This window comes from Acomys russatus, chromosome X (genome assembly GCF_903995435.1).
Source record: "Acomys russatus chromosome X, mAcoRus1.1, whole genome shotgun sequence".
In the NCBI taxonomy this organism is placed as follows: Eukaryota; Metazoa; Chordata; class Mammalia; order Rodentia; family Muridae; genus Acomys; species Acomys russatus.
Genome location: NC_067169.1, coordinates 107,830,722 through 107,974,900, shown reverse-complemented (window position 1 = coordinate 107,974,900; position 144,179 = coordinate 107,830,722). Strand labels below are relative to the sequence as shown.

Here is a 144,179-nt window from a genome sequence, read left to right as displayed (position 1 = left end):
AATTACAGACTATTGTGAACTGCTATGTGGGTGCTGAGAATTGAACCATGTCCTGTAGAAGAACAACCAGTGCTCTTAACCTGTGATCCATGTCTCCAATCTACATGTCAGTTTTAAAAAATATTTCCTAAAAAAAACCTGTGCTGTGTGATCCAAAGCTGGGGGTCACCACAGTGAGTGCATCCCAGTACCAGGTGCTCTATGCAATATGAAGAGGGTCCACTAAGGATCAGAGCCCAGCTCAATATTACAGAGACAGTGGGGGGTTGAGTGGGCCTGTGTCAAATACAGGTGACATCAACTGAAACATCTGTGCTATCAACTTTAACTCTGAGCAAGGGCCAGGGACTGAGAAACTCAAGGAAGACGCTGCCTCACTCCCTCACCTAACCGCTGCAGTGACCTAACAGCTGGAAGGAGTGGGTGCAGTCCTTCTGTGCACCCACCTTGCCGCTTCCTTGATGGTGAAGTCGACATACTGTATCTTGACTTCTGGAGGTCCTCGAATTTCTTCAAGAATCTTGAAAAGCTTTCCATACTCTGGAGAGAATATAAGAATACTTCAGTATTTCTTAGAAATGAAATAGAACTAGATCTGGGTGAATCTGTAGTATGCTTCATGGTCAAGAATCTTAAATGGTAGGTATGTGTTCTAAGTGCCTATGCACAGATACTACCACAATTCTTGTGAGCAATCATCAAGTGATATTAGAGACGGAAGACAGGGTCTACTGAGATATTTTAGTCAAAGTAAAGAGTGACTGTGCTGAGCTATATAGAAAACTGTGGCTGGAGCAAAGGCTCTCTCTCCTGATGCAGGTTCAGATTATTCTAATCATACAGCTTATGATGCTTCAGAGAAGCCACTTCTTGCAGCAGGTGGGAACTAACACAGAGGCCTACAACTGGACAATATGTAGAGGGCTGGACTGTGGAGCTCTCAGTCTTAGTGGCATGTCTTCACCAAAGCCCTCCCCTTCAAGGCTCGAGGATCCATGCAGAAGAGGGACTAGAAAGATTGCAATGGCCAGAGGAGAGGGATAACTCCAAGGAGACAGAGTCTTCCAGACACAGCAGGAATAATATACATATGAACTCACACAAGAGATCTGCCAGACAACAGATTCAAGCCAGACAACATCCCTGTCTGGAGAGGAGTAAGTAGGCACAAAATTTCACCCTTAGTAGAGAGGCTATTTGTAATTAATTCCTTCTAGCAAACAGAAAATCAGTTTTCTCCAATGGGGTATGTCAGTCTGTCACTCACACTCCAGGACTAAGCCCCCCTGCCTAGTTGGCCAACACAAAATAGACCCTGGAATTTGCTTGTTTGTTTAGTTGGTTGGGTTTGGTAGGGCACGTGTACATGTGCGGGTGCCTGTGCGGGTGCCTATGTGTGTGAGTGTGTGTGTGTGTGTGTGTGTGTGTGTGTGTGTGTGTGTGTCCTGCCTGCCTGCCTGTCTTTCTTTCTGTGTCTGTGTTTCTGTGTATGTGCTCATGCTTGCCTTTTGTTTCAGTATTCCTGTCTTATTGTTCTGTTTTTCATTTTTGGGATTTCAGTTTGTTTGATTTTTGTTTAGAGGGTTTTTGAGAGAGAGAGAGAGAGAGAGAGAGAGAGAGAGAGAGAGAGAGAGAGAGAGAGAGAGAGAATATTTAGTTGAGTGGGTATGAAAGTATGAAAGAACTTGGAGAACAAAGAATATGATCAAAATATATTTTATGAAAAAATTTTAATAGAAAAATTAGAACTATTTTCCTTGTTTGTTAGTAGCCATTGTCCAGTACTTACTTCGTCCGTATCTTCTAACTTCCTTCATTAGCTGACTTTTTATATCAGTATTGAATTTCTCATGGCTTACTCGGTACCCAATGGACACACCTTCACCTGCAACCACTGCTGAAACATTGCAGGCACCTGCAGGAATTTCACTGCTAACAATTCCTCCTGTAAATGTGGCATCACCACCTTCAGGAAGTAGCCCCGCATTGGCAAGATTAGGAGATTTGTCAGATGGAAAATTCAATTTTGGAGCCCATTTTGGAGGGACTTTATTTGTGCTGGGACCACCTTCCATCATCTTATCCTGGTCCTCCAAGTTGACAGTAGCATCTGGAAAACAAAGAGAAAAGTTGAGCTGTGAAGTGGGTGAGCTCTGTCACCTGACATGAGTATTTTTGTGCTCCTCGGTGTCTAAAATTATTTCAGAGGCGGAGAGTACTTAAGAGAGAAATCCTCAACAACAACAAACTCACCTCAGGACCCAATGTACCTTCTGCATCCATGAACGCACACATAACCTAGTCAAACAGGGCAATGAAGAGACAAACATGTACAGATATGTGGTACACAAGTATCACATGATGTGAACATATAAGGTGTTTCTAGGAGCTGCAGAGGTGGCTCCGCAGTTAAGAGTCCATAATGATTCTGCAGAGGCCCCAAGTTCAGTTGCCAGCACCCATATTGAACAGCTAAGTGAGTAAGTTGGTCTGCCTGTAATCTCACTGGGAGGGAGTCAGAGGCAGATCCTGTAGCAAGCCTACAAGCTAGGCTGGCTGAATTAGCCAGTTCTGGGTTCAAGTGAGATACTATGGCAACATAGAAGGTGAAGAGTGATTGAGCAAGATACCAAGCATTCAGACAGTATGAGTCTTCTGGCCTCCAAGATTACCTGCTCACTCCCCAGCCCCACCCCTACATAACTAAAAAGAAAGAAAGAAAGAAAGAAAGAAACTTTTTAAAAAAATCTTTCTACTCTTTCACCCCAAATCCCAATCTGTGAATGAGTTCACTCTTCTTTCCCTTCCATGTGAATTCTTTTCCCTCCTAGTCTGATGCTCCTATGCCACTTACTCATGTGCTGTGCCAGGTACCAGTCAGGACATGGTGAGCAATGAAATAGACAGACAAGCTCTTCCCTTGTCCTAACAGAACTCAGAGTGTCATGGGGACATCAGGGAGGAAGTACACTCAGCTACCAGAGGTTCACAGCTGCTCTCATGTTCATGAAGCGAGCATGGATATGTAAAGGAGAAACAACAGGAGCCCATAGGACCATTGGGGTAGTGGCAGAACCTTTAAGAAGAGGCAGTCTGTGCAGACTCAGAGGAAGGAATTCAGGGCTATGAACCATAGGCCACAGGGACAGGCAGAGTGTGACAAGGAGAGCATTGTGACTTAGGAGAGTAACAAAAGGTAGAATGAGTCATACAGGCTCTTTTTAAAAAGATTTAATTATTTATTTTACATATGAGTGCCCTGCCTGCATGTACACCTGCCTGCCAGAAGAGGGCATCAGATCACATTATAGATGGTTGTGAGCCACCATGCGGTTGCTGGGAATTGAACTCAGGACCTCTGGAAGAACAGACAGTGCCTTTAACCTTTCAGCCATCTCTCTAGCCCCTATATAGGTTCTTGTACACCACACTCATGAGTCAGGTCATGTCCTTGGTGCTAAAGAACACAGACGATGGGCTTCTAGCACAGGCATGGACGGCATATGCTCATTTACCTGTCACTACATTCATCTGAGCTACAGAAACAGATATCATGATTAAGAAGTGGGAAACAAAAAGTAGGCTTACTGGCACATACACCCTTCATCCCAGCACTCAAGAGTCAGGCATATGTGGATCTTTGTGAGTTCGAGACTAGCCTGGTCTACATAGCAAGTTTCAGGCCAGGCATAGTGAGACACAATGAGACCCTGTATCAAAAAAAAAAAAAAAACAAAACCCAACCAAAACTCATCTTTGAGGGTGGAGAGATGGCTCAAAAGTTACACATGCTTGCTGCTCTTCCAGAGGATCTGAGTTCAGTTCCCAGCACCCACGTTGGGAAGTTGACAACTGCTTGTAACTCCAGTTCCAGAGGATCCAACCTTCTCTTCTGGTCTCCGACATGTGCCCTCCACAACCATGGGACACATACATAAATTAAAAAAAGAAGAATAGACAACAATGGGAAGGAGACAGATCAAAGAAGGCATTTTAGGTCCTTTGTGATGATCAATCTGGCCAGAGTAGACTATAATGCAGTACATAAATGGTCTGGTTCAGAAATCATTGCATTGTTAAGCAACTGAACAAAAGGGAGGAAAACAATGGTAAAGTTTCACCAATAAAATGCAGAAATACAAAGTAGATCATGGAAACCATGGTAAATGGCCATAAATGAGGAAGGACTGGGAGGGGAGGAGGAAGGGGCTGCTATAGTGATGTAAACTAAATAAATAAATAAAATGTGCTCATCTAGCTGGGTGGTGGAGGTGCACACCTTTACTCCCAGCACTTGGGTGGAAGAGGCAGGAAACTCCTGAGTTTGAAACCAGCCTGGCCTATAGAGTTCCAGGACAGCCATAGATATTCTGTCTTGACAAATGAAGCAACAACAAACAAAACACATGCTCAACAATGAATAATAATGGCATCTCAGACCACTGATGCTGTCCACAACAGTTTCCGGTACAAAGGACACAAGAGAGCATATGAAGCACAGCATGAAGGAGAGGTAAGGACAGAAAGCAGACACACAACCAGGGCCTGAGCACAAGCCAGGGGATCCAGCACCTCCACCCTGTTAGAACTTATCCCATCCTCGTGCAGGAAGCTGCTTTAGCCCTTCCACTCTTTATGCAGGTGTAGCATCATTCTTGTCTTTTCACATATGTTCCCTTCCACTTGCAAGCCAGTACCTGCCTAGCCACAGGGGACCCAGTTACCTTCTTGCTTTACAATGGCTAAGGCTTCAAGATGGAGTTCTCCCTCTGTTTTTTCCATTGGCACGGTGGTCATAATACACCTCGTTTGTGGTAATGTAGCATCCAAGGCTTATCCAGTAGTGTCTTCTTCCTTTTCAGAACATAAAAAAAAAAGCTCTTTGGCTTCATTAGCCATAATCTTTATGTAGAAAACATTAACATCTTCATGCCTTTAATGACAAAATCTAAACATACAACATTGCAAAATGAAAAAGAGGGGATAAAAACCCAAAGCTTCTGTGTGGAGAGATGGTTAAGTGATTAAAAACACTAGCTGTCCTACCAGAAAACTTGGGGGTGATTCCAAGCATCTATATGGTGTGTCATAACTGTCTGTAACTCTAGTTCTAGAGGCTCTGATGCCCTTATCTGGCATCCACCAGCAACAGGTGTACAAATATATGTGCAATCAAAATACTCACACCCATACAAAATAATATAAAGCAAGATTTCTATGGTAGAACTGCAGTTTACAAGTTTCCTCTGTGTGGTTCCTCAATGAGAAGAGTCAGGAAAGCACAGAAACTGCAAAATGTGAAAAAGAAAGGGTATGTGGTTCCTCCAAAAGTTTACTTATGACCTCTTGATAAAGTGAAATTATTCAAATGTGTTCAGTGCCAAAGAAAATCAGAAGCTCGGTGTGATAAATGATATCCAAGCTCAAAGGAGTCACTAGAAATGGGAGGATAAAGGAAAGAAGTCAATTTATGAAGTGGGTGAAAAATTTGACAACAAGGTAGAGATTCTTCTGGGGATGGAGTGAGGGAGCTAAACATATATCTTGGGTTATGTTTAATAAATCAAACAAAACATTTAACAGAAAGCATCCAGACCAAGTATAACAAAGAATTCCAGGAATTAAACACAAAACAGAGAATATTATACTCAAATAGCAAAAATCAAATAAAAAACCATGGCAATTAAGACAACAGCGTTTAGGGAACACTGGGACATGAGCAAGAGACCAATCTTGTCTGGAGAGATGGTTCAGCTGTCTAGCACACTTGTTGCTCTTTCAGCACTCAAGTGGTGGCCCATAGCTATCCACAACTCCAGTGCCAGGGGATCCAATGCCTTCTTTTGACCTCTGTGCAGGCACATGCCTGATACACATAAGTACATGCAGGTAAAACATTAACATACATAATTAAATATATTAAAAAGGAGATCAATCCTATGAGCTTTTGGCTTAAAACAAAAAACAAAAAACAAACAAACAAAAAAAGGAGCTAAGTTCCACTCTAACCACACAGACTGTAGTCCACAAGAGTCCATCAGAAAATTCCCCAAATCTTGGGAAAGATGTGGCTATGTAAGGAAAGGAGATATTTGCAATCCCAACTAGATATGCTCAAAAAAGCACCACTCCATGTCGTCATTGTATGGCTCTAATGCAGAGGGAACAAAACAAAGAAAAATGTCCTAGAAGCTACATGACAGAAGCATCAAGTTAGGTACAGAAGATGTCTGTAAAGAAACCCTAGAGCCAGGAGACCAGGCACTGATAAATGTATGGCCTTGTGAGAGTTGGCTCTCTCCTTCCACCACATGGGTCTCAGGAACCAAACTCAGCTGTCAGGCTTGGAGGCAGGCATCCCTGCCTACTGACACATCTCTGTGGCCAGTATTTCAAGTTTTGAAAAGTAGTAGCTAACCAGGAACCACAGACCAGTGGAGCATCGGAGCTCTGAGACTAAGGAAATCTCAGGGAGACAGGGAGTAGAGTGGACATCAGACCCCCAAAACTCGACCTGCATCAGTCCCTGGAGAACTCTGGTGCCACAAGGGAACCCAGAAGGCTGTGGACACTTAGGCCTGACCCAGAGCACATTTTAAGACCCAGGACAATTCTGGGACTCACAGAGAGTAGGAGATACTGGCTGTGAGAGACCCAAACTACAGAGCTGGCCTCCTGCCATCCAGATCAATGAAGCATCAGAGCTTCCAGCCTAGGGAAATCATGCGAAATGGATGATTCTATCCCCAGACTACCTCCACCCAACTCCGGAAGCTACCTCCCAAAAACAGAGATGGCAAAATGACTAAAGTACAGTGTAAAATCATACACATAAAAAAACCCAAAACACTATGACGTCTCCAGATCCCAGCTACCCCAAAGAAAGCAACCCAGAGAACTCAAACACAACAGAAATACAAGAAAATGGCCTCAGATCATTAGTAATAAGGATGATAATGGAAGAAACAAAATTCGTAATCAAATGCAGGAAGACACAGCCAAACAGGTAGAAGACATAAAAAAGGCCTTTAGAGAGGCACTGGAAATTTTCAGGAAAATCCAAAAAACCAGAGGAAGGAAATCAATAAAACTGTTCAAGCTCTGAAGGCCTATAAAGAGGCAATAGAAGAAACTCAGGAATACACAAAAAATCAGATGAAAGAAATCAATAAAACAGTTCAAGATCTGAAGATGAAAATGCATTCAATGATAAACACACAGACAGAAAAAAATGGGAACGTGAGAGCTCAGAAAGGAAGGTGAGCAACAGACAGGCAAGCCTCTCTAACAGAAGCCAAGAGGTGGAGGAACAAATCTTAGGTCTAGAAGATACAATCGTAGATCTTGAAGCAACCATTAAAGAAAATGCCAAATCTGGAAAGCTCCTGACACAAAACATCCAAGAAATCAAGGACACCATGAAGAGAAGAAATCTGAGGATAATAGGCATTGAGGAAAGAGAAGATGCCAGACTCCAAGGCCCAAAAAATATTCTCAACAAAATCATAGAAGAAAACTTCCCCAATCTAAAGAAAGAGGTGCCTATAAACATAGAAGAGGCCTACAGAACACCAAATATAATAGACCAGAAAAGAAAAACTTCCCGTCACATAATAATCAAACACAAAACATACAGAACAAAAAAAATATTAAAAGCTACAAAGGAAAAGGGCCAAATAACATTTAATGGCAAACCTATCAGAATTACACCTGACTTCTCAGCAGAGACCATAAAAGCCAGAAGGACCTGGACAGAGGTCTTGCAAACCCTAATAGACCACAGATGCTAGGCCAGACTACTTTACCCAGCAAAACTATCCATAACCATTGATGGAGAAAACAAAATATTCCATGACAAAACCAAATTCAAACAGTACCTATCCACAAATCCAGATTTATAGAAGGTGCTAGAAGGATAACTCCACCCCAAAGGGACAAGCTACAACCAAAACTACACAGGAAATAGATAACTACATCATCGCAAAAACACAACCATACAAAAGCTCTACTGGAACCAACATCAAAATTAAGACTCTTAAGAGTCACTGGTCATTAATAGCTCTCAACACCAATGATCTCAATTCTCCAATAAAAAGACACAGACTAACTGAATGGATGCATAAACAAGATCCAACATTCTTCTGCATTCAAGAAACACAGATCACCCATAAAGATAGATATTACCTCAGAATAAAAGGCTGGAATAAAATATTCCAAGCAAATGGCCACAAGAAGTAAGCTGGTGTAGCCATTTTAATATCTAACAAAACAGACTTTCAACCAAAATTAATCAAAAGGTAAAGTCAAAGGTAAACTCAACCAAGATGACATCACAATTCTGAACATCTATGCTCCCAATACAAGGTCACAAACGTTTGTAAAAGATCTATTAAGGAGCTTAAACCACAGATCAATCACTACACAATAATAGTGGGAGACTTTAACATCCCACTCTCATTGATGGGTAGGTCATTGAACAGAAACTAAGCTGAGAAATAACATCATTAAGCAATGCCATGAACCAAATGGATCTAATAGATATCTACAGAACCTTTTACCCAAACAAAAAGGAATATACCTTCTCTGCACCTAATGGAACCTTTTCCAAAATTGATCACATAATAAGGAACAAAGCAAGCCTCAACAGATACAAGAGGATTGAAATACCTCGTATCCTATCAGATCACCATGGTCTTAGGCTGCACTTCAACAACAACAGAAATAACAAAAAGCCTATACATACATGGAAACTAAATAACTCTCTACTTAATGACACCTGGGTCAGGGAAAAAATAAAGAAAGAAAAAGAAGACTTCCTGAAATGTAATGAAAATGAAGGAAAAACATATCCAAATTTGTGGGATACATTGAAAGCAGTGCTAAGAAGAAAATTCATAGCACTAAGTGCCTTTAAAAAGAAATTGGAAACATTCGACATAAGCAACTTAATGACACAGTTGGAAGCCTAGGGAAAAAAAGAAGCAGAAACACCCAAGAGGAGTAGACATCTGGAAATAATCAAACTCAGGGCTGAAATTAATAAATTAGAAACAAAGAAAACAATCCAAAGAATCAACAAAACCAAGAGCTGTTTTTTTTTTTTTTGAGAAAATCAACAAGATAGATAAACTGTTAGCCAAACTAACTAAAAGGCAGAGAGACAGTATCCAAATCAACAAAATCAGAAATGAAAAGGGAGACATATCAAAAGACACTGAAGAAATACAAAGAATCATAAGATCCTACTTCGAAGGCATATATGCCACAAAATTTGAAAATCTAAGGGAAGTGGATGATTTTCTTGATCAATTCTACTTGCCAAAATTGAGTCAAGAACAGATAAACAAGCTAAATAGTCCCATTTCCCCTATAGAAATAGCAGCAATCACTGATAGTCTCCCAACGAAAATAATCCCAGGGCCAGATGGTTTCAGTGCAGAATTCCACCAGACCTTCAAGGATGAGCTAATACCAATATTCTTCAAGCTACTCCAAAAGATCGAAATGGATTGAACATTACCAAATTCATTCTATGAGGCGACAGTCACATTGATAACTAAACCTCACAAAGACTCAACAAAGAAAGAGAATTTCAGACCAATTTCTCTTATGAACAGTGATGCAAAAATATTCAATAAAATACTTGCAAAACGAATTTAAGAACACATCAAAGCTATCATTCACCATGACCAGGTAGTCTTCATTCTAGGTATGCAGGGATGGTTTAATATGTGAAAATCCATCAATGTAATCCACCATATAAATAAACTGAAAATACAAAACACATGATCATCTCCTTAGATGCAGAGAAAGCATTCGATAAAATCCAACACCCATTCATGTTCAAAGTTTTGGAGAGATCAGGGATACAAGGCACATACCTCAACTTATTAAAGGCTATATACAGCAAGCTAATAGCCAAAATAAAAAACCTCAACTTAAAACCAGAGACAGTAAATTGGTCAGAAGACAAAGTAGGGAAGAGCCTGGAACACACTGGCACAGGAGACAACATCCTGAACAGAACTCCTACAGCCCAGGCCTTAAGGTCAGCAATTAATAAGTGGGACCTCATAAGGCTGAGAAGCTTCTGTAAGGTAGGAAACGCTGTCAACAGAACAAAGTAACAGCCTACAGACTGGGAAAAAATTCTTCACCAACCCTACATCTGACAAAGGTCTAATATCCAAACTATATTAAAAAAACTCAAGAAATTAAATACCACCAAACCAAATAACCCAATTAAGAAATGGGGCTCAGAACTAAGCAGAGAATTCTCAACAGAGGAATATCGAATGGCTGGGAAACACTTAAAGAAATGCTCAACATCCTTAGTCATCAGGGAAATGCAAATCAAAACAACTCTGAGATTCCATCTTACACCTATCAGAATGGCTAAGATAAAAGATTCAAGCAACACTACATGCTGGTGAGGATGTGGAGAAAGAGGAACACTCCTTCATTGCTGGTGGGAATGCAAACTAGTACAGCCACTTTGGAAATCTATCTGGCGCTATCTCAGAAAACTGGGAATAAGGCTTCCTCAAGACCCAGCTATTCCACTCCTTGGAATATAGCCAGAAGATGCTCCACCACACAACAAGGATATATGCTCAACCATGTTCATAGCGGCCTTATTCATAATAGCCAGAACATGGAAACAGCCTAAGTGTCCATCAGTAGAAGAATGGATAAAGAAACTGTGGTACATTTACACTATGGAATACTACTCAGCTATTAAAAACAAGGAATTCCTGAAATTTGTGGACAATGGATTGAACTAGAAATGAGCATAATGAGTGAGTTAATCCAGAAGCAGAAAGACTCACATGGTATATACTCACTTATATCTGGACACTAGCCCAAGGGACATGTCCCATGAAAGTCTTCACATACCAGGAAAGTGGGACAGAGGGGAGGACATCCTATTGGGACTCTAGATTAGAGAAGCATGGGAGAATAGCAAAGTACAAGGATCCAGAGGGTCCTAGAAACCCACAAGAAGAACATTATGATGGGCAGATATGGGCCCAGATCTCCTGCTCAAACTATGGCACCAGCCAAGGACAATACGTGCAGTAAACTTCAAACCCCTACTCAGATCTAGCCAATGGACAGGAAATTCTGCACAGTTGAGTGGACAGTGGGGACTGACTTTCACATGAACTCTGGTACCCATTGAAGTGTTTGTCCAAAAGTCAAACTATCCTGGTTTTTGTCTCATACGACAATCTAGATTTAGCACTATGTATACACAACAGGAAGCAGCAGCAGGCCCATTTGGGTAAAGGAAGTGCAGTAGCAGAGGGAGAAAGAGGGGGAGGGGAGGGGATGTTGAGGAGAGCAGGAGTAAAATGCAATCATGCATGAGGGATGCAATCTTGATACCTATGATTATGCTGCAGGCCTATTCAACAATTAAGAAATACTAAAAGTGTGTCTACAAAACAAACAAAAAAACTAATCTATGACAACATCAACTTCCATTTAAAAATATCAAGCATTTCCTCTCCAAATTTGCAAACAAGAAAGGATACATACTCTCTACCCAGCAAACACTGTGGCAGAGCCAGGGAAATGTGAACAAACAACAGCTGGAAAGGAATAAATTCAAGTATCACTACCCACAAGTGACATTTCTGTTGGGATAGACCATTTAACATGACACACACACACACACACACACACACACACACAAAACAAAAACAAAAACAAAAACAAAAAACTTTACAGAGTCGGGTGCAGTGGCACACACTTGTAATCCCAACACTTGGGAAGGCAGAGGCAGGCAGATCTTTGTGAGTTTGAGGCCAGCCTGGTCTACAAAGCAAGTCCAGGACAGCCGGAGCTACACAGAGAAACCCTGTCTTGACCCCCTCCCCAAACATTACAGTTACTAAGTGACTACAGCTAACGTTACAAGAATCATAAAGCAACTATATTCAGTATAGTAAGCACAAATAATTAGTAAATAAACTTCAAAATATCAATGAAATTGTCCTCTAAATCTTGAATGCCTACGAATATACTGACAGATAGGCTAATGCATTGTATAGAAAGTGTAAGCCATCATTTAAAGAAAGTGGAGACTGCAGTAACTTTTTTAAAAGGCTTTCCCTGGAGAAGAAGCGTTTTTAAAACATTAATTTCTTCTAGACAGTTAGTAACAATTTCACTCAAAATCCCACTATGCTACTTTATTTTGAAAAAATGGCAATCCAATAATGAGTATGGGTGTAAAGTTGCTTAGACCATCAGGTCTTTTGTTTTGTTTTTTTAAGATAGGGTTTCTCTGTGTAGCTCTGGCTATCCTGGAATTCACTCTGTAGACCAGGCTGGCTTTGAACTCCCAGAGATCTACCTGCTTATGCCTCCTGAGAGCTGGGGTTAAAGGTGTGCACCACCACTGCCTGGTGACTATCCAGTCTTTGTGTAAAGCAACCATGTCAGAAGAAACATTCCCAAACAGGAGTTTTAAAATCAAAGAGGTGCTGGGGAGACAGCTGTCAGTCAAGTGCTCACCCCGAACCTACATAAATATGCTGTGTGTGGTGGTGTTCGCCTGTAACCCCAGCAGCAATAAGGAGGCAGAGATATGCAGAGCAGATATTGGGGATTGTTGGCCAGCAAATCTTGCCCAATTAGTATGTTTCAGGCCAATAAAAGACTCTATTGCAAAGAAGGTGGAGAAGAATCCTGAGGATGACACTTGAGGTTATCCTCTGACCTCCATATGCGTGTGTACACACATGAATACACTCCCACATATAACATATACACATTTAAAAACAAATATAACTGAAACCATATGATATTGGAGCCAAGGTGGGGAAATACAGCACTGGGAGAAGACATAGGATCTAGAAACAAGTATACATGTTGAAAGCTTAAAACTTGGAGAAGTTCCTTCTTGCAGCAGATGAGAATTAACCCAGGTACCCCAAACTGGAAAAGGTGCAGAGAATAAGGAACTTTGGAGCACTCAGCCCTAAATGGGATTTCTTTATCAAGTACCTCCCCTCAGGCTCGGGGATCTATGTGGAAGAGGAGGCAGAAAGACTAAGTGCCAGTGGTAGATGCCTCCAAGGCAATAGTGGCTTCCATAAACAACAGGACAGATGAATTAACAGAGCCAGGAGCAGCACCCATAAGACCTGGACATGTAATTGACCATATACGTGGTCACAAAGCAAATCTCAACATATATAAGAAAATCAAAATAATCCCTTGCATTTTATCAGACCATCATGGAGTAAAGCTGGAACTCAACAACAGTAGAAACAACAGAAAGCCTAAAAACTCATGGAATCTGAGCAATTCCTTATTCAATGACCTCTGGGTCAGGGATGAAATAAAAGAATAATTTAAAAGCTTCCTAGAATTCAATGAAACAGAAGGCACAACATACCCAAACTTATGGGACACAATGAAAGCAGTGCTAACAGGAAAGTTCATAGCACTAAGTGCCTTTATGAAGAAATTGGATAGATTCCATACTAGTAACTTAATAGCATACCTGAAAGCTCTAGAAGAAAAGAAGCAAACACACCCAAGAGGAGTAGATGGTGCCAAATCATCAAACTCAGGAATAAAAATTGGTAAATCAGAAACAAAGAAAATAATTCAAAGAATCAATAAAACCAAGAGCCGGTTCTTTGAGAAAATCAACAAGATAGACCAACACTTAGCCAAACTAACTAAAGGGCAGAGGAAGAGTACTCAAATCAACAAGATCAAAAATTAAAAGGGAGACATAATGACAGACACCAAGGAAATTCAAAAAATCATTAGGTCTTACTTCAAAGGCCTATATGCCACAAAATTTGAAAATCTAAATGAAGTGGACAATTTTCTTGAGAATTACCAACTACTAAAATTGAATCAAGATCAGGTGAACAAATTAAATAATCCTATATCTCCCAAGGAAATAGAGGCAGTCATCAAAAGCCTCCCAAACAAACAAATAAATAGTCCAGGGCCAGATAGATTCAGTGTAGAATTCTACCAGACCCTCAGAGAAAAGCTAATACCAATCCTCTTCAAACTATTCCACAAAATAGAATCAGAAGGAATATTGCCAAACTCATTCTATGAGGCCACAGTCACCTTGATACCTAAACCATAGAAAGACTCAACAAAGAAAGAGAATTTCAGACCAATTTCTCTTCTGAATATTGATGCAAAAATACTCACTAAAATACTTGCAAACCAAATCCAAGAACACATCAAAGATATCATTCACCATGACCAAGTAGGCTTCATCCTAGGCATGCAGGGGTGGTTTGATATACAGAAATCCATCAATGTAATTCATCATATAAACAAACTGAAAGAAAAAACCGCATGATCATCTCCTTATATGTCAAAAAAGCATTTGTCACAATCCAACACCCATTCAGTTAAAAGTCTTAGAGACAGCAGGATACAAGGCACATACCTAAACATAGAAAAGCAATATACAGCAAGTCTATAGCCAACATCAAACTAAATAGAGAGAAACTTTAAATCAATTCTACTAAAATCAGGGACAAGACAAGGTTGTCGAACTCTCTCTGTAGCTCTTCAATATAGTACTTGAAGTTCTAGTTAGAGCAATAAGACAACTAAAGGAGATCAAGGGTATACAAACTGGAAAAGAAGAAGTCAAACTATCACTATTCTAGGATGATATGATAGTATACTTAAGTGACCCCAAAAATTCTACCAAGGAACTCCTACAGCTGATAAACACCTTGAACAAAGTGGCTCAAAATCAACTCAAAAAAATCAATAGCCCTGCTGTATACTAATGACAAATGGGCTGAGAAAGAAATTAGGGAAACTACACCATTCACAATAGTCACAAATAATATAAAATATCTTGGTGTGACTCTAACAAAGCAAGTGAAAGACCTATATGAAAAAGAAAAACTTCAAGTCTCTGAAGAAAGAAATTGAGGAAGATATCAGAAGTTGGAAAGATCTTCCATGCTCATGGATCAGGAGGATCAACATAGTAAAAATGGACATCTTACCAAAATAAATCTGCAGATTCAATTCAATTCCCATCAAAATTCCTACACAATTCTTTATAGACATTGAAAGATCAATTCTCAACTTCATATGGAAAAATTAAAAATCCAGAATAGCTAAAAAAATTCCTGTACAATAAAATATCTTCCAGAGGAATCTCCATCCTGAATCTCAAGCTGTACTATAGAGCAACAGTAATGAAAACAGCATGGTACTGGCAAGGAAATAGGTTAATTGATCAGTAGAATTGAATTGAAGACCCAGAAATAAACCCACACAGCTGTGGGCATTTGATTTTTGACAAAGAAGTGAAATGCATACACTGGAGAAAAAGCTAGCATCTTCAACAAATGGTGCTGGTCTAACTAGATGTCTACTTGTAGAAAATGCAAATATATCCATTTTTTATCACCTTGCATAAAACCAAAGTCCAGGTGGATTAAAGACCTCAAAATAAAACTATACACCCTAAATCTGTTAGAAGAAAAAGTGGGGAAGAACCTTGAGCTCATTGGCATAGGAGACAACTTCTTGAACAGAACACCAATAACTCAGGCTCTAAGGTCAAAACTTAATAAATGGGACCTCATGAAACTGCAAATCTTCTGTAAGGCAAAGGAAACTGTCAACAGAACAAAATGACAGCCTGCAGATTGAGAGAAGATCTTCACCAACCTTACATCTGACAAAAGGCTAATATCCAAAGTATATAAAGAACTCAAGAAATTAAACACCACCAAACCAAATAACACAATTAAAAATGAGGTAGAGAGCTAAACAAAATTCTCAACAGAAGAATATCAAATGGCTGAAGAACACTTAAAGACGTGCTCAACAACCCTAGTCATCAAGGAAATGCTAATCAAAAGTGACAGCACATGCTGGTGAGGAAGTAGAAAAGTAGAAAAAGGTGAACACTCCTCCATTGCTGGTGAGAGTGTAAACTTGTACAACCACCTTGGAAATCAATGTGGTGCTTTCTCAGAAAATTGGGAATAGTGCTATCACAAGACCTAGCCATACCACTCCTGGGCATATACCTTAAAGATATGCCACCATACAACAAGGACATTTGCTCAACTATGTTCACTACAGCTTTATTCATAACAGCCAGAATCTTGAAAAAAAAACCTAGATGTCCATCAACCAAAGAATGAATAAAAAACCTGTGGTACATCTACACAATGGGATACTACTCAACTATCAAAAACAAGGAAATCTTGAAATTTGCAGGAAAATGGATGGAACTAGAAATGATCATGCTGAGTGAGGTAACCCAGACCTAGAAAGACACTCATAGTATATACTCACTTATAAGTGGATATTAGCCCAATATAGAAGTCCTCTGGAAGATTCTACCCAGTGGGGGAACAAAACAGATACTGGGGCATGCAGCGGGACTATAGGTGAAAAGTTGCAAATGGTATGATAGAGTAGGGGGATGGAAAGGTGTGTGTGTGTGTGAGAGAGAGAGAGAGAATTGTCAGGAGCTCCCCAAGGAGACTATCAAGGCTGGTGTATCTGGACCCATGGATGCCTGCACAAACTGATGTACCAACTAAGGACATTGCAAGCAGAGGACCCAGACCCACTGATCAGATGTAGCCAATGGACATGGGGAGGCGGGAGCAGGGGACTACCTCTGATAAGAACACTGGTACCCTCAATTTGATCACTGTCCCTTAGGAGAGAGGCTCTATGGGAACACAGAGGAAGGGGATGCAGGCTATCCAGATGAGACCTGATAGGCTGTGGTCAGACAGGGGATGTGGTCCTCACATGTCAGAGGTCAAGAGGAGAGGAATAGAACAGAAAAGGGACGGAGGGTGGGAACAGGAAGATAAGAGCCAGGGGATTACAATTGGGATGTAATGTGAATTAATACTAATACTACTAATAATAATAATAACAACAACAACAATGATAATAAATTTAAAATAAAAATGACTTGCACATGTTTAAGCCAGATCAGGCCCCAGCACGGAGAAGGTGAAGTGGACATAATGTCCCACCCATAATCAAGAAGCTATTTGCAACTGATACTCTCTAGCAAAGAAAAAAATCAGCTTTCTTCAATGGCGTATCACTGGCTATATCAATCAACTTCAGGTCAGGCCACATGTACCCTGGAATAGTTGGCTGGCTAACAAAAATTGAATTCCATAATTTGAGGGAGCTTTTTGGTTGCCTTTATTGTCTTGGTTCTTTCTTTCCTTCTTTGTTTGCCTTACTTATTTTTTTTTTCTTTTCTTGAGGGGGAAGAAAGAATAAAATTGGGCAGGTAGAGAGGGAAGGATCTGAGTGAAGTTGAAGGATAGCAAAAAGTAAAAAAATTGTATGAAATTTGAAATGAAAATACATTTACATCATAGAGACTTAGAAAATTTATCCTTTGGCTCTTAGTTCATGGAAGACATGTAAATTTACTTAGGATATTAAAATTTTCGATATTTGGGCAGGCAAAGATTACTTTTGTTTGCCTTTGTAGTTCCTAGGGATTGAAACCAAGACCTCAAAGCTGTTAGGTAAGCTCTGTACCTTGAGCTACATCTTTAGTCTGGTATCTATCTATCTATCCATTTATTAATTTACTGAGACAAGTCTTACTAAGTTGTCCAGGGTGGCATGAAATTGCTAGGTAGACAGGATAGACCATCAGCTTGCAATACTCCTGCTTCAACTCTCTAGGTAGCTAGGATTATAGTCTTATACCACCAGGTAATATTAACTAAAGATTCCTTCGAAGAATAAAACCATCAGCCACAAAGATTAATTGAATTTTAATTTTTGTTCAACTAAAAGACATTTCCCTATGTTATTACTGGACATTCTTTCAAATCTAGCATTGAAGAGGCTATGGCAGAAGGATACAGCTTGAGGTTAGTTTGTCCTACACATCAAGACCCAACTGAAGAAAAAAAGTTTATAAACAGAAAGGAGATGAAAATTTTAATTCACTTCTTTCATGAGTGCATATATCATATTATATTTGAAGATATTCAGAGAAGCAGATTGCTTTTGTAGTTACTAGGTATATTGACCTCTACAAGTCAATGTATGTGTGTGTGAAAATGAGTAGAACTGTTCAGGCATGGTAGTGACATTGTAACTACAGCATTTGGGGAGGCTGATGTAGGAGTGGAGTTCATAGCTAGCTTCAGCTCTAAAGCAAATTTGAGGCCAGCCTGGAGCATTTGAGACCCTGTATCAAAATCACAGCCGCTGCATCAACATCAACAAATGAGCAAAATTCAGGATATATGCTGAAGAAGAAATAAACACGTTTTTTTGTTTAGATCACAAGTGGGGGATGAGAAAAGACTTGTGAGAGAGCAGGTGATGTTTATCCCCTTAGAAGTCGAACCACCGTGTGGGAGAGATCGGTTATTAACCAGCTGAAAAATATCCTTGAACAAACTCTGAGAGGAGGTATAAGTGTGAGCCAAAAACAGGAGGCGTGCCTTTGGAGACTTGGGATAGTTTTGGCTGTTCATCGCTCTGCTTTGAGATGCTCCTAGAGAGAACCCCTCAAGTGAAGGCTTTGGGGCTCCAGGTTCTGGCTGAGGTTCTGGGTTCTGGTTGCTCCAGGTTCCAGCAGAATAATCCTGCTGATTACACCACGAGAATCATTCCTCAGAACTGATATCCTTACGGTTTTGTTATTGTATTCTTTAATCTCCTTTTCCTTTGGTTAGTTGGGTTATAAGTGAGGTACTCTTGGTTAATAAGTTCGTAATAAAATATGTTTGTTAAGAAAATTGAGTCTACATATACGCAGAATCACAAACTAAGTTTTCAAATACCAATGTCCCAACAAAATTTGTGCAGGAAGTCAGAAACACTGGTTCTTAATCTCCCTTGTCATCAGAGAAATACAAGTCCAGACATGATGAGTGATTTATGCCCTGCCACCCAAGTGGCAAAAATGGAAACCCAAGTGGCAAAAATTCAGCACATTAGGGAAAGTGGTTGGTAAAATTGGAAGTTTCCAAAATCAGTGTTGCCCAAGACAACTGCTGAAGGGCTATATCGAGCTAGTAAGGAAACATTCCTTTGTCTGAACCAAGACAAAAGGATGCAGGTATAATCTCCCACCCTATAGCTCAAGCCGGCCATCCTGGTGTTTCTCTACACACCATCATTATTCAGGAAAACGGTCACCTAATCCCTCCCCCTAGGGCATAGACACAGTTCTGAAGTGAGTCTCCTGTATCACTGAGGTCAAGAATCAGACAAAACCACCACCTATGGGTAGTTGAGTCATCTCCCAACATCACAAATTAAATAACCCAAGAAAAATCCCCATCCCTGCGTAGTTGAAGTCAGGCTCCCAGCTGGCTGAGTTCAAAGATCCAAGGAAAACTGTCACCCCTGAGTACAGCTGAGGTTCAACATAACTTCATTTCAAGGGCCCAAGAAAAACTGCCTAAAAGCCCAAACACAGCTCAGTTTCAAGACACAAGGAAAACTGTCACCCCTCTGTAGCTGAGACCAGGTCCTAGCCTGCCTGAGTTTGAGGACATAAGAAAAACTCGTACCACTGAGTTGGTGAGACCCAGCCCAACATGGCTGACTCAGGGAAAACAAAAAACAAAAAACATTCTCTCAGTAGTCGAGGCCAGTCCTTACAGTAGTCGAGGCCAGTCCTTAAAGACGTGTTCTCACCTAACTCCAGAGACTTACGCTTAATGGAGCCCCTTTCAGCTTGTAAAATAGCAGAGGAGTCACGGAGAAAATGGCTGAACTTCACTGGCCCTCCTTCCCCTCCGCAGAATTCTTCCTGCTTCAGGATTCTGTGTGCATGCGCAGAGAAGCATGCCACAAACAGAACCGTTACTGGCTGGGCAGAATTCTTGTAGAGAACTGAGGTAGAATCCCACTAGAGGGAAGCCCGCTGTAGCCTAGAGAACAGTCGGGAACTTGTAGGAAAGCCATTCTCCACCTCTGAATAAATAGCCATCAGAGGTGTCCTCAAAGAGCCATCATAAATATCCTATGGAGTAGGACCCCACCACAGACTGAGAATGCCCAACTTTAAGTCGCTCTCCACACTAAATGAGAGCACTCACTCAGAGAACCGCGTATGCATCTCAGCGCTGCAATCCTGATGTTGTGGAAGTGGCCTACTGATTGTGCAGTTACTGGGAGCTTTGTAGAAAGCCGTCCTCTGAACACTGGCCACTGGGAAATGCCATCCCCCGCGCAGTGTGTCTGGAACTGAATGAAGTGAATGTGGTACTAATTTTGCCAGGAGAACTCTGATTTATTAGTGGCTGAGAAGACTGGAAAAGACATAAACGGACAACTATCGCTGCTGGGCTCCAGGCTCTTTCCAAGTTGGGTCATGGAGAAGCTGTGGCGGACCGAGCAGAACCTACTATACACAAGCCTGGTGAGCAGGAAAACTGGTTGCCACTAGCCCAGAGAACCAGAACACTTTATACTGTCCAGGAGGCCTCTGTAGACTGACATCAGTGGCAGTTGCCACAAGAACGGTCTTTAAAGGAGATGGGATCTTTTTCACTGAGCAGGGCAAAAGGGTGAATTTGAAGCTGGTGAGCAAAATCAGATATCACCCTGATGGATGCACAAAATATGACAAACTTAATGGGTGACGTTCTATAGACATGTTGGATATAATTGTTTTGTTGTTGTTTAGCATTGGCCAAGTCCTCTATTTCCTTACTCATCTTCTGTGGAGTTCTATATTTCTCCATTCTCTCAAAATTTTTTTGCTTCAATTACTTTTTCTCATTTAGTGCATGTGTTTATATTTTTATTTTTATTTTTTTATCAAAAATATTTTTATTTGGCAATAAGTATAAAAATAAAAATGCAAAAGGGCTACTTATATAGCTTCTAATGGTAAAATGGTTCTGAATTATATCATTACTGGTATTTACAACCTTGATTAAGAAGTCACTTCAAGGTAACATTGACAAATCTAGCATATTTTTCAGTCAGATTGACACTACTTATGGCACAAGTGCACTTGATGGCCCTTCAGGAAAACAAGAGTAGAATTTGATGGAACATCTGATTCCTATGGTAAAATGAAGGTCAAGGACTTTGCAAAATATGTTACAAACTATAGCAGATATTCCCAGATTAAATCATATTTCTATTAAAAAACTACAGAGAGCCTCGGTTGATAGAACTGATAATCACAGAACTGTAGAACCAAGAGGGGTTTTTAGGGACAAGTCATTCCTGACATTTTAGGGACGAGGAGCCTGGCAGGCTGATAAGGTAAAGTGCTAGGATAGGATCCAGACTGGGTTATCAGTGTCTGAGCCAGATCTGATTTCTTCCAATTAGCCCAGAATGTCTCTCTCTCTCTCTCTCTCTCTCTCGCGCGCGCACACACACACACACACACACACACACACACATTAAAAAGGACATTTCAGTGGTTTTATAAAAGTATATTTACAGTTCTTTCTGGTAGTAGTTCTGGCTACAGATTTTATAAGATGGGCCACTTATTTAGTTTCATTTCCTGGATATTATCCACTGTTTCATATTTGAGTCCTAATTCCAGGAACTACATACAACTATTAATGTGGCATTAAACAAAGGTTAAAGTAATATTAAAACTGGAACACACTTTTCAAAATGGGTAATATCACTAAAGATTAGCAAACACCAGCACCATGTGGAGAGTGCTTTTTCACACTTGATTCAGGGGCAAACAGTTCTCAGTTGTTCTTTTTTTATGGCTATTTTTCTTTTCTTTTTTTTTAATTAAACATTTTTTACATATACATTTATATTATTACACATATATACAACAGACTACCTACAGCAAGAAGAACCATGAAACAATCAGGAATTATATAAATGTTACATTCATAGTGATTTGGCTATTTGTATTTGGCAGCCTTGAAGAAAACATCTTTCCTATCTTGGTGAGTCTAAAATTCTGAATGTAAATCAATCTCCATCACATCTTGTCATTATCAACTTAAAATATCTATCTAGGCCTAAAAACATTTTAAACCCTAAACAACTAAGCTTAATTTTAAAACTAAACTATCTGCTCTTCAACCTCCTCAGAGACCTGAGAAGGAGTAAACTTGATTACCTGAGTATACAGGAAGTGCAGATTAGTAGCTTCCCAAATGAAAAGAAGACAGAGACAGTTTGCTACCTGAGCAGTTACCCAAAATTCTCTATAATGTTAGACCATCATCTTCAGCCTTCTGGCCCAATATATACAAACAGACATATTTGTGAGGCAGGAACTATTGAGGACTTGCTTACCCTGTCTTGGCAGAGTTTGGCCATCGACTCTGCCTGCTTCCAAGGCTGCTCATTTTTAGGCAGAATGTGTTTATAATTTTTACATCTTGGTGAAATGACCCATTTATCAACATAGGAGGTCTTTATTTTTTCATGTTACAATTTCTGGCTTCATATATATTTTGTTTTATGTTGTCATCAACCTCATTATTGGTGGTCGTCTGCATAAAGTAACTGTTTTTACCTTTTTGTTTTCATCCTGTCTGTGGCTGCACACACTAAGCAGTTACATCATTTTCAAAAATCCATCTTCCTGATGTTCAACAAACATTGACATATATTCAATAGTACTATTTATCCATTTTAAAATTCAGTGGCTTTGGGTAGTTCTCGTTTTCTTTCTATTAGTCACTGTCTTGTGTACGTATGATCCTTTCAGCCAGCAGGACACTGGTATTTCTTTTAAAAATAATTTATTTATTCTTATTTCATGTGCACTGGTGTTTTGGTTGCATGTATGTCTTTGTGAAGATGTCAGATGCCCTAGAACAGGATTTACAGAAAGTTGTGAGCTGCCGTGTGGGTGCTGGCATTGAACTCAGGACCTCTGGAAGAGCATCCATTGCTCTTACCCACTGAGCCATATCTGCAGCCCCAGGACACTAGTTTTTTTTTTCATTTTATTATTTTATTCATATTACATCTCTATTGTTAGCCCTTCTCCTGTTTCCTCCATTCTTCCCTCCCTCCCACTTCCCCCCTTCTTCCCTCCCCTATGACTGTGACTGAGGGAGACCTCCTCCCCCTATATATGCTCTTAGAATATCGAGTCTCTTCTTGGTAACTTGCTATCCTTCCTCTGAGTGCCGCCAGGCCTCCCCATCCAGGGGACGTGGTCAGAACACTGGTATTTCAAGCAATAGAACCCAAATATTGATGAACTCCCTTATGATTTTGTTTATCTGAGAATCTCATTCGTTAGTGATGGTTTGTTTTGCTGGAGATACCATTCATGATTGACAACACTTGTCTTCTGTTGTTTGAGTCTATCCCTCTCCTTTTTTGTGCAGTGCTGGGAATAGCACCCAGGGTATTGTGCAGACTAGAAAGACCCGAGCTACATCCACAACTCTCTTTTAGCATCTTCAATATTATGGTGTAGATTTTTATCTTTTCATGCTTCTGATAAGAAACCAAATGTTAAACTTGGCTGGGTCTCTTGTATGTAACAAATACTCTGGCTGCCTTCAGAATCATCTTTGTCTTGAAAAATATGTCAGTGGCTCTCTGTTTATCTGCTTCATACATTTTTTGAGTTGGACGGCTATTCAGATACACATCTATTACTAAATATGAGAGTTTGGGACTATTGGGTCTTTACATATTTTTCTTTATGTAATTGTCACAGTGCTTTCTCACCCCTTCTTCCAAGGATCCTATTATGTACACTGGGGCGGTTTGAATGAGAATGTCCTCATAGCCTTATATAGTTGAATAATCGGTCTCCAGTTGGTGGAACTGTTTGAGAAGGATTAAGAGGTGTGGCCATCTTGGAGGAGATGTGTCCCTGTGGGTGGGCCTTCAGATTTCAAAAGCCCACACCATTCCCAGTTAGCTCTCTCCTCTGCCTCCTATTGTCACAGCAATAGAAAAGTAACCAAAACATATACTTTATCATGCTTGATGGTGGCCCCTAGGATAAAGTGAGCCTCTCAAAATCTACTAATTTTTTTTTTGCTTGTTTTTAGTTCTAAGACTTGGAATCCAGGTCTCTTGACAGTTATATCCTCTGCTCTTTTTCATTTTTCTTAATTCCAGTTTCTTTTGTCTCTTCAGATTGGATAATTTCAATCAACCTATCTTCAAGTTCTCAAGTATTTCTGTCTTCTAAAATCTGCTGTTGAAGTCTTCTAGGGATTTTTCCATGTAAGATTTTATACTTTTCAGGTCCCTACTTTCTATTCATTTCCTCTCATTATGTTTACCTAGTCATATTATCTTTGTTTATACATAATCTTCTTGAATTTATTTAGCCATTTATCCATGTTATCTTTTAGCTCTTTGATACTTAAAACAACCAATGTATTAAATCCAGTTAAAATGCCAGCTTCAAAACCATTGCTATACCTTGAAAGGGGTTAGACAAGTGTGGGTTGAAACACCACAAAGCTCTCCTATTATGATTTCATGGCTTTTCACATTATTTTACTTTCATTTTGGTTACTATAAACCGGGGGCAATACTCCAACTAAACACCCTACATTAGCAAATAAAAACTCCAATATCAGAAATAGGTTGCTGTTGTTTGACAAGACTTTTCCTGGGGAGATGCTGTGCACAGATTTATTTACCTCAGATAGGAAGTCCATGAAGACCCAAGTACAGATACCATCAAAGTCCAACTTGGTGATCTAATGAGTTTTATTGGTATTGCTTTTAGGACTACGGGTGAGTAGTTACTTAAAGAAGCAGAAATGACTCAAAGGCAGCTGCATCATCAAAGTCCACCCCAGCATGGGTTGACAGCTCAGAAATGCTAGGAACCTCGAGCACACTGCACAGCCTGTGGTTGGAGAGTGTCATTGCCAGGTGAGTGCCTCAGCTGGTCTAAACCTCTTCCAGGCAGTTTCACTGATTTCTGTTTGTTCTAGACACTGCTGGTCTGGTCTCAGGGTCTTCTTTGCAGGCTGTCTTCTCTAGAGGAACTCTCAAAAGTCTTCTTTACTCTCACAAGGCAAGGCCTAGTGAATCTGGTACATTTCAGGGACTTCCTGAAACTATTTTGAGTTGTTAACTTAAGAGCTTCCCTGCATGATGGAATTTTTCAATGTGGAAGGAAACTGCTAAACAACAGCTACCTCTTTTTGAGTTGTTTTTCAACGGGATGACATAGACTTGCAAGCATTATAGACTATTGTCAACAGTCTTGGCTACCTCCAGAACTTGATGGTAAGATCTTATTGCTAAAGTTACAGAACATGAAGAAATCAAGCTGGTACTCCCCTGGAACCTTCATCCCTATTGGCTAGCACTCATGGTGATGCTTTGCATGTTGCTGGGGGAGAAAAGTAATCCTCAGTCTCACTTAGATGTGAACCCTGCCAACTACAACAACTGGTCTCACCCAGTGGTGCAATAACAGCATGTTATGAAAGTAGTTGATCAATTTCTGATTGGCTCTAAGGCCATTCCAGGAGAAGGAACCCACACCTGGAATTGTTAAAGTAGCCAAGAACCTGTAGCTAGATATGTCAGAGGCTCTAGGGAAGAAACTCAATCCTATGGTTCTGGCAAATGGACACAGTATAAAAATGACCCCTAATGACATTGCTAACATAGATCAGTACATCTCTCACCTCTCATCAGAGAAACTCATTGCAGTAGAAGATAGCACTTTACACAAAGATACGTGATGGGTCAACATGCAAAAAGGAAGAGATGGCAGTGCTCAGTCCTGAACAGGACATTCATATAGTATCCCTCCCCACAGTGCTCAGGGATCTTTGAAGAAAGTGGGGCAGAAAGACTGTGAGCTCAAGGTAACACCGAAGAAACTCTTTTCATTCATAACAAGGCCAATACATATATGAGTTAACAGCAATTATGACAGCATGCACAAGACAAAAATCCCAGCACAGTTGGGGAAAGGTAGATATAAAATTCCATGGCTACAAGACAAAATCCCAGCATAGTCGGGGAAAGGTAGATATGAAATTCCATGGCTAGCTGAGGAGCTACTGGCATTTAATAGTTGCTGCCAGAGGAAGTCAGTTTTGTGTAATGATGTGACCCCTGGAAGGTTGACCACATACCAGGGCAGGCCACACCCCCATGACCAGTTGGGGAAAGAAGAAAAAAATGAAAACTCAGTATTTCATAGGAAGAGATGTTGGGTGTAGAGGGTAGTAATGGGAGGACTTGGCAGGGCTGATTATGTTCAAAATACATTGTATGAAATTTTCAAAAAGGGGCAAAAAAAAAAAAAAAAAAGAGAAATATCCTTTGGTTACATTTCAGAGTTCCAAAAAACTTGATTTTGATAGTTTTCTCTCCCCACTTACTTGTATCTGGGAGTGTCCTGTGAGCTATGTTTCTAAGTTCAACTCCCTTGTTAACGTCAAACAAACAATCATTTCTTCATTTATGTATATACACACATGTGCTTGTACCACAGTGTGCATGGGGAAGGTAGAGGACAAGGTTTGGGAGTTGGTTCTCGCCTTTTACTGTGTGGACCCAAGGGATCAAAATTAAGTCATCAAGCTTGGTGGTAAGGGTCTTTAACTTGCTAAGCCATATTGTGGGCTATCTTGTTAACATGTTAATTTGTTTGCTAGTGTGTAATTCTTTTTCTGAAAGAAATGCACCACAAGAGACAGACACATGAAAATGTACTTTTGAAAATCAATAAAAGGATTTTATTCCATATATGCAAAGTGAAAATCTCTTTGATCACTTACAATTTTACAAATAAAAACAACAATACTGCTCCATATAAACTTTTATATAAACATCAAAGAAAATATACATATTATTTTTTCTCTTAGTGCTTCCAAAGCACAAAACGGACAAGTCCACCTGAAGACTTTCTGTTGTCACATGCAAGAAGAAATTTCAGAGGTTGGTGCAGCCTCAGGTGCACTTTGCAATGTTTCTAGACAAAATGGAAGAGCACTGGAGGTAGACTGTTGGGTGACTCTCCCTGCCCCTTCCCAGAGAGAAATAAGTTACCTAAATAGCAGCTTTTTACTCTTTGATTCCAACAATCCTGAATATTGCATGGTTTCAAAGGCACAGCTAGGGATTGTGGAGAAATGTGTTGAGCACATGATTAGCACTTGCATTCTCTATAGGACACAGTGAGGACAGTAGGTAGTGCGCTCCTCGCAGGTGGCCCCTACTCACTCTGACAGTGTTGTGACCAGCAACACTCAACTGTGTGGTCTCAGTCAGATAGAGTAGGAGCAACAGTGCTCTGTGACTTACCATCACTTTTACTAATTGGAAAAATAAACAACAAATGAAAGAAAACATTTTCAATCATAATTCTTAAGGCAAAAGCCAAGAGTTTACTTCCAGATAAGTGCTAAAAGCTTGAGTCAAGTGCTTTCTTGTAGCCTGGGTTAGGTTATTCCCTTCACTCAAACATTCTAGAGGGCTCCAACAAAGTCCCATTGCATCCGACAGCACAGAAAAGGTGCTCTCTATCCTCACTTGGCTCGGGATTAACATAATGATCTGCTGTTGATGTGATTCACACTGTTAAGAAGGTGATGGGAATCTATTCTTTCTAGTACCTTCTCAAGGTACTGAATTAAGACTCTTCTTTTAAACCTGAAAATAAACACAAGGATTAGTAGGCATACAAACCAGAGACGACTCTATGGAGTGCAGGGTGTCGTGCAGCCTGCAAGCTAAAGGTGGTGTAAGTCACCTTTATGGAAAGGCTTAGCAAGTTGGAGGGCTAATCCAAGGCATACAAAGACATTAGCTAGGACCCTGGAATAGCCATCACAACACTGCAGGAAACAGCTTTAACTAGAAATGAGAACAAGTGCATTCACAGAGCAAAACAGAGCCCACCCCCTTCATCTTTCATTGGATCCTATTATTAAATAAAAACAAAACAGAACAATAGAACCAAAGGCAATTAGAAAACCTTTAGAAATTTCATTTTTTTAAAATACCCACCTTGCAGCTTCCTTGATGGTAAACTCAACAAACTGTTTCTTCATCTCCAGAGGTCCTTGCACTTCTTCAAGCAAAATGAAAATCCTTTCATACTCTGATGATGTTACAAAAAATCAGTGTTATAAAAATATGAATGAGAAATAAAGTTAATCATTACACATCCTGAGAAATCATTCGTCATGGCTAGGTAGAAAGCCATAAGCATAGCTGGTATGTTAAACACTAAAATCAAAATGTCTACATAAATATATGAAAGGAATTTTATAAACAGTACTCAAATGAGATCAGCTGAATACTGGTTTCCCTAAACTGCTCAAATCCATGAGGCCTGAGAATGTATTACCATATATGCATTAAGTGATGATAGAATTAAGCTCTGGATACTGAGTTTTTCAGGGCTATGCACAGGGTTCAGTGTAACCACAAGCACCCTTTTAATATGGAGTATGGAACAGTTGATGGCTTCTGGAAGAGAGAATGTTGCATGATATTTGATCACACTGTGACCCCCAAGATTGTGCTATTTACTGGAAAAACCTGTTTCTAGTTGTGCTATGGTTTAGCCTTAGCACACACCTTTTAATCCAAGAGCTTTCTGCTTGAATATTGTAAACAGGATTAAATAAAGTCAATCATAGGTCAAGAGGCAGTGCAAGCAACCAATTGACAGGAAGTCAACATAGGATTATTAAGAAAAAATGATAGGAAGAGGGAGTGAGGAGGACAGAGAGAGAGAGAGAGAGAGAGAGAGAGAGAGAGAGAGAGAGAGAGACTCAGAAAGCAGAAGAGAGGGAGATTAAGTTTGAAGGATTTTTTGAGATGCCAGCTAAGTAGGAAGGTCAACTGGATGCTTTCTCTGCTTCTCTCAGTTAGCAGGCTTTCACCCCAACATCTGGCTCCTGAGTCAGTGAAACAAATGTTTGAGATTTTGTTAAAAACAACAAAGGAGTATGAGTTTTCTTTGAGGGTGTGGCTCCTGGTAGATTGACTGTGCTTCAGTGGATGGCCTCACATCCAGGAGTCAATGAGGGATTCAATTGGTGGGGTGGGTCAAGGAGGGAGTTTGGGAAGGAGCTGGGGGTGAATAGGATCAAAATATATTGTAGACAGTTCTCAAAGAACTAGTGAAAAAACAGAATCCTAAAAGTCAGAAAGAAAAGATGTTAGTAAGAGAAGCGGATGTGAAAGGGCAGCAACAAGTGCTGCGCTGCTGATTTGGTGCAGGAAGGGACCACGGGCACAGGAAAGTGCAGCCTTCAGAAGCAGGGAAGGCTAGGAAAAGGATCCTGCCTTTATCCCCGAGAAGCAACACCAGCTTACTTGCTTGATTTCATTTTAGTCCAGTGAAAATACATGCCAAATTCTGAATTACAGAGCTATAAAGTTATCAGTTTGTGCTGTCTGAAGCGATGGATTGTCTGATCGCTTGTTACAACAGCAAAATGAAACTCCTGTAAGTCAAGGCCAGAAGAATCGCCTTTAAGTTATGTGAAAGATTCAGATTAACCAAAATATACATGTCAAGGCTCTAGTCTGGGGCTAAGGATGTAGCTCAGTTGGTAGAGTGCCTGCCTAAAAAGCAGGAGACCCTGGTCCCAATCCTTAGCATCCACCACCTTAATTGGCTGTGGTAGCACATACCTGTAATCCCAGCACTATGAAGGTGGAGACAGGAAGACCAGGTATTATTATCACCAGCCTGGACCACGTAGTAGTGAATTCGAGGCCAACTCAAGCTGTCTGAGAGACAGTCTCAAAAGCAACAACAAAAATCTCTTCTGAATGCGTACAACAAGCAGGATCTCCCAGTGCATTATTTATAGACATTACATCCCTACTTACTTCGTCCAAACTTTCGAACTTCCTTCATTAATTGATGCTTTATGTCAGCATTGATGCCTTGTGCCATTGCAGGAGTGATTTGCATTGAATTTGGCACCATTTCCAAAGCAGATTCCACTGCAATTTTTCGGTCATCTACAGAAAGACTGCAGGCTTTGGCTCCTCCTGTAAGTATATTATTACCAGGTTTATGAAGGAGTCCATCTTTCCTGAGACCAGTAAAGTCATCAGACAGAGAATCCAACTGGTTGGATAAAAGGCCGTCTCCTGCCACATTCATAAACTCTGCCGGAGCAGATTTTAATAAGAAGCCATCAGCTGGGCTTTGCCCATTTTCCATCTTCTCTTCATGGGAATCATGAATGACAGTGGCATCTGGAAAGCAAATAGGAAGTTGAGCTGTGAAGCAGGTATATCACGTCAGTCCTACAAGTACATGTCTATGTTCTTCACTTTCAGGGAAATGGCTGCTTTCATCAATGAGGAGGATAGAACAGATGGAGTTCTGAGACTGTTCAAATTGAGCTTAGGAATGTCACACTAGGCCTTCTTCCCTCTTCCTACTATGAATGCAAACAGAAACCAGGATGCTCTTAAGCCCTCATAGGTCCCTGGTGCTCAGGGCTTAATGTTACCCTGTATGCTTCAAAGTCACATATGAATTGAGTTTGAATTCATACAACGTATGCATACAACCTTCTGCCTCCTGCATACAGCAAATATCCTGAGAAAATTTAGATGCCCACTGGGACTGAACAGATGCCTGTCCCCACCTGCTAAACAAATGCCTATCTGCAGCTGATTCTGCTCATTTCCCCTCTTGTGTCAAAGTGATTACTTTTCTGTTCTCAGGCCAACACCTCTATGCCATTTACTTATCTTCTGCTGTGCCAGGCACCAGGGTAGGAGCTGGGAATCAGCAGCGAACAAGAAACAAAGGAACTGACCCTGGCCTTATTACAGAACTTATAGTGGCCTGAGGACACCAGAGAGGAACTGCATAGTGAGCAATAACACACTCCCATCTGCTTTCATGTGAGGAAAGACGTAAGTAGGGGACGAAAGAGGGAGCATCAAGGGAAGCCTCAGGACTTTCTGGGAGGATGCCAAGATGTAGCAAGGGCAGGAGATATGGGGGTGGGGTAAACCAGGGGCATCGGAGTGAAGGATGAGGAGGCTATCACTGGAACTTGAGATAGGAGAGGACTGGCATCAGGCCACAAGGAGCTGTGTGACCCAGGGTTAGGCGTCAAGCTGCATCCTGAGTGCTTAGGAATATGGAGTGTGTTTTCTCTATGGCTGTGGTGTGCTTTATCTGCTGACATCTTCACTCTGGGTTCAAGGGAGAGGCAAGATAGGAATTAAACAAGAGTGGGAAGCATGGGGACCATCTAAGAATAGTAGCTTGGTGAAAATTTATGGAAGCATGGAGTGGAGGAATGGAGACAACAGTAAGATACAGGGGTTGCATTGAATGTCAAATTACCTCATCTTGTTAGTGGAAGGAAGAGAGTTAAAAAAAAAACAACATGGTTTTGAGGTTTGTCACCTGAACCACTAGATAAATAGTCAGGTCCAGGAGCCAGCATGTAACTGGCATTGGGAGCAGATGATACTCAATTCTTCCTGAGCCTGATCCAGTGACCTTAAGTCGATCACTCGGCAACAACACTATAGCATTAGTTATACTACATTATAATCTAAGGTTCTTCAACTCTACCAATCCTTAAAGGTGCTAGAGCGTTCCCAGTGCAGTGAGGGATGATTTCATTAACTGCCATGCAGAAGGGTGTCAGCAGAGCTGCTGTAGAGAGAGGCACAGCTAGGCATTTAGCTGTAACACGTAAAACATTATTATCTATTAGGCTCCAAAATGGAGGTTAAATACAGGACTGGAAGAAGAGGAATGAATTGTAGTCCAGAGATATAAATATTGAAAATTGTTCAAATAGAAACCCATTTTAAAGCCACAAGGCCACCTGGGACCTCCTTAGGAAGAGAGCACAGCGAGATGAGCTCCCAGGATTGAACTGTGGGGGCCTATAGTATCTAGATGTGAGAAAGAAAGGGAGCAAACAGTAAAGGGTGGAAGGGAGTCACTGCTGGTGGCAAAAGAAAACTATGTGTCTGCTAACACAAGAGGTTCCATAGAGGAGGGCATGAACAACTGAGCCCAAAACTTGAGAAGGGCCAGCAATGTACAGGAAACACTGGTGATCTTGAGAATTGTTTCAGTGGGGTTAAGGCTGCAGACCCCAGATTGTACCAGTTCAATCATGAGTAGGAGGTGACAGCACGGAGAACATTGATGTATCACCACCTTAGAAACCTGGTTTACCTTCCTAATTTTTGAAGTCGGTCCAAATGGTCACAGCAGACATGTTCAGAACTCCTTGTTTTTTTTCCTAGTTCTTGTATGATACTTACTGAGCATGTATTAATCACTAATTATGATGTTAATATTAGGTTAACTACTATGTAATTGTGGATTATTTTTCTCCACTCATGGCTAAGGTCAGTGATTCAGGGTCTCTGCTCCCCCTAGGGTCTACAGTGCTACAACCACAGATGCTTTACTAATGGTTTTCTTATCAACCGAAATGAACATAGAAAGGGTCACAAAGGAAAATACAATTGCTGACATGTTAGTTGTCTAGCAGCTGGAAGGAAATCATAAGTACTACTCTATACCTGGATGTGCAAGGGTGGGCTTTATGAGGTTTGGACAAGATGGGAACCACGAGGCTGAGAGTGGTCCCTTTCCGCCCACATGGTTAGTTCCAGTAGGTGGCGTCTGTGCTTTCCTCGACAGCATGGACATACTCCGCCTCCTCTTAGTTGACATAGGACTGTTGGGTTCTCCAGGACGTTTCACTTTGTTTTGTGGCCCTACTACAAACTCATCTGCTTCATCAATCATCATTCCCTTAAAAAAAATAAAAACAAATCAATGAACATATTTCACTTAAAACAGAAGTTTCATTGTCAAAAGGAAAGACAAACAAAATAAGAATCCAAGCACATATCATATATACACCTTCTCAGTCATGCACTGCACCATCTAAAAGCCTTTACTTATAACGCCTATAGCAACTCTGCTATCTGAAAATGCAGCCCAATTTTAATCCTGTCTAAGTGGAACAAGGAGGAAACTAACATGCAGGGTTTTTGCCTAAGGTTAACAGAGAGCCTCAAACTAACCAAAATGAGATTTAAAAAACATAGTCATCTTTTAAAAATAATTTTTAAAAACTTATGGTTTGGCGTAGTGGCACACACCTTTAATCCCAGTACTTCAGAGGCAGAGGCAGGAGGCTCTCTGTGAGTTTGTGACCAGCCTGGTCTACAGAGTCAACGACAGTCAGGGATGTTACACAGAGAAACCCTGTCTCGAAATAAATAAATAAATAAATAAATAAATAACAAACAAACAAACAAATAAATAAATAGATAAATAAATAAATAAATTTGTGTGTGTATATGCATGCTTGTATGCACCACATGTGTGTAGGTGTCCAGGGTGCCCAGGAGAGGGTGTCGGTGTCAGATCCCCCTAAAACTGTTGAGCTACCTACTTTGGTGCTGGGAATCAAATCCAGGTCTTCTCCAAGTGCTCTTAACTGTTGAGCCATCTTTCCAGCAGCCACAGTCAATTTTTTGTTTGTTTGTTTTTCAAGACAAGGTTTCTCTGTGTAGCCTTGGCTGCTCTGGACTCATTCTGTAGAACAGGTTGGCCTCGAACTCACAGAGATCCACCTGCCTCTGCCTCCTGAGTGCTGGGATTACACGTGTGTACCACCACACCCGGCATCATGGCCAACCTTTTTGAAGTGGTATAAAAACCATCTTGCACTAGCCCTTTGTAGGGCTTTCAAGTCACCATTAAGCAATACTGACCATTCCTGTTCAGAGCAGTGCATGTAGGTGGTGAAAGGTATCTGAGGGAAATCAACCTCAAACATGGACTCAAAGTGTCAAGTGTCTACCTTGGCACTCGTCAGAAAGTGAGGGGCCTATTTACTCTTGAGAATAGATAAAAAATGAGAACCAGCAATACCTTCCTTATGTTAGAAAAAAAAAAGCTGTCATCACAAACAGCCCAAGAATATGTCCCTTATTACTGGGAAAAATCATGGCAAAATTATCTTTCTAAAGAATTTTCTCCCTCCATTAACTATGCAAAAAGAAACACGGCATTTTTACCCAGCATTTACAACATACTCAATAATATTCTACACAGTATAGGTATATAACTCAATATTCCATAGAGCTCTGCTGGTTTGCTGTAATTATTATCCTCAGTGTTGCAGAAGGAAATCAAGGCACAACAAAAAGATTCAAAATCTTCAATTAACTAAGGATTGACAAGAGTTGGAATATTTTTTAGTTCAGTTTTATGACAGCGAGATAGAGAACATATCCAATGATTTGTACGCATGTTCGCCTACAGAAGGGTAGCTATAATCCCATTTCTTTTCATCATTAAATGATCAAGTCAATGGTACACGACAGACACACCCCATCATATTTATAACTTCAGAATAATTCAAATAAAGCAACGTCAAATAGTACACACATAGCTCAATGGACATACATCAGTGGCTCAACAGAGTGTATAGATCTGAATCATAGAAACAGAGGAACTGCTTAGTTATTTTCTGTGTTAAAAGAATTAGTGTGTGGTAGTATGAGGAATATAGAATGTGGATCCAGAAAGATGTAGGTTCAAGCCCTGGCTTTGCCAGTCATATCACAGTGTTTTGACATCTAGCCACTTTAAGCTTAGATTTCTTCTTATAATAGGGTAGATGTATTCTTTCAAAACACACCTGAGTACAAACATAATCATAAAAGACACCGAGTCCTACTACGTACTGCTACTATCTTTCTCACAACTTGCATTATGAGACTCCACTTCCTATCTACACAGAGCTTTTGCTGTCATATCTACCTCCAATTTGTATACATCTGGTTAATATGGAAAGAGTTACAGCAAGAATATCACAGATACAGAAACAGGTACACTACCTTCTTGTCTTGCTTAAATGGATTGCCAAAAGTATGGAGTCTTTTTGGCTGATCTGGATCGATCTCTCGTAGTGGAGAAGCCAGCATCTTTAGATATTCTTGATAGTTACCCATTTGTGCAACTGGGACACTATGAAGTGAATCTGTAAAATCACCAGCAGAGAAACTGATATTTGCAGCTGAAGTGCATGGTCCTTTCGAAAGCATCTTATCATAGCTGGCTCAGCAACGCAAAGCTTGGCATTGAAGTCTGAAATCTCACATCTAGTATTCCAGGATCGAGTGTCCTTTTTGTTTATACTAATCAGCGGTCTCCAGTCACTACGCTGCCTCCAGACTCACTTCCCAAGGATCCGAGCAACTACTTTATTTCCCAGCACCATCTAAGAATGGGCTGGCTTCCCGCACACCACCACTTCAATAAAAAAAAAAACTCTGTCCTTTCTGCATTTGGGAGCACCTCGGCTCCATGGAGTTCTCATGTTCTTTGTTCCGTAAAAAGGATTTACTTTCATGTTATGTGTATGCTTCGCCTGCAGGTATGCATTGCACTGCACATGTGCATTTGCAAAGCCCAGAAGAAGGTGCCAGATCCCCTGGAACTGAAATCAAGGACGGTACAACTGTCCATGGACAGCAGCCACGCAGGCATTGGGAACTGAATCTGGATCTCTTGTAAGAGTAGCCAGCGCTCTTAACCACTGTGCCACCTCTGTAGTCCCTCTCTCTGGAAAAGGATCTCACTCCAGTCAAATCTTTAGACTCCTCCAGCCTCAGACTCTTGAGTGCTGAGTAACCATGCCCGGCTACTTATGGTATAATCTTATAATATGGAGAATCTTGGTTAAAGATTCTGAGGATTTGATTAAATACAAAAATTCTCTTCTTAGGAAATCTCTGTTCTCTCTCTCTCTCTCTCTCTCTCTCTCTCTCTCTCTCTCTCTCTCTCTCTCTCTCTCTCTCTCTCTCTCTCTCACACACACACACAAACACACACACAGTGTGTAATATGCTAGGGGTTGGCTCATCTTTGTGGCTCAGTGACCCCATTTAAAATTAACAAAATTGAATAAAGAAAAATTGTGGGGGATGGAAAGATGGCTCAGCACTGACTATTCTTCCAGAGGTCATGAGTTCAATTCCCAGCAACCACATGGTGGCTCACAACCATCTATAATGTGATCTGATATCCTCCTCTGGCTTGCAGATGTACATGCAGGCAGAGCTCTGTGTACATAATAATAAATAATAAATCTTGAAAAAAATTGTCAACAGCCACAATATTCCTGGACATTAGCTTCATCAGTTCATTACTTTCCTGGAGAGCAGATAGTCTCTACCGACTTTTTCTACAGAAGGCTGGATGCAATCAATGCCTGAGTGCTCAGGTTCGGCAATTCCACAGACCTAGGTTCTGGCACTTTCTAATGGGTGAAACCTGCCTGAGCAAGCTATTAAAATGCTTGCTCTACATTTCAGTGCTTGTATAATGAGCATAAATCAGGATCTATCTCCTGAGACTTTTGAGGCTTGCAAGAATGAACACACAAAATAATGGCAACGGTAGTACAGAATGCTGATTAATACACACCTGCCTTTAAGCTTGAGGGGAAGGAAACTATGGAAGCATAGGGCTTGAGTGAATACGAACATTGTACACGTTAACACATTACAAAATAATTCTGCAGTAAAGACTTTCCTCTAAGTCATGCCTGCAATTCTCCTAATGAATAGTGTCCCACCACTCAGTTACCTTCGTCTTGCCCAACAATAAACTTGCGTGTTTTCAGTAGATTGGATCTCATTCTGGTCAACTGGTCTAAAAGTCCTCTGCGTGGAATATCATAAGCATTTCTGTATGTCTGAGGTTTCAAGTCCTATTTCAAATGAAGCAATCTCAGTTACTCCTGAGGCTTTTCAGTACAGACAGGTAATACAAAACCCTCTTAAGATCTTACTGAAGAGAACAATGTTTAATACAACTGACTAAAGCTATTTTTTTCCAGTAGAAAATCTCTATGTACTGCTCTGAATGCTAACATCCCCGTAAGTCATTATTGTCACTGAGGATGTTGCTTTCCAAGTCTACTGTTTAAAACTCCAAATCTCAAGATTTATATAGCCCTGTAGCTGTCTTGCAGCACTACTGCTTGTAACCTAGATTTATCCCCCCAGCAGGCAGGGAGGTGGGCTGCAGCAGTCTCCCTATAGGATGCCAACTGCTGACTGCAGAGGGCATGAAACTGGCTCATGGCCCAGATGCAGTGCCTTGGGAGCCTGCTGCAGCCTTGACCATGAGCCAGGCTGCTCTGGGCCAGGGACTGAGAAGTGTAGAGTGGAGGGCCCCAATGGCCCTCATCATATTCACTTTCTCCATGAGAATGCCTAGGGCCAGAGGTTTCCTGTGGTCTGGCACAGGCTTTCTCCAAGCTCCTGTCAGAGGAGCTAGATCAGCATGGTGGCCTAGAGGATGTGCCCACAGACCACAGCTCCCTTTCCATTTTACTTTTTATAACTGTTTACTGCTCGTTTCTAACAACCAATGGATCATATACATTTAATTTCATGTTAGTATGGGCTGGCAGAATAATCTCAAAATGGCTTTCTTCATAATTACTAACTCCAAGCTATGCATGGTGGTGCATTTCTTTAATCCCAGCACTTGGGAGGCAGAAGCAGGTGGATCTCTATAACTTCAAGGCCAGTCTGGTCTACAGAGTGAGTTCCAGGGCAAACAAAAGACCAAAGTGATGATGATGATGATGATGACGACGACAATGACAACAATGATGATGGCTCCTCCAAAATAGGCCATAATTTCAAGCAAAAGCAACACAAATAACAAACTAACTAGTCAAAGTCAGAGAAATAACATCACAATTTACCTTGTTTAGGAGTCCAACTTGGAAGCCAGCAAATTCTTTGGTATTCAATTCTGTCAGTCTTGGTGCGCTTTCCCCTATGATTTCTTTCAACAGCTTTCTAAAATTTTTATTGTGAGCCAAGGGTAGGCCACTTGCAGAATGATTTTTCACTTTGATACCAATTTCCTTGGGGGGTTTCTTCCCCACTGATGCTAGTATTCGTTCTGACTCTAGTTTGGTCTAAAATGAAAGTACAGAATATGTTATGAAAATATCTACTATATCCTCATTCCATTATTTAAGAAAAATACTTTAAGTACCCCACCAAACACTTTTCATGTACAAATCACAGAAAAACAGTAAGTGAATATTTCCCTATGCTTCTCTGTCCTATCACAGCAAACACAGAAGGGACTGAAAAGACAAATGACTTCATGCAAAATTTCTTTTGTAGTGTCAGAACTATGAACGAACCATGGAGAAAATAGAAACCATGGGTACAAACTTCATTCATAGACATGAAAAAGCACATCTGGTTACTGCGAAATCTAATCTAAATGGACACATTCAGTTTGGATCCAGACACAAAGGTTTAAAACTCTGTACCCATACATTAAATTACTGCTTAAATTGTGATTATATAGACTGGCATTATATCTGAAAACATTAAAATGGTAATTAAAAAACAGATTATCCAGTAAATCTTATAAAAGTAAAGCTTAATTTAAGAAATATTACTAAGCAAATAATTATTAATGTGTACTCAGTGAGTTTATCACTAACAAGCATTAGGAAATCCCCTTACAATTAATTTTGCTTGAATGAATGAAAGCAGGATATTTGCATATTTTGTGTTTCAGATACATCTAAGGTGGTTCAAAAATCACTAGTGATATAGATATTAAATTAGTAATTAGAGAAATAGAAATTAGTAACAATATTTTCTTTTTCTAAAAGATAAAATTCCAACAGTGTTCAATAAGCTTTCAATAATGTTTGATTTTTGATATACTGGCCAGATATATTTATTTTCCCTAAGTAATTACTTGGAATATATACCAAATTCTTAAGTCATAAAACATGAAACGGAAGTAGATAAAGGGCCTGTTTCCTTGAATGTCCATGAAAGTTTATTCAATAAGAGAATACAGTGTCTCAGAAGGTCCCAGCACTTGCATCAGTGGGAACTCTGTTCACTTTTCTTCCTTTGTGGCCATACCCTGACAAAGCCTTAAAGGCCCAACATAAATATCAAATTAAAAAAAGAAATACTTCAATAGATAGATAAATAACCAAGGTATATACAAAAACAACAAAAATCTATTAACAGAGAGGCATGGGGGTTTGGGGAGACTTGTTAGGTCAAAAATCTGGGCTTGCCTTAATTTCCATTTGCACTTATGACACACTAGGCTAGTAAGAACTTGTGAGTTTAGAATGTGGTTTAAGTTTTTGCTCATTCCTAGCAAGGTGTGTCAGCATTTCAGTTATGGAGCCCTATAGGTCCCTTGGTGAAATCTGACACATTGCTTAATGCTCAGTTTCCTAAAGGCCAAATTTGCAAGCATGCCCAGCTTGAAATGCTGTAGTGGCTGCAAATGCTACTCACTACCTGAGAATGTATTTGTGAATAAGAGCGCAAAGCTGCTGCAGTAATTTATCACGCAACACAACGGTATGGCAGTAGCGCTCTAACTCCGTGGTTTCCAAATATCTCCACCCTACAAGAATGGTCCAGGTAAAAGTAAGAAATATGACAAGGAGGGGTGAGTGGAAGATGAGGTACTAATAGAGAGGGGCAGGCAAGGGACAAGGTGAAAATAATGGTGAATGAGGTGGGGTCTAAAGGAATAGATGAAGGGCAAGAAGAGAGGAGGAAAAACTCCACTCTCCAGGTCCCCATGGCGGTCTATCACCCTCCAGGTTGAAGAATACTGGTCTCATGTCCCCCCTTCTCCAGGGAAAAGCAGGCAGCTATTTATCATCCAAGGGCTAGCATGTGAGCATAAGAACATACTGCCTGAAAATCAATGTCAGGCAAAGCACTGAATCACACCAGACCTTGGTGCGCCAACTCACGAAGGGAGGATGCTCTAGCCAAGTGAACTGAGGAGAAACTAGTTGGAAGACAGGCAAAAATGTGACCCACAAGAGAATCCTATTAAGTCTCTGCCCCTCTCAGGCCACAAAATATCAGCCAGCATATGGGCAGGACAAACTGGCAGGCAGAAGGAGAAATGGCACAGCATCAAATGATACTGACAGACCCTTGACTGCATTTAATGATGAAGCTAGAAGCCATAAGAATCACATTATTACTAATCCATAAAGTGTAGAGATATATACACATTTAATTTGAAAAGTTACAATTACACTAAAGAATAAGGAAATGCACTTCTGAGGGCAAAGGATTTTGGTTTGTTTGTTTTTACCAATACTACCTGTTGGCTGAGTTTTTTAAGGTAAGAGATAACACTGTAACTAAGTCCACAATCTAAATTATCTGATATCAGATTTGGAGCTCCCATCATCCTTAGTGCTTTCTTTAATGGCTATAAGGAAACAAAATACACAACAGTAAGAATAGAATAAATCTCAAATACTCAAAAGTTCAGTTATAAGGGGCAAGGGGACATGATTCATTTCTTAGAAGTCAAGGTGCTGCACATAAAACCAAACATGGAACATTAAAAAGTGGCAATGAAAATAGCAGAGAAGTAAGGAGCAGGAAAAAAAATCAGAAGAGAGTGGGTAAGAAGAGCAAGTAGCAGCCAATTCAAACAAGTACATTGCTTTTCCATCTTAATTCCCATCAAGTCACTTCCCCTTGCATCGGATTGCAGAGCCCACACTCGCCATGGTGAATAACAACACGGCCCACGCTCTCCTCCCAGCAACACCAATGGTCCCATGGACGACTCTGCCTTTTCACCTCTAGAAACTTGGCATTAAGTTATGACAATGACCTCTGAAATGGCCTTCATTATCTCCACTACATGACCAGTTCAGAATCACTATGCATAGTTTTCTCAAAGTATAAAACCCAGAATGAGGCCAAGCCATATTTGCGTCTCCTTGGATCCTCTCTCATGGCAAATCCTCCACATTATGTTGTGTCAAGGATGCATTTAACTGGCATTAAAGAACTATCATTTCTCCCAAATTTTGTTGAAGGACTGAAACGCCACACTGAGTTTCTAGAGTTCAAAAGGGAGGTTGGTGTAACATGAATCAAGACATATTTGCTCTCACACTCCAGAATTACAGTTTTATAAGGTTAGTTTTAATAAGAGAAACATAGATGTGTTTATATCAATGACCATGACAGTTACAAATAAAGGAAACAGAGAAGGACAATGCTCTTTTGTGCCTCCATGTCATCTCGAAACCTTTACATATGGCTTGAGAAGACAGTGATGGCACAAATGTTTGTAAAGTAAAAAGAGAGTTATCTTCTTGCAGGGGTAAAGGTTTGGATTCTTTATTCCTTATGACAAAAAAATCATCATTGACAGTCTATATACATATACACATACACATATATACACACAAAAATACATACTATTAAGTAGTATGGAGGCAGAGTTTTTAAGTAGCTGTCAAAAGCCTGTCGCCACTTCAGATTTGGCTTAAGCTTGTGAACTTTAAACAAGTCATCTGTAACACAAAAGCAAGGAATTGTATTAGCCCAGAACCAGCTTGCAAACTCTAAAACCAATCCGCCAACATCTAGAAATTGGACCTAATTGACATTAGATGAACATTTCACTGGATGTTTATCTGACCATCTTTCCTGGTTATTGTATCTATCAAAGCTACAGAGGATGGTCTCCAACTTAGAACAGTTTAGTTTAAGAGTTTTCTAACTTAAAGATGACAGGAAAGTAATATATATTTTGTAGCAACCACATTTCAACTTTTAAGCTGGGATCTTTCCGCAGCCTAGTGATATACAGAACTTTCTCTTTGGACTTAGAATTGGTTTATTAGACTTAACCCCACTGTAAGTCAAGATGCATATCTATTGTACTTTTATAAATAATGAGGTAAATTTTCAATTATACATCCATCTTTCATTTGCAATATATGGTATAATATTAAAATATAATGCTGATTTGGATCGCCTTGAAATATTTTCCTGGTGTGTTATCCATTAGTCATTCTAATAATGCTTGCCTGGCGGGGATCCATAGTCACTGGTTGACAGGCTAATGTTTCTTTGGTTTAGAAACAGAGGGTGGGCCAGGTGTGCTGGCACATGCCTTTAGTCCCAGCATTCGGGAGGCAGAGGCAGGTGAATCTCTGTGAGCTCAAGGCTAGACTTGTCTACAGAGCGAGTCCAGGACAGCCAGGGCTACACAGAGAAACCTTGTCTCGAAAAAACAAATCACACTAACAAAGAAAAACAATAGAGGTTAGGGCCCAAGGAGATGGGGCAGCAGGTAAGGATGCTTACAGCCAAGCCAGTTCCTCACAGCCACATGGCAGAAGAAAGAGAACAGATTTCTTTACTTTAACATACATGACGTAGCATGTGCACACTCCCTCTCCTCTTGTTTTCATTTTGTTTTTGAGCCAGAGTCTCACTGTGTAGCCTAGATAAGGTTTAAATGTACTATGTCGCCAGGCCTGACTCATTCATGAGTCTTCTGCCTCAGCCACCCAATTTCTGGCTTTACAGGCATGCATCATCACATATGGCTTAATATGTCCGGTGAACAGCATGTGCACCAACGTAACTCAAGATATTTACCTTAAATATATAGCCATTCCCTATCTTTTGCTATTTAAATAAAATTATTTTAGTAATCTCAATACACACATTTCACATATTACATGAAAACTTCCAAACACCCTCTTTATTTCCTTCCTCTGTGAGAAAAATATTTCTAACTTAATAATTCAAACTGGTATCTAGCCATCAATATCGCCCTGTCGTGCATACTGTAAAGGCAGCAGATAGTAGCAATCCATCATCTATTGTTCCTTTAAGCCTCATTAGTTAAATATTTTACTTACAGAGGAAAAAACATGCATACATTCTGTACAAATAGGCCTATTCTTTAAGAGGTAATTTGGTTAAGAAAAGCAACTGAATATTTTTCTCTTTATTGCCCTAATAAATTACTTACTTCCGCTGAAACAAATTTCAATAAATTTACAAAGCCAAAAAAGCAGATCTTTTGTTCTTTTCCTATAGGGTTGAAGAGAGCAAAAGGGACCAGAAGCTCTCCCTGACTGATGCCCTCGGGTCCTTTACAGACCATTCACAAATTAACAGGAAGCAATGAAACACTATGGAAATACCCTGTTTTTGTTCTTTTGGGAATCATGCACAAGTTTGAAAAGTCTGCCATAGTGAGATGTAGCTCAGTAGTATAGCACTTGCCTAGTTTGCTTAAAGGCTTGTGTTTGATTCCCAGCACTGAAAAACAAAAACAAAAACAAAAACAAAAACAAAACCTAACAAGAAATCGAAGAAGTCAGCTTCTAGACAAAACATTCGGCATTGTTAGAAACAGTAAGGATCGGGCTGGAGAGGGGGCGTCCTATCCTTATTTGTCCTTTTATGTCCCCTTTGTTTTCTACAGCATAGCTTTATCAAACAGAGTGCCTATAGTTAGCAGTAATGTTTTGGATACAGACATTTTGTTCAGGGAGTAGATCTGATGGTAAATGTTTTCGTTATAAAAGTAATAATAAACGGCATAAATTGTAGTGCCATTTCATTGCTGTATATTCACGAATACTGGAGATTAAATATCTATAGCTTTTTGTATGTCAATCCTAGTGCAGAAAGTGGACCAAAAGTATACTTAAAAATAGAAAAATAACATTGGTAATGGTCTAAATGAAAATTACTCTACTTTCTTTACTATATATGTGAAAACTGAGGTCGTAAAGACATATTTAAGAAAGGGGATAGATTAATACATAAAGTAGAAACATATTTTATTAGTAATTTGTGATTTATTTACTTCTATTTTATGCGTATGACTGTTTTGCCAACATGTGTGTGTCACGTTCATGCAGTACTCTCAGTGGCCAGTAGAGGGTATCATACCCCCTGGAACTGGAGTTTTAGGTGGTTATAAGCTGGTGAGCCTGTGTCTTTTGTAACAGCAGCAAGTACCTTTAAAGGCTGAGCTATCTCCCCAGCCCCTTTATTGGAAATCTCACTATCCCCCAACATATAACCGATACTTTCTACTAGCAGCAACTCTTATAAAGAAGATATTTCACACTGGACTTAGCTAAAATATACAAAGCAACCATGCTGATATATTTATGACAAGCTATTTTAAATTTCTTAAATATCAACAAAGCACTGCCATCTAAATGCACTATACATTAATAGTAGTAGCATGATCAAATTTTGTAAATGTTTCATTTTTAAGGAAAAAATTTAGAAACCGTCACCAAATTTAAAAAAAAAAAAAAACTCTGAACTTTACAACTAGGATATCATGCAGTATATGATATTATTTTAAACATATATAGCTTCTTCAGATGAGGAGAAAACATGCTCACGGACATCTTCAATAGTATCAGGTAACGGCTGCTGAAGTTGTCCCTTTTAGAATTTTGTTGTGGAATCCATAACTATTAACACCTGTTATTGTAGATTGTCTGGTAACTTTATTCTCTACCCTACTTAAAACGTATGCTTTTATAGCATGTAATATTCTGGGAAGAAAGGAGTGTAAGAAGTCAGTACGCTCCTAGAAGCCCTATTTTTTTGAAGAAAGCCATCAAATTCCTCCCCGACGAAAGCCCTCGTTTTGGAGCTGGATCATTTGGTAATGAGCATGAGTCCTCAACACCCATGTCAAAGGCCAGGCATTAGGGTGTGTCTCTATAATCCCACCTTGCTGGCCAGCCAGTCTAGCCAATCAGCAAGCTCTGGCTACACCAAAAGACAAGGTCCCAAAAATTAACATGGGAAGTGATTCAGAAATACATCTGACATCAACCTATGGCCTTCACAATACATAACACACATGGGCATGTAAAACACGCGTGCACACACATACACACACACACACACACCACTACCACAATCTAGTTTTCTAGGGCATTCAAAGTCATCTACAGAAAAGCCAAAATTCTTTCAAAAATGGAGAAGAGATTTGAAGATCAGGTGTCTCTTCCATTTGATAGACAAGAAAAAAAAAAAGAATAAGTTTAATCTTTCTAAATTGGTTTTTACGCATTTACTTATTCTGGCATTGATTATTCTTCAATGAAATTTGAAATGTGTATTCATCTTTTATCTACCTAGCATTTTTGCCATATTTTAAAGATGATTAAATGGCACATATTTTACTCACCTAAAAGAGGAAGTAAAACTGGGTAGTTGTAAGGCATCACAAAGAGGTTTACACAAGTTAAAGTCGTACTAGCTTTTAAATAACCAAACGGATAGCCAAGCTCATTGTATTTTGCACTGCTGGTAACAAACACCTGAGAAAGAACATGAAGCAATGTACAGTTACAGCAATAATTATCTTTATGTAAAGCAACACTCTACAGCAACATCTGTGGCACAGCATGTCGAAAAATAGACTAGGTATTTTTGCTTAGGACAATGTAAAAATAATGTGCTAAATATGAATATTCAAATTATAGATATTCCATAATTACATTACAAATGAAACTAGATGACACGATAACCACTCGGAGAGCACAGGACACATCAGCAGTACCCAGAAACGCGCTCAGTTAGCGTAATGGAAAGTGATGCTGAGATAGTATTACCTATGCCAATTTAGCTTCCCAAAAGCACAAAGCAGGATTACAGTAGACTTAGACAAAAGTGGAACCTGGGTCCATGCCTAAAGCATACATTCCAAAAAGAAAGGCACTTAAATGATTATGTAAACAGTCCTCATACATACTCCTATTATCTTCCTGTTTCCTCCTTTGCTCAGTTTTCACTCAATAAATACAGAGTAACCTATTACAAGAGAAAGTATTGTAAATTCTCCAAGGCAGCAAGGAGCTGCTTTGCTTCGCTCTGGAGTGCATTTTCTTGGCTCCATCAAACATCGACTAGAGCATTAGTTGCATCCACACAACTATCTTCGGATTCTGAGTTAGTATGTATTATATTCTCAGCTTCCATACTCTTGGTACACTGAGCCAGAGTCCTCCAGCCACCATGTTTTATCTGTGTCCCTTGTTTAGACTCTTTGGTCAAAACGAGGACACCAGTATAACCTTCTAGAGACCTGGTCTTAATCCTTCCCAAAGACCTTTGGTAGGATTCCTTAACAACAATTGGCCATATACCATGCTACTTCTTAATAATAGCAATTCACCTGAGTTCAGGAAATTCTTCTTAAACAGTTATGAAAAGACACCGTGCGGTGGCACACGCTTTTAATCACAACATTTGGGAGGCAGATGCAGGTGGATCTCTGTGAGCTTGAGGCCAACCTGGTTCATACACAGAGTGAGTTTCAGAACAGCTAGGGCTATGTAGAGAGACCCTGTCTTGAAAACAACAACAAAACAAACAAGCAAACAACCCCCCAACCAAAAACAAAAACAAAAACAAAAAAAGGGAAAGAAAAAATTTCTCTTAATGTAATTATGACTCCGTAAAAATGATTCTTTTAAGTTTTTGTTGCAATTGGAACTTTAATATAAACAAGTAACTATAATAAAAGGGGTATATATTATTTCCTAAGAACAAGTAGAAGTTATATGTCATGAAAAATGAAAAAAGCGATGTGCGTGCGCATGTGCGTTTGTGTATTCACCTAGAGGTTAATGCTCAGCGCCATCTTTACTTGTTCTCTGCCTTCTTTTTTGAGACAGTCTCTCGCTGAACCTGGAGCTCAACACTTCAGCTAGCCTGGCTGGCCAGTGAACTCCCTCCTGTCTCCATGTCTCCATGCTAGGACTCCAGGGACATATGTCCTTGATGGGCTACTTTGTGGTTTTAACACTAGGCACTGGGGATTGAACTGACGTACTCATGGATATGGGGCAAGCACTTTACTGACTGAGCCCTCTCTAGAGCTCGACAAAAATACCTTCTCTACTACGGTTTTGAGGAAGTTCTGGCTCCTGGTTTATTCTTTTTCAGTCGTGTGATTCAATCAGATCAAACTAGTACAATATCCAGACAAAGACTACAGCATTTGAGAAGCTGTGCAGGAGTGGAGAGAGGGTTTCTTCTGTTTCTTTGGGGGAAGATTTAAAAGAAATAAGATATATAGAAAAAAATCTTATTTAAGAGAAAGGGTGTGCATGGTGGCGCACACCTTTAATACCAGCCCTCGAGAGGCAGAGGCAGGCAGATTGCTGTGAGTTCGAGACCAGCCTGGTCTACAAACTGAGTTCAGGACAGCCAGTGCTACACAGAGAAACCCTGTCTTAGAAAACAAAAACAAAAAAACAAAAAGCAAAAACAAAGAGAAAGGGTATGATTTGTAATTTTATTTAATTTTGCTGCAGAAGTTAAAGCCACTTAACTTTTTAAAAGATTTATTTACTTCATGAATATGCGTGCTGTATCTGCATGTACACCTACAGGCCAGAAGAGGGCATCAGATGCGGTTGCTGGAAATTGAACTCAGGACCTCTTGAAGAACAGGCAGTGCTCTTAACCGCTGAGCCATCTCTCCAGCCCCAAGCCTCCTGTCTCTAACTTTGTCTACTATTGTCCACATTTCTAGAATTTTAGGAGTTAACAAGCATATGGTCTGGTGAATATTCCAGAAAAGGACAGGAGGGAATTACTGCTCCTGTTCCATTTCTTGACCTAGCTGTTGTTTACACTCCAAGAAACCCACTCCTGTCCCTTTCTAGGCACTACCCTGCAGGAGGAAGCATTACTCTGACCTCTGTCAGGGGTCACCCTAGCTATCTGAGTATAGAAAAGTACACATGTACAATATGTAATCTTTCTCATTTGGCTTCTGTTCAACACTGTAGCTTCAAGATTTTGCTTCTTTCCCTCTTTGCAGCTGATTTCATCGTGTTCCTTTCTTTTTTAGCGTCTTGAGAGAATTAAAGTAGCTTCTGGATACTGTGTGTCAGGGATCTGGCATCTTAGAACAAAGCAGATGGGAGTCTGGAGGTGTTCCCTGTGTCAACAGAACCTAAAACTCACTGGCTGGCCTGTGGTCCTAAGAGCTCAGTCACGGAACATCCTTGTAATGTAGGCCTGTTTGTTGCATCCAAATAAAAAGGCCATGACTGTCAAGTCTAGAATTTACAAGTCAAATTCCATAGACAACTGCACTAAGTAGAGAACAAGTCTTTCTGGGCGCAGTCCAGCACTTGGAGGAGTTAGTGAATGGTATCTCTGCACTTGCCTCATCTAAGTAAAATCTCAGGTCACACAGCACAGAGTGAGTCTTGGAATTTCTGTTTCTTGGCCCAAAATAAAAAGCTGAGAGTTTTGCTTATACATCCCATAGGTTAATGATTCTTCACCTGGGAAGCAGGTACAAATGGGTCTACCTGACCCCAAATCCTCAAATACACGATTTCATCAGACTCTATTTCCATAAATAGCAATGCACCTACCTTCCTAAAATTATTTGCTTGGCTGTGTTGTTTATTTGATAGCATTTTTAAAAAGACACATTATTAACAATTTGAAACACTTTAAAATAATTTTTAAAAGATTTAAATGTTTTCTTAAGATTTATTTTTATTTTATGTATATTCCTGTATGTATGTTTGTATGTATGTATGTATGTGTGTGCGTGTATGTATGTATGTATGCATGTATGTATACTACTTGCATCCTTGTTGCCAATGGAGGCCAGAAGAGGGCATCTGATCCCTGGAATGGTGTTATAGATAGCTGGGAGCTGCTTCATGGCACACGGATGCTAAAAGGTGAGCAAGAGCATTCAGTGTTCTTAACTGCTGAGCCATCTCTGCAGATCCTTATTTTTGTTTAATTATGTGTATATGTGTGGAGGAGTATGTGCGTATGTGTGGTGTCCACAGAGGCCAAAACAATGGCATGAGATCATCTGGAGTTAGATTTATAGAAGTCTGTGAGCCACCTGACATGAATAATGGAACTGTACTTAGGGTCTCTGTAAGATTACTATGCAATGCATTTTTTGTTTGTTTTTGAACAAGGTTTGTCTGTGTAGACCTAGATGTCCTATAATTTGTTCTGTAGAGCAGGCTGGCCTCAAACCCAGGTATCCACCAGCCTCTGCCTTCCAAGTGCTAGGATTAAAGGCTTGTGCCACCAAGCCTTGTCAGTATGCATTCTTAACCACTAAGCTATCTCTCTAGACACACCTCCCCCAATTTGGAAACTTTTATAAACAATTCTCAGATCCCAGAATGATTTTAGACATTAGGCTATTAGGAAAGACTAAGTACCTGCCAGCAAGTATGAGGAGATTTCCTTTCCAAGATGTACTGAGTTAAGGGAGAGGGTTCAAGTTCATATTTGTCAAAGGGAAGTTTATCTATAACCATAGGCTCACAATCGACACAGGAAAACCTCACAACAGGATGTGATGTTCGTGGAGGCTAAAAAAGAGAGAGAGAGGAAACATGATTGGATATCAAGCAAGTTCATAATTCTAACCATTCTGAAAGCCCTGCTGGAGTTTTTGTCAACCATCACTAAGATACAGATTAGTATTTTAAGAGTTTTTAGAGCTTTAAGAATCACCAATGGCTTCCATGAGGGTGGTGACTTGAGCTCTTTACCTCCAACCTCTACTTAGCATTGGGAAGAGGGAAGATCGGGTAATTCAGAGCTAGAGTTTCAGTGAAAGAACTGTTTATCGCTTATGGCAAAGTAACCCTTATAACCCACAGGATGAACTCTCACTTTCAAATCCATTTTGTGACCTTTAAGCATTCCCTAAGCTTCAGTCTTTTGTATCACGAGGTTAGATAATTGAGATACCACCGGACAAGGAAAATCTTGGCCCTTTGCTAATGAAGTAAGAGCAGAGCTCAAGCCACTAAGAAGAAAAGGAAAAACAGTAAAGGTACAGAAGGGCAAGATACACAGTGATGACGACCTGCTCGAAACTTGGGGCCCCAAAGGAATTTTTATAGCAGTGCTCATCCCTCCATGTTGGCTTTGACTAGCTGGAGCTGAGGGTGCTTTGGTGAGACTTCAAAGGACTGAGTGTTTGGGGGCACCAAGTACATCGACAGAGAAGTGACTTTTATCAGCAGGTTTGTACAACTAGAAAAAGGAGGTCAGCAAGGGAGAGATGTGGGAGACTAACACAAACATGATGAAAATGGCTTGGCTCCCTTTATAAAAGGGGGAAACACATGCATTCCCCTTTATCATTTATAAATTCATAAGATGTTTGCGAGTGGGCAAAACCAGCTCTCCAGTGAACTTCCACAAATCATGCATCAATTATTGGATGGTCCATTTTTCTACCTTGCCCTTACTTCAGTTTTAATCAGTCTGGTGAAATGTTTCTGATTTCTTACATCAGAATTTTTTTTTAAATCAATACACACCTGAGTGAAGCCCAAAACCAGCAATAATGAAGTAAATCTGCCACTAAGACATTTGCTTGGGTGTTTGAAAGGGCTAAGAATTGACAGATTTGCCTCCTTGGAGCCCTAAGGGAGTTCAGAGGAAACCTCCCATACCCACAGAAGGGGCAAAAACATGTCTGGTTCTTTGAGCCTTCCATGACTACTCCTGCAAATCTAAGAACCCAAACTTGTAGCCTGGGAGAAAATGTAGTTTTCTCTGTCAATTTCTGGAACTTAAACCACACATTACCTGAAATAGGCAACTAGTGTGCTAAAAGAACAATGACGTTTGTAGCCCCAGGCCACACAGCAATTACTCAGCCTCTCTTTCCTTGGAGACAAGGAACAAAGTATGTGCCCTACAACTTCCTGCTTTCCTAAAAGCTCTACACCTGAAAAAAAAAACAATTTCTCTGTTACTAAGAGTAACCATAGCACCCAACTACTTTATCAAATGCAGATACCAAAAAACCAAAACTTTGCTTACAGATAATTTTTTAAACACTGTATGATTATAAATCATTGTAAAGAAAATGGCTCACCAGGGCATACTTAAAGGGACTTGAGAGGCTGAGTAAGGAAGACTAGGAGTGAGTTCAAAGCAAGCCTGCCAACACTGCCAACATCTTAACAAGTAAAAAAAATGTTAATGCATATGAAACAGAAGTCCCTTGATTAAAAAACATGGAATCAGCTTACTGGTGGTGGCGCACGCCTTTGATCCCAGCACTCGGGGAGGCAGAGGCAGGTGGATCTCTGTGAGTTCGAGGCCAGCCTGGTCTAAAATTGAGTCCAGGACACAGAGAAACCCTTTCTTGAAAAACAAAAACAAACAAACAAAAAACCATGGAATCAACCCCAGATGTCCATCAATAGATAAATAAATGATGAAAATAGACATATACATACAAATGAACTTGTCAGATTAGTAGCATAATGGGTGCAACTGGGAAAGACTTTATTAAGCAAGGTTACTCGGGCTCAGAAAGACATATATTGTATATGTGGATCCTAGTTTGTAATAGTTAAATACGTATATGTGGAAGAGAGAGGAGGTAGGTAAAGGCCAGGAAACGAGAAGGGGGCTGATGAGATGGGGAAAAAAAGAGGTCCTAGCGGAATATGGTGGGGAAGGCAACATAGTACAAGAGATAGTAAAATAGAAGGGGGAATGCTGGGAGCAAAAGGCTAACATGAGGAAAGGGCAAAGGCATGTAGAGGAGGAGCAAAGGGAGACTCAACCAAAATGAAGCAGGTATGAAACCTATATGGAAAACTGCAGTTTTGTAAGCTAATTGTTTCTAGGCTAATTCTGAAAAATGAATGATATAAAGTAACTGAAGGGAAAGGTGGAGTAAGCCATGCACGTGTATCGAAATTGGATCGCATGTTTTGATCTGCACTGCTCTTCAGTGACAGAAGGCACTGAGTGTGAATTCTTCCATCTCATCCTTGAGAGAAGCCTTCAACTACCTCACACAAATAGCTACTGTAAAAACCAGTCTTGTATTTTTTCCATTTTATTTTCCACAGTAAAAGTAATGACATATTTAGTGTAGAGCTGTAGCTTCCTAGAATGTGTGAAACCCCAAGTTCAACACCCAATATTGCCAGGAAAACCAAAAACAAAAACAAAAAAGCAAACACACAGATAGATAGATAGATAGATAGATAGATAGATAGATAGATAGATAGCAGATACATACATACATACATACATACATACATACATACATACATACTAAATGTAAGTGCTACTTGGAAATGTATCTTTTAGAAGGGAGAAAACATTAAAATAATGTTCTCCTAATTTGCTTTCAAATGCACCAAAATAGCCATATTCAAAATAACTTCCTATACAAATAATGGGATGTGGTGGCACATGACTTTAATCCCAGCACTTAGGAGTCAAACACAGGCAGATCTCTATGAGTTCAAGGCCAGCCTGGTCAACAAAGAGAGTTCCAAGACAGCCAGGGCTTCACAGAAAAACCCTGTTGTGATAAATCAAAAATAAATAAATAAATAAAAATATGAAAAACTTTGGTTTTACACACACACACACACACAATGCAAAAATAAAACAATTAAAAGTAATGCTTTATTATCCACATGGCAAAGGCAACAGTAAAAAAGACCAAATAAAAGGTCTGATAAAATAAAGGCCATTCTCCTCCCCTGCTTTAAGGCTTCAAACTAACCTTTCAATAAGAGATGGAAACCAAAAGACCAGAAAGGTATGCTTATCTGTGACACAGCTTAAAAGCCTCAAAGTTATCTTAAAACTTTCATTGTCATATAAGTAAAAACCCAGACAAGTGTTTACTCTTTTAATTCATAACACTTACTAGTGAAGGTAAATTCTGTTCTGGCCAAAAAGATTCTGGAATTGGCCAATGTCCAACAGGAACACCAGTTTTAGAATTAGGCCGTACATAGATGAGTTTATGACAACTGTGCCATGGTTGAGCAGCGAATAAGTTGCTTGGCCTATACGAATCTATCAGTCCATCTACAAGAGAAATATATGACAAAAAGCATGATTCTTTGTTACAGTTATTTATCTTCTTGTACACAAGTTTCAGTTCCAGGCAAAGGACAAACTAAAACAAAACTTTGATTTATGAAAAATGAAGAAAAGAAAAAGCAGTGGTACTCCAGGGACTTCTGCTTTCCCTCTAGAGACAATTGTCATCTATTTTGCCCTTAACTTAATGCCTCCCACTATTCTTCTTCTTTTTTACTTTCTTGTTCTTTTTTCTGTAATTTATACTCTTTTTATTAAATCTTTTTTATTTTTATTTTTTACTGTTTTTTTAAATTGAAAAATGAAATCATTCATATTACATCTCAATGGTTATCCCATCCCTTGTATCCTCCCATTCCTCCCTCCCTCCCATTTTCTCCTTACTCCCCTCCCCTATGACTGTGACTGAGGGGGACCTCCTCCCCCTGTATATGCTCATAGGGTATCAAGTCTCTTCTTGGTAACCTGCTATCCTTCCTCTGAGTGCCACCAGGCCTCCCCATCCAGGGGACGTGGTCAGATATGCCTCCCAGCATTCTTAATATACTATGAGAATAAGAAGCTGTGTGGAAAACTAGCACAACACTACTTTGACATTTTATGTGATGTGGACACACAATTTATGCACATCACAACACAATGGTCATTTTTCAAGAATTCAGTTACCAAATTAAGCAAATGAAATAATGTGTTCCCTGGATAGTCTTTACATTTTGTGGATCTGGCAAAATAGATTATAAATTCCATTTACATTTTTTTCTTTACACCCAATGACCCCAAAAGCAAAACACAAGCTTTCTAACTTTGCTTGAAGATCGAGGACATCTAAATGCCATGATCTGTGTATATACAGGGAAGGGAATATAAAGCAAATGCCTTAAGGTTGTTGTGGGAAAGTTCACCCCAGTTTCTCCATACACCATTAAACTCCCTGTAATCTGGCCACTGTATACTGCATAGTAATATACCATTCATACCTTTTAATTATTTAAATTAGCTTACTTCTTTTGCCTCCCTCAAACAAAAACAAAAACCTCTTATGCCATGATTTGTAGTTTTAATTATAAGTAGGAAGGACATGTTAGCTACTTGCGTCTCATTTTTCTTAAATTACAGAAGACTTGATTTACTTATTTTGGCATTATTTTCAATGATTAATTCCTGAAGGCCAGGAGATTTTACAGGGGTTCTTGGCCTTTAGGAAAAAACACATGAATACACTTGAGGATCCTTGTAAGGTTGGGCTCACAGTACTAGGGATGCCCACCTTTCTGAGCAAAGTATTATTTACTTTGATCAGATTCTTCAAGATTAAAAACCTCTGGACAACCAGAAGGAAAAAAACAAAAACAAAAAACAAAACAAAACAAACAAAAACAAACAAACAAAACAACGAGGGCTAGAAAGAAAACCTGAGCTATTTATATGACAGAAAATCCAACTAGTATTTGCATCTAAAAGTTTCCCATTCATGCTAGGGTCGTAAACACAAAACTTGTTGGCTGGGCAGTCAGTTGCTAGCATACTCTTCGTATATGGCTGATTTAAAATGTGCTGTGAGGCCCCAGTCTTCTTTGGCAGATATTCATAACTTAGGAATCCAAGAAAGTCCTGAATTCGGCATAAAGTGTAAGTGTGTGACTTAAGTCCTTTTCTCCAGGGAAAAGGATTCTATATTTTCTGACACATTCTCAAAGGGATACAGAGCTAAAGAGTAAAAGCAGCCAAGAAACACAAGATCTAGTGCCTGAGACAAAAATGTGTCGCTTTCTGCCATGTATAGTGGATCCCTCTGGCCTTACCCAAGGGAATGAAATCAAACAAAACACCATGATGATAATGAACTCAGTCTCTCAGTCTCCTGTGTGTGTGTGTGTGTGTGTGTGTGTGTGTGTGCGCGCGCGCGCGCGTGCGCGCTCGCGCTCTTTCTCTCTCATGTGGGTGTGCATGCTGAGAAAAAGGAGTAGCAGTAACAGAGAAGAGAGCTTTAAGGAAGTCCCGCACTGTATCGCTATGGTGTAATTTAGTTCTCCTGATCCCTTGGAAATGAATTCAGAAACCTCCATTTGAGAAACCATCTGGAGATTCACTATGGTTTAAGTTCCTTATGCAAAATTAGTTATGGATTTGTATTTTTAGATGCCAAATTTTTCTGTAAGATCTCATTTGAAGAGAAAACATTCTGCAATTAAAGAACGGTCAAAAAATATACCAATATATGACCTTACAGGATACCGTAAGTTCCTGAATAAATAGTCACACTCTTATGCTATGGGGTGGTAATCAACAGAGATTTCATAAAGATAGTTTAGCATATTTGGTGATCACAAGCCACAAATCAGATCACTACTCAAGTGCCACATACCATAGTGGATATCCAAATGTTTTGGGAGCAGAGAGATGGAATGAATCAGTGTCACCTGAAACTGGGATCAGAAAAAGTAGAAATGTTCTTAGGAAAATGACTGACATGAAATGAACGTTGCTCGAGCTGGGCCACCTGACACACACATGGGTGACGATTGTACATTAGCCATTTGGATGACTGTTTGCGATGACTGGGATCCATATGCATACTGTACATTCTACTGCCACATGGTTAATGTCCCTTCAATCTCAGATCGTCCTTCCACACAATGTATTATGATTTAAAAAAATGGTGTTGCTGAAAAAATGATTACTGTACCTTCTCCAACAGGAAGTGGATCTGGTCCTGTTTTTTCAAAATTAATAACTACACCACTCTGTACTTTTTGAACTAGTGATTCTAAACATTGATTCAACATTCTTTGTGTTCTCACACAGTAGGAGCGACCTGTGCCACAGGGGGGGGGGAAAAAGAGCACACCGGTTGATCAACCCAAATACTGGTTCACAATACAAGCATCTGGAAGTCTAAAATCCAATTTAGAATCAGCACAAGCGCATAAGCAGGAATGTGGCAAGGATGGAAGCAGTAGAGGTCACAGTTTTGAAGGCAAGTCAGCAAAGGCAAAGTATGGCATTTAAGAACTATGCTGTCCTACCCCAAATTCTCCCTTCCAAAATGTGACACAACAGTTGTACCTCCTGTGACTTCGCACATCTGTGTGATGGCCGATTCATCAGTTGGTACACTCCCTAGGTGCTCTGGTTCAGTAGAAGCCACTCCAGGCAAACGCAACACCAGGGCAAATAGTCTTTGATCCCAACGAAAAGGTTCTTTGGTTAGTTCACTTCCAGGCAGAGGAGAATTCAAAGGAAGATGGAGCTGATGAGGCAAAATTTGAAAAAGTTCATCATAAGAGCCCGTGTAAAAATGAAGAAAGAGCCAGTGGGCTCACGTTCCTTTCATGGAATTCAACAGAATTAAAGTACCCCTGAAGGATTACCAAGATAGATCTGTGCAAACGTTATTCTTAACTGAAAATAAATGCCTCCCACAGAAATAGCGGCATGTTCTCTGCTATTTAAGTAAAATTAAATATATATATGTATATATATATATCTCACCTCTTCTTGAACGCTAGCAGTGCTTGTTAACTTGTTTCCATCTGTGATGGTAATTAAAATAGATGGCTCTAAAAAAAATGGATTTCTCCCCTAAAACATAGTTAAAAGGTATTAGAGCTGTGTAAAATTATGTCATTGTACTTAAACATCTACATGTGCCTTATCAATGATCCCTCGGACAGGATAACATTTCCCCTGGTAAATAAGAAGTAAAAGCCTCCTTGTCCTCATGAACCCATTCACCCCTGTGAACATGCTGGCACAGACTGGGGACCCCTGTGGCACACATTCTGCAGCCTGGACAATGTCTCCCGGGATGCTGAGCAGTGTTTAGGATAGAAGAGGGCAACGATGACAGCAGCAAGTGCTCCTCTGCCCACCCCCGTTTCTAGAGCTTTAAAAACAATTTTGTCAGACTCAGGGAGGGGCAGTGTCTCCAAGTGTCTTCTTCCAACATTTTGCAGCACCTTTTTCATTATATTCTCAGATTTCTGATGAGCATAAAGCTAGGCAATTTTCCTTCCCTGCATAATGGATGGATACATCGATGTATAAGAAGCAACACTGTTGAGTTTTGTTTTATGGTTTTGTACAAAGTGTGTATCTAAAAGGTGTGTGAACCTCTTTTTTTTTTTTTTTTTTTTTTTTGATACTACAGGTAGCACAAATCTTGCCCAATTTTGCACTCTTATGCTATGTCATCAAAATAAATAATCTGTACTCACTTAAAAATTGTTACCTGTCCATAGTTGTCTATTCCAGATATTAATCTATTGAGATTTAACAAATCAAATGAAGATCTTAGTGCCTGACCAAGAGTAGTCAGTCCGGAAGCCTGAAGATTTTTCAGTTCGCTCATGAATGTGGCATGATTTTCCTTCCAACCAGCCTGAAAACCAAACATTGACAAAGAAATCCTTAATGATACAACGAATAATATAGTGCGCAAATAAGCACTAAATAACGCACTATCAGACCTCTGACAAATTAATCCCTCTTCAAACTAATTCCCTTCTATATCTTGACTGTTCAAGTGGAATCAAAGCAATCAGTCACTTTTAAAGAGTTCTGCTAGCTTTGCTGATCAAAGGCAAAGAACTCAAGCACACAATGCATTCATTCATTATAGCGGGCAGGAGAGCTTAACCATACCAACTCATACTCAACAGCTCCCCCAGCCTAATCGTAGCAATGAGCAGATGATCATGAAGTAGAGAGGCATAAAAAGCAGCTATCTTGTAACTGCACTGTCCTTGGTGGTGGGGGGGAAGGCTATTGAATGTCTGAGCCGTGTGAATTTTGAAAACCAAGATTCTTCTTGTGCCATAGTTTCACTTTTAAATGACAATAAAGAATTACACACAGAGAGGGCCTGGAGAGAGATGGCTCAGTGGAAAAGAGCACCTGCTGCTCTTGCAGAGGACTCTGGTCTGGTTCCCAACATATACACTGCGTGGCTCACAATTGTCCATAACTTCAGCTCCTAGAGACCAACACCCTCTTCTGGTCTCTGGGAACACCTGCACACATGTGGTACATATACAGACAAGCAGGCACGCATACATACACATAGCTAAAAGAAAGAAAGAAAGAAAGAAAGAAAGAAAGAAAGAAAGAAAGAAAGAAAGAAAGAAAGAAAGATGAGTGAACGAATGAACTAATGAAGCAGAGCCTTATTTACTTGGAGACAATCCTATTGGCACTATTAAAGATTCAGAAGGCCCCAAATCTAGAAAAAGAAAAGGTTTTGCAATGAAGTAACAGTGTCTATGAAGTAGCTCCCCAGAGGCTATCAATAGCAGTAGAGAACCAAAAACTCAAGCTCAACAGCCTACTGTTGTTGTGATTACTTCTTCTGTAGAGTTGGAGGAAGGAAACGATTGCACTGCCTGGTCAGTGGTGGGTATATAAACAAAGCAGCGTGAGATGCAGGAAGACAAGCCAAAGGAAGATCATGGCAGCTTTCAGTACATCCCAGGAGTGTGTCAGCAAAGGGAAATGCAAAAAGCACAGCTTGGCAACATGGAAGACTGAGCCATCAGTCATTTGAGCCCAGAGGACCCTGAGTGTCAAGGATGATGGGCTGAACACTGAGTGCACAGCAACCAGAGAAGTACATATAGAGGGAGAAAGAACAAGCAATACAAAGATGAACTCAGTAATTTCTATTTCATGTTTAGCTAAAGCCATAATTCCCATTTTCAACACAACTACAGCAAATAGTATTCTAGTATCATGGTCTCTCAAAGAACAATAAGACACAGAGGAGAAAAGGACAAATGACCACAGTGTGAAGAAGGGACATTAGAGCAAGTCTGAAGATGACATGGCTTATTCATGTGAGAAGTAGAAAGGACCATCAAAAGAGAACAGTACCTAAAAGGATGAGTCGTACTGAAGAATCACTAATAATATCATTATTGCTCTGGCTATATGGCAGAAGTCAAGGCTAATGGGATAATTTGGGCTCTGACTATTAAATGCTTTGTACAACACACTCAGGAGTTTGGATTGTATCTGCAGCCCTGGGAAGAACTCAGTGTTCTTTTTAATTAGGGGAGTGGTGTGATCCGATCTTCATTTTAGCAAGATCGCTTTGCTAGGAGTTGGAGACTAAATTGAGGGGTGGAGGGAAGATTGAAGCTTGAGGCAGGAAAACTGGTTTGGAGACTGTTGCAATAGCTAAGAGAAAAATGATGAAAGCCTGAGCTAGGGCAAAAGCCTGAGCTAGGGTGGCAAGGATGACAGGCAACTGCAGACGAATGAAGTACTTCAAGAGGTGGAGTTGTATGGAGTCAGCACCTAACTTACTGGAACGGGTGAGGGAAAAGGGGTTGTGTGTTAGGTCTGGCTTGAAAAGTCTTATGAATGATGGAATCCTTCCTTTATTCATCTATGTCCGTTTACATTTATATTAAGGGTTGAACTCCTAATGGGCCACAGGATAGGTCAGGGTATGACAAAAGAGAAATGAGTATACTCTTTGGAAATCACTTTAAAACTCATCAATATTGTTTAATGTGGTGGCACCTCAGGGCAACGACAGGATATCTGAGAGGAGTCCTGGGTAGATCCAGTATTGATAGTGTAGGAGAAGTCAGACGCCTCATTGCAACAAACATTTGCAAGTAAAGCTGTTCAGGCTAAAGGGCACACTGCGTGACACACCACAGCTTCCATGGCAAGATGTTTTTTTTCTTTTTTCTTTTTTTTACTTTACTTTTATTTATTTATTAACTTTTTCTTTTCTTATGGGAGAAATGTTACAAGGGTGGAGGGTGGATATGAAGGCACAGAAAGATGAGTAAGATTGGGGTACATGATGTGAAGTTCACAAGAAACAATACAAAGTTTTAACAATTTTTTAGAGAATAAATTTGTTAGTTAAAAAAATGAGGTGGCCCAGGGGTCCCGCTCAAACTAAGGCACCAGCCAAGGACAATACAGGCGGTAAACTTCAAACCCCTACCCAGATCTAGCCAATGGTCAGAATATTCTCCACAGTTGAGTGGAGAGTGTGATATGACTTTCTCATGTACTCTGGTGCCTCACATTTGACCATGTCCCCTGGAGGGGGAGACCTGGTGGCACTCAGAGGAAGGACAGCAAGTAGCCAAGAAGAGACTTGATACCCTATGAGAATATATAGGGGGACGTAATCCCCCTCAGGAACAGTCATAGGGGAGGGGAATAATGGGAAAATGGGAGGGAGGGAAGAATGGGAGGATACAAGGGATGAGACAACCATTGAGATGTAACAAGAATAAATTAATAAAAAAATTTTTTTAAAAAATAAGGTGGTAACTGCTTTGTAAATGCAATACTCATATGGTGGAGACAGTCCAACTAGGCTACAGTGAAACTGAAGGCCAACCTGGCCTTTATCTCAAAGGAGGGGGTGAGATGGCTCAGAGAGCAAAAGTGTTGGCCACCAAGCCCGACAACTTGAGTTTAATCCCTAGGACCCACAGTAGCCAAGAGTATTGAATCCCATAAGTTGTCCTCTGACTCAAATACATCTGTCATGGCATACATGACCACATACATACATAGAAGCACACACACAGCTGGATCAATAAATTGACCTGAGTTCAATACTTAAAACCTATGTAGAGGAAGGAGAGAGGTACCTCTGCAAAGTTTTTCTCTGTCCTCCACACATGCTCTGTGGCATGCTTGCATCCACACAGCACAAAATAAACACATAAATGAACCAATAAATATCAATAATCTTTAGTAAGCAACTGGGCCCATTTATTGGTAGTGCACAGCTGTAATCCAACACTCAGGAAACTGAGGCAGAACGGCTGAAAGCGTGAGGCCAGCCTGAGTAACATAGGGACTAGCACAATCTGACATAGTGAGATCTTATCTCAAAAACAGCAAACTCAAAAACCACAACAAAACCAAATAGAAAAACAAAGCAACATATAATATATATATCACTCAGTGGTAGTGTTTTCCTAGCATGCACAAGGAACTGGGTGTGATCACCAACAGGGGCTTAAGCTGGGAGTTGACAGAGGGGACCAACTCATTGGTATCTAAAAGAACCCATGCATCCTGAGTTCCAGGACAACAAGGACAACACAGAGAAACTCTGTCTCAAAGGAGAGAGGAGGGAGGAAGAGAGAAGGGGAGGAGAGAGTAGTTAGAGAGGAGGAGGAGGAGGAGGAGGAGGAGAGAGAGAGAGAGAGAGAGAGAGAGAGAGAGAGAGAGAGAGAGAGAGAGAGAGAAGAGAGGGGGAGAAGAGACGTGAGAGAGGGAGAGAGAGGAGAGAAGATAGAGAGAGGATAGGGGAGGAGATAGGGGAAGAGAGGAGAGAGGGAGAAAGAGAGAAGAAAGGGGGAGAGGAGAGGAGAAAGTGATGAGACAGGAGAGAGAGAGGGGGAGAAAGAGGAGACATGAGAGAGGGTAAGAAAGAGAAGAGAGAGGGGGAGAGAGAAGAGGAAAGGAAAGCAGGAGGAGAGAAAAGTGCAAACAGAAAGGGAGAGAGAGGTGAAAGAGTGAGGGAAGAGAATGAAAGGAAAGAGAGGAAAAGAGGAAGGGAGAAAGAGAAGGGGGAGACAGAAGAGAGGGTGAGGGAGACGAGAGAGGAAGATAGACATAGGAGAGGGGAGAGAAAGAGAGGAGAGAGAAGAATGGAAAGAAGAGGAGGAGAGAAGAGAGAAGAGCAGGAGGAGAATGCAGTGGAAGAGGAGAGAGAGATAGAGAGAGGAGAGAAGAGAGAGAAGATTGAAGAGAGAGGGGAGAGTGAGAGAGAAGAAGAGGAGGAGGAGCAGGAGGAGGAGTGAAGAAAGAGAGGAGAGAAAGAGGAGCGAGTAGTGATAGGGGAAAGAGAAAAGAGATAGGGGGAGAGAGTGGTAAAAGAGGAGAGGGGAGAGAGTAGTGAGAGAGAAGGGAGGGGAGGGAGAGGAGAGGAGAGGAGGGACAGAAAAATTAGAGGAGAAAGGTTTCAGGTTAGAGGAAACCGGAGAGAGAGAGTGAGAAAGAAAGAGAGAAGTGGAGAGGAGAGGATAGGAGAGAGAACAGAGAGAGAAGAGAGGAGACGGGTAGGGATTTCATAAGCTGTTTATAGTTGGGCCAAGTGCAGTGGGAGAGTGTTAAGAAAAAAAGGAAGCTGGGCATGGTGGCGTGTGCCTATATTCTAAGCATTTGGGGAGGCAGAGGCAGGTGGATCTCTGTGAGTTTGAGGCTGGCCTGGTCTACAAAGCAACTCCAGAACAGCCATGGCTAAATGGAGAAACCCTGTCTCTAAAAACCAAACAATAACACTAACAATAATAATACATATAGGAATTTTTTCTTGGTCTTGAGGACAATTATGAGAGCTCTTAACTTGCTATACAAGGACTCTACCACCAAATTACTTTCACAGCTCTACAAATGAGGTTTTGAAGATTTAGACTTCTTCCCCAAATAACATAAAATCGCACTGTTCATTTTATATTGATTCCATTGAAATGATACTCTATGAGCCATGTTCAGCTAAAACAAAGCAATAAGGGGCTGGAGAAATGGCTCAGTGGTTAGGAGCACAGGCTGCTTTTGTAGAGGATACAAGTTGAGTTCCATCACCAACGCAGGGTGGCTCAGACCCACCTGCACCTCCATCTCCAGAGTGTCCTACTCCTCTACCTCTGAGGACATATGCACTGGTATACACATATCCACATAGACACACACACACATAATTAAAGAATAAATCTTTAAAAATATAGTAGCAAAAGATCAAAAACTCAAGTGACAGCACATGCTGGCGAGGGGAACACTCTTCCATTGCTGGTAGGAATGCAAACTTATACAACCACTTTGGAAGTCAATCTGGTGCTTTCTCAGAATATTGGGACTGGTTCTACCTCAAGACCCAGCTATACCACTCCTGTGCATATACCCTAAAGATGCTCCACCACACAACAAGGACGTTTGCTCAACTATGTTCATAGAAGCTTTATTCATTATAGCCAGAACCTGGAAACAACCTAGATGTCCCTCAACCAAAGAATGGATAAAGAAACTGTGGCACATTTACACAATGGAATACTGCTCAGCTATTAAAAACAAGGAAATCTTGAAATTTGCAGACAAATGGATGGAATTACAAAAGATCATCCTGAGTGAGGTAACCCAGACCCAGAAACACATGCATGGTATATGCTCACTTATAAGCATATATTAGCCCAACAGAGATATCCTCTGAGAGACTCCACCCAGCGGGTGATCAGGACAGATGCTGAGACTTGCTACTGGACTCAGGGTTGAGGGATGAGAGTGGTATGGAAGAATGGAGAATGAAAGGACCCAGAGGGTTCAGGAGCCCCAAAAGGAGACCATCAAGGCTGGTAGATCTGGACCCAGGGAGGCCTGCACAAACTGTTGCACCAACCAAGGGCAATGCACACAGTGAACCTAGACCCCCTTTTCAGATCTAGCCAATGGACATCTCACTCTCCACGGTTGTGGGGAGAGCAGGGACTGCCTCTGACATGAACTCTGGTGCACCCAATTTTATCATGTCCCCTTGGTGGGGAGGTCCAGGGGGCACACAGAGGAAGGGGAAACAGGCTATCTGGATGAGACTGATAGGCTACGGTCATATGGTGGGGGAGGAGGTCCCCTTCTGTTAGAGGTCTATGGGAGGGGAATAGGGTAGGTGAGGTAGGGAGGGTGGGAATGGGAAGATACAAGTGAGAGGACAACATTCCGGATGTAATCTGAATAAATTATAATAAATTACATTTTAAAAATTAAAAAAGAATTAAAATATATAGTAGCAAAAATAGTAAGACATAGTGTACTACAGTCTAGGTAAACTCCCATCCCTCCTGTCTCAGCCTCTCAGGAGCTAGTACTAAACACATGTGCCGTCACAGAGGGTATTTTTAAACTGTTGCTACGTAAATATTTTAAATTGTGTATGGCAGACATTGTGTTATTTCTTTTGGTCCCTGATGATCTGCTAAGGATATGGAGGTCAGGCATGAGGGCTGGCCTTTGAGGGAGCAGACAATGGAGTCATTAGAGACTTCAGGGCCAGGGGACACAAGAAAAAACAATGCTTCTTTTAAAGACCAGTCTGCTAGTAACAACCAAAACAGACCAAAGGAAGGAAAACGGTAGTCAGACAAAGAAACTGTATAGCAATCCAGGCGAGGCGCAATTAGGATTGGAATTGGGACAGGAGAGTGACAGAATAAATGGAAAAGCGTTTGCAATGCACAAGCTAGGTCTTGGTGATGGAGGACAGGTCTAAAAGGGTAAAGTAAGATGGTGACAATACTCCTATCCAGGGAGATCTAGGGAAGGGAGGTTTAGGGCAAAGAAGCAAGCTGGGGTGAGTAAAGTTCAAAATGAAGTGTTTGTCGTCCTCACAGGTCAAGCTGTAAGGGCGTGTCACAGATGACACTTAAAATTATAAGACCCTGGTCTAGTCTTGGGTGTCACTGACAAAGCTGGCATGGTACAGAATAAGTATGTGGAGCACTGTTTCCTCATCCAAGAAATGAAAGGGCTATAAAACCAATCCTAAGCCAGGCATGACAGTACATGCCTTTGACCTCAGCACTGTGAGAGGAAGAGGCAGGCAGATCAATGGGAGTTTGAAGCCAGCAAGGGTCTACATAGAGAGTTCCTGACCAGTCAGGGAAACACAGTGAGACCCTGTCTCAAAAAACAAACAAACAAACAAACAAACAAACAAAACCCCTCTAACATTCTAATTTTCATATCCCATCATTCCACACCCATAACAACTCTTTAAAAACCTTTACTTACCCTATAATTCTATGTCTTATAGTAATCATTTAAGTAAAACTGACCTACAGAAGGAAAACACCTACTGCTTTATAAAGTATGTTAATTTATGCTAATTTAAATTAGCATAGCCAACTTAAAATATCTTTTCATATCAACAGAAAAACAGAGGACTTTCTGCATATCAGTGACCTCACTTCTGTTCTCAGCTCTTCCTATCTGGCCACTAGCCACCTTGTCCCCAGCTACACCAATACCCAGTACATAATAGAATCTCCTCAGAAGTGGAAAGCCAAAAAAAAATGTTTTTTACTACCACCATCTCCAACCTAACTGCCAGGTTTAAGACCAGGCAGCCATTCTATCTTTCCCAGACTTTTCCTAAAACCCCTTTGAATTGCCTGCTTTGTTCTCTGGCCTGTAGTGCTCACAAGGTAGTCTCTATCTCTAAACAAGGGAGGTGTGTCAGTATGTAATATTTGAAAACTTTCCGTGAACATACATCTAGTTTGGATTCGGAGTGGGGCTTTCATCAGGAATAAAAGTGTTACTTAAAACTCTGAACTAGCTAGTATGGCTGATGCTATAAGCCATGTCCTTGGAAATGCTGAGGCAGGAGGACAGTGAGTTGGAGGGTAGCCAGCCTTTCTCTCAAAAGCAAACAACAAAAGGGACTTTAAGCTGATTCTTGTGTCTGTTACTCCACTGGCTTCAAATGGAGAAAAAGAGAAGTATTGAGTACCCTCCACCCCCAAATCTCAGCATCCTGAGCATCATCCCATTTCCCAGAGACCACTTCTCTGATATACGGTTTTGTTTTTGTTTTTCTTAAATAGAGGAATTCTGCCCTCTAGTAAGCCTTGCCAGGAAGTATAAACAAGTAAAGGAGATAGAAGATCAACTGTGCTTGAAGGGAAGGGACATGGGAGTGGCGTTAGAGCCCTTTCTGACAGAGTCTGCTCTATCTCTAAAGGTCATTTGTAATCCCTTTCCAAAATATTAGTGACCTTGCTTGACTTAGCATAATTCATAAGTTTCATAAACACAATTTTAACATCCCCAATCAAAGTAATGCATACAGATTTTTAGAACAGCTGCACCTAAATGCCCACATAGGAAGTGTCCTTTATAATCCATATGTAAATTCAGTATTTATGAACAGAAAACAGATTATTGATATTCTGTAGCATGGTTAGCTATTGAAAAGTATCAGCAGTGGATCTTTTCAAAGAGCGAAGAAAAAAAAATATCCTCACATGTTACAGCTTGTCACAGGCCAGCCTCTCTCACACAGCAGTCAGTGACCTTCCCTCTGGAATAGTACAGCTTCCAATGTCCCCAACTTAGTGCTGAGCCACTGCACTGACTCATTTGGGGCACACTTGCTCCTCGGCATATCTTGACATTCTCTGATGGTAGTATAATCCAAGGCATCCCAGTTGACAGGAGCCCTTCACAGCAACTGAATAAAAGGGCTGCTGTTGACACCAAGGGGACAATACATGCTGCAATTCCTCCTCAGCACACATTTAGTTTTGCATGAAAGGAAATGAAATCAGCCTGATAATATTTGCTCTTCATGAGCCCATGCTAACGGGCTATTCTAGACTTTGAGCTTCTTTGTAGATAGTTACAAACTAGATGATTAACGGATTTGAGCATTTTCCCAGATGTCCCAAGTTAAAGCCAAAGAATCTAAATATAGCAGGGCCATCAATTCTCTTGTTGAAAGATAAACAATTTTCCTTTTTCCATCTGCTCTCCGTAAGTTTAGGGAAAGCTTGCTCTGCAGCAGCCCAGACAATTGGAATAAATCCAGTTCAACAGGATTTTTTAACCAAGTTACTTTCTTCTTCAATTTGACATTGTATCATCTGTGTCATCTGTGTCAGTAAGCTGATGAGTGAGATGGAATGATATAAGAAAAAAGATGCCCAGCATTTCCAATCAACTCTGCCTCTCCAGAAGAGAACTGACTTTTCTCCTGGTCCTTGCCCTTAGCCTTATGCCAAATATTTGTGCAACTTCAAACTTTCAGCATCAAGAATTTTCTCCTCATCGTTAAAATGGATTCCAATTCAATTCTCAACCCACCTCACACCCACTTTGGGGGTTTGTTTTGATTTGTTTGCTTGTTTGTGGGTTCCAAAGTTAATTTTCAGTTGGGTTTTTGTTTGGTTGGTTGGTTTTGTTTCTGTTTTTTATTTTTATTTTTCGAGACAGGGTTTCTCTGTGTAGCCCTGACTGTCCTGGACTCGCTTTGTAAACCAGGCTGGCCTCGAACTCACAGTGATCCGCCTGCCTCTGCCTCCCGAGTGCTGGGATTAAAGGCGTGCGCCACCACATCCAGCTCCCAAAGTTATTTTTTTAATTGATTTGTTTTATTTTATGTGTATGTTTACCTGCTTGTATGTCTGTGTACCACATGTACACATGCTGCCCAGGGAGCCCAGAAGAGGGTATTGGATCCCCTAAAGCTATAGTTACAGATAGTTGTGAGCTACCATGATCTTAAATTGCTAAGCCACCTCTCCAGCCCCACCTTAGCATTTATTTGAGGCAGAAGTTCACTGTGTAGCCCAAATCACCCTGAACCCCAATATGTAGACTGGGCTGGTCTTAAACTCATGAACAGTCCTCCTGCCTCAGCTTTCAAAGTGCTGAATTTATAGATATAAGCCACCACACCCAGGTCTGCACTCCAATCTACACACCACAGATGTATCAATAATAGGACACTGTAACAGATAAAATCACTAAAATATCTATTCAGAAGTCAGGTATGGTTGTTCATTCCTTTAATCCCAGCACTCGGGAGGTAGAGGCAGGTGGATTGCTGTGAGTTCAAGGCCAGCCTGGTCTACAAAGTGAGTCCAGGACAGCCAAGGCTACACAGAGAAACCCTGTCTCGAAAAACCAAAGTAAATAAATAAAAATAAAATAAAGTATCCGTTCAAATTGTTTATATCTGATCTACCTATGAAGGGAAGTATTAATATCAGGAAGTACATATTGAGAAGATGCCATATCATTACAGGAATGAAACTTTTACTTTGTGTACCTCCTCCTAAAGCTATTTTTTCACATGATGTTCGGTCACCCTCTGTGACACATTATTTCTCTCACCACTGAGCTTTATAAACTTGGTTTTCTTTATAAAGATTTTCACTCCCCCCTCCTTATTTTATTTTATTGAGACATAGTCTTGGCTGTCCTGGAACCTGCTAAGTAGAAGAGTCCAGCATCAAACTCACAGAGAAGCAGCCTTTGTCTTTTGCATTTGACTGAAAGTACCAATACACTTCTAGGAGGCTCAAAGGATGCGTTTGGGTTGTCTTTGATTAGTATAGCTTTCTTTTTTTCTCCCCCAGCCTCCCCACACATACCCCTTTTTCGAGACAGGGTTTTTCTATATAATAGCCCTGGATGTCCTGAACTCGCTTTGTTGAGCAGGCTGGGCTCAAACTCACAGAGATCTGCCTGCCTCTGCTTCCCAAGTGCTGGGATTACAGGCGAGCGCCACCACAACTGCATAGTATAGCTTTAAGGAATGTGTGGTTCTCTTGGATTCCTTTTTGTTTGAGTTAGTTCTCCAGGGCTCCTGTGTTCCAGATTTGCTGAAATATGCAAAGTCCATTCTAGTTCACTAAAGAACTTCTCTGCCTGAGGACACAGAATGCTATTATTCTGTGGTTCCAACTACTGATATCCATCCACCTGCTTCAGGAAATACTACCAAGCAAGGCAATCTCCTACGTACAAAACCAAAACACACTTTGTAAAACAGTGTTTCCCTGAGCCAGGTTTGGTTGCTCATGCCTTTAATGGCAGCATTTGGGAGGCAGAGGCAGGCTGGCCTACAGGGCCAGTCCAGGAAAGCCAGGGCTTATTCCACAGGGAAACCTTTTCTCAAGACAAATCAAAAAAAAAAAAAAAAAATGTTGCCCCAATAAATTAGCAGAGAAACTAATGGCCTGTGGAATTGTGTTCCAAGGGACTGACAAGGACTCACAGGATTACATGTGTTAAATGAACTTCACAAAAAACAAACAAGCAAGTTAGTGGAAAGCAGGATAAGATCAGAAGAAATTTGATCTTCACCAGTGAGTAGATGGTCACAGGTAGAAACTAAGAGGTTAGAAACTTTCATCCTCTGTCCGAGTCTATTGTATGGCTACATGTAATAGAACAGAACTTCAGTATACATGTTTTTAAAAAATACCTTTCTCTGGGTTTGGGGAAGCAGGTCAGAGGTAACATGTTCAAGACCCTGAACTAGGTTCCCCACAGTACCTGTTATCATACCCAAAAAAAGCTCTTTTGGAGGCTGGAAAAAAAATGGCTTGGTGGCTAAGAGCACTCATTCATTGCTCTTCAAGGGGACTTGAATTTGGTTCCCAGCACGCACATCAGGGGACTCACTTGTAACTGCAACTTCCGAGGATCCAACACCCTCCTTTGGCCTCTGCGGACATATGTACAAACACACACACACACACACACACACACACACACACACACACACACACGCAAATAAACAAATCAATATTTTTAAAAGCTGATGTGCAGATTACACGCACTTTAGTTTTACTACTGGCTTCTTCTAATATGAGACCTGTTTTTTAAAGAAGGAGTCTCACTATATAGCCCAGGCTAGCTTCAAACTCACATGCCTTATGTCTTCCTCAGCCTCCTGATTGCTAGGAACCCAAGAATGTGACCCCTAGTCTAGGTACAGTGAGGCATTCTTATAGACACATATACATGATCAAAACTCACTATAATGGCCGGGCATGGTGGTACACGCCTTTAAGACAGACGCAGGTAAATTCTTATTAGGTTGAGGCCAGCCTGGTCTACAAAGAGAGTTCCAGGCTAGCCAGAGCTGTTTCACAGAGAAATCTTGTCTCAAAAAATTAATAATAATAATCACAACAATGGCCTAGGGAAAAAACACGCTTGGTTAGGAATGAGACTAAGCAATGGGAACATGACAAAACAGCTGCCCATAGCAGCACGGCCATTTGTGACCTTCTAATATTGCACAGCCTCTCTTCCCAGTGGACTGATTCTTTTTTTTAAAAAAAATCATCTCAAAGAGGTTATGAGTTGATTTGCACAAAATAAAAAAAGTAACATCCATCCTCTGTTGAAAATCCACACATAAAAGGAACACTGATCTGCTCCTTCAACCCTCAGCCCCTGGACTCTGAAGTAATCCTTGGCAGGAATCTTGTAAACTGCAAACTTTGTAGCAGAAAACAGAAACAATATAAACTGGGGGTGCCACTTAACAACTCATGCAAGCGGCTGGGGAACACATTAAGGAGCAGCTATTTTCTGAAACTTCAAGTAACTTTTAAATCACCTTGAATTCCAAACCTCAATTATTCCACTTCCTGCCTTTTAGTCCTACAATTTTCTCCCACCCCCTTTTCAGGAAGGAACCATGGAAATAATCCAGTCTGATCCTTTCATTTAACAGATGAGGAAACGGACACCATAAAAGGTTAAGTGACTTGCCCAGGGGTCATGGGTGTAATTAGTAGCAGACTCACGTTAAAAACCTAGGTCTCCTGCCTTACCATTGAAATGGCACAACCTGCAGGAAACCATGGCAGTGGAAAGCGGATTTTGCTGACAGGATGTACTGTGCCCAGTTTTTTAAACCTACTTTTAACACACAGCTTAAAAACATCACTTTGAAATGAAATTTATATAGGGTATCGTGGTGCACGCACGCCTTTAATCCTAGCCCTTGGGAAGCAGAGGCAGGTGGACATGTGGGAGTTCCAGGTCAGCCTGAACTCCATACCAAGTTCCAGCACAGCCAGGGCTATGTAGAGACCTTGTCTCAAGGGGAAAAAATGAAATGAAATTTACAGTGTTTATGTACCTGTGGAAAATTTCATGAAAACGAAAGATCTGCTTTGTGCATCACAGATATTCTTGCTTAAGAACTAAAGCAAAAGGGAGCCCTTACTTTCCAATGCCGTGGCTGAATGAACGGTTTCCTACTGTCCCAAGAATCCTATAGTCTACCGACTAGTTATGCGGGCTCTCTTCCATGGAGACAGAAATATAGAGATGGGGGGTTGGGGGGTTGAGGGGCTTCTCCCCACACAAACGTGCTTCTTGGCAACTTCAGGCCAATTGAAACCAAAGCACCTTGGTCTGGTTCAGGCTAATAAACCACCAAAGGTCATACTCCAGTTCCCTCCCCCCTTCCCTCTGCAGCCTCCCATCATTATAACACCAGTTTAAAAGCACCTTCTGTCACCTCATCCCCCTCAAATCACACCTTTAATGGGACACTTTGAGTTCACTTCCTTCCCGCCCCTCCCCCCACCCCAGGCCTTCAGCTACCCCCCTTCCCCCCACCCCCCACCCCCCACAGTGGATCTCTTAGTTCCTTTGTTAGCTGAGGTTCTAAGGGTTGGATTAGGTTTGGACTGAGTGGAGAGTCACACTTAGCAAATTTAAGAGACCCGTCTGGCTGAAGTGTTAGGTCACCAATGAGGAGTTATAAACTAGATAGAAAGGCACATGGAGCAGGTCCCAGAAAATTCTAAAAACCAGAGAAGTTAGACTTGGCCCCATAGGCATGGGAAGTCACCAAAGGGTCCTGGGGAGGGTGATGTGATAAAATGACATTTTAAAGAAAGTGAACAGTTGGTTTGAGTGGAGAGTCGAAATATGGGAGACCCCTCAAAGACACAAGGTTGTTACAATGCTCACAACATTGCAACACTGAGGGCTTGCACTGAAGTGATGGTGGCAAAACTGAGTTGAAGATAGGGGTAGTAGGAGGCATTTCAAAGGGATGTCGGGTAGGCCTTAGAAAAAAAGGTGGAAAGAAATAGGGCTGTGTTGTGGCTTGCCTTCAATCCTCAGTGAGTAAAAGGTGCGACTATAGAAGGTTTTAGATTCATGGATGTTCTAACAGCGACTTGATAGTACAGCAGCCAGACAATGAGGACATCTTATAGTGTTAGCATATAAGCAGCTTCACGAGGCTGCCCCCAGGTTGCTTAGCAACCCATTACATCATCACTTGCCCACCAGGAGGTGTGCCACTGCCCAGGCTATAAAAAGGGCAAACCTACCTCACCTCTTTTTCTTCCTCTCTTTTGGTCTCTGTCTCTCTCCCTGTCTCTGTCTGTTTATCTCTCTCTCTCTCTCTCTCTCTCTCTCTCTCTCTCTCTCTCTCTCTCTCTCTCTCACTTTCTCCCCTCAAGGCCCAATCAGAACCTAACTTTTCTTCCATTCCCCTCTCCCCAAATTTCTCCATATTCATATAGGCTGCATGGCATCTCATTTTTAATCACTACAGAGCAGCCAGCCAGTGAGAACATCCCATAGTCATCTGAGATACCTGTTGGAAAAACAGAAAGTGAAGAAGCATCCATGCAGAGAGACCATCTGAAACTATGAAAACAGCAGGATGCATTCATTAAAGGAAAACATTAAGAGATAGGACAAGGATGGTGAGAAAGAAAAGCAGAGAAACAGAATAAAGGAAGTAACAAGTTCCTGGAAGGAAGAAGTCGTCACTGTCGAATTTAGCAAGGGGAAGGAGAAGAAACAGTGATAAACGCCTTGCAAAGCAATGTAAAAGCCCAAGGAATTCTTTTTTAAATTTGTATTTAATATTATTGTGTGTGTGTGTATTGGGGGTGTGGGCCCACGTGACACAGTACAGATGTGGAGGTCAGAGGACCTGCCATGGCCTAGAGCAATGATCTCCAGCCTTCCTAATGCTGTGACCCTTTAATACAGTCCTTCATGCTCTGGTGACCCCTAAACATACAATTATTTTCATTGCTACTTCATAACTGTGATTTTGCTGCTGTTATGAATCGTAATGTAAATAGTTTTGGAGACAGAGGTTTTGTCAAAGGGGTTGGACGCTCAGGTTGCAAAACCCTGTAGCAAGTAGTAATGAATTGTAGAATTAGGAGAGTAGGGTTTAAGACACAAAGCTCAACTTTTTCTGTGAGCATGTGACACAGTCTCACAAAAATCTTTGTGTTATGTTTCTCCAGTCAAGATCTCAGTGGTCATTCTGCCAGCATCTCCAGACCTTTGAAATCCATCTCTCTATTCCAGGTCATCTAAGTAGGTAAGAGAGAATGAATTCTCATGGCGGTTTGAGGAGAATAGAAGATCTGGATGAAATGAGGACCACACTAGCAGAAGAAGCTGAGCGATAAAGTCTGCTGCTTCTAAAACTTTAAAAAATCTGCTTTAATGCATGGGCTGGACCTAGACCCCCCCCTACACATATGTAGCAGATGTGCAGCTTGGTCATCAGGTGGGCTCCCTGACAATGGGAGTGGGGCTGTCTCTGTCTCTGTCTCTGTTGTTGCCTCTGGATCCCTTTCTCCTAGTTGGGCTGCCTTGTCAGGCCTCAGTGGGAGAGGATGCTCTTGGTCCAGCCGTGATGTGATGTGCCAGTGAAGAAGAAGGGAAGGGGCAAAGAGGGAGGAAGCGAGAGGGTGCCACTGGGAGGAGAGGAGGGAGGGGGCTTGGATCAGGCTGTAAAATGGTTAAGTAAATTAATTAATTAAAAATAAAACCTGAAAAAAAATAAGTAAAAATAAAACCTACTTCAGTTATAGGTGTGGATTAGAAGACACCAAGTGGCTCCTGTGGAGGACACTAAAAACTTCCCTTCTTCACAGGAGAAACATTTATCATCTGATTGGTAAAGCAAAGAAGCATGGTAATTTCTAGTCACCACTGAATAACCAAGAAGTACTCTGTTGCTTTTGCCAGCCTGGTACTGTTCTCACAGGGCCTGTTCAGCCCCCTCAGTTGACAGGGTACACATAATGTGCACTATCTCAAGTTCCATCCACTCAGCACCCAAATAACTCCACATCTGTGCTAAACAGGGGTCCAACTGTGAGCTATGAGAGGCAGAAGCATATAAATGGTATCCACCTAGGAAGAGCCAGCATCATCATCATCATCATCATAATAATAATAATAATAAAAAGAACACTAGCAGTACTAATTTTCCCTCACTGGGAGGTTGCGAAGTTCCTATGCACTATCAAACTAGAAGACTATGGACTAGAGGCATATTGCTATCGGCTGAGTTTCTTTACCTCTCTGGGCCCCAGATAAACGTCTCCGACTTATCTCCTAAGTGGTGAGAATAATACCTATGACATAGGCTGGCTGGGGAGATAAACTAAATAAACACAGTACATTCACTGGCAAACTGCCCTATATAGAAGCCTTGCTCAACAAGTGTCAGCTGCTATTATTAGAAAGCAAGCATTTGACTGTTCATTTTCACAAAGAAGCCGACAGAAGTCAATTCATATCTGAAACGTATGGCATATGATCAGGTCTAGACAACACATTTGACCATAAGATTGTATTTAGGAGGGCCCGAAACTTGGCTATAAAATGATCTATGTCTTTAAAAAAAATTTTTTTATACTGCTGAGGCCTCACATACTCTAAATAAATACACTGAGTCACACTTGAGCCCCTCCCACACCTTTTGCATGTTATTAGCAGGCTTATCTGGACTTGCATCCTTATAATTACACATTTATTCGTTAAATTGGAGCCTTTATAGTAACAATGCAATCCGATGGCCCTGGAAAGCCCATTAGGAAGTTGAATCCCCCAGAAATAAGAATCCTAGGCACTTTCCTGTCAGGTAGACCACCCCACCACCACACTAAGCATTCCCCCTTAAGGCCTCTGATGACTTCCCATGATAAGACTGGGCTGTGCATGGAGCATTAAAATAAACTTCCGTGAGAGCAATAATTCAAACTCCCTTTTGTTTCTTAGGTTCGCACTATGCTGAGCTGGAAAATGTATTCATTGTCTTACTTTTCCTGCAGAAAACTGTTCCTGGAGAGTCTAGGGCTATGTAGTTGGGGAAGTCTAATACAGAACACAGTAAAGACTTTAGTAACACTGAAAGCCTGAAATGCTTAGTGCCACCAATGAAAGCATGTTGTAAATGAAATCCTGAATTAGCAGTTAGAGCCATTCACATGTATACTCTGTTATACTTCAGCCCAGCAAAAAAAAGAAATCTAACCCAACCAGTTGGGTCGGCAACAGCATCCAAAAACCTAAGCAACCAAATGAGCTTTCAGTACAGCCAGGAATAAGATGCTTTCATATTTTGCCCCAGGGCTGAGGATTATCGAGCCATCGGCTCTGAACTGTAAGATAACCGTTCATGTATAAATGAGGCCTTTATGATGGTGTTCATTTTCAACAGGCCTCTGAAAGGATCCTCCTTCAGAACCACTTCCAGGGCCTGAACCTCAGGAACTACCTCCAGGAAGAGGACAGAGCGACGCTGCTCATGGAGCTGCAGCACAAGCCATGTATGTAAAGTTTATATTTCCAAGCAACCACATTTTTTCTTTAATGTAAAAGTTAGGAATGGTGGCATGTGCCTATAGTCCCAGCCTCTAGAGAGGCACTTAGGAGTAGGAAAATCATTTGATCCCAGGAGTTCTGGGCAACATGATAAGACCACACACACACACACACACACACACACACACACACACACGAAAAAAATGACTGGAATAGTATGCAATTTATTTAACATAGTATATCCAAAATATATTTCGTATTGCTCAGCACACTTATAAACTATCCACTTTTGAAGTGCTCCAGAACCACACGAGGCCGTGGATGCTGTGCAGAACAGTAGGAAAATACTGAATTCAGAGCCACTGACATAGGCTAGTGGGAAAAGATGCTTGCCCCAAGCTAGGTGACCTAAGTTTTATCCCTGGTTCCAATTAATGGAAGCAGAGTCCCAACATCCTCTGACCTCCATACATAATGCAGAGTGGCCCCGTGCAGATGAGCACAGGGCAGGCCCAACACATAAATAAATGTAAAACGTATGCAAAGCTGACATATTTGACTAAGACATGCCAACCCCTTCTACCATCTTAGCCCCTTGCTGTCTCTGCTGCAGCCTCATCCACATCCTCACCCAGCACCTGACCGGGAGTTCTGCGGAAGAAACGGGGAGAGGAGATGACGTGTTTTTAACAAATCAAGCTGCAAACCCAAACCCATTTACGAACAGAAACAAGAATAAACACAATAGTTCTGTGGCCGAGTGACCTCTATGGGTTAAAAAGGCTTTCCTGGGAAGGAAGCTCTGGCAAGTCAATCATCACTTGCAAACCTGTACTCAAGAGATAAGTAGCCCAGGCTTCCAAGACCTATGAGCGAGGTTGGACCTGATCGCACAAGCGCACCCTCTTTCTCTAAGGTAACAGGAGACTCTTGCTTAAAGATCAAAATGAAAGGAGTTAAGTTTTCTTGAGTCAGACCCCACCCCCAGCCATACAGAGGGCCCTTCAATCTGGCCCTTCCCTAGAAAGCAGAACAGCAGCCTTGTTTGGTCACTGTGAAACTAAGAGCCCTGTGTTCTCAGCAGTTCAGAGTCTCTTCCAGAAGCAAAGGCAAACTGAAAAGGAAAATATTTGCCTTCTCCTTACCTGCACCTGGCCCTCCACCTCTCCGATCCCAGTGCCAGGACAAAATACTTGTGAGGAGCTAGCACTAATTACAAAGCGGGCAACTTCAACTAAACCTTCTGCATTTCGCCACCAGCTTTCCCCTCTCCCTCTCTACCCTGGCCCACTTCAACGAATGCTGTGAAATAAAAGCAAACAGGCACAGACAGCAAAGCCTACCCCATTTCTCCTCCTCCCCCTCCTCTTTTCTTCTCCTTCTTCTTCTTCTTCTTCTTCTTCTTCTTCTTCTTCTTCTTCTTCTTCTTCTTCTTCTGAGACAGGGTTTCTCTGTGTAACCTTGACTGTCCTGGACTTGCTTTTGTAGACCTAGCTGGCCTTGAACTCACAGTGACCCGCCTGCCTCTGCCTCCCAAATGCTTGGGATTAAGGGCATGCGCCACCACTGCCAGGCCCCATTTCTCTTCAAATCTACCGCAGTCACCATCTTCTCAAAAGAAATATACCAACTGTAGCCTGTCAGCTTCAACAGTCTCATGTTTCCTGTCTGAACTAGTCACAATTCTCGTGAGATAAGCTGAGTTTTCACTCTTTCCCCTCCAATCCTTTGGTTGAGTTCACTATTCTATCCCTTTTTCTTTTGAGCTGGGTGTTTGTTTCTTGGTATTACCCTAGGTCTCTACAACAAAGCCTAGTGCACAGACGTTGTTCAGTAAATATAAATGGATGCCTAGACTGTAGAAGTAGCGAGGCACTGTCAGACCACCGTGGGGAACCACCATTTTGATCATATCACAGCAAGAAGGAGAAATTGCAGGGAGATGAAGGAAAATTGGAATTGTGATTACTATCTTGAGAAAAATCTTTAAAATGGGGCTGTTGGTGGAGATAGGGGGTAGCTTTGGTGTGTACACATTTACAGAATTTTTTTCCCTGTTGAGTACCTACGAAGATCTAGGCACTCTCTAGTGCTAGAGGTACAAATACTCTTCTGTTCAAATCCTCATATTACAGAGAGCAAGATGAACACTACTATATTTAACACACTATGAGATTTGGCTATAACTCAACAAGAAAATGCTTGCCCAGCATGGCTGAGGCCATGGATTCAGTACCCCAAAACAATAAACACACTACAATAAGAAAGTGCTAAGTGCAGAGGCGGGGCGCTGGAGACTGCACTAAGGGAACAGTGTTAGGAAATCCCAGGCCGACTTGCTACACTGCTTGCAGTGGAAGTGGAGAAAAGGAGCCAGATCACTTTAGAGCATGCGCAATGAAGGGCTGAACTTGAATGGGCTCAGCTGCACAAATGCCTTTAGTTCTAGCACTCAGGAGGCTGAGGTAAGATAGAGAAAAAGAAAAAAACAAAAACAACAACAACAACAAAAAACAAAGGCCAACAGAATGGTACGAGTCTGTAACCTCAGAACTCTGGAGGCTGAGGCTGGAGGACTGCTACAAATTCAAAGTCAGTCTGGGCTACCTAGCGATATCCTGGATCAGAGAAAACAAAATGAGTTGAAATATGTCCAAACTACAGAGAATAACATATGCAAAGACAAAGAAGCTAGAGAAATAGAGTTAGAGGAGTTTGGAGATGAAGGTCTATTTTCTCTTGATGGTTAGAGCCTGGGTTCAGAAAAGAAGAAAGTGGCAAGCTGCTGTTGAAAAAGTAACACAGGCCCAGATAAAGGCCGTGAGTAACTGTTCAGGCCAAGGTGTTTGGGGCTGTATTCTGACCTCTAATGCAGAATCCTGACAGATTTTGACATTTCTTAAATCTTATTTTATTCACTTTTTTGGAGACAATATCTCACTTTTTAGTCCAGGCTATCTTTGAATTCACTCTGTAGCCTAGGATAGCTGAGAACTCATGGCAATCCTCCAGCCTCAACCTTCCAAGTCCTGGAATCACAGGAGTATGCCACCATTCTGAGCTTGGTTTTGTTTTGGAGACAAGGTATCAATTTGCAGGTCAGGCTGGGATTGCCTGCCTGAGCTACCTTGCCCAGTGTTTGATGGATTTTCACGGGGGAAAAAAAATGACTATTTCATTTTCTTTAAAAGACTAGCCTACTGTTAGCAATGAAGAGGAAGAATGGCTAGAGGGCGAGACTAATTAGCTACTGAATGTCAGCTACAACAGGTGAGAAGCGACAAATGTTGACACTTAAAGTGGATGGATATGAGAAGTCTGAGATACAAAGTAAATAGAGTTCTACAATTTCATCAGTGTTTCCTAATTTGAACATTGCGTTTAGACCATTATACCTTTGCCAGAGATACAGCCTTCTAGAGTTAAGTCTCTCTTTTTCGTTGTTAATTTACAATAGCTTTGTGAAATTCTTCAAATGGCTAGTGAGGAGAGAAAGTGAGAAAGCAAGCCAAAATCAAGCTAGACATAGTGGTGTACACCATTCGTCCTGGCACTGAGGCCAGACACAGGATGAACTCTGTGAGTTTGAATCCAGTCTGGTCTACAGAAAGTTTCAGGATACCCAGGGCAATATAGAGACCTTGTTGGGCGGGCGGGGCTGGAGTGGTGAAATCACAGGGGAAACCATTCATCAAGCCAAGGGAATGTGCTTCCTTTGAACATTTGCAGAGTTTGAGTTGTAAAAGAACATTGCATTGCCTAAGACAGCTCTCACAGGTCATGTTGCTACTACTCCACCTCAAAGCATTCCGACAGATTCGCAACCATAATGGAAGCCTCCATTAAAACGTGTTCCTTCAGCCAGGTGGTGGTGGCGCATGCCTTTAATCCCAGTACTCAGGAGGGAGATCCAGGTGGATCTCTGTGAGTTCGAGGCTAGCCTGGTCTACAGAGTGAGATCCAGGACAGCCAAGGCTGTTACACAGAAAAACCCTGTCTGGAAAAATAAAATTTAAAAAGAGGTCGCTCCTTTAATCTCTTAGTTAAAATTCTAATAAATATCTGTTAAATGTATCACGTTTTTGTTTTTGTTTTTTGTTTTTTGTTTTGTTTTGTTTTGTTTTTACTCTTAGGTTTACTTCCTCAGTCTGTAAGCCAGAATCCTTCCTCTTTCTGGCACATATTGACAAAGGCATGCAAGAGTAGCTACACAATGTGGAAGAGCAACATCCAAGAGAACTGCTCACTTTTTCAAATGATAGGTTTTCAAATTACTAGCTTAGTGTGTTTCTTTGAAACATCATCTCTTACTTAGAACATACTTCTAACAACTATTTATACACATGTTTCTACTATTTCTAGAAAGGTGATTCTGTGTCTTGTTAAAAATAATCTTTAAATGAAAATAATTTAAAGAAAGTGGCTTCAAATATAAAGTCTTTTTTAATACTTACACTACGAGAGAGCTCAAGCTAATGGCTTACTTTCTTCTGACAAGCCTGCCTTTCCCCATCACAGAATAAAAGGAAATTATGATTCATAACAAAACAAAACATACAAGACAGCAGAATCTCAGCCAAGATTAATAAGAACTATAATTATTGCCACAAAACCTCTCACACAACATTTTTAAAGCCCTGTACTTATCGTCATCTTCTAAGGACGCTCTGTATATTATATATACTGTATCATAAAATACTAAACAGGCATATCCTAGCTATGTACACTGAAAGTATACTGCATATATAGATATATACATCTATATATATATTTGATAAGTGTAACACAACGTATGAAATATATTTACGAAGCCACACTAACAAAGACTTAACATACAATGTTCGCATTTCAGTGTGGTCCCCAAGTGAAGCTTAATTTCATCCACACATAGCACACAGCAAGGAATAGGTACGACTACTTGTAAAAGGGTAGATAACTATGTGCCCAGAGGTGTACAGTACAAAGTTACTAAGTCTTTGGTGAAATCCTATATTTGCATACATTCGTGAAAAATTCCTGCTGCAGTAACTCCTCACCAGATTTATTGTCAAAGCTTGTAAGTGGAGATCCTGGGAAGAGCTGCATGCCTGTTAAAAAGAAATCTCCTGCGCAAATGCACAACTCATGCTTATTACAGCTGCAACAGAGAAATAAACCTCATTTGGAAGCATTTAGAGCTGGATATACTCCAGATCCGAGAAGTTAAACATCACAACATCTCTGCAGCCTCAGAAAAAGGAAAAGTGACACTTACTTTATTTATTCTGCAGAACAATTTGCTGCCAACAAAACACTACCAAGCCATCACTTGGCTAGACGGACATCAGCCCCTAATGCAGAGTGAAGTTTTAAGTAGGAACTAAGCTTCCTGCTGATAATTAAGAGAGACCTGTTTGGTAGTATGTGTGACAGAAAAAAAAAAAAAAAAGTCCTATAGGGCTCCCAAGTGAAAATCTATCCTGAATTTGAAGAAAAGTATCACCAGAAGCTCTAAAGTTTCTTTCTTTTTTTCTTTTCTTTCTTCCTTCCTTCCTTTTTCTTTTTTATTGGTTTTTTTGAGACAAGGTTTCTCTCTGTAGCCCTGGCTGTCCTGGAACTCACTTTGTAGACCAGGCTGGCCTCGAACTCACAGTGATCCACCTGCCTCTGCCTCCCCAAGTGCTAGGATTAAAGGCCTGCGCCACCACGCCTGGCTATATTTCCAAATTTCTAAGCAAGCTACAACTTAAAATGCAAAAGAACAAAGTTATCACAGGCAGAGCGAGTTGGACAAGGCAAAAGGTAACTGCAAAGTAGAAATCCAGGAAACTTCCCTAAATATGGTCCATCAATAGTAATGTCAGTGAAGGACAAGATTATTATTAGATGCTTAACCTTTCCTAGGTAAAATGAAGAACCTGAAAAGGCTTGGGAAGGCATAAGACTAAGATAAAGGGATTAATAATTAAACATAAAGGAGCTAGAGAGATAGTTCATCAGTTAAGAGCACTGACTGCTCTTCCAGAGGACCTGGGTTCAATTCCCAGCAACCACATGCATGCCAGCTCACACCTGTCTGTAACTCCAGTTCCGGGAAATCTGACACCCTCACACAGACATACATGCAGACAAAACACCAATGTACATAAAATAAACAATAATTATAAGAAGTAATAATTAAGCATAGTATTCAAAGTATCTTCTCACACTTGATCTTCCAGGGGGAAAGAAATCAAAGGAAGAATGCTTCTTGTTTAAGAGAGGAATGCAATGTGGCAGGAGAAAAAGAGCTAAAATAAAAATTCCCACTAAATATAATATTGAACATTTTCTTCTGTTCCCTACAAATACTGAAAGCTTCGTAAGCAGGCAGTTAAGACACACAGTCATTAAAAAGTATGTGGCAACTCTGGAAAATTCAGGAAATAAAAGTGGGGAAAGCACAGTATAAACAAGCACGCTGCCTGGGAATGTGGCTCAGTGGCAAAACAGGTGCCTGGCATGCAGGAGGGCATGGTATCCCTGGCACTGAGAAGAAGTGGTATGAAGCAAGGAATTCCAGCACTAGGCTTAAAGATGTAATAATGGCTGTTAAAGCGTGGCAAGACAGTTTATTTTTTTCCAAGGAAACGATTCTGTAAATACTGTCATGTAATTCTTTTTCTTTTCTTTCTTTCTTTCTTTCTTTCTTTCTTTTTTTTAAGGTAGCTCACTATAGAACCCTGGCTGGCCTAGAACATGCTGTGTAGACCAGGCTGGCCCTCAAACTCATAAAGATCCCCTTACTCTGCCTTCTGAGTACTGGGGATTAAAGGCATGCAATATCACCACAGGGTATCATGTAATTCATAGAACTATTTGAGGATCTATCATCTGTCCTTGCAAAATGCTCAGTAAGCTGCCCCTTTAAAGAAGACGAGAGATAAGACACTGTTTTTGTAGCGTACCCCTCCAATAGCCACACAGCAAAAGGTAGGCTCTTATTGTTGTGACCAGTGGCAGTCAAAGCCTACATGCAGACTCTGCAGCTTCTTTTCTTTTTCTATGGTGAGAGCACAATGTTTGCAAGGTTTCATATTTGTGAAATTCGCTGAAATTTACATCTGTAGCCCTAGGTGCTCAGTATGTGAGCCCAGGCTGGCCTGGAAAACTGGCATCTCTAAAAACATGACATTTTGCAAGATGTCTACTAGATCGATTTTTTTTTTATTGGTAGATAAATAAAAATTGAAGAAAACAAAACAAAACAATGAAACCAGAATGGTGTTAAGAGAAATCTACAAATTAAATTTTTAATCAGAGCTGAGAGTTAACAAATCAGTCTCTGCTTTCTTTATGTCTGGGGGGAAAAAACACTCTTGGCCAACTTAATCACTTTGAGAGGTTGGTACCTTTCATTAAAACAACTCAGTAAAGCAAGGCTTACAACACATCCAGAATGAACCTCCTGTTAATTTACTGAGATGAGTTAGACCGGGGTTTATGGTGAAGGGCTGGGGGGCGGGGCGGGGGCAGGTACAGATGGAGTGAAAGACACTAGTGAAAGACATCAAGAATAATGGTAACAGCCTTCTAATATTTCAACATGCAAGCAAGATCCTTACGCAGGATGGTTTAACAGTTTGAGTTCGTCTTATCTAGCCACTGCAGGCAAACCAGTTCTTTATCTCTTCACCATGGGAACACAAATAACTACCCCACGGAGGGTAAGGGTCAGACCCTGAGAATCAAATCATTGAATTTGACTACAGCATCTGCTCAGAGTCCAATCGTCCCCTTGGCAAATCCCTATGCAGCCAAGAGCAGCCTAATTTTGGATGCAGATAGGCAGGGCCAGCTCCTTAAAAAGCTCTGGCCCTTGTTAAACCAGTTCCCTAAGAAGGTTCTACCCGGGCAACCCCGCTTCCCCGCTTCACACACACACACTCTCTGTGGTTGCTTCGCAGGAATTTCCAATGAAACAGCAACAGTAGCTAAGGTAACTGAGAGCTGAGCTCAACACTGACTGAGCGCATAGGAGAAAGGAGTGTGCTGGGTCTGAGAGCTGGGAGCAGCTTAGGCTAACCATTCTGAGTGGATTGGGGCGCAGGAGGGGCGGGGCGGGGCAGGGCGGGGGCGGAGTGGAGGCGGGGCGGGGGCGGGGTTCAGAGCCTCGAATGCAAAGGAGCTCCTCTTGGAGGCCCGCGCCAGTTTGGCCCCGCGCTTGGCAGGAAGTGGAGGGGAAAATGCTGTGAAGGAGAAGCCGACAGAAGCGGACAGAAGCGGGAGGAGGGAGAGGAAACCCAGGCGGGGCGGGCCGAGGGATGGAAGGAGGGACTAGAGGAGGAGCCCAGGATGCTGGAAAGCCCGCGCTGAGCTGGGAGCTCTTTGGGGCGGAGTCCCAGGCGAAGGGGGCCGCAGCCTCACCAAGGGCCTTGAGCCCTCCTTCCACGGCCTCCTCCCCTCCCTCCTTTCCATCTCAGCAGCGCCCTCACCCTGCCTCCGGCTGCCTCATACAAAAGCAAAATGTCCGCCATCTTCCTAGGCGATTGCAGCCACCGCGCTGCGAGCTCGGCCCTCCTGTGCCTTCTCTGCATAGGCTGCCCATTCCCAGGCCCCTCTCTGCGATTCCCTGCCGCGGCTGACAGTTTGGCTCTTCCTGGCCTTAGGCGCTGGACACACCAGCCAGTCCTGCTGGGCAACGCAGGACCGCCACGGGCGGAGGCAAAAGGGATCAGCAGCCCAGGCTGGTGGACGCGCACGCTCTTCCCGCCCGCCGCTCCCCCGCTGGCCTGTTTACCTTGATGCAGTACGGAGGCTCATCATAGGTGACCAGCATGTACCTGTCTCCGCGGCTGGCCGGGTCCCGGGCGCGCAGCTGCGGGGCGAGGGATGACGGAGGGGTCGCGTAGGGAATGAGGGAAAGCGATACAAACGTTACAGAAGCACCTCAGTCCAACCCCCCCCCATCCCGCAGGGGCTATACCCCCATCTCTCCTCTCCCCTCCTTTTACCTTCAAGAATAACTCCACAGCGCCTTTGGCAATATCCAAATAGGAGGTGCCCAGGTCAGTGCGCTGGTTCATGGAGGCGGACGTATCTATGAGAAACAGCAGGATGGGCATCTTCCACTACACCTCTGGTTCTGGTCCTCACTCTCCCGGCCCCTTTACCCTCAATGCCACGGATGGCTACCCAAATCCTGGACTCTCACAGAGCCAGGGAGCAAGAGGAAAGGGGGTAATCGGGATGGGATAGATGGGACTGCTCCTGGCCTCCTCTTTCTGCAGCCCCAACTCCTCTCCCTCCAAGAGAACTTAAAAGTGTGAGTGTGTATGGGTCTCGGGGCCGTCTCTCTCCCCCTCTTCTGCCACCACTACTGCCCGCCGCTGCCGCCGCTGCCAGGACTACTGCCTAAGCATCCGTCCAAGCTCACTAGAGCGCTCGCCCCAGACTGAGAGACCTCTCTGTTCACTGACACAACTTCGGTCTGCTCACCTACCATCAGCACCATGTGACCAGAACCCACGCCATTGGCTGCCAATTATGTTAATTTGCATATTCATTAGATGACAGGGTAAAGGGAGGGACTTGGGCCAAGCCTTATAGTTGTAGTTTGAACCCAAGCTGGAGGTAAGGGGCGGGGGAGTAAAGGACCCTCTTTACGCTCAGATTCTCCTTTAAAGGATTTAGAAGCCGTTAGGGTAATTTGTTTGGTCGTTTGGATGAATTTTCCTTTGTGCTTCGAAGATGGTAATTCGAAAGGAAGAGAGAATTGAGCAACTGTTGTACAGAAACAGATGTTTAGGCAAGCTACCCAGAAAAGGCTGTGCTAACTACCATCAATCAATCCTGCCAGTGGCTAAGACCAAAACGTTTCAGTAGCAGCAAACTTCTTTCCTGGTCAAACTTGCTCAGATTCCTTTAGATTATTCCTCTCTTCCTGTTCGGTGTTTCTGTGTCGTTTTCTCAGTTGTATTCAGCATGTAGCTACTTTTAAAAGAAACTATTGCCGGAACAGTTACCCTAAGCTATCCTTTTATAAGGACAAGCTTTCTCGGGCTTTGAAATATTAGCCAGCCTGTGACACTTCAACCACTGTTGTGTCTGTGCAGCTTTTATCCATGGGTGGTTTTCTCCTTCATCTCACATTTATTGAACGACCACAAAAGTGCCAGGCACCCATAGTAGACCCATTTAATCTTTGAAATATGTAGGGTTGATGGTACTGAAACTTAATTTTCAGTAAAGGAGGTAAGTTATCAACGTTGACTCCATGTAACTACTGAGTAATTGGTCAACTCCGCTTGGTTTTCCACTAAGTATGACTCAGTTTTTAAACTTGTAGCTCAGGCTGGCCCGGAACTAATCCCCTGTCTCTGAACTCTTCAGCATATCCTATAAGCAAGTGTGTGTTACTCCAATTACTCTGACATTGTTTTTCATAGGTAAGGTTGCAGCACAGTAGTAGAAAGTCTGCCCAGCACATGTGAGGCCCTGAGCTTGAGTCCCCTGCACACCGATGATGATTATGGTGACAATGTACTGTTAGCAATGCACTATACACAAGTTGGAATCTTGTTGTTGTTGGTGGTGGTGGTGGTGGTGGATTTTTTGTTTTGTTTTTGCTTTCTGAGACAGGGTTTCTCTGGGTAACAACCCTGGCCCACCTGGAACTTGCTCTGTAGACCAGGCTGGCCTCAGACTCACAAGGTCTGCCTGATTAAAGCCTTGCACCACCACTGCCTGGCACAAGCTGGAATGTTGAGCTTCAGTGAGTAACCAGTTTTACTCAGAAGAGAAGATCACATACATATCTGCAAATGTTTTCTATATTATTTGTAGAATTCTATGTATATGTTCTATGTGATATATATGTGTGCGTATACACACACATATATAATGTTTTCTGAGAAATAAGATTTCAGAAGTGACTTCATGATAGTTTATGAGCCACAGACAAAAAAGTGATGCAAGAAAAAAAAAAAAACCACCGTGGAAGCAATTGTCCATGGTCTAGAAGTCCAAAAGTTTTCATGGGCAAGGAACAAGGTGGGGGAAAAAAAGGAAATCTGTATTAGGAGGAATGGTGTGAACAAAAGTCAGCCAGAGACTATCCTATTCATGATGCCTTTCGGGGCAGTGATTGGAATATAGAGAATTACTGTGGAAACAGAGGTGGAAAAAACATGAAAAGGCCTCAGTTTCATTCTGTTTTAAATATTATTGGAGAAGGGACTGGAGACATTGCTCATTGGATAGGCGTGCTTAGTGCTCTTGCAGAGAACATAAGTTTGGCTTGGAGCACCCTCATGGAATTAGTTACAGCTACCTCCTACATTCAGGAGATCCTACACCTTCTTCTGGCCTACATGGGCAGCACACACACACACACACACACACACACACACACACACACACACACGTAAGCATGCACGCAAGCATGCATTTAATTAAAAATAAAAGCAAATCATTAAATATTACTGAAGAAAGACCTAGCTACATGGGCAAGAGTGTTAATTAAAGTCTATGGCCAGTGGGTGCCTGTGTTTTGGTATGTGTTCTGCTATGTAGTAAATGATGACAACCTCAGCAGCTTAGCACATACTTAAGTGTTATCTCATGGTCTAACTTAGCTGGATTCCCTGCTCCCTCACATAAAGCTGTGGTCAGGGTATTGGTCAGGCCACATTCGTCATCTGGGAGCTCAGCTGTGAAATAAACAGCTTGGTAAAGGCCAGAAAGGCTGTTGGCAGAATTCTTCTCATTATGACTGTGTGTGTAGAGGCTGAGGGCCACCCACAGATCTGCCTGCTACTAATGTTCCCTGCCACACAGCCCTCTCCATCACCTGTTCACAATGCAGCTGTTTCTTCAGGGCCCACAGGGAAAGCACTCTTTCCAATCTGCTGACATAAAGCCTTATATAATGTAACAGAATCATGACAGTGACATCCATTACATTTGCAACATTCTATTGACTAGAAGCAAGTCACAGGGAGAGAGATTGCACAGCATGAGAACAGATCCTGGGGTCCAAGTAAGAATTCTATACAACTTCAGGGAGAAAAGATTTTGCCTGATTTATATTTTTTATTAAAGTCAAATTATTACTATTATTAGTAGTAGTAGTAATACTGTGATGACACCCTCATCCAGCCAAATAAATGCATCGGGTTGATTTATTATCTTTTGTTTGAATAATTGAGTTTATATACTATTGTGACATTATTTATTTATTTGTATATAGGACTGTTGAGCCATAATGTGCACTAGTTCATAAATGCTGTTTTAAAATGACTTTTAAAAATCTCTCTTAGAGTCTGCAGAGGTGACTCAGTGGTAAGAGCTCCTGACGCTCTTGCAGAAGGCCTGAGTTCAGTTTCTAGCCCTCATATCAGGCTTGTGACCAGGGGATCTGATGCCCGCACTCATGTGCACATACCCACATGCAGAAATACACACATCTACATAATTCAGAGTAAAAATAAATAAGTCATAAAAGATCTCTGATACTTTTCTCCCAACTTTGCTTATACCTTACTTTTATAATCAGGAAAGAATCTCTCTTTCAAATAGTACGTGCTGAGTCTTACAAAAAAGCCCCAAAGGTGAACGCTGCAGGAAGTCTTGAAGGGTGACTTGCCAACACTAACAAAGCACAAACAGCTTCAGTCACACAATTCTCTAGCAGTTGAGGCCATGCAGGTCCCATTGGGTAGAGATTCTTCCCTGACAGCAAACGCCTTACAGAGAATTCGTTTTTCTTCAAACAACGCATGTTATTTACCTTTTTTGGCATAAGCTCAAGTGTAACCACAGTGATATCAACTTTAAATCTGAAAAAATGTCCACATCTCATTATGAAATGCAAAGGTGGCACTATGCAAAAAGTAGCAAGTTAGTAGATGTATGTACTTACTTGGATTAAGCCAAAACCCCAACTGGTTTTCTCACTATGAACTCTACTATGTGTGTGCCACACGTCAACACCAAGACCCAAAGGTCTTTCTACATCTTTCTCTGCTACGGACCTTCCACTCCTGTATTGCCATTTAAGTGCCTTGGATTGACTTTTCCTTCCTACTAGAGTGTAAAATTTTGAAGGCACTCAAAGCCTATGCCTGGTGCAAAGTACTTGCTCAATAAATGTTTGTTAAAAGAACGTTTCAAATTCGTCATGGTTTTCATTCTTTCCTTGTCTTCTCAAGCATTTGGGTATCGTGTTGCATATCCTTCCCTGTGTCGTTGTCCCTGTCCTACCATCCTCCACTTGCTCCCTGTCGTGGATCCAGGACCTTTTGGATTTGGGCCCCAGAAGGCCTCTACAGAGCAAACCCTTGAAATGTCACCTTGGCAGCTTGCCTGGTATTCCTTACAAAGTTGTTTTGAGGTGTCTATAGTACACTGTCTCCCTCAACCAAATCTTTCTTATCATTCCCCAATTTTAGATTTGTTTTCATTGTCAGATATCTAGCAACTAAATGGATCTTGTTCATTGTGTCTCTGGGGCCTGGATTGTCCATCCAATCTTTTCTCTCTTCTCATGTTCTTGGAACTTGTGAGCTCTTGAAAATCATTTCCTCTTTCCTCATGTCTCTGCTCATTATCTTTTTTTTTATTATTGATAGTAGGCTCTGCATTATTTCACTACCCCCATCATAGTTTCTCATTCCTGATTTTCCTGCCTCATGTCTGGTACCACCAGATCCCTCCTGGGAAGTAATTCCTACCTAAAACTACTCTTCTGGCCATTGTTCCCTTTACCCAAGCATTACCAGGCCTCACTACATTTGTATTGTACATGCTTAACCACAGTGTGGTTGTTGCTACATAGAAGTGATATTTTGTTCCAATGTAAGACTATTTCACTTCTCACTTTCCAATGATGCAATCCTCTTGCCATTAAGTGTACCCTAATCATCACATTTGGTTGTTGTTTTTTTTTTTTTTTTTTTTTTTTTTTTTTTTTTTTTTTTTGTTGGTTGGTTGTTGGTTGGTTGATTGGTATGTTGTTGTTGTTGTTTTGAATTAGGGTTTCTCTGTGTAGCCCTGGCTGTCCTGAAACTCATTCTGTAGAGCATGCTGGCCTCACACTCAATGAGATCTGCCTGCCTCTGCCTCCCTGAGTCCTGGGATTAAAGGTGTGCACCACCATGCCCTGCAAATCATCATATCTTGAGAAGATCTGACGTGGTATCTTTCAAGCCTGATTTTCATGGCTCAGAGAGGAATAAATCTCCCTGCATGTTTTCCCCATACCCTCACCTTCCTGCAGCATATACAGTCTGGTTTCTTTCTCCAGGTCTCCATGGAAACTGCTCACATCTCCTCACTCGCCTGTTTCCAGATAAGTCATTCTCCCACTGATGGCATAAATATTTGCCATTTGCCTTCCTGAACTCCCTACCTACTGATCCTACCAACCTGCCTCATGCACATACTTTTGGATGTACTAAGGAATAAATGTAGTAGTAAACGCTAGTGCAATACTATACTGTTGACATACATCCTGGTCCATCACCTTCCATTTCTTCTAGAGTCATCCTACTCTATGGACTATGATTTTTTTTTTTCACCGTGACTGGCATGCAAACATAATCTGTGTTATTTATTCTGTGGCTCTGTCTTTTCTTTCTACTTCCCCCACAAAGGACCATGTTATCTCTACAATCTTCATTCATTTAGTAATTCTTGGATGGGCTTTTTACATGAAAAGTTAATGGAGGAACCATTGCTATTAGAGCTAGTATTTTTGAGTTATTATTCCAACTTTGAAATAAGCAAACATGTAACTTTGGGCACGCTATCTAACCTCTCTCTGTTCTATATTTGTCATCTGTATAATGCTAATAATATAGCACCTCATATGATTCTTAAGAAGATTATATGAATTAATACTTACAAAGGTTTTACAGAGGGGTCTAATGGCTCAGGTCTGTAATTCAGCTACTTCGGAGTCTGAGGCAGATGATCACAAGTACAAGGACTTCTAGGTACATAGAAAGAGTTTAAGGCTGGCCTGGGTAACTTAAGGAGAACTTTTTCCAAAAGCAGGAAAACACAAGTTTGCTGGCAATGTAGTTCAGTGATCAAGAACCACCATGCAGGAGGCATGGGGTCAGTTCCCAGTGCTGGAAAGATAATTTTTAAAAGTTCATGCTATGTATAATAAAAGCAAAAATAGATTTAGCCCATGTCTTTATGAAGTTTATAGTCTAGTGGAGGAATAAGCAAAGGAGCAGAAGCAAGTGCTGTGAGAGAACTACGAAATGTTCTAGAAGCAGTGAAGAGGAGCTTATAATCCAGAAGTGGACATAGGCAACAGAGGTTTCCTGAAGGGTCTGCCTTTGAAGCATTCAATGGCAGGAGCATAGAATGTGGAGGAAGACTGCTGGAGGCAAAGGAGCAGAACAGAGGACGGAAGGCTAATAGTCCAAGTAGAAAATGGTAACAGGAGTAGGATGGTGAGAGAGTTTGAAATAGACCCCTCTGAAAGCATGAAAGGTCTGTATGGCTACAGTGTAGGGGAGCCTGGGTTGGGGGAGCAGGACAGGGAGAGAGGAGCTAGAAATGAGCTTGGAAAAATGAATGGGACCCAGGTGAAGTAAAGCCTACCTAGCTCTATTAGGAATTGGCTGCTATCCTGGAGGCATGGGAGAAGTACTGCGGAGTGATCAGTGGATGGCAGTTTGATAATAGCATTCTATTTGCAGCCTGGGGGATGATCTATAGGAGAGTAGAAGTGGAGTCTGGAAGACTTGAGCAGTCTACGTCTGTAATGTAGGTGCAATAAATTTGTGATTGAGGACTGGAAAGAAGTGGGAGGGTCTTCCGGCGGTGACGACCTCCCTACGAGAACATGCCTCTCCCAAAGGATCTCCTTCATCCCTCTCCAGAAGAGGAGAAGAGGAAACACAAGAAAAAGCACCTGGTGCAGAGCCCCAATTCCTACTTTATGGGTGCAAAGTGCCCAGGCTGCTATAAAATCACCACGGTCTTTAGCCATGCACAAATGATAGTCTTGTGTGTTGGCTGCTCCACTGTTCTCTGTCAGCCTACAGGAGGAAAAGCAAGGCTGACAGAAGGATGTTCCTTCAGAAGGAAGCAGCACTGAAAGTACCTGATTCAAGATGAGGGGAAACCACCGCAATAAACACATTTAGTATATATAAAAAAAGAGTGGGTGGGTGCTAAGTACACTGGAGCCGGAGAGTAGGACATTTTAATTTTGGACTGAACGTGGGTGTGAGGGAAAACTTGTAGTGGAGGACTACCAGTGTTTTGACTTGGACAATAGGATAAAGAAAATGGGCTAAAACAGGGAATATGGCAATAATTGCATAGGAGAGGGGATTCATTCAACAAATACTTATTAGCATCATCTATGTGCCTAGCATTGGAGAAGTTACCTATTTATTCATTTATTTTTATGTGAATGGGTATTTTGCCTGTATGTATGTCTGCACCATGTGAGTGCCTGGTGCCGCCAAGGGGGCAAGAAGAGGACATCAGATCCCCCTGGAACTGGAGTTAAAGATGGTTGTAAGCCATATGGGTATTGAGGATTGGAACCAGGTCCCCGGAAAGAGCAGCAAATGCTTTTAACCACTGAGCAATCTTCACAGGGCCCCTGCCTTTGGGGTCAGACAGTATAAAACAAGAAGATGTCTAGTATATTAAATGGCAACAAAACTATAGAAAAAGTTGAGTAAGGTAGAGAGGACCAGTTTGTGCGAGAGGGACAAGGTGAGTTTGAGTCATCAGGAAACAAGTTAGAACAGTAAAATCTAAAATTAAGCTTCAGACAATGAATGAGCTGCTTAGAGGGACCAAATTGAGGGTAAGTGTTCCATTCCCCAAGCGTTAGCAAGACAAAGGGCTTGCTCTCTGCATTTTATCTCAGTGCTGTAGTCCTGTGAGATAAGGCCTATTCCTCCTCTAGGTAAAGGTGAGGAGACTTGAGGCCTCTCTGCTGATTAGCTGCCTCACTCAGAGCCCAAGCTTCCCTACTCCTTAAGAACAGCGATAGGACAGATCTCTGGGAGAACCAGAATACATTCAAAGAAGCTCAGCAGAAAAGCCCAGGAAAGCCTGAGTAGCAGGTTACAAAGGAGTCCTAGAGAGGAGAGAGGAGGTAAGCACGAGCCACCCAGCTCTAGGTGGTACCATGTTGTAGGATGCTGTGGGGACGTGTGTGTGTGTGTGTGTGTGTGTGTGTGTGTGATTTACCTGTAGATACTGTTCCTAGGGTCCTCTTTTCTGAAACCTGATGGGAAGAGAATTGGTAATGGTGATGGGGAACCCAGAAATTCAAAGCGAGATCCAGGCATTTGCTGATCAAGGGCATTTAAGAGCCCATGACAAGGCCTAGCACATCCTTTTTTAGCTGTTCCCCTTTGCCTGGGGCCCAGGCATGGCAAGCCGTATGGACATTTATAGAGCTGATTGCTCTGAGATGCGGCATAGGCTAAAAATAAAAATAGCTACTGATGAAACTTGGCCCAGTGCAGACCCGACACACGCTTCCCAGCGGGTTCTGTCACTTGGGTAACTTCCTGTCACAAGCAGGGTGTAGGAACCTCTGGGCAAAAACCTTGAAACCTCCATCTTTCCTCTTCCTTCCTTTGGTGATATCCTTCTTCTGGCTCCTGCAAGGAAGCAGTAGCAGCATGCCCCTGAGGTTATGTGTACTCTGTGGGTAGTGCCACGGGGTGCACGTGACACACACTCTAAGAACCATGGCGACAGACAGCCTCATCTCTTCCTGCTTCCCGAAACTCAGAACTTCCTTGCAGCTCTTTGTTTCCTGACATGCGCAAGGCTATCAAATCCTGCCAGATGTTTGCCTTTCAGCTTGTGTTCAAATTCATCCCCTTTCTGTTCCCCGGCCCCTCCCCCCGTGCTTTAGTCAGCCTCGCTTGTATGACATTTCCTGGGGAGATATGAGCGAAAGGTCTACTCACCCGAGATAAGGTTCTGAAAACAGACCAAAGAAATGATCCCACCCAAATGTCAGTGAACTTGTTTATCAGGTTACTTAAGTAAGTATGAACAGAGAGCTACTTAAAGGAACATAAGACAGCAAAAATCCACCCCAGCATGGGTAACCACCCACGCAGCCTGCATCCTTGGACTGTCCAGTGTAGGGTAGCAATATCCTCAGCAGAAAACACTCCCTTTTAGGGAGAGTAGGGAGACAGAAAAGAGGCTGATGAGACTAGGGACCCACAAAAATTTGAGCTTTCTAAAGCCCTTCCACCCTAAAGTTTTACAAGTAGCAATGCTTGCTAAGAGAAGATCCTTTCCTCCCCTCTGTGTTCTGAGCAGCTGATCCTTACTAGCTCAGCTGCTTGCATGCCACTCAGGAAGCTCCAAGAATGTCACTCACACTGGGGTGAGCTTTTTTGGTGATGCAGCTGCCTTTGTGTTTCCATATTCCTGTAAGGAACTCTAATAAATTCAGTGGTCCACAATGCTAGATTTGGATGGAGTTGTTCCTTGGTCTATCATTGGTACCCTGTCAGAGGTAAATACATATTTATTTACACCTCCCCAGAGGGAAACACAGACTTACAACAGCTTTGCATTGTTGTGACAACATACGGGAAGCAAATCCACGTAAAGAAGGAAACATTAATTTGGTTAATAGTTACAGAAGTGCCAGTCTGTGGTTACTTGGTCCACTTGGTTTTAAGCCTGTGGAGGCAGTATGTGATGGTGGAGGATGTGGCAAAGGAAAGGCCCATCTCATGGTGGACAGGAAGAAGGGGGGGGTTATATAACTAAATTCTTCTCCTAAGGCTAACCAAGCTACAAATTCAAATTCATATATTGATTCATTCATGATGTGACCACCTTCCAGAGGCCTGACTCTGAACACTGCTGTTTAGCTTTCAGTGCTGACAAACTGTTGCCTTTCTCCTTCCTTTCTGGAGAAAATCACTGGTGTGAAAATTCTTTTTCTTTTTCTTTTTTGTTTTTTTCTTTTTTCTTTTTTCTTTTTGTTTTGTTTCGTTTTCTCTGTGCAGCCTTGACTGTCCTAGACTTGCTTTGTAGACCAGGCTGGCCTAGAACTCGCAGTGATCCACCTGCCTCTGCCTCCCGAGTGCTGGGATTAAAGGCGAAAATTCTTAACTAACTCTTACACCAAACCACTTCCACTAATCAGAGAGAAACACTTTGTTTCCTGTTTTGTTTTGTTTTGTTTTGTTTTGTTTTGTTGAGGAAAGGTTTCCTGTGTAGCCTTGGGTGTCCTAGACTCGCTTTGTAGACCAGGCTGGCCTCGAACTCACAGCGATAGGCCTGCCTCTGCCTCCTGAGAGCTGGGATTAAAGGCTTACGCCACCATGCCCAGCCACTTTGTTTCTTTTCATCTTTCTTATGGCTACCTTTAAAATCCCACAGCACTGGACCCCTGTTATAACATATACTTTAAAATGTAACAAGAGCAGAATTTTGACTTGGCTGTACTAAGAAGCCCATTTGTCACAAATCACTTACTCTGTCTCAAATGTAGTCTGTCATGTTCTCTCTCTCTCTCTCTCTCTCTCTCTCTCTCTCTCTCTCTCTCTCAAATATTTGTTTATTTATCATTATATATGCAGTATTCTTCTTGCATGTACACCTGTATGCCAGAAGAAGGCACCAGATTGCATTATAGATGGTTGTGAGCCACCATGTTGTTGCTGGGAATTGAATTCAGCCCCTTCGAAAGAGCAGACAGTGCTCTTAACCTCTGAGCCATCCCTCCAGCCCCAATGTTCTCTCTCTTGACACTTGGAGATAGAAGCGCTCTTGGCAGCACGGGGTGCTGTCTTTTCATGGCCACACAGGAAGTCACTTACTTGGTGTTCAGCTCATAAGATGTGTTTCGCCCTGCTTTCTTTTTGTTGCGTGCTTAGAGTACATATTCCAGTGGAGAAGGTTCAGCAGGTTATCTGCCATTTTGTATGGTAAATGTTGGGAGGGATACAGACATGCATACTAAGGGGGGGGGCGAGTAAAGCTACTGAGAATTTTCATGCAAAGCCTTTGAAAGAAGTTGTACCTGAACTTGGTCTGAGACAATGAAGAGTTAGGAACAGACAAGAGAGATAAGGGTAAAGAAGTCATAGTAGGAGTAGGGGTCTGAGGCTTTCCTAGCTAGTGCACCTATCATCCCACAGCTGTTATGGGTGTGGCCTGAATCCCCTTCTCTGGGAAATGGCTTGGAGGACTGGTAACTGCCTTGCTTAGAGACCATTAAGCGTTCCTACATCAGCAACCTGCCAAGGACAGTACCCATATAGCTCACTGAACTAGAGAAGTATAGTGGGTGCCAGCATGAAGCCTTCACCCCTAAGTTCTAGTCTCCTTGGTGCGGAAAGGTACTCTGCAGACTATAGGAAGAGAAACCTGGACAACAACCTAGTCACAAAAACCCCCACCTACAGTCTCTGCTGGGGCAATGGTGGCAGAGAACTTGTGGGTGTGGCCAACCAAGATCTGGTTTAACTTGAGGTCCCTGCCTGGAGGGCCAGGACCTGGAGACTGGATAGTCTAGAAACTTAGGTAGAACCTAACACAACTGGAAAAAAAAAGAAATTATTCCTAATGATATTCTGCCTTACTCATAGATCAGGGCTGTATCTAGTCATCATCCAAGAGGCTTTCTGTGGCAGCAGATAGGAGCGGGTGCAGAAATCCACAGCCAGACATTATGCAGAAAGAGAGAGTCTAAATTGGAGGTCTTCATTGGGCCCCTCCTGAAGGAGAGATAAATCTTTTTTTTTTTTTTGTTATGATCCCAAGTGTGGGATGGGGAATGGTCTTGTGAGAGAACAGATGAGGTTAATCCACTAGAAGACAAACCACCTCATGCGGAAGCTTGTTTGTTGCCAGCTGAAAAGATCCATGAACAGACTCTTGGAGGAGATATATTAGTGAGCCAGAAACAAGAGGCGGGGCCTTTGGAGACGGCATAGTTTTGGCTGTTCATCGCTCCACTTCGAGATGCTCCTAGAGAGAACCACTTGAGGGAAGGCTTCGGGGCTCCTGCTGAGGTTCCAGGTTCTGGTTATTCCAGGTTCCAGCAGAAAAAAAAATCCTCCTGATTACGCAAGAAAAATCGTTTTTTGGAACTGATATCCTTACGGTTTTGTTATTGTATTCTTTAATCCTCTTTTCCTATTGTTTACGTTAGTTGGGCTATAAGTAACATATGCTTGGTTAATAACTTCGTAATAAAATATATTTGTTTAAAAAAATTGAGCCTACGCCCTCCCTTCAGTGCTCAGGGACCCCCCATGGGAGAGGGAGAGGAAAGACTGTAGGAGGCAGGGGTGGAGGACACCAGGAGAAACATGTCCTGCTGAATCAACTAAGCAGGGCTCTTATGGGCTCACAGAAATTGAAGCAGCAAGCACAGGGTCTGCATGGGTCTGGCCCAGGTCCTCTCGGTATATGTTATGGTTATTAGCTTGGTAGCTTTGTGGAACTCCTAACCGTGTGAGTGGTTGTGTCTCTGACTCTTGCCTTCTCTTGGAACTCTTTTCCTCCTCTTGGGTTGCCTTGTCCAGCCTATGAGGGTTTTTTGCCTTGTCTTATTGTATCTTATTTTGTTGTGTTTGCTTGTTATTTCTTGGAGGCCTGCTCTTTTCTTAAGGGAAATGGAGGAGTGGATCTGGGGAAGAGGGGAGGTGGGAGGGAGGTGGGAGGAATGGAGGGAGGAAAACAGTGGTCAGGTTGTATTGTATTAAATAAGAACCTAGTTTCATTAAAAAGAGAGGAAGGAAAAAAAGAAGGAAGGAAGGAAAAGGACACCCGACTCAGTTGATCATGCTCAGTATGCACTAAGCTATGGGTCTAATCCACAACATCCCATCTATGCGTGATTGTATATGCCTGTAACCCAGCATTCAGGAAGTGGAGACAGATCAGTCTTGGCTACATAGTGAGTTTGAGGCCAGCCTGAGCTACATGAGAGACAGTCCTCAGACAAAAAAGATAAATCTAGCTGGGCAGTGATAGTGCACACCTTTAATCCAAGTTCCAGGAGCTCTGATGCCTTCTTCTAACCTTCATGAGGTCAAGACACACATGTGGGGAACATGCAAGCCAAGTATTCTTATAATTAAAGTAAATAAAAGTGTTTTCCAAGCCAGGCATGATGGCACGCATCTGTAATTCTAGCACTCAGGGAGGCAAAGGCAGGTAGATCTCTGTGAGTTCAAGGCCAGCCTGGTCTACATGGTGAGTTCCAGGACAGCCAAGGCTGCACAGAGAAACCCTATCTTGAAAAAAAAGATTAAGTATTTTTCTTCTTTTAAAGTTTCCTATTTAAATAATTATTGAGTCTTTAAAAGGACAGAGCACCCATTATGAAACCACACCCTTCACTCTACCTGATGTACCCTCCTGTTCTGGGACATAGTCCTAGGACTATAAAAGCCACAGCCATCTTAGTCAGAGCAGCTGTGCTCACTCACAAGCACCCCTCAAGATTAAGCCTGTTGGCACCCCCTTATAGAAGAACAGGATGAGGAGAGGCATTAGATTCTCAGCTGAGCTTCTAGCCTCATGTTCCCACACCTCCCTCCCAGCTGCACACCTCCCTCCCAGCTGTACATAATTCTGCCAAAGCAGCTTCTGGGCTTATGGTCTCAGGAGGTGCTGGAGTGGAGAAGTTTAACTAATGGGAAAGCACCATCTACATAGCCATGGGCAAGTTGTCACCTGTGTGTGATAGGGTGAGACTCATTGTGGTTGTTTAAGGGGTCATCCATGCTCTATAAGTAAATTCAGTAAACATGGTGCTTTACCAAGATAGTCTAGATGCAACTATTAGTTTGGTATTTCTCTCCAAGGTGAATAGATAGATATTTGTCTACATTTTCCCTGAGAGAAGTTAATGCAAAACTGCCCCATCCTTGAATAATGAAGACTCCAATACCTTGACCGACTCACTCATTTAGATTAAGTCCGTGCAAATGTTGTAAAGCTATTTCCTGCGCAATAAAAGAGTCACTTCTGGAAGGAGGCTCATGAAGGCTGAGAAAATATATAAATAAATCCCAGGAAGTTTCTGAAGCTTACAAGATTCACACCTGGCTCCAAAGTTCTCCTTTTGATGTTTTTTTTTTTTTAATCAATTTTCATTGTAGAAACCATGTCTGAAGTTCTCTTCCCATATCTAAGTCCAAACAAGGTGCTTTTGTTTTTTAATGCTTGCAAAGGTAATAGGCAAAGTTGCTACATCATTGTTTTAATTTGTATTTATTTAATTGGTGTGGCTGAACAGCTTGCATAAGTTTATGGGCCACTTGTATTTAATTTCCTTAGGATAAGGGATAAACTCATATCCTTTATCCACTTCCCCATTGAAGTTTGAATTGTAAAAAATATTTTCCATGAGCTTGTTAAACAGTAACACTATTGTCCCTGTCATGTGTTGTAACTATTTAATCTAATTTATTAATCCATGTTTTAACTTTGTGTTTAATAGCAACAAAAATTTTAAAATTTTCTCCCATTAAGTTTGGCTTTCATATCCATTATGGCTTCTGAATTTCTTGTCAGGAGTTAAAAAGCTCTCCCTAATATGTCATCATAAATGCATTAAATATTTTCTCTTAGTACATTCATAGTTTTGTTTTTTAATGTCCATATCTATATTCCAAAGGCAAAAATATGGAAAGGAAATGGATTGTAACTTGTCTTTTAAAAGGAGATAAGATATAAATTATACTTTATATATTACAAGGACGTGGTGTTTGGTCATGTAGGTAAGTAAGGTAGGACTTTAAAGCTCTGAGATAAAAAAAGTGTTCACCATATTATGTGAAAAGAGAAAGGAGAGATACTTTTGGTTCAATTTTTGTGCGTATGTAAAATAAAATGTGTAAAAATGCACATACCGTGCTGTCAACAGATGTTAATATTGGGTAATCGGGAGTAAATGATTTAAATGGCAGGAATGTGGTCCACGTGGATAGAAGGAAAAAGGAATGAAATGCGCCAGTGATACAAAATTTATACATCTGCAGTTCACACAAATTCACATCTGCTAACCACGTAGAACCAACTATGGAGATATAAGTAGACTTAACAGCAAACATAGTTTACAACTACTGGCTGAGCCCAGCTGTGCAGACCTTTACTTCTAGCCCTGGGGAGCCAGAAGCAGGAGCGTCACCACAAACTTCCAGGCCATCCTGGTCTGCATTGCAAGCATTTTTTTCTAGGCTGACCAGGACTATAGTGTTAGTGTTGAGGATTTTTAATCCAGCAACATGGGTACTCCTTAAGTCCCAGAAAACAGAGGCAAGCAGATCTCTGAGTTCAAGGACAGCCTATTATAGAGCAAGTTTTAGGTTAAAAAAAAATAAGCTTAGACCCAGGCACAGTGGTCCATGCCTTCAATCCCAGCACTCAAGAGACAGAGATACACGGACCTCTGAGTTCTAGTCAGTGCTGTTTAGGTAGTTCAGGTGAGAGTGAGTTGAGAGGCAGTCCAGTGGAGTTGAGTTCCTGGTAGTTCATGGAATTCAGAGGCAGTTTTTACTAGGAGAGTTATATAGAGAGAGATTGAAGAGAGAAAGAGCCAGAGAATGAGAAGAAGCCAGAAGATTAGAACAAATTGCCAAAGTTAGGATGAGGCCAAGCAGAACAATTCAGTGAGAAATTGAAAGAAGCCAGATTGAATCAGTCAGCTTCGAGAGGAGTTTGAGCCAGAACAGCTGAGTTGAACCAAACAGCAAGAGTTCAGAAAGAACTAGAAAGGGTAAATTTATTCAGCATTAAGTCTCAGAGGTTGAAAACATCCTAGGCCTAGATGAGATTGTGTGGAGGCTAGAAGCTTCCAGGAGTAGGCCTAGGTTAGCAGACAGAGGCAGTAAACCTACAAGACAACAATTAAATCAGGCAAATAAAAGACTACTTTTACATGTTAGACCCTGTGTCAAAACAAACAAAACCCTCACAAAGCAAAACATAAAAACCAAATAGGCAGACCATTTCCTATTGTTTAAAGCAGATAAAATATATGAACAGTTCATTTCTGCTTGACAAACATGGTAAATGATTCTAATTAAATTAAATGTACTGTAATAAGTCACCAAAATGTTTTAAGAACTAGCATTTATTTTATTTCATTAGTATACAAGGACTTGGGTTTCATTATGGCATTATGGCATTTTTCAAATAAAACTTAGTTATTTTGCTTTCCCACTTTCTTCCTTACTCCCTTCTCTCCCTTGTGTCTTTCCAGTTCTGTGTCACACGTGCCTTTTGCCCTCCTCACTCTCCACATCACTTCTTGTTACCCCTGCATGGCCTCCATCTAGTTTCATAGTCTAAACCCTCTACTACTCCTCATGATTTACATGGAGAGAAACACTGACGATTTGGGTCTGCCAGTTTTCCATGGCACAGAAGACTCCTAAGAAGCCTCATCCAGTGGCAAGGAGCTACTAGTTTCTAATGGTTACTGGAGGAGAGGGTACCACTTTCTCTAACATAGCCACAAAGACAGGGGCTAGGTGAGAAGGAGGGGTTCATTGGGAAAGGAAGGGGCATAAGAGAGGGTAATGGGGTAAATATAATCACAATACAGTATACATGTACATGCAATAGTCAAGAAATAAAATAAATCTGCCTATGAGAGAGACTATGGGAATATTCTGAGCCTGGCTCATCTCACATAATATAATACTTTCCAGATCCATCCATTTTCCTGCAAATTTCATAATCTTATTTTTTACTTTATGGCTGAGTAAAATCTCATTGTGTACATATGCCACATTTTCATTAGTATTTCTTCTGTTGATGGGCATCTTGGCCATTTCTATCCCCTTGCTATTGTGAATAATGCAGCAATAAACATGGATATGCAAGTATTTCTGTGGCAGAACAGAGGCCTTTGAGTGTATGCCCAGGAGTGATAGAGCAGAGTTATATGATAGCTCTATTTTTAATTTGTTAAGGACCCTCCATAGTGGGGGAAAAATCATATTTTTTAATACAAGAGAGAAAACCTTTAGTTGTTCCTTATCACCCAAGGCTGTTTTTTAAATTTCTTGAATATCATAATCACTTCAGGTAATGCTACAAGAACATGCAGCAGACACAATTATAGTGCCAGTTACTAGACTGAATTGGATATTACCTGCTGGGGGTTTTTATTGACATAGAATACACAGACCATAAAATCCATCCTTTTAATTTTTTAAAATTGCTTTGCAATTCTCAGGATTAAATCCAAGGCCTTAGGCACACAAGGCAAACAGTGCCACTAATTTAAACCACAGCCCTGAAATTCATCCATTTTAAAGATTCCAATCCTGTTGTACATAGTATCCAACTGCTACAGTATCTAATTTCAGAACATTTCATCCCTCCCAAAAGAAATTCTATAGCTATTACGGCCCCATCTCCCCCAAACGTCACCAGCCCTAACCACTCGTTCTGATTGGTTTCCTTCCCTTTCCCCACTATTTTAAAGCCCATCATTCTGTACAATATATGAGCATTGAATACATGAATATCATTCCATCCTATGGATAGAACACATTGAGCATTCATTCACCAGTCCGTATGTATATTTACTTAAGTTGTTTTCATTTTAGGGATAGTTTGAATGATGCTACTGTGAATATTCTTGTCTAGGAAATTGTTTTCAAATTATTTTTAAACATACATTTCCCACCACCCTCTGCAGCCAACAATTAAATATTTTTTGAAATTAATTCTTATTTTAGGTGTCTGGGTATTTGGTCTGCAGGGTATCTATGTACCACATGGGTGTCTGGTACCCTCAGAGAGCAGAAAAGGATGTCAGGTCCCCTAGGACTAGAGTTACAGACCATTGTAAACTGCCATGTGTGTGCTGAGAACTGGACCTGAACCTGGGTCCTCTGCAGGAGCAACAAGTTCACCTAGCTGCTAATCCATCTCTCCCCTTAACCCCTCCAACAATTTTCTGTCTCCTCAGGAAAACAGGTTACTACTGAGCATCTGTAGCATCCTGGAGAGACCTTAAGGCCTCAGCTGTAAGAAGGCTTCTTTCCACAGTCCAACAAAAATCTTTTTGAAATGACAGCCAGGGAAGCTTTTGAAACTACTGATTAGTCCAGACTAATAGAATCAAAACATCTGGGGAGTAGGGACTAGGTAGCACTTGGGTATTCATTCTGTTAGTCACTTAAACTCAGCTGATAATTCTTTTTTTGTTTGTTGTTTGTATTTTTGTTTTTTTCGAGACAGGGTTTCTCTGTGTAGTGTTGGCTGTCCTGGACTCGCTTTGTAGACCAGGCTGGCCTCGAATTCACAGTGTCAGCTGATGATTCTAATGATCAGTTAGTTTGGAATAATTAGATAGCTGTTTCAAGGCAGTACTCTTAAAATTATAACACTGAACCAGCAGCATTGGCCAAGAAATGCAGATTTCCCAAGCTCTTCCTATGTCTACCCAACCACAACATCTTAAGGACAAACCCAGAAATGTATTAGTCTTCCAGCTGATTTAAATTTGAGAACTAATATATCACAACCCTACTGTTTACTTGGTGTGTGTGTGTGTGTGTGCGCGCGCGCGCGCGCGCGCCCGTGCGCGTGTGTGTACAAGCTTCCAGATGTGCAAATCAGAAAACAACTGCACATGTGAGGGTCAACGGGAGCCCAAAGCTCTCATTCTCTCATGTCATCCTGTGGTATCACCTGACCAAACTCAGAACAGCAGCCCTGCATTCAGGCATCCTCACTAGCTGAGCTATCTTGCAGTCTGTCATTACTATTTCATTTCCATTTAATTTATTCTCTGAAAATGTCAGATACATATACAGTGATAATATCCACTCTTTATCTGTCTCTCCAACTCCTCATCACATCTCCCAAATTCATATTGCCCTTTTATTACGTTTTCAGCTCACTGAGTGAAATTAGCACTCCTATATGTGCATAAATGGGAGATTATCCACAGGGCATGAATAACTTTCCAGTGGTCACAAACTAAAGGAAAAGCGAGTCTTCCTCCAGTGGCCAATAGCTCCTCAACAAGAGGTGGAGATTCAAGAGCCCCTCCCAAGCCCATGCTGGAATATTTAATTGGCTTGATCTTGTGTAGGTCTTTTGTAGGTGACTACTGCTGCTGTCAGTTCATGTGTACAACAGTATGTCATATCAAGAGGACAGCATTTCACAGCACTTCTCATCTTCTGGCTCTTTTATACTTTTTCTGTTTCCTCTTTCATGATGTTCGGAAGCATTGATGGCCATGGGTGAGGTGGGGGAGGGTATGTTGGTATAGATGTCCCATTTATGACTGAGCACTCCAAGTTGCTTATTCTCAGTGTTTTGAGCAGTGAGACTGTGTCTTTATGTTAACCACTGCCCATTGCAATAAACGTCTCCAATCAAGGTTAGGAGCAGAACACATCCATGGTTATAAGCACAAATACTTAAAAGGGAGTTTGACAACATGACCAATTAGCAAAACAATATTAATAGTTTTCCCTTAGGGCCTATATGACTTCTTAGATGACTTGAGCATGTTTACAATGCCAGGAATGAATTCCCTCCCATGGAGCAGACTTCAAAGCCAATTGAGAGTAGTTGGTTATCTCCTTACAGCCTTGCCACTATTGCACCAATGTTGCCTGGAAGGTCAGTATTGTAGCATACAGTGTCCAGTTCTGGATGATACCTTTGATGTGTTTTCTTCTGCCACATCCTGAATAAAACCTTCTAGCACTACGAACACTAGCGATCTTAGAATAAAATAAAGCTGTCTTCTCTTACTCTTACTGAGATACCTCAAAGTGCCTTATAGCATTAACCAGCAAGGAGAGTTTCCTGATTAGTTTAAGATTGATTTCTCTGTGTCCTGCAACAAACGTATATGGCATCTTCAGCAAAAGAGTCTTACCATCTTAACCGTAGCTAAGGTGGGCAACCAAGAACAATGACGCCTTTGGTCAATGACTTGTAAGAAGGTAACCTGAGCCTGGAACTGAGAGTTTCATGAAAAGAACCCATGCCCCCCATAAATCATTCACTAATATGACTATTTCTGTTCAAACTCCTTAAGAAAAAGACATTTGTATCACCTTACAAACTAGTCAAGGTTCCTAAGGCTTCTTCATATATTCTTAGTTTGCTGCGCACACTTCTACCTCTGTTTCCCTGACCCATTGTTCTCATCCCTGAATATTCTTTTAGCTCTTAATATTTTCCCTCTGTTCTTTCATATTACATATATTCTACTGTCCCCTCTTCTTGTATTTCTTACTTGGATTGCAAGATTATGGTTTCCAAGCAGCTTCTTCATGCATACCTCATTTTGTTTACGCTTTCCCTGGCCTCTCATTTCCCCCGCCCCATCATTCCATTTGGACCCATCTACCCCTAGTATTCCCCCCTCTAATTTTACTTTTACCCTAACCTTTCCTCCTTAAATGCATCCCCCAACCTTCTAGCACCAATGGCCTGATTCTAGTTTCCTAGAGCATAAGTATTCCATGTTAAATACACGAAAAGATTTGAAGCCACGATCCTCATATAAGAGGGAACATGTGGTGTTTGTCTTTTAGAGCCTGGATTATTGAACTCAGTATAATTTTCTGAGTTCCATCCATTTACCTGCAAATTTCACGATTTTATTTCCTTTATAGCTGAATAATTTTCTATTGCACATATTTACCACATTTTCACTATCTATTATTCATCAGTTGATTCCACACATGGCAGAAGGAGAAAATAGAATCTGGAAAGTTGTCCTCTGACATATGAACTGTAGTGAGCATGCTCCCCATAAATACATAAACTTAAAAATATTAAAAATCCACATGGTGCTCTAAATGAGAGACGCATGGGAGAACAGCAAAATAAAAGGATCCAGAGGGTCCTAGAAATCTACAAGTAGAACAATATGATAGGCAGATTTGGGCCCAGGGGTCCCGCTCAAACTAAGGCACCAGCCAAGGACAATACAGGAGGTAAACTTTAAACCCCTTCCCAGATCTAGCCAATGGTCAGAATATTCTCCACAGTTGAGTGGAGAGTGTGATACGACTTTCTCACATACTCTGGTGCCTCACATTTGACCATGTCCCCTGGAGGGGGAGACCTGGTGGCACTCAGAGGAAGGACAGCAAGTAGCCAAGAAGAGACTTGATACCCTATGAGAATATATAGGGGGACGTAATCCCCCTCAGGAACAGTCATAGGGGAGGGGAATAATGGGAAAATGGGGGGGGGGAGGAATGGGAGGATACAAGGGATGGGATAAACATTGAGATGTAACAAGAATAAATTAATAAAAAAATAAAAAATAAAAAAAAAAAAAAAAAAAAAAAAAAAAAAAAAAAAAAAAAAATCCACATGGTGGTGCTGGGTACCTTAAATCCCAGCATTCTGGAGGTCTATGGAGCAAGTTCCAGGCAGCCTGTCTCAAACCAGCCCAATAATAATAATAATAATAATAATAATAATAATAATAATAATAATAATTATTATTATTATTATTATTATTATTATCATCATCATTATCATTATCATCAGTTAACTTTTGAGACAGGGTTTCTCTGTCTAACCTTGGCTGTTCTGAAACTCTCTATATAGATCGGGCTGGCCTTGAACTCAGAGATCTGCCTGCCTCTGCCTCCTTGAGTGCTGGGATTAAAGGCATGTGCTACCACCATTCAACCCAGTTAGTTGCTTTTAATATCTGAGAATTAAGTACAAAAAGAAAATCATAGCCAGGCAATTGTGGCACATGCCTTTAGTCCCAACACTCAGGAGGCAGAGCAGGCAGATCTCTGAGTTCGAGGCCAGCCTGGTCTACAGAGGAAGTTTAGGCCAGCCAGGGCTACACAGAAAAACCCTGTCTGAGAAAAACCCTCCCCCCCAAAAAGAAAATCATGAATTTATGGAGAACTGACATCCCTATGGATGAGGCAAATTATTTGCATAGTCGCTATTTTCTCACCAGAAACCTGAAAGAAAAAAAAAGGATGTGAGTTTTTTCTTTTTCCTTTTTGATGACTTGCTATGTAGTATAGGATGGCCTTGAGCTCAAACCCTTGATCCTCTTGCCCCAGCTTTCCACGTGCAGGGATTACACATACATGTCATTATGCTCAGAAGGAAGTGGTATTTTAAGGGCTGAAACAAATATCTGTCAACTCAAAATTTCCCTCCAAGAATGAAGGTGAAATCATGACATTCTCAGTTGAAGATAAACTAAAAGATTGTGAGGCCAGCAGGAAAGAATGTTCACAGGAACTTCTATAAATAGACAGGAAATATAAAAATAAGTATCATTGTCAAGAAGAAAGAATAGAATGCACAAAAATAGGATAAGCACTTTTTGTCCTCTCTTGAGTTTTCTAAATCATATTTATGTTGAAGCAAAAGTTCTAGTACTACCTTGAGGTGACCATCAATAAATGTGGAGGGAAGTATTTCAGGCAGTTACAGGGGCTAAAGCTGCAGCTTTTTTTGGTAGAGCACTTGCCTAGCAAGGATAAAAACTTTCATTACATTCAACACCACGCAAGAAGGTAATTATATTCTAAACCAGAGAATGTAAAGGGACACTGAAGGGAGAGTTTCAACACTTCACCTGAATCGGTCCAACAGTGACAGCACTGGTCAGTTACATGTGGGTGGCATAGGCCCTACAGTGAGCACGAACCACCGCTGCAGTGAGAGATAACCCAATCAAGTGTTCAAAAGGTTCCAGTCCCCAACAGGAAGTTAAGAACAGTAAGAGCAAACTATCAGAGACAGAGGATATAGTGATAAACAAGCCAGTCCAGTACATCCTAAATGAATTCCTGTCAAAGAGCAGAGCAGAGCTATCCGGGGAGCAAGAATTCACACGTTAGAAAGGAGAAAGACAAATCTACCATTGTCGCTAACATTTCAGCACGCTTCCCTTAACAACTGATAGAGCAACCAAATAAACCAGCAGATGGAGGGGAACTCAACTCAACAGCATCATCAGCCAGCACTCAGGAGGCAGAGGCAGGTGGAGCTCTGTGAGTTTAAGGCCAGCCTGGTCTATAGAGTGAGTTCTAGGACAATCAGGAAGGAAGAGTCAGTTTTGAAAGAAAGAAAGAAAGAAAGAAAGAAAGAAAGAAAGAAAGAAAGAAAGAAAGAAAGAAAGAAGAAAAGATTGTAAGTCATAGGACCAAGCACCCAGCTGATATTAGGGTTCTCTAAAGGAACAGAACTGATAGAATAAGTAAATATATGTGTGTATTTACATATATTCATTATACATACCTATATACATTTCTACATATGTGTGTAACAATAATTAAAGAACAAGAGATTATAAATTTGAGAGAGAATTGGGGGTCACAGAAGGAGATAAAAGGGTGAAACTATATGGATATAAAATTCGTGCATGAAATTCTCAAAACAATAACAAAAATTAAGTAAGAAAGAACATAGCAGCCAGGCAGTGGTGGTGCACTTTAATCTCAGCACCTGGGAGTCAGAGGTAGTCAGCTCTCTGTGAGTTCGAGGCCAGCCTGATCTACAAAGTGAGTTCCAGGACAGTCAGAGCTACACAGAGGAAACCCTGTCTCAAAAGACCAAACCAAAAGAAAAAAAGAAAGAAACAAAAGAGAACGTAACATAATGTGGGTGTTCTATAAGAATCAAAAACAAGAGAACCTAACAGACGGGGAACCTTTGGAAGGCCTTTCTGAGAAACAGTGACAGTGTCAGAGTTAATCAGTTGAAAGAACAGGACAATCAATGCCTGGAATCAGGAAGTGCTTGGTGCTTTTGAGCTGAAAGAAGGCCAGAGTGGCTAGATCACAGGATAAAGGGATGCAGTGGTTAGCGAGGAGGGCAGGACCTGTTCCTGTAGAGCTTTGTAGGACAAAAGAAAGAACATGCACTTCTTTGTAAATGTGCTAGGGAAGCACTGGGAGGCTTAAGCAGGAGAATGCTGTGACCTGATTGGCATAGCTGATTTGCAGAGAAAGGACTGTGGTGGGTAGGCTTGGAGGCAGCGACTCTGTGTGGGAATATCCCGATGGAGCAGTGGAGGTGGCAAAGAGTGGATGGCTTCCGGATGATTTGCTGAAGAAAGATGTCTTTTTTTTTTTTTTTTTTCCACCACAAATGGTGATTGTCCCACTTCAGACTTTTCAGGTAGAAATTAAGTCTCTGGGGTTAAAGCAACGACAAATAGATTTTTGCTCTTTCTCTGCGCTGTGTGGTGGAACCCTGGGCTTACACATATTAGGATGACACTCTGCTGCCACTGAACTATACTCAAAGCCCAAGGCACAGATCCTAGATGTATGGCTTTATAATCTTCAAACCATGTACACAGCCATGATATCATCAACCAAATCACCCCAGGAGGTCCTTCTGCTTCACTTCATTCCTTCATAGTCCTCATGGTCATTTGAATTACATCATTCACTTACGTTTATCTGTTATTGACCTTTATGTAAATGGAATCATACATATAAAACACACGCATACAGTGCTAGTGCTACATCCCATTGACAGCAGGATCGTGTTGTTTGCATTCTTCATGCTTAGCTTTCCCCATTCCTTATAATGCTGCTGAGATCAATCCAATGCTGTGTATCATCAAGTGTCTAATTCTATTACTCAATAGCACGCAATTGTACGTGTCTGCCACAATCTGTTTACCTAGCTCTTTGCTTTGATAGTTTAAAGTTAGTTAGCTTTCAGCAGGACTCGTTCCATTAACAGGCTGAGATGTAGCTTCCTTTCTCATCTCTTTTTTTCTTTAGCAATTTTGCATTATTATTTATTTATCCGCCTATGCATTGATTTCCATCTTTAAATTTGATTTAATTTTGGAGGGCTAGAGAAATGGCCAAGTGATTACGAGCACTAGCTACTCGTCTTGAGGACCCAGGTTTGATTCCCAGCACCCCCATCTTGGCTCACAACCATCTTTACCTACAATTCCAGGGGATTCAACACCCTGTTCTGGCCTCACAAGGCACCAAGAACACATGTGATACATAGACATAGATGCAGACAAAACATTCATGCACATAAAATAAAATATTTCTTAAATTCATCTTGGGGCTGGAGAGATGGCCAGTGTTTAAGAGCACTTTTGCTCTTGCAGAGGACCCATTTTTAGTTCCCAGTACACACATCGTGGTTTACAACCGTCTAAATTTGAGTTCCAGATGCTTCGTTGCCCACTCATAGCTTCTATGAGTACTGGATGCATGTGGTACACAGACATATAGACACACAGACACACAGACACACAGAGATGAGAGAGAGAGAGAGAGAGAGAGAGAGAGAGAGAGAGAGAGAGAGAGAGAGAGAGAGAGAGAATACATACACATAAAATAAAAATAAATAGATATGAAATGTTCTATTTTATCCAAAAATAATTCTAGTTGAATATCTTCTACAAGTCTTTAAAAAATAAAAATGTATTATCTCACAGTTCTTATGGACCAATAATCCAGGAGTGGCTTAGCTGGGTGGGTATTTCTGCCTCACGTTTTCTGTGAGGTTGCCATGACTTTACCTAGAGCTACCATGACCTGACTAAGAGTAGAGGATTTGATTGTAAGGTGGCTCTCTAGCATGGCTACAGAACTAAAGGAAACTAGTTCCCTGTCTTACGCTAGTTCCAAATCCACAGGGCTGTTTGGGTGCATTCTTACTATGGTGGGTTCTTCCAGAATGAGAGAAAGCCAAGAGACAGTATTCTAGGAATGTTAAGTGTTAATGCCCAGCTGGGGCTCTAAAGAAGTCCAGGCTAGGGTCTCTGGTGGTATGCAGATGCCTTTCCAGTTTGCTTGATTTCTTGGGTTTCCAGAGCTGATGGCTCAGGAAACTGATCAGGATTGAAAGAGGGAAAAAGAAAAAGAGCGCAAAGTTTCTTCTCTATGGACTGGCTATACTGCAGCTGAAGAGGAGAACTTAAATTGACCAAATTTTCCTATGGCTGAGGCTGTAAAAGCGGCTTCTGGCTAGAGACTGCATGGGGGTCATAAAAGGGGGCCCTTTGATCTGTAGATAGGCCTCTTTGCAGAGATCTCCAGTAAGCCAATGTGAATTTAGGCTTATTTGCTGTAGAAAGCTGATGGCCCTGAGTCTGCTAACTTATTTGTGAATCTACAGGGAAATAAGACATAAGAAAGAGATAGAAAATAAACCACTCTCACACATACATTCAAGAGAAAAGGTGGATGAAATTAGGCACCTTGACTTCAACTGAAGTCAAGTCTCCCAATCTCAACACATACATTCAAGAGAAAAGGTTCAAGAGAAAAGGTGCATGAGGTCAGGCATCTTAATTTCAGCTGAAGTTAAGCTTCCCAATTTCAGCACTGTTTATTGTAGATGACCATACTTATACTTCTGAGAAAAGGTATTACCTTATAATAAAAAAGGCAATTAATCAGGAAAACAGATGAATTTTAAAATACATCAGGTTACATGTTTTAAATCTAAACATTTCTTATCTAAGTATCCATTACATAAGTTCACAGTGAGTTCAGAGTGACAAGTCCTGAACATTCCAAGAATATATGACTTATCAATTATGACTCACCTAACTATACATTATCCATCTATCTCTTAGTTCATAATGAGTTTAGGACAACAATTTTATCTGTCTTTCAGTCTAAGAAACAGAGTAAATTCAGACATCTCTAGGTAGTTTCGTTCCAACTTGGGTTCAAAGGAAGTTTAAACAAACTTGCCTATATTTATGGTGAAATACCAGGATTCATGGTGCCATCTGGAGTGGAGGTTTATCTGAAGCCATAAATCTACTACAAGGCTATCCTTAGTGAGGTATCTGGAGGTCCACAAAGGTATTTATTATAGCCATAAACTAACTTTAACTTTTAAAACTATTTGGATCAAATCAGGAATTCCATAATCAGGGATTAATTCATCTGAATAACAAACAGTACATCTTCAACAAGATCCTATAGGAAGTTTTCTCAGAGCTGGTCAATACCCAGAAAGTAACAGTTCACACCAATGCCAGATGTATTGTCTTTTGGGCTTTTTGAGACAGAGTCCTCTATGTAATCTTGGCTGTCCTGGACTCGCTTTGTAGACTGGGCTGGCCATGAATGTAGTCCTGGGTGTCGTAGATTCGCTTTGTAGACCAAGCTGGCCTTAGAATTACTGCCTCTGCCTCCCTGGGTGCTGGGATTAAAGGCATGTGCCACCATGCTTGGCTCTAATGCCAGATTTTAGAGAGAGGCAACAAAGCACAATTGACAGGATAGTCAGAGGTTAGAAGCAATTCTGGGGTACATCATGATAAAGACCTTGCAAATACCGGATCACCTCCATGTATCTCTCATGCCTACTGAACTTCTCCCAAATCAATGGTTCCTGACAGTATGTCAGAGGCTGGAAGCAGTTTGGGAGTGCATCATGGTACAAGACCTTGCAAATACCAGATCACCTCCTAGACAGCCCACATGCCTAGTGAGCTCCCTTAACAGGGTGGCTATTGGTAGTTAAGACTCAGAAGCAACACATCCTAAGTCCTTCCAGATTGTATTCATTGCAAATACATTGCTAATACTGGCTTGTACCCAACAAAAGTAAGCTCTATCTCTTGAAGGGAGCTGCTATCAGAGAAGTTGTCGGCATAGTTTTGAAATCACTTTACTTGTCCTTTATTATTCATGGGTCTTGAGTCCAGGAATGTCTAAAAATATAAAAGTCAGTGGGTGAAATAATCCTGAGCAAAAAGGGAAAAAAGTAGGAAGTGCTACTCTACCCGACCACTAAGCCATAGTAATCGAATCATCTGAGTGTCCACATAAAAGCACATAGAGTGTCAAGGAATAAATAACTCTGTGCAGCCACAGTCAGCTGACCCATGACATTAAAAAAAAAAAAAAAAGTCTTTCAACAGCCACAGAAACATGAGTGAGGAAATACCATGGACTGGGAGAAAACATTGATAACTATGCTTCTGATGAGGAATTCATATCACGATATACTGTGAATTTCAGAAACCTCAAAAAGATGGGTAAAACGATAACCTGGTTAAAAATGGGCACTGGATAGAAATAGGCATATCTCCAAATAAAGGCTTACAAATATCATTAATCATGAAAACACAAACCAAGTTAGGGTAATAATGAGATAGAAATACATGAAAGACAAAAGATAGTAAATGCTATTAAACATGTGGAGAGAAAGTAATTCTTTTAAAATGTTTACATTTGTGTATGTGTGTGTGTGTGTGTGTGTGTGTGTGTGTGTGTGTACAGGTGTGCCACGGTTTGTATGTGTAGGTCAGGGCAAATTTTACAGGAGTTGGTTCTCATCTTCTACCGTGGGAGTTGCAAGGATCAAAGTGAGGTCATCAAGTGTGGCAGCAGGCGCTTCAGCCCAGTGAACCATCTCACTGACCTGAGAGAAGGAAATTCCTAACCGCTCTGTGTAGAAATGTGAATTAGTGCAGCCATTACAGGTATCAGTATGCAGGCTCTCCAGTACCAAACTATCTATGACCCAGCAATCCCACTTATAGGTATGTAGCCAAAAGAAATGTAGTATTTTGAAGATAAATAGTCACGCTCATGTTTAATGTAGAAATATTCATAATAGCTGAGAAATGGAAACAACCTCAATTTCTATATGTCTATCAACTGAATAATAGGTAAAGAATATGTGGAACTCACACACATATATGTATATGTACATGTATATGTATGTATGTATGGAATGGAATATCATTCAGCTATAGAAATACTGAAAAGCTGTCATTTGCACAGCATGGATGGAGCAGGAACTCATATCATTGTTAGGTGAAATAAATTACACAGAAAAGACACACATTGCATGGTCTTATTCATATGTGGGATTTTTAAAAAGTTGATCTCAGGGACTAGAAAAGTGACTCAATAAGTAAGGTGGCCTTAGTTTGGATCCTTAGCACTCATGTAAAAGCTTGGCACAGTGATGTCTGCCTATAACCCTATGGCTGAGGATGCTGGAGTTCACTGGGCAGCCATTCTAGCTGAAGTAATGGGCCCCAAGGTCAATGAAAGATGCTGTCTCAAAAAAGTGAATTGCAGTCAATAAAGGCATCTACATTGACCTCTGGCCTCTGGTATACAGATATGCGCATGCCCACATGAGCATGTGCTTGGAGCACACACAAACATATAAAAGAAGAGTTCATCTCACGGAAGTTGAGAGTAAAAAGCAAGATCACCAGTGGCAGGGGAGAGAAAGATGGGGGAAATACTGCTCACATAGTGATCCTGTTATGGACAGGCGTAGGAAGTCCTGGTAGGCTATTGCAAAATCATAAAGGAATTTTCAGTGTTTTCTCCATGAGAAAGGTATATTGAGTGGATAATGTGCTACTCTGATTTAAATATTACTCTGATTTAAACATTGCACAGTATACAGGCAGAAAAACATCTACTGGTACTCCATTAATATTCATGATTTTACATTTTAATATATGGGTTAAGATGAAAGAAAACAGGCTATATGGCATGACATTGTATTCATGTATAGAATACACACGGTTTCCTGAGTCCTTTAACTCCTCTCTAGAGTATTGATAATGCAGTGCACACTCAGTGGAAATTGTTGTAGTGCATTTAAAAAAGTGTAAACAAAAACATCTGAACAGGAAGTGCAGGAATAAAAATATTGAGGAGGCAGTACGGCTTAGGCCTTAAATATTCAGTTGATAAACTCTCATTCTGAGCCTCAATCCACATTGAGGTTTCTGACAGCCGGGTTTCAACCAAAGAGTGTCCTGGTTAGAGTCAATTTGTGATAAGCTGTTATGAAGTAATTTGCAAGGTTTCTTTTTATTATTTTTAAGTGTGTGCATATGAGGGCAGGTGCCAACGGAGGCTACAAGCAAAGGATTTCCTGGAACTGGGGTTGCAGGCTGTTGCGAGTGCTGGGAACTGAAATTGGGACCTCTGATAGAACCATCGTCCACAGAACCACGGAGCCATTGCTCTAGCCTCAGGAACTAATGTTTTAGAGACAAGATTTCACTGTGTAGCCTAAGCTGGCCTTGAAGCACAGTTATCCCTCTGCCTCAGACTCTGAAGTGCTGAGATCAAGGACATCCACCAGAAAATATTTCAAACTGTACCAGAAGTCCTATAGCTGTGATTCACTGGCAAACTGTGCCATCAAATATGGGTCCTTTACATTTTCATTGAAATGTTAGAACTAAGGTGAGGAATGCTTACGACATTAGAAACCCGGAGTGCAGAGGCAGATCTAAAGGGACCCTCTTAGCTCTGGGCTGGCTTCCCATGCCCTGAGCCAATGAAGCTCTGCCTTTTCAGGGAAAATGCTGTCTTCCACACCTGGCTTCACAGCATTACTACCCTCTCACCCTCCACCCCCCGCAAATGGGTGTTACTTAGGGTCTGCAGGTGCCTGCTGGGTGGCGTTCTACTATGCACTTGAACCACAGCTTCTTGGAGGCTTTTGAGAACATCCTGCTTGCCAGCCACAGGCACATTGCTGGGAGCTGGAAGCTGAGACTCGAAGTTTCCAGGTGAGCTCGCACTGCCACCTAGTGGGCATCCCTGGTCATGGCTACTGGTTTCCTGAAGGACCTCCGCCCTTCCTCCCTGTGACTTTTCTAAAACCTTCTCGCCATTACTGTCTAAGACACTCGAAATAGCTTTGTGATGTCTGAGTGGATCCTTTCAGGTGGGCTTTGAGGTCTGGAAAGGTAGAAGGTAGCTTTATTCTCAATTATGGTCCGGAGCTTGGCTATGTGGCTTCGAAGAGCCAATGGGCCCCTTTGAGGGGGACCCCTCAAAGCGGGTCTTGGGTCTCATCGTGTCCTCCTCACTCCTGAGCGTGAAAGCCTGTGTGCGGTTAAGGGTGCTCATTTATCCAGGTGCCTGGAACCATCTCTTGCAATGTCCTTTAAAGAGAACTTTGCTTCTGTTACCACAACATGGCAAAGCTAACACATACCGAGGGTTGTATCACATGTTTTCTGAGAATAAGCGAACCACACCGGGACTCTTCTTTTGTATGAAACAACAGTGTGGTAAGAAAATGCCTGTAGAGACGGGGATGAACGGCGTCACCTGTGTACATTCCTTTCGGAGAATCCATGTCGAGTGCAATTCCGATTCTCTCAAGCTCCAAGCATGCTATATCCCCGCGTTGAGTTCATTCTGCTTCTTGTGCTTATGGAAAATTGCCTCTCAGATCAATTCTTTTTGTTTGAGACAGTATCACTTACATATCCTTGAATGAACTGGAACTCTCTCTTGTAGACCAGGCTGGCCTCAAACTCATAGAGATCTACCTACCTCTGCCTCCCTGAGTGCTGGGATTAAAGGCGTGTGACTCAGATTCATCTCAAGCACTTATTTCTGTGCTTCTTAAAAAATCATTTTGAGGGCTGGAGAGATGGCTCAGAGCGTAAAGGGCACTGACTGCTCCTCCAGAGGTCCTGAGTTCAAATCCCAACAACCACACGGTGGCTCACAACCATCTCTATTGTGATCTGATGCCCTCTTCTGGCCTGCAGGTGTACATGCAGGCAGAACACTGTATACATAATCATAAATAAATATTTTTAAAAGTCATTTTGAAGTTGAAGAATTACGTATGTGTTTTGTGTAGACTATGTGCGCCTGTGCACATCTGTCGATGGGGGTGTAGGCACACCTCATGCTGTTGCACGTTGAAGCCCGTGGCTCACATCCAGATGTGCCCCCATTCTCTTCTCCACCTTGTCAGTATGAATATTGTTCTTATTGTTATTTTAAACAGTATCCCTTTTAAAACTATTTATTTGTTTATTTAGTTTGGTTTTTCAATACAGGATTTCTCCATGTACCCTTGGATGTCCTCTACAGACCAGACCAGGCTGGCTTGGAACTCAGAGTTTTGCCTAACTCTGCCTCCCGAGTGCTGGGATTAAAGGCCTGTGCCACCACCACCTGGTAATTTATTTTAAATTATGTGCATTAGTATACATGTCTAGATACATACGTGTGTGTGTGTGTGTGTGTGTGTGTGTGTGTGTGTGTGTGTTGACATCAGGCCAGAGGCATTGAACCCTTTGATGCTAGAGTTACAGGTAATTTTGAGATACCAAATGTTGGTGCTGGGAATTGAACTCAGATCCTCTGCAAGAGCAGGTCACTGTCCTAGACCCTTGAGCCATCTCTCTAGTCCACATTATTATTTAATATTTATTTATTTTATGTGTATTGGTGTTTGTCTGTATATATGTGTGTACATGATGCGTGTGCCTGAAGCTCATGGAGGCCAGAAGACAGCAGCAAATTCCCTGGAAATGGAGATACAGAAAGCTGTTAACTTCCATGTAGGTGTTGGGAATTGAACCTGCATCCTCTGGATGCTTGTGCTCGTACCTGCTGAGCCATCCCTCTAGCTTCATTATTATTTATATTATTATTGTTGTTGTTATTGTTATCAATATCATTATTGTGAATGAGTGTGTGTGTGTGTGTGTGTGTGCGCGCGCGCGCACGCTGTAGTGTGCATGTGTGCATGTGGATGCTGGGTAACAACTTTCAGGGGTCATTTCTTATTTTCCACCTTGGGATCCAGTGATTAAACTCAGGCAAGATGAACACCTCCCCCTGACGGACCATCTTTCTGGCCCTCCATCTCAGCTTTTGAAACAATATCTTACCTCTCAGTGAGTCTGGATCTCCTTGTTTGGGCTAGGCTGGCCAACAAGCCCCAGGGATCTTCCACTCTCTGCTTCTCAGTGCTAGGACACAGAGGTGTGCAGTCATAGTCACTTTTCTTAACATGGATGCTGCAATACTGAACCCAGGACAGCATGTTGGCACAGCAAAGGCTTTACTGAGCCATTTCTTCAGGACCACCAAGCCCTTTTTCAATTGTTCTTATGTCATAGTCCTGGGAAATGGAGCTAGGCCTCATCATGCATGCTGGGCAAGTGCACACCTGCATATACCAGGGAACAGTCCCAGCCCTGAAGTCATATTTCCTCATCAGTTTTGACTCTTGCTTCTAGTATATAGGGGAGTGGTTTTGTATATGGGGGTGCCTGGTCATAGGGGCCTGGAAGTGTTTCTCATCATTGCCTTAGTGTCACCAGTGTAAAGTTGAACATAGTGGAAAAGGCAAGGGATCTTTTAATGTCCTAGTATTAGTTTTGACCTTGCAATACCACCACATGCCTACCAGGAAATGTCAGGGCTCCACAGGCTACACTTTGATAATAATTTTTTCATTCTGTAGAGATAAATATTTCAATGTTTAATTCAAGTGATTAATAACCTGAGTATTGTTAGGATCAGAGGAAGCTGCACAAGCCACTCAGACACCCCATCTCAGTTAGATATGGATGGTTGATTGAATGTAAATCTCATGACTAACCATGATAAGGGACACAGAGTGGACCTGAGAGCCAAACTGTGACATTGAGTGTTTTTCAGAGTTAGCTTATAAAGGCGAAAACCACAATTAGCTCACATTGGGGGGAGGAGGACCGGGTAGTGGTGACAATGGAACAGGGTAGTCACCTCTGACCCAAGTTATTTTTGCTAATGAGACAAAGAAGTTCCAGCTTACCTTTCTTTAATTTGACTGGTCCCAAGTGGATTTGGGGAGTTTACAGGTAGGCCTAGGTGCACTTAAGGTTGGGAAATATCTAAGAGGAGCAAGGCCGTAGAGTATGCTGAACATAAACATAGCTTTTGATCAACCAGTCCTTACACAGAAAGCTTTTCCCTACATCAGCAACGAGTTGAGGCGATGTGGCTGGTAGGCCTGAAACAAACATGGCTGTAGTCATGCTACCCAAAAGGAGCAGGCCTCAGCAATTATATTCAACGGTACAGATACTCGTGCCTATGACTATCTAGAAGCATAAAAATGAGTGAGGTGACTCAGGAGGTAAATCTGTCTACCACCAAGCCTTGCAACCTGAGGTCAAATCCTTGGGACTCTATAGTGGAAGGCGAGAACGAACTCCTACATGTTGTCCGAGCCCTTGCACACACCATTGCATTTACCTACATGCATGCACATACCCACAAAAAAATGAATTTAAAACGTTACTAAAGCATCAAAAAGAGACTTAGTAAGTTGTTATCTACTCAAAATGGGTGTCTGTTTTATTGTTAACTATTATATGAAATAATAGATCTTACTGAGACATCTTCACAGAACATACCAATAACATTCTTTAACAACCTTCAGTGCTCTCCTTTCCCCTTCCCTTTCCTTTGTCAACTATCTTGTCCAAAAATCGTTCCCCTTCAACTGTCTCATCTTTATATACTCTAAGTTGTGCACATGACAGAAGACATGATATATTTATTTCTTGGTGTACCTTATTTTACATAACATGATGCTCACTAGTGGCGCACGCCTTTAATTCCAGCACTCGGGAGGTAGAGGCAGGTGGATCACTGTGAGTTCGAGGCCAGCCTGGTCTACAAAGCAAGTCCAGGACAGCCAAAGCTAACACAGAGAGACTCTGTCTCAAAAAATCAAAAAAAAAAAAAAAAAAAAAAAAAGACTTCCCTGTATGCATATAGCACATTTGCTTAGTTCTGTCATTTGTTCATTGTAAGGAGCCATAATTCAGGACTGTGACTCAGTGAGTGCAAGGCTGCCTTCTGTTAGCCAGAACCTGCAGGGAGGATCCTTTGTGTTGCAGAAGCTGGTAAGCCTGAAGGTGTGAACTACCTGCTGCTGAGACAAGACAAAGGAGCTTGGGCAGACAGTCTCTCCAGGCTCCGCTCTCTTCCCAGTGGCCTCACCCCACCCCCCTCCCCCCCCCCCAGGACTAGTAACAAGTTTCTGTAACAGAACTTAGCAGGAAAATGCTTCCTTTACAGCCTGCCTTGAGGACAAAGTGGGAAGGAGTGTGCCGGCAGGATGTCTATATAAACCTTGCCCTGTGCTTTAATAAATGGAGGCCTCCATCGGAGATCCTAGACCTGGCCTTCCTGTTTCCGTGTACTCTGTTCTTCCCCATCTGCACCCCTTCTTTCAGGTGAACCCTAGTTTGAAGGTGTCCCGCGGGAAAGGACAGTTCATGAGCATTTAGGCTGCATCACAGCTATTGTGAATACTGTTGGGGCGAACATGGGAGTGCAGACATAGGCTGGCAGTGTGCTGATTCCTTCCCGGTCTAGACCCAGGAGTGCTGCAGCCAAATAAGATGGTAGTTTGGGTTTTACACTTTTGAAGAACTTCCAGAATTATTACCTGGATGATTAAGATTGTTTTTTCTCTTTATGTCTCTCTGTGTGTCTGCCTCTCTGTCTCCCTCTGTCTGTCTGTCTGTCTCTGGTTTTTCTTCTTTCTTTTCCTTTCCTTTTCTTTTCTTTTCTGTCTTTCTTTCTTTTTTTTTTTTTTTTTCTAGACAGGGTTTCTTTCTGTAGTCTTGGTTGTCCTGGACTCGCTTTGTAGACCAGGCTGGCCTAAAACTTACAGCGATCCACCTGCCTCTGCCTCCCGAGTGCTGGGATTAAAGGTGTGAGCTACCCTGCCCAGCTCTCTCTGGTTTTTTGAGGCAGGGTTTCTCTGTATAGTCTTGGCTGTCCTGGAACTTCATCTGTAGACCAAGTTGGTCTCGAACTCACAGAGATCCACCTGCCTCCATCTCCTGAGTGCTGGGATTAAAGGCAATTTTTTTTCTTTTATTGATGACAGCTATTCTGACTAGGTTGAGGTGGAATCTCAGTATAGTTTTATTTTATATTTCTCAGATGGCTAAAAATATTGAATGTTTTCCGCATGTGTTTATTTGTCATTTTATTTATTTTGAGATCTTCGCTCAACCTATTTTCCCGTTTATTGATTGGAGAATATGTTCCTTTGGTATTGAATTTTTGCACTTCCTTATAGAGTCTAGATATCAATGCCTTGTGTTATATAGTTTGCAAAGTTCTTTTTTTCTCTTCATTCACTGGGCTTTCTGTTCAGTCTGCTGCTTGTTTTCTATGCTCTGCATGAAATTTTATGTTTGATGTAATCCTGTTTGCCAATTCTTGCTATTGATTCCTGCACTGCTATAGTTCTAGTCAGTATGTCTGTACCTTAAAGTATTTTCTTCTTTATTCTCTTCTTTAGAAAATTGTATAGTTTTCAGGTTTGACATTAATTTTTTAAAAATATAGGCTGAATTGATTCCAAAATAAGATCTTAAAGCAAGTAACCCACAGCCAGAGAAATATAGGACTTTAAATTTATACTCAGCTTGTCAAATTGCATTATACCACGCCACAGGATTCGTGTTTGGCCAACAAAATTAATCTCTCAAGTTGTAAGAAACTAACCTCCATAATTGCATGCCACTTACCTCACTGACTCTCAGTTTCTTTTATTGGGAGATGGGGGAGTGGGTGGGTCATAACACTATAGAGACTGAATGAGAGCTTGAATGGAACACAGGAATAGTGTCGGGAGTGGTGGGGCATTTCTTTAGCTCAAGTACTCCAGAAGCAGAGGCCGAAGGATCTCTGTGAGCTCAAGGCCACCTTGGTCTATACATTGAACCCCAGGCCAGCCAAGTAAAAAAAAGCCATAAGAATTTTGAATGAAGCTGGGAATGGTGGTGCACAACTTTAATCCCAGAACTTGGGAGGCAGAGGCAGGTGGATCTCTGTGGGTTCCAGGCCAGCCTCGTCTACATAGTGCGTTCCAGGACAGCCAGGGCTATGTAAAGAAACACACACACCCCACCCTTGCAAAAGAATATGTTAGCTGTTAGGCTAATGTCTGATCTCATTCTTATGGTTTCATTGCATTCTATGAAATAAGGGGATCACAATTTCCCTGGCCTAATACTGTTAAGAACTCTGGAAGATAGGAATGGTGGAGTTAGTGCATTCTAGTGTTGAAAACATTAAAGCAGCAATAAACTGTCCAGTAGGTACTAGTCTAAGTTCTAACCAAAGTGAGGGGTGCTCAACCTTGGCAATATAGGCATTTTGGACTGTATAAGTCTTTAGTGTGCGTGAGTACTGAGTATTGTAAGGTGCTTAGCAGTAGCTCTGACCTCTACCTACTCTATGCGCATGTCATCTTCACCCCAGGTTGTAGCATGAAGAGTGTCTTCAGACATTTGTAAAATACGGCCAGGTGAACAAGTGCTCCCGTTTGAAAATTACTCAACAAGGCACACACAATCCTTCTAGATGGACCAAATAGTGAAGTAGCAAAGTTGTATAAGAAAGATGTTGGAGACATTAAAAACTCTCAATGGAAATGACAACAGTTGCCTTTTAGGAAATATTGTTTGCTCTTTTCAATCAATGCTCCAAGAAAAAGAATATGCAGGAAGGTTAAGTTGCACGCCCAACACAAGAACAGGACTAGGGTTAGAATGGAATCTAACTGAGTCCCAAGCTACTGATCTGAACAACCACAGTATTAATTTTTATTCAAGATGGAGTTTCCTCTGCCAGACATTAATATCTGTCACCCACTGTTATGGTTAATGTTGTCAGCGTGACTGGAATTAGAATTGTCATGGGAACACTTCTGGTATGCCTATTAGGGTATTTTCGGGACGATTGAACTCAGTGCTTCTCAACCTGTGGGTCACGACCCATTTTGTGGGTCAAATGACTCTTTCATGGGGTTGCCTAAGACCATCAGAAATCACAGGTATTTATATTACGATCCATAGCAGTAACAAAATCACAGTTATGGAGTAGTAACAAAATAATTGCATGGTTGGCGGTCAGCACAGCATGAGAAGCTGTATTAAAGGGTTGCAGCATTAGGGAGGTTGAGAGCCACTGATTAACTAAAGAAGATTCCCTCCAAATGTTAGTAGCAGCATCCTATGGCCTGGGGGCCTGGACTGAGTAGAATTGAGAAAGAAAGCGGAGCAGCAGCTTCCACCTCCCTGTGAAAGGTACCCAACATCCTGGGACTCCTGCCGCCATAACTTCTCCACCATACTGGATTACACTCTGAAGCTGGGAGCCAGAACCAACTGCCATTCCCTTAACTTGCCTTTTCCCTAGGTGTTGCCACTGTAATGAAGAAAGTAACTGACACACCCCATTGTATAAACTTGTCTGGTGATCCTATTGGGGTAACCAAGCAAAGCGTAATTATAGATGACTTATTCACCAAGTTCGTGGGATGGCCTTGGGGTAAATTTAACTGAAGTATTACTTTGATGGATTCCAGTGAACAAGATCAAAGAGACATTTATCTAAGGCCTTGAGGTTCTAGAAGCGGTGGCAGTCATTAGACAGACAGCCCTAGGAAGGACTTTGATGCTACCACAGATTATCCTTCTCAAGGGACAGCGTACCAGCTCTGATTAGTCTCATCATGCTGGCCCGTCAGACCCTATGGCTTATTTAAGGAGAAAAAAATCTTTAAGGGGATGTTAAGTGTGTACTCTAATGGGTAAGACAATGCTTTACTTGTCACCTGTCATAACCTATCAGGGATAATGGAATCAATGTGGTTCATGAACAGCATTTAGTTAACAGAGGCCACAACAGAAACGTATCAGGGATATCACACACATTTTCAGTAGGATGAGCTACATTACTTACAGTGAAAAATGGAATTAACAGGCTCCATGATGATAAAGTAGATGATCAAAGGTTTGTGGTGCTAAAGCATTTTCCTTTCTTCTTCTTCTTCTTCTTCTTCTTCTTCTTCTTCTTCTTCTTCTTCTTCTTCTTCTTCTTCTTCTTCTTCTTCTTCTTCTTCTTTCTCTCTCTCTCTCTCTCTCTTCTCTCTCTCTCTCTCTCTCTCTCTCTCTCTCTCTCTCTCTCTCTCTCTCTCTCTCATTTTTGGTGTGCTGTGGTATTTTTTTTTGTTTGCTGTTACCACACTGAGTAAAATACTTGAAGTTACTGTTAATGGGCTTTCACCATTCTTCTTTATGTGGAAGGCTTGTTTAAAATGCAAATGTAAAAGCATTTACTTTACATACAGACCCTCAAAAACCACACAACTTATATTCTGTTGCTCATACCATGATAGGATTGTTGCACAAACATAATTTTTTTTGTATTATTTCACTTCTCAGTAGGCATTCTTGCAGTATTCTGTGCTTTTTTTTGTTTGTTTTTGTTTTGTTTTATTTGATGAGTACATAAGATTATTCTTTTCTTTGTTTCTATGTCATTTGTAGCATACAGGAGTCTTTTGTTCCATAACCCCCCCCAAAGATGCCTGACATCAAGGATAGTATTGAACCCTATACACGCTGTGCTTTTTCTAGTCATACATACCTATAGTAAAGTTGAACTCATAAATTAGGCAACATAAGAGATTAACAAGTGATAATAAAATAGAACCATTTTCAAACTATGCCCTTATAAAGCTGTAAGGATCATTACTGTCATATTTTGCATTCCTATAAAGTAAAGTAAAGCCATCATCACATAGACAGCAGTTCTATATGAGTCAATTTGATAATCTCCCAGGCTACTAAGCGGCCAGTGGACAAGTAACTGGACAAAAGAATGATTCCCAATGAGACCAATGAGAATGAGGCAAACCGTTGTCACATGACTTGGGGTGGCACATAGTTGAAAATTTCTGAGCCCTATACTCTAGAGTTTGCTAACGGAAGGGGTGACCGCTATAATTGGATAGGCTTTCTAGTTTTCATGTTTCTCAGAACTTTGTTGCATGTTTTGTGCTAGGGAGCACACAGTCAGTGTATACTGCATGGCGTCATAATTGAGGGTTTCTGTCCTAAAGGAAAGCCACACTTCTCTACTTCCTCTCTCTTGCAAGAGGATGGGATTTCCTATGGCAAGGGCAAAGTGGCTTGAGGTAGAACTAGCCTGAGGCCATTCTCCTCAGTGTGACGTAAGTTCAGTCTCTGTTCTCCCTTTAGCTCTGCCTCTTATGTGACTAGTGAGACAAGACAGCCCAGGGTCCCTTATTCTTTTTAATACTGAAACCAGTGCGGGGGAAACACATGAATAATTAATTAAAAAGTCTTATCACCTTTAATCCTAGTGCTTAGGGAGGCAGATGCAGGCTGGTCTCCATGAGTTCGAGGCCAGCCTGATCTCTGAAGCGAGTCCAGGACAGCCAAGACTACACAGAGAAATCCAGTCTCGGAAAAAACAAAAATAAAAAATAGTCTTATCTCAATGCCTGCTTTGTCTCTAAGTTTTCTTAAATTTCCTTAAGGCAAAGGGGAGAGCAAGTCCTTTCATCCTGTATTCGGTGTGGGCTACTTTGCTAGGCTACATAAATATGTAGAAATTCAGTAAGAGAAGCAGTTTTTTGTCTGACATATCTTTGTAATTGCCTCCTTCTCTTGGACATCTGTCAACAGAGGCCAGGGCAGCAGGTGTGCTTCAAGGATCCAGAGCACTTTGACCAAACCACTCTTTGACATACTAAGCCTTAAGGTTATGGTTTTCTTTTTCTTTTCTTTTCTTTTCTTTCTTTCTTTTTTCTTTTTTTGTTTTGTTTTACATTATAAAAATTGTACAGTGACCTGGGAGCATACAGAGATTTATACAGAAAAAAAAAATAGTTCATTGCCTGACCTCATGGACACTGAATGTATCTTGTTTATTTTCTTTCATTCACTTCACATTAATTAATTAATATTAATATTAATTCAGTCACCCTCTGTCCCCTAGACAGTAGTGCATATGCACAGACAAAAGTCACATGGATACATTTACACAGGTGGCACCAATTAGTATCATTGGTTAAGGTAAACCAGCTCTTCCCTGTAGGTAGAAAATATCTCCTGTGCTTAGATTTTCTTTTCAAAAATTTTATCTGATGTCTATGAGTATTTTGCATATATTATTCATATATTTGTTATTCATATATGTTTACATGAATATATATATACACATATACACAAAAAAATATATGACTAATACCTGGGTGCCTAGTTCCTATAGAGGCCAAAAAGGGTGTTGGATTCCCCTGGAATTGTAGTTACCTCTGTAACTACAATTGTGAGCCTGCAAGCAGATTCTGGAAACTAAAAGAGAAGACAATGCTCTTTGTTGTTGTTTTGTTCTGCTTTTGTTTTTGGTTTTTCAAGACAGGGTTTCTCTGTGTAGCCTTGGCTGTCCTGCACTTGCTTTGTAGACTAGGCTGGCCTCGAACTCACAGTGATCCGCCTGCCTCTGCCTCCCTGAGTGCTGGGATTAAAGGAGTGCGCCACCATGTCCAGTTCAAAGCCAGTGCATTTAACCACAAACCATCTTTCCAGGCCCTAACAGAGACTCATTCTTCTTCACATGTCATCTTTGTGATTATAACTTAACAGTCTCTACAAGTAGGAAATAGAGAAAATGCTAAGATGTCCTACAGGTAGCTAGCATTAGCCCTTCATCGACATATCCCTTCATCAACATATCTCATCATCAACATATCCCTTCCTCATCTCAGGCAGATGCCTCTAATATCAGCACTCAGGGGGCTGAGGCTGGAGGATCAAGTCTGAGTTCAGCCTGAGCTATATGGTGAATTCCCAGCCAGCCTGAGCTACATGGCAAGATCTCATGTCTGTCTCTCTGTCTCTGTCTGTTCTTCTCCCCACAATGTATTCCCTTTTCTTCTCCTTTCCTTTTCTCTGTCATCTTGTTTTCCTGCCCCCATCTCATTTTCCCCCATAGACACACAATGTCCAAAGTTTAAGTCCAATATAAGTTACCCAATATAAGTGTTACACCTTTTTCTAAGTAACTTAGTACCTTCTTGATCTAGACAGTAGGAATTTTCTGCTTTTTAAGTCTTCTTAGCTGAACCTTCCAGCCTCTAAGCCAGTTTTAGGCCCATAACTGCATCCCTACAATACTCTTATATGGCTGTAAAGCTATAGCACCATCTAGTGTTAGACCAGCAAATTTGATTTTAGGTCCGGAAAGCACAAGGCACAAAACTGACTCTGGCAAAGTTCTGTGGCTTTATATACCCTGTCTTCGCCCTTTTGCTGTGGCCATTGTCTGACTTCAGGAAACCTCTTCTGATCATGGAAAAGATGACGTGTTTTGTTTCAGTCTGACAGTACAGAAGAATGGTGGCTCACTGCAAGATAGAGTCACTCCAGCTGAGTTCAGAACTTGAGAGCAAATCTCACTCCTTCCGTTGGCTTTTGCCTGCTTTCTGTCTCCTTTTCCACAATGGTCATCTGTGTCTCTCAAGAACAGAATATTGAGGTGCTATTCTATAGGGCCAGGACACTCCTCTGATATCATATACAGCATTCAAGAGTACATGACCCCTGGTTCCAGTCTTTGTCTGAACCAAAGCATCCAGTATCTTCACCTGAGGTATGAGCAAGGCATCGTGCCAGCTCCCAGGACAAAGTATTTCCAATGCTGGCAGATTTGCAGGGCAAGCAGGCCAGGTATCATCTATACAGCCCAACAAGAAAGGCCTCCTAAAAGTGCATGTGCTTATCCACTTGTATTGCAACAAGTGTCTCTCCCATAACAACCCTGTATCTGCTCATAGGTCCTATGTCCTCATTTTGGAGACAAAGGCAGCACATTTGTGCAGTCTGCCCCAGAAGCATGTCAACACCTACTATATATTCTTGTGGGGAAATACATAAATGGCTTACTGTGGATGCACACAGCTGCCCATCAGTAAAAGCCTCTTCTTTTCTTGCATTATTCTCTCTCTATTTACCTATGGCTCTTCATAGCTCCCTGTATTTGGGGGTGGTGGGATTGTCATGATTTAGAAGGTTGTGTTCTTGGGTCCATTGAAGCCCATGTGATCTGTACATTAGTGGGATAACTATCTACATTTGGATGTGGAGCCTATTGTATCCCTATATGTCTCTCACCTGCAATTCACTCCAGCCCAACTAAGCCGGGGCTAGGAACCCCCAAGGTCCTCAGTTTCCAGTGTGGAGGAGTCTCTAGATATAACCTGAACTCTCTCATCTTCCACTCCCTTATTGAACAGCTATTTGGTCCTAAAATGTTTTCTATTAATTATATCTTACTGCACACAAGCATGACGCAAATCCTGCCACAATTTCTTCCACAGTACATACTTAATTACTCTATTTTGCCATAGTAAAATATGCTAAAAACTAGACAGAACAACATAGCAAAAGACATAGTCAATTTCTTAAAACACAGGTGAATCCTATCTCCATTTGTGACAGAAGAAAACAAAGACTATGACCTGTTCAGACATGGATAAATCATATTTTTAAGAGAATTTTTTTCAGGCCTTAGGGCAGCCTTTACTGTCCTTCAGACTTTTAAAAAGTTTCTTTTGAGCTGGGTGGTGGAGGCACACACTTTAGTCCCAGCACTAAGGAGGCAGAGGTAGGTAGATCCTCAGAGTTCGAGGCCAGCCTGATCTATAGAGTGAGTTCCAGGACAGCCAAGGCTAGACAGAAAAACCCTATCTCAAATAAAGCAAAACAAACAAGCAAAACAAAGCCTCTTTTTTTGCATTAGCTTGCTCTCCTGTGAGTGGAAGAGATAAAGAATGTGGGAGCTAGAAAACAAAGAAAACTTCCAAGCATCCTTGAAGACCAAAACTATTTGAGTTACAGACAAAAAATGAAAGAGAGGGAAAACATATAAGAAGAACCACAATCTTTATATATTAATCTTGGACCTGAAGTTTAGGGTACAAAGAGGATTTATTCTCCCAAAAAATGAGAGGAGGGAGGGAAGCAAACTACAACTTCGCCCCGGAAATGTGATGAAAAGAGGAACAAAGAGTCCATGGCCTGGAGAGGGTGCTCAGCGGCTAACAATGCTTACTGCTCATGCAGATGACTAAGGTCCCACCCCCCCCCCCAGCACCTAGATGGTGGCTCACAACCACCTATCATTCCACTTCTAGGGAATTCAATACCCTTTCCCTGACCTCCAAAGGCACCTGCATGTGGTACACATACATTTATACAAGTACACTCATGTACGCATAAATTAAAAAATAAACAGGGCTATAGAGATGCCGTATTTTTCAGACTATAAGACGTACCTGATAAGACGCACCCAGTTTTTAGAGCAGCAAGAGAAGAAAAACTGTAAAAACAGCAATCAGATCATAAGGTGCACCCTAATCCCCCCCACCCACACACACACTCTTGGGGGGTAAAAAAGTGCATCTTATGGTCTGAAAAATACTGTAGCTCAGAAGTTAAGAGCACCTAGTGCTCTTGTAGAGGACTGGAGTTCCGTTCCCAGCACCCATGCTAGGTGGCTCACAACCACCTGTATCTCCAGTTTCAAGGGCTCTGGTGCCCTCTTCGGGTCTGTACTTCCCTCCACCTCCTTTTCCCTATGGATGCAGAGACTATCAAGTCAGAACCTCCACCTTTCCCTCTCATTCACCTAGTTCATGCCATATCAGAGGCTAGCACAGAGGGTGGTCCTTGCGTATCCTTCTCTAATTGGAGTCCTAGCTGGAGCTCCTCTTACACAAGGACAATTTCTTAACCAGCTCCAGCTGCTGCACATCTTACTACCCAAAGCAAAATGCACTCAACTGCGCAGCACTCCTGTAGTCCCATTTCATATGGGCTGCTTTAAGGGACTACAAATTGTCCCTACCTTTTAAACCACGGATAACAAAAGTATATGGGAACCGTGTAACTGAATAAGTTGGGGCGGTCATGAAACCTTTGGACCCACAAAGCCCCCTGGTGAGTATAGGCCTCCTGTGGCTGCACTAACCATGAAGGAAACCCCAGAAGGACCACCAGAAATAGAAAACAATACACAGTCCCCACGCCTATACTCCACTGTACTCCAAATATGTAGAACACTTGACATATAAAGAAACAGAAAAGGGCTGTGACATGCTAACAGTAACAAGTAGAGGTAGGGATGGGGGTTTCAAAACAAAAAGGCCCTCACACCTAAGCTTGCTAAATGGTATGGTGAGCCTGGAACTCACACACAGTAGAAGAAAGGGTTTCTAATCTTTCCAAAGTATGACCACCACTTACCATCCTGAATAGCACCGGTCATCTCATCTGCTGGTCTACGGGAACTGATTGGTGTAGTCTTCACCAGTCCAGTGCCTGGCTCTACCTGAACTGTGGAATTTCAGAGTGGCACAACTGCTTTTCTGGGTTCAGCAGGATTTGCATTGTCATATGAATGTTTAGACTGTGTGCAGCGGGGTATCTGCTAGTATTTTTTTTTAAAAAAAAAATCCCATGCAGCCCATGTTTATTTCTCAAATTTATTTTGGGTTCAGATGTGGAATATTCACAAGACCTCAGATTGGCTGAGCTTATTGCAGACTTCCTGTGGAGCTCAACTTCTAAATGAGAAAAATTCTCTACTACAGTGTTGGTTACAGCCTTGAAACTCACTCTCCTTGGTTCTTTTTATTCAGTTGTCCAGCCACAGATAAAGTCCACGAGCTCCTGTAAGTAACTCCAATTAAACTCACTGGTTCACCAAACCAGACTTGGATGGAAGCCTTTTGTGGCCACTTGTGCACTTTGTGGTGAACTGACCTTCATTGCACCTCTCTGGAAGCCATTAGTTCAACAAGCACCATTCCCATTAGCCAACCTGCTAATTGGATAGCCCATCTGACAAGCTGCATGATGTTGAAAAGCTTGAGGGCAAAAGAATCATAAACAGGGCTGGAGAAATGGCTTAGTGGTTAAGAGCACTGGTTGCTCTTCCAGAGGTCCTGAGTTCAATTCCCGGCAAGCACAGGTTAGCTCACAATCACCTGTAATGAGATCTGGCGCCCTCTTCTGGCCTGCAGGTGAACATGCAGATAGAGCACTCGTATACATAATAAAGAATCTTTTATTTTAAGAATCATAACCAAACCGGAGGTTGAAACTACTGGATAGTGACTATGGAAAAGCTTCCCCGCCCCCACCAGAGTCCTAAAGCAATTTGCTAATGAAAAAATGACTATCAGAGTCTTACCAAAAACCTGTCAACTAACTAGGGGCCTGAGAGATGGCCCGGCAGATAAAAGCACTTGATGGAACAACTTGACATCCTGAGTTTGATCTCCAGAGGCTGCTGAAAGATGAAAGGAGAGAACAGACTCCACAAAACTGTCTTCTGGACTCCACATGCCCATCATGGCATCTGTGCATGCCCCTCCCCCCATGTCATGCACAAGAATAGTAATTATAAAATAAAAATTTAGAACATCAACTTCTCTGTAATATTTTGGATTATCAGTTATTTTAACTCTTTCTCCAAGAGTTAAAAGAAAGAATTTTAGGCTTGGCAGTGGTAGCACACACCTTTAATCCCAGCACTCGGATCTCTGTGAGTCCAGGGCCAACCTGGTCTAGAGAGTGAATTTCAGGACAGCCAGGCATACACAGAGAAACCATGTCTCAAAATCCAAAAGAAAAAAAGAAGAATTTTCAATGCCACAGAACCTATATATCATTTGCCAGTGGTCTGTGATCATGACAATGACATTATAAGTGAACATGTCGCTATAGATGGGATACCACCGACCAGATACCAGATGCCACTGATCAGATGCCCAAAGGTAGAAAAAACAGATAGTGTGGGCCAACTGGTAAAGCCAACCACTGATCACACAAGTACTGCCTATGTACTGTATTGTCATTCCTGGCCCTGGTCTGTGTGTGTGCCAGCCACTAATCCCTGCACTACCAACTACCTCCCTGCCTGTCTTTCTTTAGTGACTCAGAGAGAAACTTTACCTTTCTGCCAGAATGGGCTCAAATGAAAAGAAGAGAGCTTCGGCTTTAGTGCATAGCATAGTTCTTGTTGGTTCCTACCCGCCAAGTCCAAAGCATTTGTTGGAACAGGCTTTCATGTAATTTAAGAAAATCAACAAAAACTATGCCCCTGATGTACTTCTTCTCCTCCTCCTCCCCCTCCTCCTCTTCCTCCTCCTTCCCCTCCTCCTCCTCCCCCTCCTCCTCCCCCCTCCTCCTCTTCCTCCTCCTCTTCCTCCTCCTCCTCCTCTTCTTCCTCCTCCTCTTCCTGTGGAGGGAGGTCACAAGAGCAGTGGGCAGGCAGAACTGGGAGAACTGAGAGGTGAATGTGATAGGGAGACATTATGTGACATTCTCAAATAATCAATAAAAATATTATGTATTTTTTTCAAAAGAATTTAAAGTCACCTGTTCCTGGGGCTGGGAAAAAGAGACCATGCAGCAGACAGAGCCACTGGTAAGAGGCTGCTGAAAAAACCACATGTGGGAACAGACTATGGTAAAGTAGCTGAGTAAACTGAGCAGCTGAGAAAACTATGCATGGCCCTGGGGACTGCTGCTTGGAAAAGGCTCTCGAAAGACCCCCAAGTCTTTTTTTTTTTTTGTTAACCTCTGAGTAACTTGTGTGTGTGTGTGTGTGTGTGTGTGTGTTGTTGTTGTTGTTGTTTGAGATAGGGTTTCTCTGTGTAGCAATCCTGGCTGTCCTGGACTCACTTTGTAGACCAGGCTGGCCCTGAACTCACGGCGATCCACCTGCATCTGCCTCCCAAGTACTGGGATTAAAGGCATGTGGCACCACACCCGGCCCTCTGAGTAACTTTTAAGTTCTGAGCAAGCAGATAATAAAAAAGGGTAAGTAGTCAGGTGGTGGTCTACAAATCGAGTCCCGGACAGCCAGGGCCAGGGCTACACAGAGAAACTCTGTCTTGAAAAACCCAAAAAAAAAAAAAAAAAAAAAAAGGTAAGTAAAACTTTTCAGAGAGACACTCTGACAAAGACCAGAGGAACATTTTTGTCTCTTAAACATATCAGGAAGCCTGTCCAATTATTTAGCGTGCTGTGGAGTTAACAGAACAAGGACTTCCGGCAAGGCTCACACCAGATAAAGTTGCTACAAAAACAGTGTTCAACACTCAACAGAGCCCCTGCAATGACCCTGGGGCGGGGCAGAGGAGGAGGCATGCATCAGTATAATGCCAGCACTTGGGGCACTTGGGTGGTGGAGGAAAGAGGACTAGTCATTGATAGGCCACCCTTGTCTATACAAGCTAGCCTGGGCTGTGAGTTCTTGACTCCAAAAAGCAAAACATCCTGCAGCAACCCTGGGAAGCAGGAGAATCTTATTGCCAAACATATCACATTGTAGCAGTCAGCTTCACCCACAAAGGAGAGCCATGGAAGGAATCCTGTGTGCAGGAATGAGAATGAGTGAAAGCTATCCTCAATAGAGTGGAGTCTTTAAAGCAGCTGTGCCTTACTCAGTGGTTCTGAGGAGTTTATGTTCCCATTACCCAGAATGCATTCTGGGACTGCTTTCCTTTAAGAATGCTCTCACCTGGGCATGGTGTAGTCCCAGCACTCTGAGAGGCAGAGGCAGGTGGATCACTGAGTTTGAGTCTAGCCTGGTCTACAAAGTGAGTTCCAGGACAGCCTAAAGCTACACAGAGAAACCCTGTCTCAAAAACCAAAACCAAAACAAAAACAAACAATGCCCCCAAAAAAACTTCCCTGCTCCAGCCTGTTTTCTATGAAATCATAATGGCAAACAGACCTGTGGTTCACCGCAAGGTAAGCTCCTTTGATTATCACTAGGCAACAGATCAAGTAGATCAGAAACCAATTACATGCTCTCTAGAGTAGATGCTTTCTTTAAGCCATAAGAGTTCTGTGCCAACAGAAGAAATTTCATTTGCTAAAAAACACTTGTTCCTTTTAGGAATTATTCAAAATAAAGGCCACTGTTTCATGTCACAAGGCACATATTAGGTTACTGTGAAAACGGGCCGCTTTTGTTTCATAAAGCTCTGGTGGCAGAGGACCTACTTTCAGCCAGAATAGGGAAGACCAACCTGTGTTGGTCCAAATCAATGGATGAAGGGAAAAAATGTGACGTCAAAATTCCCCTTAATCAACAATGTATATCAACTGACATTGATGAATGGGACACAGTTTCTCCCCCAATACTATGTGCTGTAGTCTCCTGGAAATACTTCAAGATAGTGTAGAGATCATCTCATTTAGTTCTCCATATTGTTCTTTGAGAAAAAATAATGCTATGATCATTTTACAGATGAGTAAATGTTGTAGAAAATGGCTATTAATGTTTACTATTAATCCATATTAATGTTTTGGTGGTTACTATTTAACCTCCTTTCATATGGATAAAACACACAGACACCTGATAGGTTTTAATGTGCTAATACACTGGAACTGGGCAGAAAGTAACCCTCTAACTACCTTCTACCTCCCAGCCCCACATCCCATGTCACTTGCTTTAATTATTCCTATCTGAACTACTTCCCGTCCACCAGTCCCATAAATCCTTGCATATTCTTTTCATCTGGGCTGCTTCTCTCCATCATCAATCCTTAGCGCAAGCTCCTCCCTGCTACGTGCTTCTTTGGGTCCAAGTAGTCTGATTCCAGAGGCCACTTGTAAGAATATGGAAAGATGAAAATGACAGCTGAAACAGCAGCTTCTTAGTTCTTCTAAATTGGTAATTATGACCAGGAGAAGACTATTTGAAGTAATTTAAAAAAAAAACACAGTTGAACATAACTGTAGATCAGTCCATAGTAGTTATATACAACTAACTTGTGTATTCATTTCTTTATGCACATGTGTGTTTATATGCACACCCATAATATTCTTTTTTAGTTTTTAATTTTTACTTTCTATGTGTGGGTGTTTTCCTTCAATGTATGTCTGTACACTAAGTACATGCAGTGCCTTACGAGTCTAGAGGAGGGTGTCAGATCCCCTGGGACTGGAGTTACAGATAGTTGTGAGCCACCATGTGAGTGCTGGGAATCAAACCTGCATTTTCTAGAAGAGCAGCCAGTGATTTTCTCCTCTGAGCCATCTCTCCAGTCCTAGAATATGACTAGATTTTTTTAATGCACTAGGTTATTATAAAAGATCAGCCATATCAATCAATTATTATAAAATATCCCTAGACATAGGTAATGATAGTTATTATGGTTTAAATATAGACTGTCTTCTATAAGATCATATTTTGAATACTCAGTTCTCAGCTGACACTTTTCTGAGAGACTAGGGGACTTTTATGAAGTCAGGCCTGTGGGGCTCTTTGACTCTTTTGTAAGAGTCTCTTAATGAAGATGTGATTGGGGTGAGGCTAATCAGAAAACAGGAAACAGGCATTTAGGCTAGTTGTATGTGATTACAGGCTGGTCAGTAACCTCATGTTTATGTGCAAATTGGCCATATCTCTTCTTCACCCTGTGGAGGAATTTTAATCCAGGAACATGATTGCTGTGGCAAGGGACTCTAAGACCTCAGTTGATGTGATCTGGCTGGAATGCAGACATGTCACAAACCTTTAATCCTTTTGGTTGGAATACAAACATGCCCCTTAATCCCAAACAGTGACAGTAAAGTTAGTTTGTAGGAGGAAGTACTGATGTTTGAAAGTGATGTCTAATTGAGGGGCAGCAAAGTGACAACTCTGGGAAAGATTTGACAGAATGAGTCAGAGATAGGATATGCCCAACTATCACCAGAAGAGACAGGAAACTGAGGGCTTAGGAAAGCAGTGCAGAGGGAAAGAGAGAGGATGCAGTTTTACCAGGACATTTGTACAGAGACAGGTTGCAGAGAGAGAGAGAGAGAGAGAGAGAGAGAGAGAGAGAGAGAGAGAGAGAGAGAGAGAGAGAACGAACAAGCTAGGTACAAGTGAAGACAGAATGAGCCAGAGAATGAGAAGGATCCAGAAGATTACTACATAGTCCCAAAGTTAGTATGAGGCCAAGCAGAGCAATTCAGTCAAAGGCTGAGAGAGAAGCTAGATTAAATCAGTCAGCTGGGAGAGGAGCCAGAATAGCTGAGTTGAACCAGCCAGCCAGTTTGAATCAGTCAGCTGGGACAGGAGCTTTGAGACAAAACATCTGCACTGAACCAGGCAGCCAGAGTTCAGAAAGAACTAGAAAGGGTGAGCTTATTAAACAGTAAGTCTCAGAGGCTGAAAACATTCTAGGCCTAGGTTAGATTGTATGGAGGCTAGAAGCTTCCAGGACTAGGCCTAGGTTAGCAGAAGGAGGCAGTAAGCCTCCAAGATGACAGGAGAATAAAAGTTACTTTTACAGCATCCCTTTCCTTCCTGCTTTTTTTCATTCTAGTCATTACTATCTAGTAACCTAAAACATACCATCAAAATGCATGTAGCCATATATAGGAAGTAAACGAGCCAAAAAATATATAAAAACATCAATCCCTTAACATTCCAGGCTCTAGCCTTTGGATAATAATCTGCTAGAAGCCTACCAGCATAATAAACTAAATCCCAGTAAAAGAATCCCTAGGGTTTTCTTTCTTGAACTGAGATAGTTCAGTTGGTAGAGTACTTACCTAGCAAAATATAAACCGCCAGTTTGATCCATAACACCAGAGTGTGGGGTAAGGGGTAAGTTGTGTGAGCATATTTATAGTTCCAACACTTGGAGAGTAGAGGCAGAAACATCAGAAGTTCAAATTCATCCTTAGATTTAAGAAGTTGGATGCTAGTCTGGGTTAGATAAGACAAGACCTTAGGGGGGGAAAAACATTGACTTGCTGTGAATGTTAACTCGATTTCATTTGTATTTGAAAATCGAACTGCAGCAATCAGAGAGAGCATTCATTCTGAGGAGCAGTTCCAAGGTTCCTTGTAGGCTCAATTTTTTTTAGCAAATGTATTTTATTACGACTTATTAACCCGGAGTACCTCACATATAGCCCAACAACCTTAAACAACAGGAAAAGAAGATTAAAGAATACAATAATGAAACTGTAAGGATATCAGTTCCAAGGAACGATTCTCCTGGTGTAATCAGCAGGATTTTTTCTGCTGGAACCTGGAGCAACCAGAACCCTGAGCCTCAGCCAGAGCCCGGAGCCTTGAAGCCTTTGCTCGAGTGGTTCTCTCTAAGAGAGTCTTGAAGTGGAGTGATAAACAGCCAAAACTATCCCAAGTCTCCAAAGGCCCTGCCTCTCGCTTTTGGCTCACATTTACATCTCATCTCAGAATTGTTCAAGGATTTTTTTCTTTCTTTTTTTTTTCGAGACAGAGTTTCTCTGTGTAGCCTTGGCTGTCCTAGACTCACTTTGTAGACCAGGCTGGCCTCAAACTCACAGTGATCCGCCTGCCTCTGCCTCCCGAGTGCTGGGATTAAAGACGTGTGCCACCACCGCCCGGCTCAAGGATTTTTTCTTTTTGGTTTTTCGAGACAAGGTTTCTCTGTGCAGCCTTGGCTGTCCTGGACTCACTTTGTAGACCAGGTTGGCCTCGAACTCACAGTGATCCACCTGCCTCTGCCTCCCACCATGCCCATCAAGGGTGTTTTTCAGCTGGTTAACAACCAATCTGCTCCACACGTTGATTCGACTGCTAAGGGGATAAACATCACCTGCTCTCTCACAAGTCTTTTTCACATCCCACACTTGTGATCTAAACAAAAAACATGTTTATCTCTCCTTCATCTCCTCCTTTCTATAAAATAAAATAAGATATATACAACAAAATAATTACATGAATTATTCAGTAAGTCACATTTACAAGGACCAGTCCATTTGTAGTTAACAATTTTTAGAAAATTATCCCACCATCTATCCTATGCTACTGATTCTTATCCTAATGTCTAAAGGGTTTTTTGTTTTGTTTCGTTTTTAACTAAACTTATATTGATACTCTGGCTATCTAGTCTTCAACCGCATCAGAGACCCCAGAAGGAAAAGCTATTTCAGACGAAGGAAGTGCAGGCAAGCAATTTCCAAACATATTGACAGGACAGAGAGCTGACTATCTGGACTGTCACAAGTTCCTCTCCATTGTTGGGGCATCCAGTCTTCAGAGAGCAGGCCTGAAGCATCTGACAGATCACTACTGGACTGGCACAAGCTTCTCTCTATCATTGGTGTCTCCTGCGTTCAGCCAGCCAGCCTAAAACCACCTCACAGACTGTTCTGTGAAGTAGGAATCCTGAAGGACTGGCCCACGTAATCCCAGCAAGGCTGGGCAGCCAATTTCTCAGTATGAGGCTTGATCATAGTGGGTGATCATTCTGTCATTAGCAGTAGAGACAAGTACAGTTCCTCAGACCAGTGACTATCTGCCACTATCCTTTCTTGATGCCCGCATGATTGATTGGAGGTGCTGCCAGGAACAGATCTGTCTCTCTGTCATACAAGCCCTTTATTATCAAATGCCATTTTCTGTGGATCTCTGAAGTGTTTGAAGACCATCTATCTATTCGATCCATCATCTATCTATTCCTTTTAAAACATACAAAAACTAAATAAAGCTTATTCTATAATTAAGTAATTTAGAATCTAGTAAGATAAGTGACCAACTATCAATTTCTATCTCCAACAATCCTGGACAAGTTATAACAGTTATTTTTCACCTTTTCAAATAAGTTGTACATGTAATACATTAAATAATGTTCAACAAAATGATCTTAAGTTTCTACCAACATACAATACACAATTTAAGTTTCTATTAACATATCACATACAATATATAAAGCAAAAGTTAAAAAGGAAAAAAATCTTGAATTTACATCAATCTACAATACCAATATGAAATATTTAACTACCAATGTAAATTATTTGAGCCTAGTAGATTCGATAATCCACTTTTTATTCTATAAACCTATATCCTCCCTTATATCTTCCCTACTTCCCTCCTTTTTCCCTAAGTTAGATAAGATAGAAAGATAAGAGAGAAAGAAGGATAGAAGAAAGAAATCCCTAAATGAAACTTCTATTATAACTAACCCCTCTAGTCAAAAATGAACATTGATAACCCACCAAAACCTGCCACCCTACCTATTGGGTATGGGGCATTGTTCTCTCAAAATTACTTTTTGCTGTTTGGGGGAAAACATCTTTTGGGTACCCATAGAAAAATAAGATATTGTCCAAGCGCTGCAAAAGCTAGCTGTATCTGTTTTGTCTCGTCTTTTTTGGAACGATCCTTGGGGCTAGCCCTTTTTAAAGTCAATAGGCATGCAGTTTCCTGAGGAAATAGTATCTGAAGCAGTTGAATCACCCAGGCTACCTGCTTTGTCTGTTTTTTGCTCTGAAAATAAGCAAACTTTCACAAGTGTTAGTATAAGTACACACACACACACGGAATATTCAAGATGTACAAATTAAAGATAAACGTCTGCCCTATTTTTGAGCAGGTGTAAGCCATCAATGTTATACATCTGTCTGAGCAGTAATATCCAAGCTGTAAGAAAGAATGTCATGTTATAAGGACCAGGTATCCCTTATTATTCCCTTGATATATGAATGCATTCATGTATTATGTACTAAGAGATCTTTCCTGGTCAGATCTAATCATCATGAGTTTTGTCGGCAACCATATTTTTTCACTCCCTGTAGACATATAGGCATAACTCCGGGCCCGCCTGAAAACTTTTGCAGGTTTCCAGTCCATGCTCGATAAATCTTTATAGTAAGTTGGTTGTCCTAGTTCCTCAGTTCTTTCTATAACCCACTGTCTCTCAGCTGCTCTTGTCCCTCATCACCTGCATTCAGAAAATTTAAAGTCAACAAAGTATTGTTTAATCTGCCCCTGGAGTTCTTTACACTTCCTTTTTGTTTAATAAGCATCTCTTTTAATGTATGATTAGTTCTTTCAACAACTGCCTGCCCTGTTGGATTGTGTGATATACCAGTAATATATTTAATATTATAACATGTAAAGAATTTCTTCATCTTAAGGGGCACATATGCAGGAGCATTGTCAGTTTTTATTTGTGTAGGTATTCCCGTAATTGCCATTATTTTCAATAAATGAGTAATTACACAATCAGCCTTTTCAGAACTTAGGGCAGTTGCCCATCTAAATCCCAAATAGGTATCGATAGTATGATGTACATATTTTAGTTTTCCAAATTCGGCAAAATGAAACACATCCATCTGCCAGATTTCATTCCTTATTGTACCCCTAGGGTTAACTCCAGCAGGTAAAGGGCATTGATTATACAACGAACACGTAGGACACCTATTAATTATTTCTCTGGCTTGTTGTCAAGTGATAGGGAACCTTTCCTTCAAACCCTTACCATTAACACAATGTTTCTCATGAAATTTTGAGGCTTTGAGCACATTCCCTATTAATAATTGGCTGATTTCCCCATTTCCTTGTGCCAATGGACCTGGTAAACCTGTATGGGATCAGATATGAGTAATATACAAAGGATAATTTCTACTCTGGATGACCTGTTGCAGTTCTATAAATAATGTCATCAATTCAGTGTTATCAGGAGTAAATTCAGCAGTTTCTATAGGCAGAACAACTCTTTCTGCATACTGAGAGTCAGTGATTATATTAAGAGATTCAGGAAAATATAACAGTACCATAAAGATTACATATAATTCTGATTTTTGGATGGAAGTAAATGGGCTTTTGATCACCTTAGTCACTTTATCACACTTATAACCAGCCATACCCATCTTATTTGCATCCTAGGTGCCCCTGGTATTGGTGTCCTCTTTATAATACTTTGAAGGATCCCATTATTTTCTTTATAAATTATATATGTTTGCTTTTCAGGTATTTGTTATTAATTTCTCTCAAATAGTTACTAGAAGCCCTTTGCCAATCTTCATTAATTACCCATAGTGACATGATTTCAGAACTAGTAAGAGGCACCACAATTTCTGACAGGTCTGTCCCTGATAGTTGACACAATCTTATTCTTCCCTTTGTAATCAACTCAGAAATTTTTTTCAATGTATGTCTTCAACTTCTTACTTTGTTTATTTGCTAGAAAAACCCATTCCATAGTCCTATCTTCCCTTTACGTAAGGAGCCCAGTAGGAGAATGTTTTGAAGGCAAAACAACCAGAATGCAAGCAAGTTTTGGATCCATTCTATCCACATATGCCTTTTGCAGTTTTTGCTCTACCAAAATTAACTCCTTTTCTACTTTAGCTGTTAGATACCTTGGATTTGTTTAAATCTGAATCCCCTTGTAACGTTTGAAATAAGTTACTTAACTCATAGGTAGCTAGTCTAATTGTAGGCCTTAACCAGTTAATGTCTCCCATTACTTTTTGAAAATCATTTAGTGTTTGCAACTGATCTCTGTACCTTTTGGGGTCTAATTTTTTGTTCAGTTATCTTATAGCCTAAATAAGTAATCGATAGCCTCTTTGTATTTTTCTACAGTAATTTGTAATTGCCAGCATGGCAGAATGCTTTGTACTTCTTTAAACACTTTTTTCTTAAGTCTCCGAATCAGAATCAGCTAACAGTTCCTATTGATGAACTTTTAAACTTTCCTGTCATCATCTTGTCTTGCTCAGTTCTGTCACCTCTGATCCAGCCTAGGCCCTCATTTTCTCCTGCTTGAATGGTCACTAACTGGCCTGGATAATTGTACCTTTAAACCCATCCTACATCCTTTTTTTTAAAGAGATATTTATTTATTTATTTTTATTTATTTAATGTTTATGAGTGCTTTATCTGCATGTACACTTGCAGGTCAGAAGAGGGCATCAGATCACATTATAGATGGTTGTGAGCCACCATGTGGTTACTGGGAATTGAACACAGGACCTTTGGAAGATCAGATGATGCTCTTAACCACTGAACCATCTCTCCAGCTCCTCATCCCACATTCTGATACCAGAATAATGATCCTTAAACTTCCTCTCCTACCCCTCATTCCTAAGACAATGACATCTAAGCACATCGGCACAATACCAAGAGCCTTCCCATATGGCCATATTCTAAATGCCAGCTGCCCTGATTTCCTATACATCCTAATATGCTTCTACCTCTATTCTGGTCACATCTGTTTTAATCCTGTTCCAAGAATCCAGCAAGATCTTTCTTTCAGAGATTGTCAAATGGGGATAAGATGCTATATAATTTCTTGGTTTTTTTTTAAAGAGACAATTTTTTTTTCTGTGTAATCCTCACTGTCGTGAAACTTGCTCTGTTAACCAGGTTAGCCCTGATCTCAGAGTTTTGCTGGTCTCTGCTTCCCAAGTGTGGGAATTAAAGGCATAAATCAGCACCCCCTGTCAGGTGCTATATAATTTCATAGGAAAATATTCCTGATTTGTGCCGGGATATTGGTGCGATGCTGGATCTGAAAGATGACCTAGGAAGAAATAAGAAAATAAGGTATAGGAGAATAAGATGCCAGAAAACAGATATTAGACTATATGAAGTTTATTAAATGAGCATGGGGAGAGAAGGAAAGGGGGGAGGATATGAGAGAGAGAGAGAGAGAGAGAGAAGAGAGAGATGAAAGAGAGAAAGGGGGTAAGAGAGAGAGAGGCGAAGTGGGTCTATCTTCCTATATATAGCCCTGGGCAGGGCCACACCTCCATGGCAGGCAGGCTATGACATCACAGATAGGTAGACTGAAGCAGAATCCTAACAAAGTCTCTAGTTGTTTAGTAGAAAAGACAGAGAGCTAAGAGGCAGTTGATATGCAGCATCATAAGAGGTAAGACGGAAGTGATCTAGGGCATTCTTTCTCTCTCTGACTCTCTGTCTCCTCTGGGGTACCCTCCTCCATCCTTTCCTTCTCTCCCCATGCTCATTTAATAAACCTCATATAATCTAATATCAGTTGCTCGTTGCTCTTAAAGAGGACCCAAGTTGGGTTCCCAGCACCTACATAGCAGCTCACTATTGCCTAAAATTCCACTTCCAGGGGACCCAGCACTGTCCTCTGGCCTTCATGGGCACTGTATGCACATGGTGCACTTACATACATGCTGACAAAACACTAATACACATAATCATTTAAGCTTAAGTAATCAATTAATTAAAAAAGAAAAAAGAGATGGCGACATAACTCTAAAATATTTATTTTGTTCTATTCCAGGTTGTTTTTGTTTTATCTTATTTATTATTTGTTTTAGATGTCTGTTTATTTTCTAATGAGAGACAGAAAAGGTATTGATTTGTGTGGGAGGGGAGGATCTGGGAGGAGTTGGGAAAGGGGAAACTATAATCAAAATATATTGTACAAAAATATTTTTTAAATGAGAGAAAAGTAGAAAAATAATTAATTAAAAAATAAAAAGAGAGATTATGGTCTAAGTCTAAGACATGTATCATGAGAGTTAGTAAGATAACCAGAAGGGAAAGTGGAATTTTCCATCACAAACAGCTGAATTAACTAAGGCCTGAGCAGAGATTCACTAGTTTGAACTTGCTGAAAGGTTGAAGAAGGGAAAAAGAGGTGAAATTGTTATGAGTATATATGAAAGGTATTGTTTGACTCAGCTCATTAAAATGAAAAAAACCAAAAAAGAGAGCATAGACAAAGGCAGTATCAATGCATCTTAGGTATCTATGGTTGATTTATATAGCACACATGTATGTATATGTGTCATATATATAAAATATAAAATCAAATCTCAAGAAATTATTTACCTCTTAAAATTGCTAATGCATTATTTAATTAGAGGGCACCAATCTGCTAGCTGCCAGATGGTGTGTTCCTGTGTGTAGCCCCTCGAATTGCAGCTAATTGTTCTTATCTACAAGTGGTCTACTACTTGTAGACTTGGTTCTGGACTTGACTGACAGCTTAGGACACTTGTCTCTGTGCATTCAGGGGGAGGGGGATGAGACTCCTTACGTGATTAACACATCTACAGGAAAAGGTAAACAAGTAGACCTAAAAGTGTAGGTGAGAAATGTAGGTCATAGATGGCAGGCTTTCATACCGCTTTTTGTTCATTGCTAGGCCCAAGTAAGGAATCAAGTTTTAAATTTTATTTATTTTTTATTTATGTACATTGGTGTTCTGCCTGCATGTATGTCTGTGAGGGTGTTGGGTCCCCTGGAACTGGAGTTACAGAGAGCTATGAGCTGCCATGTCATGCTGGGAATTGAACCTGGGTCCTCTGAAAGAATAGCCAATGCTCTTAAAGGCGGAGCTGTCCCTCCAGCCCAACAGCAGTCTCTGTCTGTCTGTCTGTCTCTGTCTCTGTCTCTCTCTCTGTCTCTCTCTCTTTGTATTACATATCCACATGAGTATTATAGGGGAATGTGAGGGCACCTCATAGTTTTTATGAATTATAAAAGTGTAATAGATACATTGATAAAGGAAAATGAAATTATAGTTTGCCAAAACTGGGAGGTGGGGTGGGGAGAAAGACTCTCACTTTTTGTAGTGGTGTTACAATTTACCAGAAAAGATGAATGAAAAGCCAAAAAAATATGCATCTATCCATTTTATTCTTTGCAATTCACTGTTTCAATAGGCTGATAACTAAAGGGAGGTATAATGTGCCTCTTTTTAAAATATTTCCTTTCTTACCATGATTGGATTTGTTAAGAGTAGAGGCTGGGGCACTTTCAGATCAAACCTCTTAGGTTGGCCACCCATCCTCAATAGGCCAATTATGTAAATAAACATCAGATCAAAACAGATGCTGAGACACACAGCCAAACATTAGGCAGAGCTCAGGGAATCTTGTAGAAGATTTGGGGGAAGGATAGAAGGACCAGGAGGGGACAAGAACTCTACAAGAGACCAAGAGAGTCAACTAACTTAGGCCCAAGGAGGCTTACAAAGACGTAAGCACCAACCAAAGAACATGTATGGACTAGACCTAGGACTCCCTGCACATATGTACCCAATGGGCAGCTTGATCATCATGTGTTTTTCCCTGGCAAGTGGAACAGAGGGTCTGTCTCTGACATGGACTCTGTTGCCTGCTTTAGCCTCTAGCTGGCTACCTTGTCTGGCTTCAGTGGAAGAGGATGCGCTCAGTCCTGACGCAACTGGATGTACAGGGGTAGTGCTAGTGGTGGTGGTAAGGGGTGGGACTCCCCTTTTCTGAGGAGAAGGGGAGGGAGGAAAGGGGGAAGAGGGTGGGAGGGTAGGACTGGAAGGAGAGAAGGGACAGGGATGCATTCTGGATGTAAACTGATTACTGTATTTTCTGGCATATAAGACAACTTTTTAACCCTGAAAAATCTGTGCCAAAGTCAGTGGTCGTCTTATACGTCAGGCAGCTTGCTTCGCCTTGTTTCATATGTCCAGCACATATAGTAGGGGGTGCTGCAGCCAATTCTTTACTCTTTGAGGGGAGTATGAAGCAGGGAGGAGCAAGCTGCATACATCATCCTGTACCTGGAGGAGGAGAATGTTAGCATGGATTGGCTCTCCACCAGAACCCACCTATTCAACTCAGAGAGCTGTGCTTCTTCGGGTTGAATGTAGAGCGTGCCTTAAAGGGGCAATGCAGGCTGGCACTGGCTGTTGGCTGGCATTTAATAAAGCACCTGGCTGTCTGTGTCCTGCCTGCAAATAGACACATGCTGGAGTCTGCTGCACAGGATGTGCGTTGGAAGAGGGGTAGTCTTATACTGCGAGTATATTCCAAACTCCACAATTTAACTAGAAAAGTTGGGGGCCATCTTATATGCCCAGTTGTCTTATATGCTGGAAACAATACTGTAAATAAAAATTAAAAGTATTCTCATAAAAAACATAAACTATACTGAAAAACAGATAAAAGGGATTTATTGGATACTGCCGTACTGGGAAGACAAAAGAGGTCT

General features: G+C 41.3%; 2 protein-coding genes across 4 annotated transcripts; one reads left to right on the top strand and one right to left on the bottom strand.

The window, feature by feature from the left end:
- Window positions 1-26,678: 26,678 nt before the first annotated feature.
- Sage1 (sarcoma antigen 1) lies at window positions 26,679-84,270 on the bottom strand. Of its 3 annotated transcripts, XM_051142562.1 has the most exons (18): window positions 83,787-84,269; window positions 83,573-83,650; window positions 56,939-57,088; window positions 56,200-56,289; window positions 55,774-55,957; window positions 55,394-55,522; window positions 52,529-52,692; window positions 49,044-49,196; window positions 45,011-45,143; window positions 41,242-41,336; window positions 40,121-40,231; window positions 37,701-37,919; window positions 36,569-36,692; window positions 34,816-34,958; window positions 32,479-32,713; window positions 29,788-30,162; window positions 27,946-28,039; window positions 26,680-27,588 (listed from the first exon to the last, which is right to left on the bottom strand). In XM_051142562.1, exons 1-18 carry the CDS (start codon window positions 83,895-83,897, stop codon window positions 27,480-27,482), a joined length of 2,697 nt encoding a protein of 898 aa, XP_050998519.1. In that variant the 5' UTR covers window positions 83,898-84,269; the 3' UTR covers window positions 26,680-27,479. The 3 variants fall into 3 exon arrangements, with proteins under 3 accessions (XP_050998522.1, XP_050998519.1, XP_050998520.1); XM_051142565.1 differs by lacking the exon at window positions 55,394-55,522 and having other exon boundaries at window positions 26,679-27,588; window positions 83,787-84,270; XM_051142563.1 differs by lacking the exon at window positions 40,121-40,231.
- A 6,345-nt stretch (window positions 84,271-90,615) lies between these two features.
- LOC127185176 (40S ribosomal protein S27-like) lies at window positions 90,616-90,889 on the top strand. The gene has a single exon (XM_051141746.1). It carries the CDS (start codon window positions 90,635-90,637, stop codon window positions 90,887-90,889), a length of 255 nt encoding a protein of 84 aa, XP_050997703.1. The 5' UTR covers window positions 90,616-90,634.
- The last annotated feature ends 53,290 nt before the right edge of the window (window positions 90,890-144,179 follow it).

Excerpts from the sequence above, each read along its gene's own strand:
- Sage1 (XM_051142562.1), bottom strand. The coding sequence starts at position 83,897 with ATGCCCATCCTGCTGTTTCTCATAGATACGTCCGCCTCCATGAACCAG. Across the intron at positions 30,163-32,478 it reads GCCCACCCTTGCACATCCAG|ATGCCACTGTCATTCATGAT; the intron begins GTATAGAGTAGT and ends TTTGCTTTCCAG. Across the intron at positions 27,589-27,945 it reads ACCATCAAGGAAGCTGCAAG|GTTTAAAAGAAGAGTCTTAA; the intron begins GTGGGTATTTTA and ends GTTTATTTTCAG.
- LOC127185176 (XM_051141746.1), top strand. The coding sequence starts at position 90,635 with ATGCCTCTCCCAAAGGATCTCCTTCATCCCTCTCCAGAAGAGGAGAAG.